This window comes from Pan troglodytes, chromosome X, assembly GCF_028858775.2.
Source record: "Pan troglodytes isolate AG18354 chromosome X, NHGRI_mPanTro3-v2.0_pri, whole genome shotgun sequence".
Lineage (NCBI taxonomy): Eukaryota > Metazoa > Chordata > Mammalia > Primates > Hominidae > Pan > Pan troglodytes.
The window spans coordinates 133,365,962-133,487,857 of NC_072421.2; the positions used below are offsets into that span (position 1 = coordinate 133,365,962).

The 121,896-nt window shown below is 40.7% G+C and overlaps 2 protein-coding genes and 1 long non-coding RNA gene across 5 annotated transcripts; 1 reads left to right on the forward strand and 2 right to left on the reverse strand.

Moving 5' to 3' along the window:
• Positions 1 to 17,006: 17,006 nt before the first annotated feature.
• On the reverse strand, positions 17,007 to 34,130 carry LOC100610001 (uncharacterized). Of its 2 annotated transcripts, XR_010154736.1 has the most exons (6): positions 33,987 to 34,130; positions 24,319 to 24,431; positions 21,115 to 21,287; positions 20,715 to 20,865; positions 18,942 to 19,180; positions 17,007 to 17,252 (listed from the first exon to the last, which is right to left on the reverse strand). It is a non-coding gene; the product is annotated as an uncharacterized LOC100610001 (long non-coding RNA). The 2 variants fall into 2 exon arrangements; XR_008542062.2 differs by lacking the exon at positions 24,319 to 24,431.
• Positions 34,131 to 36,129: 1,999 nt separating this feature from the next.
• MMGT1 (membrane magnesium transporter 1) lies at positions 36,130 to 48,289 on the reverse strand. The gene is made up of 4 exons (XM_529222.8): positions 47,649 to 48,289; positions 45,112 to 45,164; positions 41,447 to 41,550; positions 36,130 to 39,235 (listed from the first exon to the last, which is right to left on the reverse strand). Exons 1-4 carry the CDS (start codon positions 47,725 to 47,727, stop codon positions 39,076 to 39,078), a joined length of 396 nt encoding a protein of 131 aa, XP_529222.4. The 5' UTR covers positions 47,728 to 48,289; the 3' UTR covers positions 36,130 to 39,075.
• Positions 48,290 to 59,447: 11,158 nt separating this feature from the next.
• On the forward strand, positions 59,448 to 120,952 carry SLC9A6 (solute carrier family 9 member A6). 2 transcript variants are annotated; one of them, XM_054676917.1, is made up of 17 exons: positions 59,448 to 59,790; positions 68,646 to 68,845; positions 71,920 to 71,997; positions 72,293 to 72,369; positions 72,667 to 72,779; positions 75,896 to 76,001; positions 84,220 to 84,361; positions 86,726 to 86,831; positions 87,126 to 87,214; positions 90,437 to 90,550; positions 96,379 to 96,490; positions 98,150 to 98,303; positions 102,736 to 102,825; positions 103,981 to 104,011; positions 107,257 to 107,336; positions 113,901 to 114,006; positions 118,285 to 120,952. In XM_054676917.1, exons 1-17 carry the CDS (start codon positions 59,466 to 59,468, stop codon positions 118,555 to 118,557), a joined length of 2,196 nt encoding a protein of 731 aa, XP_054532892.1. In that variant the 5' UTR covers positions 59,448 to 59,465; the 3' UTR covers positions 118,558 to 120,952. The 2 variants fall into 2 exon arrangements, with proteins under 2 accessions (XP_054532892.1, XP_016799719.1); XM_016944230.2 differs by lacking the exon at positions 102,736 to 102,825.
• Positions 120,953 to 121,896: the final 944 nt, after the last annotated feature.

The window sequence follows — 121,896 nt, forward strand, 5'->3', positions numbered from 1 at the left end:
CTATCAACCTGTCATCTAGGTTTTAAGCCCCACATGCATTAGGTATTTGTCCTAATGCTCTCCCTCCCCTCGGAGCATCTATGGCAGGTGTATACAAGCGTACATACCTGCCAGAATTTAATCAAAAATCATTATGCCAAACATGAGACTCATTGGGTTCATTTTTTTGTGTGAATTCAATGAGTATATGGAAGTTCTTATATCTGTTCAAAATAATACATCAAAATATATCTGGAAAATTATATATTTATATAGAGACATACTGGGCTTCAAGATAACATGCAATGAAGAAACTGAAAACTAATTAAAGATGGTTATCAAATATTAAAAGACATGGCCGGGCGCGGTGGCTCAAGCCTATAATCCCAACACTTTGGGAGGCCAAGGCGGGCAGATCATGAGGTCAGGAGATCCAGACCATCCTGGCTAACACGGTGAAACCCTGTCTCTACTAAAAACACAAAAAATTAGCCGGGTGTGGTGGCAGGCGCCTGTAGTCCCAGCTACTCAGGAGTCTGAGGCAGGAGAATGGCATGAACCCGGGAGGCAAAGATTGCATTGAGCCGAGATCATGCCACTGCACTCCAGCCTGGGCGACAGAGCGAGACTCCCTCTTAAAAGAAAAAAAAAAAGACGTAGTATGAAATAACATAAAATATTATGCCAAGTAGAAAGTGTCTTTTCACATGCAGATTACAAATATGTGTGCAACATTTTGGTTTAATAATATTTTCAACCAAGTAGAAAAATTTAATAAAGCTCTACAATTAAAAAAAAAAAACCATATCTAGGCCAGGTGTGGTGCTGAGGTGGGTGGATCGAGAACAGCCTGGCCAATATGGTGAAACCCTGTCTCTACAAAACAAAATAAAAATTAGCCAAGTGTGTTGGCATACACCTGTCATCCCACCAGCTACTAGAGAGGCTGATGGGGAAGGATCACTTGAGCTCAAGAGGTCGATACTGCAGTGAGCCGTGATTGTGCCACTGCACTCCATCTTGGGCAACAGAGCGCAACCCTGTCTCAAGAAAAACACACATAACTATACATACAAAAAAGCAAAACTACCTTTGCTTACAGAAAGTGGAAGAAAGTGTGTGTGTATATATATATATATGTATATTATATATGTAATTATATGTATATTATATATGTATATATGTATATTATATATGTATATATATACACACACACACATGTGTATATGTATGTGTGTATATATAGTAAATAACAAAAATAAATTAAAAAATAATATTGTAAGGTTTGTGCACCTACTTTCCAATTTTTCAATACATTTGCAACAACTTTAATGTTCTGGAAACACTAATTGTTTAAAAATTTATGAAAATATGTTTATCGAGGTGCACATTTCCCCCGTGCCTTGGGCTCCAGTGTGACTGCACAGCACTAAGTAAGGGCTCTTACTTAGGATTAGGGCTCTCCACATCCAGGCATTGTGAGTGACTCTTCCCAGAATATAAAAAGGAGAGAAGTGGAAGAAGGTAGGGGTGGCTCTGAAAGCAGAGGTTTTTCAGCACCATCTCAGCTGACATCTCACTGTCAACAACTGGGTCAGAGGACCACACTTACTGAAACAGAGTCCAAGACGGAAAATATTTTTTTAAAAGGCTGCCCAAAACAAAATCAGGGTTACAATAGAGAGGAAGAAAGGGGAATGGATAGCAGGTAGTCAGGTAGCAATGCCTGCCCACAAATGAGACACTGAACCATGACACAGATAGACTGTCTGCAAGTGGTAGTGCTATGATGAAAACAAGGGGCAGAAATTACTGAGGGTCTTACTTTAGATTAGATGACAGAAAGGTCTCTCCGAGACAGTGGTATTTAAGGAGAGATGGAAAAGATGACCAGGAGCAGTGGCTCACATCTGTAATCCCAACACTTCAGGAGGCTGAGACAAGAGGACTACTTGAGACCAGGAGTTCAAGACCAGCCTAGGCAAAATAGAGACTCCATCTCCACACAAAAAAATAATAATTAAAAATAACATAAAATAAAGAAAAATAACAAAATGGGAAACAGTTATTTGCGCAGAGGAAAGAGCAACTACAAAGGCTCAGTAATAGACACATGCCTGTCATGTTTGAGGAACAACAAAGAGGCTGGAGTCACTTCAGCACAGGGATGGATGGGACAGGGACAGGTGGGTGGCACCAAGTGTGGTTGGGAATATGAAGCAGGGGCCTCATGATGCAAAGCTCTTCCAACTGCCCCTTCTGTGATTGCATCATCAGTCTTTCTTGGATGAAAAGTTTAAGAATATGATTTGGGTTTTTGTTTTTGTTTTTTGGCCTCCATCCACAATATCCTCCCTGCCCATCGTGGAGTTGGGGCTGGCCAAGGCAGAAGCCCATTATTCCTCCAGTTCCTTCAGCAGCCACAGCCTGGGATTGGTCTTGCTGCCAACCTCCTAGCTGATGCACAGGGGATGAGCCCTCAGCCTGTGTTCACAGAATTCCTTAAAGCCCTTTTACCTAGACATGGTCCAGCTTTGTGGGACTGCACTTCTGCTCAGCTTCCTTGAAAAACACTCCTGGACCCTGTAAAACCTGGAGTCTACAGAACCTTCCATGTATTTTTCCAAATTCCACAATTTACAAAACCTTGCACATATTTTTCCATAGGAGGCCCAAACCTCCTCTTTGTATCTCCTTTTCTTCCCCGTTTCTTAAAGAGATTGCCCAAGGGGCACCAACTGGATTGGACTCTTCTAGTAAGCCTCCTTCTTGGACTCTAGGCTCTCCCCTTGGAAACTGCAATATTGAGGCTCTAGGACCTGCTAGCAAGCTCTGGCCTTGTAGATGACAGATTCCGGTGTCCCAGGAGCACCAGTCCATCCTAAGTCCTTCCATCCCAGTTCAGAGAAAACCCACAGTGGCTAAGCTGAGTTCTGATGCAGGCACTACCTCTTTGGGTTCAAACACAGGTCTGTACACCCCACTGCTGGCTGCATAGCAGACACTAGGAAAAGGCAAATATCTATATTCCCTTTTTTACATTTCCTTGGGAATCACTTTTACTAATCTCCCTCACAAGACTTGCAGAGCACTTGGAACTTTCTCAAATGGAAAGATCTCTGTATACATAATTTTATGATCTGTAACAACTTATTCAGAAACTTCTTCATTCTGGTTCTGAGACTAATGCATTACATACATTGGATATCACACTTGTGAAAGTCAGGTTTAAGCAGAATATCAAGTATATTCATGGACCCCCCTACACATCTGTGAGCAAAACCTTGTGGAAACCATGCTTTTCCACCATCAGAGAAGACCTACTTTAAAGCAGAAGCTCTTTGGGGAATCATCAGGTTGTGTTTGGCATGGCAGCAGGGGCAGGGACATTAGAACACAAGTTATTGTCATTCCCCCCTCACCAAGGCCCCTAAAAGCATTGGCTGGCTCCGTTGGGCCCGTCTGGTTGTCCTCAACTCTCAAGATTTGGATTTGCCATTTACTGACAGTGGGACTTGGGTCGTCCCCTCATCTTCTGTGGCCTGAACTTCCTCACCAGTAAAATGGGGTGAGCAATTTCTACTCCCTGGAATCCTCAGCAGGAGTGAAAGAGATGTAACATTCCAAGTGTCTGTACCATGCCAGGGCATAGTCAGAAAATTCGTGGGCTAACGATGAGGGCAAAGATGAATGATACTGGCTGGGCTCATCAGTGCTGCGTGACACCTACAGGGAGACAGACTCTGGTGACCCCTAACCCCCAGGAGAAACTGAAAAGGTACAGAGATGTCCGCCATGGAGCACAGCCTGTGAACAGGGAAACATGCACTTTGGAGGCAGGAAGATAGCCCGATTTAAGATGCTCTGCATGAGCTTTAAGCAGAATCTCCACTGTCTAGTGTGAATTGATTTTCTGAGTATCTCCCCCAGAAAAGAGACTGTTGTTCTAGGTGCAGGTTTTCAAAAGAAAGGACGTCCCTTTTTATACAAGCTCCATGTTGCGGGAATATCAAGCGTCTGCCAAGGGACACTTAGCCTTGTATTACGGGCTCTTGAAACTGATACAGAGTTGCATCATATTTTAAGATGAAAGGGGTTTCTGCCATGGGCTTCTCCACTTGGCAAGGCAAAATCTTCGCACATTTTAGTTTGGGGATCTCAGTTTACTAAGGAATTTAGTCGCCCTTTTGTGTAGTACAGTCACATTGCAGTAGAGTTCTTAGAGCATTGGCAGTGGAGTTAGAAACACCTGGGTTTAAATCTGGGCTTAGCTACCAGCTAGTTGTCTGTCCTTGGGCAAGTGACTTAATCTCTCAAGGCTCAGTCTCCTCAGGTGTTATTTAGAAACCATAGCTCCTATCTCAAAAGGTTGTGTGGGGATTGAAGGTGAGCATGAACGTAAGAAGTCATAGGCAATGCCCAGCATGTTTTCATTGCTCATGCGATGTCCTTCCTGGGTTGGTACGGCATACAGGAAGCGGACATGGCCAAGTACCTAGTAGATGTTGCAGCTCTGGGGCAGAGCAAAGTTCAAGGTGGGTCATTTGCTGATTTTCAGTGACCTGTTCTGGGGTACACAGAGTGAAGACTAGCCCGGAAGGCCAGCAATAAGCTGAGTGAGGGTAATTGGGCCCTGACAGGAGACAGCTTCCTAGGAGTACTCAGAGCTGACAGGCTGAGGCAGAGGCAGAAGCAGAAGATGGGAGCTAAGCCCTCATTCTCCTGAGAGGCCCATGTAAGAGACGACAAGTGAGTAGAGAAAGTTCTGGAGTCAGGGTCATGTGATGAGTAGAACACAATGGGAGGCTGTGGGTCAGGAGGAGTCTAAAGCTGGAGAGTATGATGAGGCTGCACTGGATGAGTGGAAAGTGCTTTGGGTTCAAGACAGAGCTGGAGATGAGGTGCTGCTACAGGTATGCACTTATGTGCCTATGACCTGGCACTAGTTACTTAACCTCTCTGTGTTTCCATATCCTCTTCTGTAAACAGAGGATGATAACAGCAGCTATTCCCTAGGATTATTGCGAACAGTAAAAGAATTAATTCATTTATTCAATATTGACTAAAAACCCTCTAAGTGCCAGGCACTAATATCGGCATGAAAAAAACAGTGAACTAAACTGTTCTCGTGGATCTTACATTCCAGTGGAGGGCAAATGCACTAAACAACCAGAGCAACTACAGAACATGTTATTCACCAAAAGCAGAAATCAGGTGAAGAGATGGTACAAGAGTGGATGGTACTTTGAACTTGGTAGTCAAGGAAGGCCTCTCTGAGAAAGAGACATCTAACCTGAGACAGGAGTAAAGGACCTTATGCATTTAGTTCGGCCCTGAAAGGCTCAGCTTCTGCAGAGTCCCCTCTCCTCCAAGGTCAGAGAAAAAGGAGGGACACGGATTTTAGTAAGTCTTCCTAAGGCTTTCCAGCTCATATCTTTGGGTGCAGTCTGCATGTAATCTTTTCTTCTGCATGTCTGCCCTGCTCCAGCACCGGAGGAGGAGACAGCAATCTTACAGAGACTGCTTAATGAGCTCCTACCATTGCAGAAGGCCCTTTCATTATGAAAAATCTGTACACACAGATATTATCGCCTATTGGTTCTGCTTTCCTGGTTGAAGTTTGGTTGATATAGATTTTGGTATTAAGTGTGATTTCAGAAGAACAGAATTTTAAGAAGAAATTCTCTGAAATTGTTCTGGGTTTCTGGAGTTCTCTCTTTTATCTAATTTGATTTAAAGGCCTTCGTGACCCTGTTTCTAATGGTAAAAGAGCACTGGTAGTCTACAGCAAGAAGTGGCAAGGGATTTTCTTAAATTATCACTTTTAGTTATTTGCACTCAAGCACCTATAAGAATGCCAGGGTCTAGGTGATCAAGTAGGTGATTTCCGTAAACAAGTATCCCAGAACGTAAAATAAAATAAAAATTTTAAAACTACAAAAAAAGCCTAGTATGGTGGCGCAGGCCTATAGTCCCAGCTACTCTGGGGGCTGAGGTGGGAAGGTCGCTTGGGCTTAGTGTAGGGTCCAGCCCTACTGGGCCTGTGGGTTTTTCTCCTCCTTTGCGGAGACGAGAGATCGTAGAAACAAAGACACAAGACAAAGAAAAGACAGCTAGGCCCGGGGGACCACTACCACCTAGACGCGGAGACCAGTAGTGGCCCCGAATGCCTGGCTGCGCTGTTATTTATTGGATACAAGGTTAGGGAGCAGGGTAAGGCCCAGGCACTGGGTTACCGCTAGACCAGGGAGCCCTCTAGTGGCCCTATCCAGGCATAACAGAGGGCTCACACGTCTTCTGGTCACTTCTCACCGTGTCCCTTCAGCTCCTATCTCTGTATGGCCTGGTTTTTCCTAGGTTATCATTGTAGAACAAAGATTATTATAATATTGTAATAAAGAGTAATGCTACAAACTAATGATTAGTAATATTCATATATAATCATATCTATAATCTATTTCTAGAATATTCTTATTGTATATATTTCCTTTATTGTACTGAAACAGCTTGTGCCTTTGGTCTCTTGCCTCGGCACCTGGGTGGCTTGCCGCCCACAGCTCAAGAGGCGGAGGCTGCAGTGGGCCGGGATCATGCCACTGCACTCCAGCCTGGGCAACAGAGAGACACCTTTTCTCAAAATTTAAATAAATGGATAAGTAAATAAAGTAGAAAAAAATAACATTGTAGTGAAAATGAGGAGTATAATGGAGATGACTGGTTGCCTCTAAATGTGCTGGAGAACATAGGAAAAGAAAATTATGACCTCAGGTCCTTAAAGCCTTATCCATACCAAGATCCACATAAAGAGCTAGAAAGCATCCGTGAAAGAACCCATTATCTCCCGTAGCCACAGACCTGATATTTGGGAAAACCATATCCAAAGCTGAATCTTGCAGTCGGCTGAATTACAACACGAATGCAATTCCTAATCTCTCAAGGTCTCTTCTGTTCATGTAGAGCACTGATTGGGAATGAATGGGATCCTGAACATTTTAATGTGATATATATGCAGACTTTGATGAAGCTGGGTACCTTGAACCCCTAAATTCTGTGAGATATGTCTTTCAGACACCTAAAAAAAGGTGTAAAAAAGTAAAAAAGCACCTTCACTACCGCCCGAGGAGTTTATTTCTCCTCTGCCTGAAGAACCTGCAATAGTCTGGTCTGAGGTAGTGGCCTTGCAGGACACTGTTGATCCTCCTGAGAAACTGCACCCACCACCTTTACTTCATTTAAAACCCTGTAAGACTCAAGTTTCCACCAGCCCCAAACTAGAGGGTACATAATGTGACCCATTAGTAGGGGTAGAATTTACTATAACAACTACTGATATTTTTTTCCAACGCTAATAGGCAGAAACCTAGGGACTTTGTGTGGAAATGTTTCTTGAGGGTGGGGTATGAAGGTAGAGAAAAAATAAATTTGATACACACCAGATTTATCAATATAGAGTCATTAAGCCAAGGTTCTGGATTCAGTGTTTTTCTTTGAGAGGGTAAGGATGGCTCTAGCAGTTTGCTTGGTTGGTTGACTAAAATAAGGAAGCAAATGTTGACTATCCTTAATTAAGGAGAAATTCAAGGACTTCCTTGATATAGTCCAAAGGCTTAAGGACACTGGAATGTTGGAGTGAATTTATCATGGAAGAACTGCTCAGCCATGCTGGTAGGTCCAGAGGACGTGACTTTCACCAAGGCTGCAAGAAATTACTTTGAATGCGGAGCCCAGAAATCTGTGAGGAGTTTGTGGTGGCTGTCTTCTTTAGTCAGACATTACTGCAGGCTTGCCCTTGAGGAAAGATCATGCTGCACTGCCTAATAACTATGCTGTTAATCGTTGTCCCGACCTTCCTCAACAGATCTGCGCCCAATTCTTACTGTGGCAGTGCATGGTGGAAAAGTAATCAGAATTCTCAGGGATTACTTGATAAAGGCTTTGAACTGGTACTAATTCCAGGATACCTAAAATGTCCCTATGCTACTCTAATAAGAGTTGTTTCTGTTAATCATGTGGTTTTTCATCAGGAAATTCATGTGGTTTTACATCAGGTCCAATGTACAGTGGACTAAGTTGGTCCATGAATCCACCTTCTGGTTGTTTCCCAGTTTCAGAATGCATAGTTGGGGACGTACACGGTAACTGGCAGGATCCCCACATTGGTTCCCTGACCTGTGGAGTGAGGGATGCTATGGATGGAGAGGCCAAGCTGAAGCCACTAGAACTGCCCTAATTATAAAAATCGTAATCCACAAGCAATACTACTTTCCTGGAGGGACTGCAGTAACTGGTGGTAACACCAAGCATTTGAAGGACACAGGCTAGTGATTCTTCAGCCATCCCTTTCAACTGAACTATTTGTCCTGTGCAGAAATATATGGATTTGTGGCCAGGCATGGTGGCTCACGCCTATAATCCCAGCACTTTGGGAAACCAAGGCAGGTGGGTCACTTGAGGTCAGGAGTTCAAGACCAGCCTGGCCAACATGGTGAATCCCTGTCTCTACTAAAATATACAAACAATTAGCAAGGTGTGATGGTGCACAACTACAGTCCCAGCTGCTCAGGAGGTTGAGGCAGGAGAATCGCTTGGACCTGGGAGGTACTGCAGCTGCTGTGCTCCAGGTGGTTTTGTTGCTTTCGTAACTGTGACATCCCTGGGAACCTGATACATAATATCAATTAGGTGAATGTTTTTTCTCTTTCAGTCATTATCACAAACAAGTTTGGGTTCGGCTGGAAAGGTCAGCAATGTACTATGACCTCCTATTTCAAGCTTATATCAACTCTCTAGGCTTACATCCTAAATGAGTCCTTAAGGGTCCTTGACCACCATTCCCTTATACCAGATGTGACACCATCTTTGCACTGATAACACTATGCTGACTGAGCGGGAGGTAGCAACTAATCCAGTCGCATTAGCAACACACTTGCAAGACATTCTGTGATAAATAATTCCCACACAAAATCAGGGGCCTTCTAACTGAGTGAAACGTTTAACAATCTAGTAGTCTGGCATGTCAAGATGGTGCTTATAAGGTGAACAGCAAGTTCCTACATCTTGCCTTTCTTACCACTAAATAAGGAACGCAAAAACGAATTGTGTAATAGATGTTTGTTTTCGCGTATACCTCAATGTTGTGCAGTACCATGACCCATTGCCAAGTGACTGAAACCCTGCTAGCATGGATTGGGGCCCAGAAAAGGAGAAACTTCTCTGATCCTGCACGTGTGGTCTCGTGTGGAGTTCCCTGTGACCAGTTGACTAGAAAATAAAAAATATCATGCCTGATTTTCATTTGTTACTTCAGAATATGCAGGCACAACATGTATTAGTTTGTTAATGCTGCAAAACAAATTATCCCCAATTTAGCAGCTGAAAACAACACAAATATATAAGCAGTTCTGTAGATCAGAAATCTATGCAGCCTGGATTGGTTTCTCTGCTTAGGATCTCACAAAATCAAAGTTAAGGTATCAACCAGGCTGCTGACTAACTGAGGACTCAGAGAGAACCTGTTTTCAAGCTCATTTGGGTTACGGGCAGGTCTAACTTCTTAAAGTTGTGGAACTGAGGTAGCCATATACTTGCAGTCTTGGCTGAGGCCACTCTAAGCTACTTGAGCCACCTCCATACCTCCTTGGATGCACCCCTCTATCTTCTAAGCAGTAATGGTGCATCATGATTATGGTGGCTGACATAAAGATTATTCATGGGTTTGGCAAGATGAACTTTCATTTACCAGGTCCATCTCACTACAGCCACTGCTCACTATTCAATCTGCCAGCAGCAGAGACCAACACTGAGTCCCCAGTGTAGCACCATGCCCCAGAGTGGTCAGTCAGCTTCCAGGTAGCACTGTGATTACTTGGGTCTGCTTCCACGATTGAAGGGGTATCACTTTGACCTTGCTCAAATAGACACTTATTCTGCATATGGATTTTCATTCCCACCCACAGTACGTCAAGAAAACCAATACTGTGGTATTAGGAAAGGCTGTATCCACCATCGTGGTATCCCACACTGCACCAGTTTTTTTTTTAATACTTTAAGTTCTAGGGTACATGTGCACAACATGCAGGTTTGTTACATATGTATACATGTGCCATGTTGGTGTGCTGCACCCATTAACTCATCATTTACATTAGGTATGTCTCCTGATGCTATTCCTCCCCCCACCACCTACCCCACGACAGGCCCCGGTGTGTGATGTTCCCCTTCCTGTGTCCATGTGTTCTCATTGTTCAATTCCCACCTATGAGTGAGAACATGCGGTGTTTGGTTTTATGTCCTGGCAATAGTTTGCTCAGAATGATGGTTTCCAGCTTCATCCAAGTCCCTACAAAGGACATGAACTCATCCTTTTTTATGGCTGCATAGTATTCCATGTTGTATATGTATCACATTTTCTTAATCCAGTCTATCATTGATGGACATTTGGGTTGGTTCCAAGTCTTTGCTATTGTGAATAGTGCCACAATAAACATACGTGTGCATGTGTCTTTATAGCAGCATGTTTTATAATCCTTTGGGTATATGCCCAGTAACGGGATGGCTGGGTCAAATGGTATTTCTAGTTCTAGATCCCTGAGGAATCGCCACACTGTCTTCCACAATGGTTGAACTAGTTTACAGGCCCACCAACAGTGTAAAAGTGTTTCTATTTCTCCACATCCTCTCCAGTACCTGTTGTTTCCTGACTTTTCAATGATCGCCATTCTAACTGGTGTGAGATGGTATCTCATTGTGGTTTTGATTTGCATTTCTCTGATGGCCAGTGATGATGAGCATTTTTCATGTGTCTGTTGGCTGCATAAATGCCTTCCTTTGAGAAGTGTCTGTTCATATCCTTTGCCCACTTTTTGATGGGGTTGTTTGATTTTTTCTTGTAAATTAGTTTGAGTTCTTTGTAGATTCTGGATATTAGCCCTTTGTTAGATGGGTAGATGGTAAAAATTTTCTCCCATTCTGTAGGTTGCCTGTTCACTCTGCTGGCAGTTTCTTTTGCTGTGCAGAACCCCTTAGTTTTATTAGATCCCATTTGTCAATTTTGGCTTCTGTTGCCATTGCTTTTGGTGTTTTAGTCATGAAGTCCTTGCCCATGCCTATGGCCTGAATGGTATTGCCTAGGTTTTTCTCCTAGGGTTTTTATGGTTTTAGGTCTAACATGTAAGTCTTTAATCCATCTTGAATTAATATTTGTACAAGGTGTAAGGAAGGGATCCAGTTTCAGCTTTCTACATATGGCTAGCCAGTTTTCCCAGCACCATTTATTAAATAGGGAATCCTTTCCCCATTGCTTGTTTTTGTCAGGTTTGTCAAAGATCAGATGGTTGTAGATGTGTGGTATTATTTCTGAGGGCTCTCTTCTGTTCCATTGGTCTATATCTCTGTTTTGGTACCAGTACCATGCTGTTTTGGTTACTGTAGCCTTGTAGTATAGTTTGAAGTCAGGTAGCGTGATGCCTCCAGCTTTGTTCTTTTGGCTTAGGATTGCCTTGGCAATGTGGGATCTTTTTTGGTTCCATATGAACTTTAAAGTAGTTTTCTCCAATTCTGGAAGAAAGTCATTGGTAGCTTGATGGGGATGGCATTGAATCTATAAATTACCTTGGGCAGTATGGCCATTTTCACGATATTGATTCTTCCTATCCATGAGCATGGAATGTTCTTCCATTTGTTTGTGTCCTCTTTTATTTCGTTGAGCAGTGGTTTGTAGTTCTCCTTGAAAAGGTCCTTCACATCCCTTGTAAGTTGGATTCCTAGGTATTTTATTCTCTTTGAAGCAATTGTGAATGGGAGTTCACTCATGATTTGGCTCTCTGTTTGGCTGTTATTGGTGTATAGGAATGCGTGTGATTTTTGCACATTGATTTTGTATCCTGAGACTTTGCTGAAGTTATCAGCTTAAGGAGATTTTGGGCTGAGATGATGGGATTGTCTAAATATACAATCATGTCACCTGCAAACAGGGACAGTTTGACTTCCTCTTTTCCTAATTGAATACCCTTTATTTCTTTCTCCTGCCTGATTGCCCTGACCAGAACTTCTAACACTATGTTGAATAGGAGTGGTGAGAGAGGGCATCCCTGTCTTGTGCCAGTTTTCAAAGGGAATGCTTTCAGTTTTTGCCCATGCAGTATGATATTGGCTGTGCGTTTGTCATAAATAGCTATTATGTTGAGATATATCCCATCAATACCTAGTTTATTGAGAGCTTTTAGCATGAAGGGGTGTTGAATTTTGTCAAAGGCCTTTTCTGCATCTATTGAGATAATCATGTGGTTTTTGTCTTTGGTTCTGTTTATATGATGGATTACGTTTATTGATTTGCGTATGTTGAATCAGCCTTGCATCCCAGGGATGAAGCCAACTTGATCGTGGTGGATAAGCTTTTTGATGTGCTGCTGGATTCGGTTTGCCAGTATTTTATTGAGGATGATGCTGGCCTCATAAAATGAGTTAGGGAGGATTCTCTCTTTTTCTATTGATTGGAATAGTTTCAGAAGGAATGGTACCAGCTCCTCTTTGTACCTCTGGGAGAATTCGGCTGTGAATCTGTCCGGACCTGGACTTTTTTTGGTTGCTAGGCTATTAAATGTTGCCTCAATTTCAAAGCCTGTTATTGGTCTATTCAGGGATTCAACTTCTTCCTGGTTTAGTCTTGGGAGGGCGTATGTGTCCAGGAATTTTTCCATTTCTTCTAGATTTTCTAGTTTATTTGCGTAGAGGTGTTTATAGTATTCTCCGTTTGTATTTCTGTGGGATCGGTGGTAATATCCCCTTTATCATTTTTTATTGTGTCTATTTGATTCTTCTGTCTTTTCTTCTTTATTAGTCTTGCTAGTGGTCTATCAATTTTGTTGATCTTTTCAAAAAACCAGCTCCTGGATTCGCTGATTTTTTGAAGGGTTTTTTGTTTCTCTATCTCCTTCAGTTCTGCTCTGATCTTAGTTATTTCTTGCCTTCTGCTAGCTTTTGAATGTGTTTGCTCTTGCTTCTCCAGTTCTTTTAATTATGATGTTAGGGTGTCGATTTTAGATCTTTCCTGCTTTCTCTTGATGGAATTTAGTGCCGTAAATTTCCCTCTACACACTGCTTTAAATGTGTCCCAGAGATTCTGGTATGTTGCGTCTTTGTTCTCATTGGTTTCAAAGAATATCTTTATTTCTGCCTTCATTTTGTTATGTACCCAGTAGTCATTCACGAGCAGGTTGTTCAGTTTCCATGTAGTTGAGCGGTTTTGAGTGAGTTTCTTAATCCTGAATTCTAGTTTGATTGCACTGTGGTCTGAGAGACAGTTTGTTATAATTTCTATTCTTTGACATTTGCTGAGGAGTGCTTTACTTCCAACTATGTGGTCAGTTTTGGAATAAGTGCTATGTGGTGCTGAGAAGAATGTATATTCTGTTGATTTGGGGTTGAGATTTCTGTAGATGTCTATTAGGTCCACTTGGTGCAGAGCTGAGTTCAATTCCTGGATATTCTTGTTAACTTTCTGTCTCGTTGATCTGTCTAATGTTGACAGTGGGGTGCTAAAGTCTCCCATTATTATTGTGTGGGAGTCTAGGTCTCTTTGTAGGTCTCTGAGGCCTTGCTTTATGAATCTGGGTGCTCCTGTATTGGGTGCATAGATATTTAGGATAGTTAGCCCTTCTTGTTGAATTGATCCCTTTACCATTATGTAATGGCCTTCTTTGTCGCTTTTGATCTTTGTTGGTTTAAAGTCTGTTTTATCAGAGACTAGGATTGCAACCCCTGCTTTTTTTTGTTTTCCATTTGCTTGGTAGATCTTCCTCCATCCCTTTATTTTGAGCCTATGTGTGTCTCTGCACGAGATGGGTCTCCTGAATACAGCACACTGATGGGTCTTGACTCTTCATCCAATTTGCCAGTCTATGTCTTTTAATTGGAGCATTTAGCCCATTTACATTTAAGGTTAATATTTTTATGTGTCAATTTGATCCTGTCATTATGATGTTAGCTGATTATTTTGCTCGTTAGTTGATGCAGTTTCTTCCTAGCATCGATGGTCTTTACAATTTGGCATGTTTTTGCAGTGGCTGGTACCAGTTGTTCCTTTCCATGTTTAGTGCTTCCTTCAGGAGCTCTTGTAAGGCAGGCCTGGTGGTGACAAAATCTCTCAGCATTTGCTTGTCTGTAAAGTATCTTATTTCTCCTTCACTTATGAAGCTTAGTTTGGCTGGATATGAAATTCTGGATCGAAAATTCTTTTCTTTAAGAATGTTGAATATTGGCCCCCACTCTCTTCTGGCTTGTAGGGTTTCTGCCGAGAGATCCGCTGTTAGTCTGATGGGCTTCCTTTGTGGGTAACCAGACCTTTCTCTCTGGCTGCCCTTAATATTTTTTCCTTCATTTCAACTTTGGTGAATCTGACAATTATGTGTCTTGGAGTTGCTCTTCTCCAGGAGTATCTTTGTGGCATTCTCTGTATTTCCTGAATTTGAATGTTGGCCTGCCTTCCTAGGTTGGGGAAGTTCTCCTGGATGATATCCTGAAGAGTATTTTCCAACTTGGTTCCATTCTCCTCGTCACTTTTGGGTACACCAGTCAGATGTAGATTTGGTCTTTTCACATAGTCCCATATTTCTTGGAGGCTTTGTTCATTTCTTTTTGCTCTTTTTTTCTCTAAACTTCTCTTTTTGCTTCATTTCATTCATTTGATCTTCAATCACTGATACCCTTTCTTCCACTTGATCGAATCGGCTACTGAAGCTTGTGCATGCGTCACGTAGTTCTCATGCCATGGTTTTCAGCTCCATTAGGTCATTTAAGGTCTTCTCTATGCTGTTTATTCTAGCTAGCCATTCATCTAATCTTTTTTCAAGGTTTTTAGCTTCTTTACGATGGGTTTGAATATCCTCCTTCAGCTTGGAGAAGTTTGTTATTACCAATCATCTGAAGCCTTCTTCTCTCAACTAGTCAAAGTCATTCTCCATCCAGCTTTGTTCTGTTGCTGGCAAGGAGCTGTATTACTTTGGAGGAGAAGTGGTGCTCTTATTTTTAGAATTTTCAGCTTTCTGCCCTGGTTTCTCCCCATCTTTGTGGTTTTATCTACCTTGGTCTTTGATGATGGTGACGTACAGATGGGGTTTTGATGTGGATGTCCTTTCTGTTTGTTAGTTTTACCTCTAACAGTCAGCACCCCCAGCTGCAGGTCTGTTGGAGTTTGCTGGAGGTCCACTCCAGACACTGTATGCCTGGGTATCACCAGCAGAGGCTGCAGAACAGCAACTATTGCAGAACGGCAAATATCGTTGCCTGATCCTTCCCCTGGAAGCTTCATCTCAGAGGGGCACCCAGTTGTATGAGGTGTCAGTCGGCCCCTACTGGGAGGTGTCTCCCAGTTAGGCTACTTGGGGGTGAGGGACCCACTTGAGGAGGCAGTCTGTCCGTTCTCAGATCTCAAACTCCGTGTTGGGAGAACCACTAATCTCTTCAAAGTTGTCAGACAGTGATGTTTAAGTCTGCTGAAGTTTCTGCTGCCTTTTGTTCAGCTATGCCCTGCACCCAGAGGTGGAGTCTACAGAGGCAGGCAGGCCTCCTTGAGCTGCAGTGGGCTCCACCCAGTTCGAGCTTCCTGGCCGCTTTGTTTACCTACTCAAGCCTCAGCAATGGCGAACGCCCCTCCCCCAACCTCGCTGCTGCCTTGCAGTTTGATCTCAGACTGCTGTGCTAGCAGTGAGCGAGGCTCCATGGGCGTGGGACCCTCTGAGCCAGGCGCAGGATATAATCTCCTGGTGTGCAGTTTCCTAAGACCGTTGGAAAAGCACAGTATTAGGGTGGGAGTGTCCCAATTTTCCAGGTACCATCTGTCATGGCGGTACCTTGCACTTCCTGGGTGAGGCAATGCCCCGCCCTGCTTCGGCTCACACTCCATGAACTGCACCCACCGTCCAATAAGCCACAGTGAGATGAACCTGGTACTTCAGTTGGAAATGCAGAAATCACCTGTCTTCTGTGTCGCTCACACTGGGAGCTGTAGACTGGAGCTCTTCCTATTCAGCCATCTTGGAACCAGAAATGGCCCACACTGCACCAGTTTTAACCATGAAACTCACTTTACAGGAAATGAAGTATGGGAATGGGCTCATGCTAATGGATTTCACTAGTCTTCTGATGTTCTTCAACATCATGAAGTGACTGGCTCAATAGAACAGTGGAGTGATCTTTAAAGCCTGAGTTGTAGTTCTAGCTTTTTGGCAGTGCCTTGAGGGACTTGGCTGACAATCTCAGAGGTGGCGATGCTGTATCCCAGCTTCAAGTATATGGAACTATTTCTCCCATAGCCACATCTATGTCTTCAAGAATGAAAGAGGCAAGACGCGGGCCTCCTCTCACTATTACTCCTGGGTGTCTAGCAGCAAAATTTTTCTTCTTATGCTCAAGAAGCAAACTTTTCTCTCAAGAAGCCAACTTTTGGCTTTGCTGGACTAGAGGTCTTAGTTACAAATTGAGAAATTTTTTCAACAGGGGAACCAAAAATGATTCCATTGAAATGAAAATTGTGTCTGCCAGCTGACCACTTTGAACTCTTCATTCCTCTCAACCAAGAGACAAAGTAGGGGGTCTGCTACTGACTTGGGTGATGGAAACTGAAAAAAAAAGGAGATCAGGTTCCTACTACACCAGGGGCTAAGGAAGAGTATGTGTGATATGTCTAGAGAGCTTTTTAGTCCTCCGGTGTTTTGCAATTAGAGTTAATGGAAAATCACAGCAACCCCATCCAGGCAGGACACCTAATGGTTCAGACTCTTCCATAATGAAGGTTTGAGTCATCATGCCAGGCCAAGCATCATGACCAACTGACATGCTATCTTAGGGCAAAGGGAATGCGAAATGGGTAGTGAAAAAAGGCAGTTATAAATACCAGCTACAACAATGTAAGCTGCTGCAGAAACCACGACTGCAATACTATTTACCTAATGGGTTAATAATATCTACCAGCACAGGTGGGAATACAAAACAACCAAAAAACAAGTTATTCTTTCAAATGAAATGCTTAGGGAAAAAGAACATCTTTTACTAACAGAAATTTCTTAGCTTCTGGAAGGCCATTTGATTCAGTAACATATGCCAGGAGACTTCAGCAATATCCTGCTCCATTGCAGAAAACAGCAATCTGATCCTTTTCTCTCTTGAATCATTAATGAGATTATGCATTTGGGGTGTGATAATCCTCCATGGACAAGTACTCCCAAATCATATGTTCCAGTTTCTTCTCAAGGAGCTGAACAAAGTCTCGGCTCATATATCTGAAAAGAAAGAGACATGTCATTAACCAAAAGATAGCCCAAGAACCTATGCTGTAGGAAGCACCGTGAAGGACAGAAAGATGAAGAAACAATCAGCATGGAAATAGAAACTCATCTGCATGGTAAGAGGTACTCTAGTCGGCAATAACAAATGCTGGCGAGGGTGTGGAGAAAAGGGAACCTTCACACACTGTTGGTGGGAATATAAATTACTACAACAACTATGAAGAACAGTATGGAGTTTCCTCAAAAAACTAAAAATGGAGCTATCATATGATTCAGCAATTCCATTGCTGGGTATATACCCAAGAGAAAGGAAGTCAGTGTACCGAAGAGATATCTGCACTCCCATGTTTGTTGCAGCACCATTCACAGTAGCCAAGGTTTGGAAGCAACCTAAGTGTCCACTAACAGACGAATGGATAAAGAAAATATGGTACATATACACCATAGAGTACTGTTCAGCCATAAAAAAAGAATGAGATTCAGTTATTTGCAACAACATGGATGGAATCAAAGGTCCTTATGTTAAGTGAAATAAGCCAGGCACAGAAAGACAAACTGCCCATGTTCTCGCTTATTTGTTGGAGCAAAAATGTAAGACAACTGAACTAATGGAGATAGAGAGTAGAATGACAGTTACCAGAGGCTGGGAAGGTTAGTGAGGGTGGAGGGTGTGGGAAGGGGGATGATTAATAGGTAGAAAAATAGAACAAATAAGATGTAGTATTTCATAGCCCAATAGGGTGACTATTGTCAGTAATAATTTAATTGTACATTTAAAAATAATGAAGAGTATAATTGGATTGCCCGTAACGCAAAGGATAAAAGCTTGAAGAGATAGATACCTCATTTACCGTGATATGATTACACATTGTTGCCTGTATCACAATATCTCATATACCCCAGAAATATATGCATCTGCTATGTCCCTACACAAATTTTTTAAAAGGAGGTTGTCTAGCAAATACAAAGAGTGTCAATCGAGGGACAATGCACACCTCAGACTATGATGATATTGGAAGTCTCCATAGTCTTCGAAGAATGAGTTAGATTCAGATAACATTAGCCTAAGTAACTGTGGAGACAGCTGTAACTATGAGTGAGGACCAGGGTTTGAGATACTCAAGGCAGGGGCTGTTCCCCCATGCTAACCCCCAGTACTCTATTGGGCCCAAGTGCTTAAAGAAATTGGACAGTTCCTATTTCTACCCACCTTGCTGCTTCCTTGATGATGGATTAAAAAAATAGTTTCTTGACTTCTACAGGTCCTTGCACTCCTTAAAGCAATTTGAAGATTTTTTCATATTCTGAAGGTGTTTAAAAAAACCTTCAGTATTATCAAATATAAAGAAGAATACAAGAGAATCTATACCTCAGCAATCATGCTTCATAGGCTAAAAGGTTTCAATTGCTTAAATCAAGATACCTGCACATACAAAAATTAAATAATAAAAAAGACACCTGCACATACATACCAATGAAACTCTTTTAACCCTAACCAAGTAAGAAAAGAAAAGCAAAAGGCGTACTATGCTGTAGTCAAAGAAAAGAGGAACCACCATAAATTATGTGCAAACTCAACTCTGGCAAAGAATCAGCCTCAAGAGGTAACATGAATATCTTCTGAATCACAGAAAGAGAGACTTCCTATAGTTTTATAAAAACAGACATTCTTATACTACTTACTTTGTCCAATGCATCGGATTTCCTTCACTAATTGACATTTTATATCAGCATTAATTTCTTCTTGGCTTTTGGGAAAAAGGACTATTTCTCTGCATTCTAGGTCATCTCCAGAGAAATTGCTGGTCATGATTCCTCCCACAGGTGCATTGCTACCAGATTTCTGCCTCATCCTATCTTTCTGAAGTCATCAATCTGAGAATCCAATTGGCTGGGTGGAATAGCATCTCCTGTCATAAGCTCTGGTGAAACAGATTTTGAGTAAAAGCCATCAGTTGGTGTTTGACCACTTTCTTTCCCCTCCACATAGACCTCATGATTGACAGATCTGGAAATCAAACTGAGAAGTTGAGCTGTGAGATACGTGTGTTTCATCACCCCTCTGGGTATGTCTATGTGCTCCTCAGTTTCTAGGGAATTATTTATTTCATAAATGGGAGGATATACCAGGAGGACATCCCAGACCTGACAAACTGAGGCCAGGACACATAATACAATAAAATCACCTCTTATTTTCTGGCCCTATGAATAGATATGGAAACCAAGTAAGACAGTACAACTCTAAAGCAACATTCACAGATCCCTGGTACTCATGGGACAGTTTCAGCTTGTTATGCTTTACAAGTTGAAAGCAGCAAGTCTCACTTGATATCATGATTTCTCAAATTCACTTACAAACTGTCATGTTTTACTAAGCTGGAAGCCAGACAACTTGGACACACCTCAACCAGCCTCCTCTCTACATCAAATATATTCTGAGAAAATAGAGGTGGCCATTACTACTGAAAGTTCTATATGTACTCCATCAACAAAAAATCCCTTTTAGTGTATGATTTTCCTCATCCTTCCTTTCTGTCTCACAAAAGTGACTTTCTTTTCACTCCAGGTCTGACACCTCTCATTTATTCATCGTCTGTGGCAGGCAGCATGCCAGTAGCTGGGGATCAGCAGTAAACAGCCCAGAGAGCAACGTTCCCTGCCCTTGTGGAGCTCACATCCTCATGGGGCGGTCAGACAGTACGTGCACAATGAGCAAATGAAACATACAGTGTTGGGCTAGTGGTAAGGAAGCAGTCCACAGGCCTGTGGGCAACAGCAGCAGAGGGAGCCCCAGGAGCTGCTGCTGGTTGGGCAGAGCCTTCTGTGGAGGTACCCTTGGGCAGGGCTTGAAGGAAAAAGCAGAGCTGCCTGCGCAGAGGCAGAGGGGGAGTTCCAGGCTGCGGTGAGGCCAAGGATATGGGCTGGAGTGGGGATGGACCGGGCACTACGGGGTGAAGGACAGTAGCAGAGAGAGTCAGGAGATGATGGGGCCCGTGTGAGGAGAGGGTGACGGAGGCCAGGCCACGCAGAACCTCGCAGACCAAAGTTGCTTCGCAGTCGGTTCTGAGTGCTTAGGAGTGTTGAGGATGGGTGTTCAGGAGCGACATGGCATCACGTGATTTACATGCCAACATCATGACCCGGCTGCAGGGTTGGAGGGTATGTGTTTGATGCGGGAAATAATGGGAAACATGGAGGTATCTCAGGAGCTCAGTGATTGATCGTGGCAGAGTGGAATAGAAGGAGAGAGAGAGATGCTGGGGTTCAGGAATTTTTTACAGTATTTAGAGAAGAGAAGAAAAAGAAATGTAGAAAAAAACAATGATGGGGTCGAGGGCGGTGGCTCGTGCATGTAAAGCCAGCACTTTGGGAGGCTGAAGTGGGTGGATCACCTGAGGTGAGGAGTTCGAGACCAGCCTGGCCGACATGGCGAAACCCCATCTCTATTAAACTTACAAAAATTAGCTGGGTGTGGTGGCTGGTGGTTGTAATCCCGCTACTCAGGGGGCTGCGGCAGAAGAATCACTTGAACCCAGGAGACAGAGATTTCAGTTAGCCGAGATCGCGCCACTGCACTCCAGCCTGGCCGAGAAGAGCGAAACTGCGTCTCAAGAAAAAAATGATAGGGATTCACCAATACAGACAAGAAATTTTTTAAAAAATTGTGGAAAATGGAAATCCTAGAAGGTTTTCATGAAGAAGCGAGTGAACAACTGTCAAATGCTGCTGAGAAATTAATGGCAATGTCAGCTGAAACTGTTGACCTTGTCAAGGACAGTTTCTCTGGAGGGGATGAGGCAGGAGGCCGACTGCACTGGATACAGCATGAAGAGGAGGTGAGGACAGGCTTACTTACTGTTTTCTTTGGACATGGCACAGCCTGCAATAAGACTGTCTCCTGCTCCTTGTTTCCTTGCCAACAGGGCTATCTTCTGCCTTTTCTGATACGAAGGACTGTCACATTCCCTGGGACGTTTAAACACAGTTTCAGGATCTACAGCCACCTTCTGTTTTATCGGTTATTGTTTCCTGAAAAACATCAATGAACATATTCCATTCATGACAAAAATCTAACAATCACAAAATGGCAAACAGTCTGCATATGTGTATACAACCAAGACTTTGAATCATTAATTTCACTTTTAATCATGAGCCAAGATTTACCAAGTCTCAACAAACACTCTGTTCTCAGGAAAAGAAACCTAATTTTAATGTACACTAAGTAAAACAGAAGAAAGATGGTATAACCAAATCAATCAGAATGCTTGTGGAATAAGCAGCTGTCATCAACCAAAAATAGATAAAAATATTATTACCTATTTGAAGATGTATAAGCCAATCTGTATTAACCCTTATTAGGAAAAATACATGCATAAACCAATATGTATTAACCCTTATTATACATTATATTTTAAATTATATATATAATACATTATATTATACATAATATATATTTAATATAGAAGTATGTATACTTATATATTATATAAATATAGAAGTATGTATACTTATACTTATGTATTAGTATTTAAGTATATTATATATTTATTATATATTCAAATAGATGTATAAACCAATCTGTATTAACCCTTATTAGGAAAAATGAGGACAAAGAAAAGGATTTTAGAAGATTGATACAAAACTGATAACGACATCTGACAAGGATTTTAGAAGAAAGAAAAGCTACAAGATCAAGCCAAAATACAAGCCAAGATCACCCCTGAACTTAGACACAAAAAATTCGAACTAAACGTGAGCAAATAAAATGTACTAGTACTTAAAAAGGACATACATCAGCCATGGTGGAGTATATTGTAGAAAGGCAACATTGATTTAACATTTGAAAATGTAATTCACCATATTAACAACAACAACAACAAAAACACGGAAACACCACATGATCATTTTCATACATGGTCAATGTTTAAAGTCCATTCGTGATAAAAACTATCACCATCTTAGAAAAAAGGGCAACTTTCCCATTCTGGTTAGCATATGTACAAAAAAATAGTAAATGCCATACTTTATAGTGACGTATCAGTATTTTCTCCCTGAGTTTAAAAACAAGACAAAGATGTCCATTATCCATTCAACAATTTACTGGAGGTTCTAAAAAGTGCTGTAGCATCAGGAAAATATAATAAGTTTAAAATTTGGAAAGAAATAACCTCGCAGACCAAAGCTGGTTCACAGTCGGTTCTGACTGCTTAGGAGAGTTAAGGATGGGTTTTCAGGAGTGACATGCCATGATGTGATTTACATGCCATTCACAGATGACATTGTTCTGTACATAGAAAATGCAGAAGAATAAAATCATTATGGTTAATAAGCAAATTTAGTCAACACACTAGATCTAATAAAAACCAATGGCATTTCTGTGTAATTAATAGCAACAAATAATTAGAATATGAGATTTCAAATGTCATTAAAAACAGTACCAAAAACATCAAATATTTAGGAATAAATCTAATCAAGACGTGCTAGAGTACTACACAAAAATTATAAAACATCACTCAGAGAAATTCAAGACTGCAGTAAATGGAGAAAAATATTCTTTCCATGCATTGGAAGACTAGGCTAGAGTGGAGTGGCACAGTCTGCTCACTGCGACCTCCACCTCCCAAGTTCAAGAGATTCTCCTGCCTCAGCCTCCCGAGTAGCTGGGATTACAGGCGCCTGCCACGACGCCTGGCTAATTTTTCTATTTTTAGTAGAGATGGGGTTTCACTATGTTAGCCATACTGGTCTCGAACTCCTGACCTCAAGTGATCCGCCCACCTCGGCCTCCCAAAGTGCTGGGATTACAGGCGTGAGCCACCACGCCCAGCCGGAAAACATTATTAAGAGACATTATTGTCAAGTCTCTCAGAATGATCCTAGCAATCATATTTAAAATTCCACCATGTTAACAAAAGTTTTTCTGAAAATTGACAAGCAGATCATTTTTTAAGTATATGCAAATTAAAGATTTGGAAAAGCCAAGTTTTTTTAAGCCAAGGGAAAGTCAGTTTTTTTAAGAAAAAGAACTAAGTTAGTAGATATGCACTACTATATATGAAATTTACTATACAGGTAGAGTAATTAAAACAGTGTGGTATTGGAGCAATGACAGGCAAATACACCAAGGGAAGAGGACACAGAGAACAAAAAGAATCTGGAAATACAAAATACAGAAGAGCTGTAAATCATTGTGGAAAGCACAGTGCTTTTAATAAATGCACTTGATAAATTGCAGGGAAAATACAAACCTTGACTCTTACCTCTTCCCACTCCACAAAACTTTATTAAAGACGGATAGATAATCGAGTAAACACTTAAGATATTGTCTTCACAACTATAGAATAGGCAAAGATGTTTTTAATGAGGATAAACAAGCACTAACCATAAAGAATGAACTGTTTAATTAGACATAATTAAATGGAAAACTTCCGTTCCTCAAAGACACTATTAGCAGACTGAAAAACCAAAGCGTGTTTGTAGATTATACATTATGCAGTATATAGTATAGGTTATATATAAAAATATATATTAATTACACACATATATGCATATAGATCTGGCAACAAATGAGTGGAATCCAGAATATATCCACAACTACAAATGAATTTCTAAAAAACAAACATCCCAATAAAATTTGGGGGGAAAAGCTGAATATGCACTTCATAGGAATCAAACTCAAATGGCTAATAATCACATCAAATATACCTGGACTCTGACTTTACTCCATTCCATGAGAATTTATTTCAGATGATTGCAAGATGAAAACGTTCTGGAGATCTGTTTCACAACAATGTTAATATACTTAACACTACTGAACTGCACACTTAAAAATGGTTAAGATGGTAGATTGTATGCCATGTATTTTTTCCCACAATTTAAAAATTTAATGAAAAATGAACTCTCATGGAATGATACCCTCCAGCAAATACAGAGATAATTGAGGGTACAAGCGCACATAAGACCGAAAAGTGCACACTACTACCAGCTTTTTGAATCAGCCCATATTTGCTGAGACTAGTTAATTCATTAAACAGATAATACAGTTAGTTGGGTAGAATACCATATCCTGCCGTGTTCATAACCTCTGGTGGAGCAGATTTTGACAAGGAATCATCAGGTGGAGTTTGACCACTTCCATCTTCTCCTCATGGACATCACAAATGACAGTAGCATCTGGAAACCAAATTAAGTGGTTTCACATAAAAGTCTCACATGATGTCATGATTTCTGAAACTTGCAAATTAAATGGTTGAGCTGTAAGGCAGGTGCATTTCTTCACCCCCACAGGGACGTCACTGTACTCTGTAGTTTCTAGGAAATTATTATTTCATAAAGTAAAATGATAAACCAGACAGAAATCTCAGACCTGAAAAATTGAGCTCATAAAAGATAATACAACAAAACTACCTCTTAACTTCCTGGCACTATCAATACATACAGAAATCGAGTAAAACTATACAACTAATGAACATTCATAAATTCCTGGTACTCTTTTTATTTATTTATTTATTTTGAGACAGGGTCTTGCTCTGTCGTCCTGGCTGGAGTGCAGTGGCATGCTCATGGTCATGGCTCACTGCAGCCTTAACCTTCTGTGCTCAAGCAGTCCTCCTGCCTCAGCCTCCCTAGCAGCTGAGACTACAGGCATGTGCCACCACCCCCAGCTAATTTTTGTATTTTTGTAGAGATGGGGTTTCACCATGTTGCTCAGACTGGTCTTGAACTCCTGGGCTCAAGTGATCCTCCCACCTCGGCCTCCCAAAGTGCAGAGATTACAGGCGTGAATCACCATGTCCGGCCAAGATACTCTTCATTTAACGTTGCCTTTTTGCCTTTTACAAGTTGATGAGCTGAAAGTCTCACATGATGTCATGATTTCTGAAACTTGCATATAATTTTGTGTCCTTTTCTAAACTGGAAGCCAGACAACTTGGATACACTTTGACCTGCCTCCTCTCTACATCAAATATATTCTGAGAAAATAGAGGCGGCCATTAGTGCTGAAAGTTCTATACACACTCCATCACCAAAAATCCCTTTTAGTGTATGACCTTCCTCATCCTTCGTTTCCAGAAAAGTGACTTTCTTTTCACTCCAGGTCTGACACTTCTTTCATTTATTCATCATTTGTGGCAGGCAGCGTGCTAGGAGCTGGGAATCAGCAGCAAACAGCCCAGAGAGCAATGTTCCCTGCCCTTGTGGAGCTCACATCCTCATGGGGCAGTCAGGCAGTACATGTACAATGAGCAAATGAAACAAGCAGCATTGGGCTGGTGGTGCGGAAGCAGTCCACAGGCCTGTGGGAGAGAGCAGCAGAGGGAGCCCCAGAGGCTGTGGCTGGTTGGACAGGGCCTTCTGAGGAGGTGCCCTTGGGCAGGGTTGAAGGAAGAAGCAGAGCTGCCTGTGCAGAGGCAGAGGGAGAGTTCCAGGTTGTGGTGAGGCCAAGGGTAGGGACTGGAGTGGGGATGGACCGAGCACTACGAGGTGAAGGACAGAGGCAGAGTCAGGAGGAGATGGATGGGACCCACTTTAGGAGAGGGTGATGGAGGGCAGGCCGTGCAGACCAGAGCCAGGAGTTCAGGATCTGTTCTGAGTACTTAGGAGAGTTGAGGACAGGTTTTCAGGAGGCACAGGGCATGATGTGATTTATGTGCCAAAATGCTGACCTGGCTGCAGGGTTAGAGAGTATGTGTTGATGGGGGCAAGAATGGGAAACATGGAGATAGCACAGTCACCCAGTGATTGATCATGGCAGAGTCGACTAGAGGGGTGGAGAGAAATGGTGATGTTTGGGGATTATATTAGACATAAAGTTGCCTAGAGTTGCTAAGAGATTGAATGTGAGAGAAGAATAAGAGAAATGACAGTGATTGTAAGGTTTTTTTGCCTGAACCACTGGGTAAATAGTAGGGCCAAGAGTGTTTAGGAGCCAGCACACAACTTGCAAAAGCAGATTGTGCCCAACTCTTCCTGACTCAGTGTTCAATGACCGCATGTTGATAGCTCAACATTAGCCAAGTCAGAATTAATTTACACAACATAGTAATCTGCAAACACTACAAACAAGGGCTTCTCTACCCTACCACCCTACACACACCTGTGGACAGAGAATTGTTACAGTTTTACCAGTACATCACTGTATGGTGTCATTAACTGAGTTGGCAAGTGCTGTATGTAGAGAAGGTGTTTTGGGAGAGACAGTTCAGGAGTTCAGTTTAAACACATGGAATGGGTTGAATTTTAAATGTTTCTTGGACAAGTAAGTGGAGATGCCATCTCTGCATTTGAATTTGAGTCTGAAAGAATGAATTTGGACCCTGATCTCTCAATATATACAAAAATCAACTCAACGTGGATTAAAGACTTAAACATAAGACCTGAAATTGTAAAACTCTTACAAGAAAACATAGAGGAAAAGCTTCTTAGCATTGTTCTGGGCAATACTTTTTTGGATAAGACCCCAAAAGCACAGACAACAAAAGTAAATAAGTTCTGGAAACCTATTGTATAGCATAGTGACTATAGTTAATAACAATGGATTGTATACTTGAAAGTTGTAAGAGAGTATACTTTAAATGTTCTCTCCACAAAACAATACGTATATGACGTGATGGGTACATTAATTTGCTTGATTTAATCATTTAATGATATATACATATATCAAAACCTCATGTTGTACACAGTAAAAATATACAAGTTTTATTTGTCAATTATACCTTAATAAAGCTGGAGAAAAATAAATCAATGTAGAAAATACATGCAATGAAACACAATAGTTTCATAAAGGACAAAAGTAAAAGCATTAAGTGAATCTACCAAAAATCTACAGTGTGCATTATTGCTAGTGATTAAAAGTTAAAAATATTCTTTGTAAAATCAATAACAAGACAAAGATGCCCATTAGTGCCACTTCTATTCAACACTGCATTATGATAATTCCTAGCTTGCATCCTGAGATAAATTATTTGTCTAAACTAAAAGCTCAAAGTAGTCTGTAGACAAAGAACTTAACAAGGTGGCTAGATATAAAATCAGAATATAAAAATTAACTGTGCTTCTATATAAGAGTACCAAGAAACTTAGGAAATGTAACTTTTTAAGGTAACATTAGCAAAACTATATAAGGAATAAGCATATAAAGATATATATGTAGAAATATATATCATATATATGGAATATATACGGACTATATATATGAAGTATGTGAATGCATATATATAAAATGAATATAAGGAGGTATACCAACCAATAGGCAGATAATTATAAAAATTTACTGGAAGACATCAGAGAAAACTTAAAAGGGGGGCTACACTGTGGATAGGAGAACTCAATGTCCATCCCCCTCTCCAGATTAATGTATAAATTCACTAAAATGACAAAGATCCCAACACGTTCTTTTCATGGAACTTGACAAGCTGATTCTAAAATGTATATGGGCTGGGTGCAGTGGCTCACACCTATAATCCCAGCACTTTGGGAGGCCGAGGTGGATGGATCACCCGAGGTCAGGGGTTTGAGACCAGCCTGGCCAACATGGTGAAACCCTGTCTTTATTAAAAACACAAAAATTAGCAGGGCATGGTGGTGCGTGCCTGTAGTCCCAGCTACTCGGGAGGCTGAGAAACGAGAATCACTTGAACCTGGGAGGTGGAGGTTGCAGTGAGCTGAGATTGCATCACTGCTCTCCAGCCTGGGTGACAGAGCAAGACTCTGTCTAAATAAATAAATAAATAAGGCCAGGCGCGGTGGCTCACGCCTGTAATACCGGCACTTTGGGAGGCTGAGGCAGGTGGATCACGAAGTCAGGAGTTCAAGACCAGCCTGGCCAATATAGTGAAACCCCATCTCTACTAAAACATCAAAAATTAGCCAGACACGGTGGCAGGCGCCTGTAATCCCAGCTACTTGGCAGGCTGAGGCAGGAGAATCGCTTGAACCCAGGTGACAGAGGTTGCAGTGAGCCAAGATCGCGCCACTGCATTCCAGATTGGGTGACAGAGATTCCGTCTCAATAAATAAATAAATAAATAAAATGTATATGGAAAAGTAAATTCTCAAGATCAGTCAAGATAAACGTGAAGAACAAATTAGGGGGAAATGCCTTACTGTTTTCAAGACATTATTAACCTTTAATAATAATGACAGTGTGATATGAATGCAGAGGTACATGAATTGAACAATGAAAATAGAATAGCAGAGCCCAGAAAGAGTCCTATGAATATGTGGAAATTTGACACATTTCAGAGGTATCATTGAACATGATTGGAGGAAAGAATAGATCATGTAGTAGTGGACAGCACTGGGACAACTGGCAATCTATGTGAAAAATAATGCCGTTGGATTTCTTTCTTATACCATATTTTTTAAAAAGCAATTTCAAATGGATTAAGTACTTAAGTGTGAAAGAAAAAATTAATAAGACTTTAGAAGAAATTATAGAAGAATTTCTTTAAGATTTCAAAATAGAAAAATATTTCTTCAAGAGGATACAAAAAGTGCTAAACAGAAAAGTTTACTGCGATGGCATTGATAATACTCTCATCTTACATTTGATGGTATGCCCCTTTTATTAAGTTTCATTATATATATGCTCTGTATAGTTAACACATTTGACTACAAAAAGAAAGGCATATAAATTATGGCAGAGCAAAAGGTCAGTACCCTTTAACAATCACGAAAAAAATAAGCCTGACTTGTAGCAGAATTCTCCTCCTTTTAATGAATCTGTGGTTTAAAGAAATTATCATAAAAGCAGAACTAACATTAAGGGAAATTTAAAAACCAAAATCCTAGCAAGCTGTTATTTTTAATGAATACTTACTTCATCTCATGAATGCAAAGATGGGTCAACATTTGAAAATCTATTCTTGTAATTTGCCATTTTAATATGTAAAAGAAAAAATATATATGGTTATTTCAATATATTCCAAAAATGCACTTGAAAAAATTCAAGATCCATTCCTGAATTTTAAAAATAATGATAACAAGGAGTAGGATATAAGGTTAATATACAAATTGGATTACTTTCCTAAATCCCAATAATTGGAATTTGAAATTTAAAGGCAATGTCATTCACAAGAGCACCAAAATAATGAAATATGAGATGGAGTTTCGCTCTTGTTGCCCAGGCTGGAGTGCAGTGGCATGATCTCAGCTCACTGCAACCTCCACCTCCCGGGTTCAAGCGATTCTCCTGCCTCAGCCTCCCGAGTAGCTGGGATTGCAGGTGCCCCCCACCACACCTGGCTATTTTTTTTTGTATTTTTAGTAGAGACAGGTTTTCACCATGTTGGCCAGGCTGGTCTTGAACTCCTAACCTCAGGTGATCCACCCACCTTGGCCTCCCAAGTGCTGGGATTACAGGCGTGAGCCACCATGCCTGGCCAAAATAATGAAATACGTATAATCCAAACAAAATATGTACAGGATCTACATGTGGAAAACTACAAGGTCTATATAAATGGAAAGCTATTCCACCTTCACAAATTGGAAGATGCAATATTATTGTCAGTCCCTCCCAGCGTGATCTATAGATTCAAAGCAATCAACATGAAAATCCCAGCAAACTATCTTGGAGATATTGACAAACAGATTATAAAGCTTCTAAGGAAACAGGAAAGACCCTGAATAGCCAACACAATACTGAAAAATAACAACAAACTTGGAGTACTCATACTACCGAATTTCAAGACATAGTATAAAGGTACAATGATCAAGACACTGTGGGACTGGCAATAGACACATCAACCAATGGAACAAAGTAGACAGCCCAGAAATAGATCCACACATATGCAGTCAATTGGTTTTTGACAAAGGAACAAAAGCAAAGCAATGAAGAAAGCACAGTCTTCTCAACAAATGGTGCTAGGACAAGCGGATGTCCATATGAAAAAAAAAAAGGAACCTAGACACAGATCTTATTTATACCTTTTGCAAAAATTAACTTCAAATGGATTATAGATCTAAATGTAAAATGAAAACCTACAAAACCTTTGAATGGAAACATAGGAGAATATCTAGATGAGCTTAGGTTTGAAAGTGAACTTTTAAATTCAACACCAAAAGCATGATCCATGAAAGAGAAACCTGATAAGTTGAACTTTACTACAATCAAAATTTATCTGTGATAGACACTGTTATGAGAATGAAAAGAGAAGCCACTGACCGGGAGAAAATATTTGCAAAACCCACACGTGTAAAGGACTTGTATCCAAAATATACAAAGAAGTCTTACAACTCAACAATTAAGCAAACAAACCAATTTTAAAATGGGCAAAAGACCTGAACAGATACCTCATCACAGGAGAAATGCAGACGGCAGATAAGCACATACGATGCTTAACATCATTTGTTGTTAAAGAACTGCAAATTAAAACAAAGAAATAGCACTACACACCTATTAATAACTAAAATTCAAAAACTGACAATACCAATTGCTGGCAAAGACATGGAGCAACAGGAACTCTCATCCATTGCTGATAGGAATGCAAAATGGTACAGCCACTTTGGATGGCAGTTTGGCAATTTTTTTATTTTTTATTTATTTTATTTTTTGAGACAGGGTCTCACTCTACCATCCAGGCTGGAGTGCAGTGGTGCGAACACGGGTCACTGCAGCCTGGAACTCCCAGGCTCAAGCAATCCTCCCACTTCAGTCTCCTGAGTAGCTGGGACTACAGACATGCACCACCATGATTGGCTAATTTTTTTTGTATTTTGTGTAGAGACAGGGTTTCACCATATTGCCCAGGTGGTCTCGAACTTCTGGGCTCAAGTGATCGCCCGTCTTGGCCTTTCAAGGTACTGGGATTATAGGCATGAGCCACCGCATTCAGCTTGGCAATTTCTTATAAAGCTGAACATAATCTCATCATATGACCCAGCAATTCTGCTCCTCGGTATTTACACCCAACCACTTTGAAAAATCATGTCCACACAAAAACCTGCATGTGAGTGTTTATGGAAGATTTATTCATAACCAGCAAAGACTGGCAGCAACCAAGATGACCTTCAATAGGTGAATGGATAAACAAAGTGTGGGAACATCCATACAATAAAACTATTATTCAGAGATAAGAAGAAATGAATTATCAAACTTCTGAGAGAAATGGAGGAATCCTGAATGCATATTGCTAAGTGAAAGAAGCCAGTCTAAAAAGACTACATACTGCATGATTCCAACCACATGACATTCTTGAAAAGGCAAAACTATAGAGACACTAAAAAGATCGGTGGTTAACACAGGCTCAGCAGAAGGGGAGGGAGGGATAAATATGTGAAGCACAGGGATTCTTATGGCTGTGAAACTATTCTATGTGATAATACAATTGTGGATACCTAACATTATGAATCCATCATAACCCACTGAACTTCCAGAAACAAAAAGTGAACCTTAATGTACACACATTTTTAAAAACCATTTGGGAGGTCAGGAGAATACCAAAATCGAACGTAGAATGTTACAAAACAATCTAAGTTTATCACAAATTTATGAAACAATCTCACCAAAGGAGGTGAGGGAAAAGGTCCTGACCTAAGTAACTTTCAAAATGAGTAGCCTGTGAAACTAATGGCAACAAATGAACAACCAACAAAGCTACATAATCACTGTGCTCTAGTTGATAAAGTTGTTTCTTGTGGGGGAAAGGGTTAACAATTCTGAAGCCAGTTTATATGTATACTGGAATTAAACAATTGAAGCAAGAAGAGAGCCGATGGTGGGAGTCGGGTTTCTCAGTTGCAGTGGAGGTTTACAGATAAGCAAAGGGAAGAGGTTAGAATGATCTATGTGGTAATGGATTGAACATCAGTATGAACTCATGTTTCATTTAATGGAAATACAGATGTTACATATTTACACTTAGGCATAAATGCACAGGTTAGTATGCACATATATATTTCCTTGATCTGTCTGCTGAAAAGGCCTAGAGGCAATGAAACGTCAGCAGCAATGAGCGAACCTAGTGGCCAGATCTTGGTTTGTAATACCATTCTTCAATGAAAGGAACCATGCTCCTTGGAGAAATGGCTGATTCCAGGACTGAGGAAGGAAATATACAACACAAGCCCGGAACATCTTTGTAGTGCCAGGAAGGAAGTACTCAAATAAAAAAAAAAAATAGAAAACTCACAATGACAACGATGGGAATATGTCAAAGGGACACAGGAGTTTACTGAAAAAGCTACCAATGTCTGAAACTGGAACAATTTCAACAAGATATAGTATTAAAGGATAAAGCAAGGTATGAGTCCAAACTCATAAAAATAAATGAATAAATGGGGGAGAAGAAGCATATCTCCCATGCAGAAGAATTCCAAATAAGTTATGTAGATACTCTGTCCTCAAGGAGGTGGAGCATAACATGTCACTCCTTATGTGTGGGCTGTGCAGAGTGACTTCCTTCCAAAAAGTACAGTATGGAAAGGGGAAAAAACAGTACTTTACAGTGGGGAAACCTGACAAACACTACCTCAGCCAGGTGATCAAGATTAACATCAGCAGTATAAATGTGTCCTTGATATGATGTGATAAGAATAGCACTTTACCTTAGTGGTCTTCCTCCAAAAACACACACAACTCCAGTTTAATAACCGAAAAATCATCTAACAAATCCCAGTAGAGGAAGATTCTACAAAATACCTGACCAGCACTCCTGAAAACTGTCAAGATCATCAAAAACAAGGGAAGTCTAAGAAACTGTCACAGCCAAGAGGAGCCAAGACATGATGACTAAACGTAATGTGGTCCTCTTGATAGAATCCTAGAACACAAAAAGGATACTAGGTAAAACCAAAGGGGCTGGACGCGGTGGCTCACGCCTATAATCCCAGCCCTTTGGGAGGCCGAGGCGGGCGGATCACGAGGTCAGGAGATCGAGAACATCCTGGCTAACACCGTGAAACCCCGTCTCTACTAAAAATACAAAAAATTAGCCGGGCATGGTGGTGGGCACCTGTAGTCCCAGCTACTGGGGAGGCTGAGGCAGGAGGATGGCGTGAACCCGGGAGGCAGAGCTTGCAGTGAGCCGAGATCGCGCCACTGCACTCCAGCCTGGGTGACAGAGAGAGACTCTGTCTCAAAAAAAAAAGGAAATCTGAATAAAGTATGGACTTTAGTTAATAATAATGTATTAGGCCAGGCACGTTGGCTCACGCCTGTAATCCCAGCACTTTGGGAAGCCGAGACGGGTGGATCACCTGAGGTCAGGAGTTTGAGACCAACCTGACCAACATAGAGAAACCCCGTCTCTACTAAAAATACAAAATTAACCAGGCGTGGTGGTGCATGCCTGTACTCCCAGCTACTCGGGAGGCTGAGGCAGGAGAATCGCTTGAACCTGGGAGGCAGAGGTTGCAGTGGGCCGAGATCACGCCATTGCATTCCAGTAATACCAATACTACTACTACTAATAATAATGTATTGACATTGGCTCATTGTGTCAAATGCCTCATGCTAACATGTTAATAGAGGAAATTGAGTATGGAGTATGTGGGAATTCTCTATACTATCTTCCCATTTTCTCCATAAATCTAAAACAGTTCTAAGAAAATAAAGTTTGTCTAGAGAAAATACCAGCTTAAAAGAGGTAGACAGACTTGAAAAGAGACTACAGAGACACACTAATAACATAATTTGTGAACCTTGGTGGGGACAGCTATAAAAGCTATTTAGGGGATACATGGGGAAATATGAATATGAAACTTTGGGTGGTTGATCCATTTTTTTACCTGTGATAATGGAATTGTGGTTAAATGGGAGAATCTCCTCACTCTTGCAGGAAAGGCATGCTGACATATTAAGTGATGTCCTGAAGTGTGATGATGAAGTTTGCAACTTAGCTCCAATGAATCAGGAGGGGAGGAAAAGCACATCTGGAGAGAGCAAAAGCAACAGTGGCAAAATGTTAAAAATGGTGAACCTAAATGAAAAGTATACTGGTGTCCATCCTATTTTCTTTCACATTTTCTGTAGATTTGAAATTTTTCAAAATTAAATTTCAGGGAAAATATAATTTTAGATTTGGACAAAATGATATGAAAGCTTATCTGAAAAAAATAAACATGCAGTAACTAGAAAAAATTCCTAAAAATGAGGTATGGACTAGCAATACCCAAGACAAAAATATATAACAATTTAAAATAATTAAAAGACTCGTATTTTTTGCAACAGACTACAGAACCCAGAAGCATATCTAACCAGACATATGGAAATTTGATGTATGAATGAGGATGATGGTTTTTCCAATCAGTGTTGAAAAAGTTAATAAATGGGGTTAGAATAGATTGCTATTGGAGAGAAAAATGTTGAATCCTCTCCTCACTCTTACTACCTAGACAAATTCCAAATGAATCAAAGATTTAAAAGTTGAAAAAAAAACCTTTAAAACACTGGAAAAATACATTAAATTTATTCTTAAATGCAAAGGTGGCCTTTCTAAGCAAGGCAAAATCTCAGAAGCTGTAAAGACTAAGTTTAACTACATAAATAAAACTTAGGAAAATATTATTAAACATGACAATGGACCAATTTTCTTAGCTTACAAAAAGCTCATACAAATCAATAAAACACATATCACCTAATAAAAACAGAACATGACTACACATTTCACAGGAAATATCAGTAATCAATAAACATGAAAATGTGTTCCATCTCCTTCATTAAAATGTACCAGACCTTCATTAAAATGCATTAGAACTTCATTAAAATGCAAGATACCATTTATTCACTTTCACATGATCAGACTTCAAAAGTTTAGTACCCAGTATTGGCATGGGTTTGGTAAATAATCATTCTCATACATTATATGTGGAAGCATACTGGGCAAAGATTTCTAGAGGACAATTTGGCAGTAACTACTGAACTGAAAATAAAAAATACCCTCTGATCCAGCAATTGTATTGCTAGGTACACTGTAGAATAAAAACTCATTATATGTACAAGTATATTCACCACAATGTGATTTAATATTGGAAACAACCTAAAGAGCCTATCAGTGTTTGAACATTTGTAACACATTCAAACATTAGAATACCACACAGCCGCTAAAAATAATGAGGTATTTTTATATATACTGATACAGAAAGATCTCATAAAACACAGGTAGCAAAAAAAAGCAAGGTACAGAAGAGTATATATAGTCTGAATCTATTAATGTGAAATTTTTAAAGTACAAATTTGCTGATAAAAAATAAAAAATTGTTTTCCTGTGAGTACAAGACACTTGAAACTGGTTACTTTTGGAGAGAAGTATTAGGGTAGGAGGGAAGGGACCAAGTTTTTATACCTTTCTGTACCATCTGATCTTTTCGCCATGTGCATACATCATCTTTCTTGCCCCCACTCCCCTTTCTAAGAACACTTAATTAACAGGTTATTTTGAGATATTCCTAGGTAGGTTTGAATACCGGTGGTGTTATTTTTCAAAATACTGTAGATAAGTGCCAAGTTTTGCAATTTAGAACTTCCCCTTGGATTTTCATTAAACTTTATATTTGCTTCCTTGATGCTTTAATCATAACGATTTCCTATTAAGTATAAAGTGACACTTTCAATGGGAGTTTGGCTTTATAACAAATTTGTGATGGAATCATTAGACACTGCTGCTCAAGAACCCATTTTTACACCCCAAAGGGCATTTGATGATTTATAAACATCATCAAGATTATACATTCTATTTTGACTATTAAAAGCATAAAACTGCAGTAATATTTTACATGTACAATTAAATTATCCATTGAATTTAGTAAAACAGCATCACAGTAGAAAAATACAGTCATAAAATTAGCTCTTACATTTTTCTGGGGACAGAAAAGCAGAAGAAATGAGATTAAAAGTCCAAAAAAAAAAAAGCCCAAAAAACACTACCAAAAACAGGGTGAGACAATCATTTATTTATTGGACAGGGCAAGGTCATTTAAAGATTGGAAACATATCCCAAAAACATGTGTTTAGTTTGGTGTTACAGGCATTGATGCTCACAACAAACAACATTATTCAATACATCATGTAAACAGGCCACATACAACCAGGAAGATGCTGTCAAGCCACTGAGAAGCCACAATGCTTAGAAAACAATCATTAGGGAGTTACAGAGAATAATCACCTCCAATTCATTGATATGCATATTCTGCGGCTGCACAGTATTTGGCTGGTTCCCTGGTTATTAAGTGAGTTGTTCCGTATTTTAAAGAGCCATGATTGGTACACACTTCTGAATATCACTGAAATCAGTCAAGTAAAGGCTTAACTAGCTCACATCATATTTTTGAACTACCCTAGGCAATAATTGACTGTCTCACAGTACTGTAAATAAAATTCTGTACTTAGCATATTTAGCAGTGTTACAACGCATCCAAATCACCTTTAAGTCCTATGGTACATACTTGAAAAAGACAGCAGAAACTCACTGGAGTAAATGAAAAAAGAAATTTGGGGAGCTCACCTGGCCTGAGGTATACAAGCTGCTAGCAAAGATAGACACACGTGAAAACCACTTTGTCAATTATTTGCCAAGTCATTTGGCCTGATTTTTGGCCTGATTTTTAGCCTGATTTTTAGCAGGACTCTTCCCGACTGAGGAGGCAAAGATTTCAACATCCATTCTAGAGACTAGCCACAGTATTATAAGTAGTAATATATCATAAATGCTTGGTTATGAGGAAAAACTACTCAGCATAAGATTCACGGAGAAAAACCTGTTAGGTATCTGGCCCTCCTGCCTGAAATCTATTGATTTTACCAACCACTCCCTTTCACAGCAATAAGAGTTCTCAAGATGAGAAGAATTTTCTCACTCCATATAGAAAATCATATTTGGGAAGCCAGTCCCAAAAGACCAAATATTGTAGAATTCCATTTATATGAAATGACCAGAATAAGCAAATCTACAGAGAGAGAAATAGATTAGTGGTTGCCAGGGGCTCGGGGACGGGGTGGGCACTGGGGGAAAATGAGAGGTGACTGCTCAAGGGTACAGGGTTTCTTTTTGGGGTAACGAAATGTTCTAAAATTGACTGTGGTCACGGTTACACAACTTTGTGAATACACTAAAAACCACTAAATTGTACCCTTAAAATAAGTGAATTGTAAGGTATGTGAATTATATCTCAATAATGTTACAAACATATTAAGAAACGAAGACATACCCCAAAGAGAAGGAAACAAGAGGCTCTTCCAAACCAAATCATACCAGAAGAAAATAGTAGCCAAGTCTGATGGAAGGAGCTTGTTTCTTGCATGCTATTTTATCATCATCACTTTAACCCGATTTCACATTTTTAATTCATTTCTAAATTATTTTAGGTTATCGGCAGATATCTAACTTTGTTCTCATTAGAGAGCAGAGTCAGTGTTCCGCAGACAGACTGGGCTGACGTAACAAACCAAAACTAAACAACAATAAAAACCCAATGAAAAATAATCTCATGCTTTGGGGCTATGTGTTACCAGTCAGAAGAGAAGAGCTGATGTCCATTTCTAAAGGAAAATAAAATGCCTACAAGTACAATGGCATCTTATGACTCATGCCTAAAGCACATTTCCTTTTCAAACCTGCATACAGTTATTCCCTTTTTACACCTATACAATTCAACAAAAGCAATGTTTTTATACCTGTACAATCCAAAAAAAGCAACGTTCTCTACAAAGAAATGTTGAGCTTCCTACAGCTCTCTAGCTCAAAGAGCTAGCCAATTTCCTTAAAAGTAAAATTACTGTTTCTAAAAATATCAACTCTGTATCCTCATCCTCACTTTCAGCAACATACAGTGAAGATGGAAAACTTGAAGCCTGCTATGAACCAGAAACTACAAAACAATTTCTTAAATGACCTGATTTTCCTAAAAACCTTAAAAACATTAGTTCCAAATACTGAGAATATATTTGGCCCAATTCCTTTGAACTCTGTCTTTAGATTAATGACGAGTTTCCTTTATTTCATTTATTCACTAGTTTAGTATGAAATAAACAGAGTTTGAATCAGTTAAACTGGCTGACAATTTTCCTCAATGATTTTTCTTCTGCATAGGCATGATAATGAAATCACAAAAGGTCTTCAACTAGTCTTCAACTATTCTTACACTATATAATCAATTAGGGAAAATTTTACAGATAAATAAAGAGAACACAAGCAGCTTTACAGTAAGTTGAGCCTGTTACATACATTTGTTCTGACAAAGAATTTCTGACACAAAAATTGCTCACTGCACACAGAATCTCAGAGAAATGATGAAACAAGACAGCTGATGGTAGAAGGTATATGGGAGCAGGGTAGGGTGAAAAGTCACAAATAAATTAAAAACTGGCAAGTACTTCTGAAGCAGAGCCACTTTTTAGGGGACACAAGAAAAACTGTTAAATCACCATTTTGGTCTCATCAGGGAAGTCCATTTGTTAAGAATTGAAGACCATTTTACTATAATTCATGCTGCAAAACACAGCAGTCACACAGTATTTCCAAAAGGATTCCAAAAATTGTAGTGCAAAAGAAAAGAAATCTAAAAAAATAAATAATCACAAAAACCACCAACATTTTTCAAGGAAATGTGTTCAAAACAGTGGCTTTTACAAAAGATGTGGATTTGTTTTAAATGAAAAAAAATAATTCCTATATGAAATACCAAAGACTCATTTCATATATAACTTACACTGCATTAATGATTGGATTAATAGTATATAAACAAGGGCCATGTTTTTTTTACTAAAGTAGGTCTGAAAGATCAATATAAATACTAATGGGGGCAGGGAGGAGTGTTTTATACCCCAAACTCCAATATTCCAGCTCTGTGTCGTGTCCTATTATTATAATTTGTAAAAATCTTAACGACGCAGTGATTCGAGTTTTCGTAACTTCAATGATGTGTTAGAGGACAATGCATCTTGGTTTGAAGAATTTGCTGTATCCGAAGGCCGGAAAAGTACTCGACCACGATGATTAAATACATAAAAGGATGGGTGATTCCTTAACGTATCAAATGTCCTTGAAAGAAGAAAAAAGCATCAATTTTAGATAAACCTTTATAAAACCCTACTTGAAAATAAGTAGGCTTCTAATGAATTATCAATTTACTATGGGTTATATTTTTTAACAAGTATTAATACATGAAATCAGACTATAAATAATAATTATACTGTATCTCTTTTCCTATATAAAGAAAATAAGAAACCTGGAAAAGCAGCATATAGCTCTCAAATTTCTTCTTTTTAAAAAAAATAGAGATAGGGTCTCATTCTGCTGCCCAGGCTGGAGTGCAGTAGCACAATCATAGCTCACTGCAGCCTCAAACTCCTGGACTCAAGCGACCCTCTCATCTCAGCCCCCCAAGTGCTGGCACTACAGATGCGCACCACCACACATAGCTTTCTTTTATTATTATTTTTTGTAGAGACAGGGTCTCCCAATGTTGCCCAGGTGGTCTCAGACTCCTAGGATCAAGCAATTCTCCTACCTCAGCCTCCCAAAGAGCCGAGATTACAGGTATGAGCCATGATGCCCGGCTTCTAATATTTTTTTTTTATCCAGCCATTCCTTCCAGAATGCCTATGAATAACAACACAAATACTAGCTTAACTATTAATCTCCCCTGTAAATCTAACAGTAACGCATGTCGAATAGTCTTTTTAAAAAAGCAGCACATAGATTACAGCTTTGATTATTCTCATTTGGCCCTCATTATTCAAGCCATATGATCGTTTCACAGATCTGTTTTCCAAGAATCTTTCAAGCACAACAAAAAATTCCTTTTGGCCCTCTGTACCTGCTATTGTCCAAACACATATTTTTCTACCACCTACTTAATGACATTGTTTTACTTCTTTCTTTCCTGGCCCCTTGCCTGTGATTCTTGGTAGACTCTTTGTAAGAGCAAGCAGTGATGACAGTAAAGTATCCTTTCTTCTTTTCCAGTGAGAGATATGTAGTCTAAAAGAGTTCACAAACACCTTGGTGTGTGGCCTTTATGGTTTTTGTTTTTCAATATTATTTTCCTGGAAAGGATAGGAGAACTCTTCCTTTGATAAAAACTCAAATCTCAGTCAGCCCACCTAAACATCCAAGCATACTCCCATACAAAAAAGAGGCCTGATATGTAACTCCTTAAAATGTACATATTGGGTGGGGCACGGTGGCTCACATCTGTAATCCCAGAACTTTGGGAACCCAAGGCGGGTGGATCACTTGAGGTCAGGAGTTCGAGACCATCCTGGCCAACATGGTGAAACCCAGTCTCTACTAAAAATACAAAAATTAGCCGGGCGTGGCGGCAGGTGCCTGTTAATCCCAGCTACTCAGGAGGCTGAGGCAGGAGAATCACTTGAACTTAGGAGGCAGAGGTTGCAGTGAGCCAAAATCATGCCACTGCACTCCAGCCTGGTTGATAGAGACTCTGTCTCCATAAAGAAAGAAATAAATAAAAATAAATAAAATGTACATAATGAACTAAAAGGGGAATATGACTTTCCTCTAACACATAAATGTTCACTGTGACTCCTTCTAAGAAAATATTGTAAAGGGGCATCATGTCCAGGATCAAGAAGGTGGGTAAAGTCCAGAGATGGAACTGAACAAAGCTAAAGGATGATTTTAGGAAAGTAAAAATATGAAAAATAAAAGCAAACACAGCTCATGAAAATAGCTTAGAAGTAGTCCAGGAGAAAAAAAAGAAAGCAGAATAACAAATATACTTTTAATCCAGTAGTAGAAAAGGGCCTGGGAGCAGAGCTTATCTCACATACTAGGTTCAAGTGAGAGGGGAAACCGAAAACCACTTACTCTTCCAAAGACTAAGCTGGGACAAGAGGATAGAAAGAGGATGGTAGGAAGAGAGGGATGGAAGGAGTGAAAGGGGGAAGGGAGGGGGGAAGAAAGGGAGCAAGGAAGGAATGGAAGGAGAAAGGTTAAAAATTCTGAGGCATTATTTTTCTATATATCTATTTTCATCCATACAACCAACCAATAATTTTAAGCAACGTATTTTTTTGATTCTATTGTGAATAATCGGGCATTCATCTTCCATTTTCTTACAGTATCAAATACCGCCTCAATGTTTTTACCTCATTATTCATACAAACTGTGTAATCAAAATGCAGAAACAAAACCAACTTTTATGTATCAGAAAACGTACTTTTTAAAATTATGTGAATACAGCAAACCTCTATGAAATGCAATGCCTATGAAAAGAGAAAGACTTACTTATTTTTCAGTTCTGAAGTGGCATCCATGTCTTTAAACTCTCCTGCAATATGAACTATACCGTAACAGGTAACTGCAAAGGCCAGAAGTGTCTGAAGAACTATCTGTGAGTATAAAGATTGATAATACTAAATAACACAAACATTATTATAAATATTTACAATTTTCTCTCTACCTCTTCATTGCCTCTAACAGGTAGTCCTCTCAGGGCCACCATCAGGGAGACAATGCTCACTTGAAATGACTGGGATTCAGACACAATACAATCTATAAATTCTGTGGATTGGCTGCAAAAATACCTCTGATGCTTCAATAAATAAATCTAGTGTTCAAATAAGCAAAATCACTGAGTACTGAATGGTACTGAGCCACTCAGAACTCAATGATCAAATATTACCTGCTTCCAAGAGCAACTAAGAATTTTTAAGGTATTATTGTTTTTGTTTTTTTGTTGTTGTTGTTGTTTGCTTTTTGTTTTTGAGACGAAGTTTCCCTCTTGTTATCCAGGCTGGAGTGCAATGGTGCAATCTCGGCTCACTGCAACCTCCACCTCCCTGGTTCAAGCAATTCTCCTGTTTCAGCCTCCTGAGTAGATTACAGGCATGCGCCACCACGCCAGGCTAATTTTGTATTTTTAGTAGAGACGGGGTTTCTCCATGTTGGTCAGGCTGGTCTCGAACTCCTGACCTCAGGTGATCCGCCCGCCACGGCCTCCCAAAGTGCTGGGATTACAGGCGTGAGCCACCACGCCCAGCCAGTATTATTGTTACATATCATAGAGTGCAGAAAGCATATGTACACAGCATAAAGCAATTAAAAGACCATGTACCCACCACCCAGCTTAAGAAATAGATCATTCCTAGTACCTTTCAAGTTCCACATGTCAATCTCAGATTATATCCTTTACCTTCCCTCTCAAAGTTAACTATGGTCCTGAATTATATATTACTCAGTTTCTTGTTTTTCTTGATAATTTTACCAGCTATTAAATATATATGAATCTCTAAAACATATATGCCTTACTTTTGCCCATACTGAACTTTATTTAAATGGACTCAAATGTATTCTTTTGTGTCTAGCTTTCCTCGCTCAACATTATGTCATTGTGTGTGTGTGTGTGTGTGTGTGTGTGTGTGTGTGTGTGTGTGTGTGTTTTCTTTTTTTGAGATGGAGTCTTGCTCTGTCACCCAGGCTGGAGTGCAGTGGTGCAATCTCGGCTCACTGCAACCTCAGCCTCCCAGGTTCAAGTGATTCTCGTGCCTCAGCCCCCAAGTAGCTAGGATTACAGGTGCCCGCCACTGCACCCAACCGATTTTTGTATTTTTAGTAGAGATGGGGTTTCACCATGTTGGCCAGGCTGGTTTCAAATTCTGACCTCAGGTGATCCGCCTGCCTCAGCCTCCCAAAGTGCTTGGATTACAGGCATGAGCCACCGTGCTCGGCCAGTTTTCACTGTGCTTTGTATTTCATGATATGAAAATACCACAATTTATCCATTCTGCTGTTGTTATTGGATATGTGGGTTGTTTCCTGTTACCTTCACAATCAACATGAATATTCATATGCATGTCGCCCAGTTCATACATGGAAACACTGAGTGTAGAGTATGCACATGTTCAATTTGATTGAGTAATATCAACTGCTTTCCAAAGAGGTTGAGCGAGCAAAAACGCAGAATGTTTTATTTTAACCAACATGGGATTATGGGCATGTTCAGATTATAGAAAAAAGTTCTTTAAAATAGACATAAATATGTGTGTGTGTGTGTGTGTGTGTATCTACCACAAAAAAAAGGTGATAGGAGTTAACAGCCTCATCAATCATATATTTAATTACAGACAAAGTCAAAATTAGCCACAATCTATTTTCCTGTTTAAATTAAAATCTAACATCATATATGATACCAATTTACATTCCCACCACCAGTCTACCAAGAACACTTGGTTTTTGTTTTTGAGATGGAGTCTCGCTCTGTCACCCAGGTTGGAGTGCAGATCTCGAGTGCATGATCTCGGCTCACTGCAACCTTTGCCTCTCGGGTTCAAGTGATTCTCCTGCCTCGGCCTCCCGAGTATCTGGGATTAAGGCGCCCACCACCATGCCCGGCTAATTTTTTGTGTTTACTAGTAGAGACGGGGTTTCACCGTGTTAGCCAGGATGGTCTTGATCTCCTGACCTCATGATCTGCCTGCCTTGGCCTTCCAAAGTGCTGGGATTACAGGCGTGAGCCACCATGCCTGGCCAGAAGACTTGTTTTATATAACACAGTCACAGGCACTTTTAACAAGAATCTATATGAGCTGTCATGAAAGTAAGATTGAAGTTGTTAAGTAATAAAAAAGTTAATTATAAAACTATACATATATACACATGTATAACTTTTTAAAGAAAAAATAATACGTGTTTGGATTAGGTAAAACTACACATACATAATGCTGTTTGTGTATAGGAAGAAGACTGAACTACTGCTATACTCCAAACTGTTGGGAGTAGAAGTGGAACTGCCAAGGAACGGGGCCAGTTCTTCTGTTGTTGGTGTTTTTATAATTGTGTAGGGTCAGTTTTAGTTTTTACTGTTTGACTCTGTTACAAAGAACTTACTACTTGTGTAATTTCAAGTCTAGTAAAGATAAAAATTGTGAGTGATGCTGGAATACTTATCATTTTAGTTTTAAAAAACACTTTCCTGGTCGGGCGCTGTGGCTCACACCTGTAATCCCAGCACTTTGGGAGGCTGAGGCGGATGGATCACCTGAGGTCAGGAGTTCGAGACTAGCCTGGCCAACACAGGGAAATCCTGTCTCTACTAAAAATACAAAAAAATTAGCTATTAGCTGGGCGTGGTGGTGGGCGCCTATAATCCCAGCTACTTGGGAGGCTGAGGAAGTATAATTGCTTGAACCTGGGAGGCAGAGGTTGCAACGAGCCCAGATCGCGTCACTGCATTCCAGCCTGGGCAACAAGAGCAAAACATTGTCTCAAAAAAAAGAAAAAAAACTAAAACCACTTTCATTTTACCACCTATGTATGTCCCTAAACAATGTACTGTTGGCTTTATTTCCCTTACATAAAAATGAACTTTTCTAAGAAATAAAGCTAAATAATCAACTTTTTAAGTCCATCCCATACTATGGACAGAGCATCTTCGAGAAAGACTATTTCGACTACAGCTCTAGAAGCCAAATAGAGAAACCTTTCCAAATCTTTGAGCTTTATGAGTGATGAAAAGTGGAGATCACAGGCCAGGCGTGGTGGCTCACGCCTGTAATCCCAGCACTTTGGGAGGCCAAGGCAGGCGGATCATGAGGTCAGGAGATCGAGGCCATCGTGGCTAACACGGTGAAACCCTGTCTCTACTAAAAATACAAAAAATTAGCCGGGCATGGTGGTGGGCACCTGTAGTCCCAGCTACTCGGGAGGCTGTGGCAGGAGAATGGTGTGAACCTGGGAGGCGGAGCTTGCAGTGAGCTGAGATCACGCCACTGCACTCCAGCCTGGGTGACAGAGTGAGACTCCGTCTCAAAAGAGAAAAGAAAAGAAAAGTGGAGATCAGATTTTATTTCATGTCTGAAAAATTTTACGAAAAACCAGTAAAAAAAAAATTATTACAAGCTATGTGGCTGATTTTAAACATACATGTAACGGAATATAAATGACCAACTTACATCTATTGGCAGTGATTCATCTTCTTTTTCTGTTAATCGCATATAAGAACGATCTATAAACCAGAAGCATACCATTAAGGAAACTGTAGTTCATTTTTCTTTCTTAAAATGAAGCAAATCAATATACCAAAGAAGTGGCTGACTTATGTGCAGCACACCAGCATGGCACATGTATACATATGTAACTAACCTGCACATTGTGCACATGTACCCTAAAACTTAAAGTATAATAATAATAAAATAAAATAAAAAATAAAAAAAGAAGTGGCTGACTTATATGCTATACATAAAGTAATGCTAATCCTGGATTCCTCAAAACCTTCTATCTTCTAAGGTAGTCAGCTCTATCTTAGTCAACTATTTTATTTTCATCATGACCTGCTTTGTCACCTTATAAAATGGGTAAGAGTGACAAGTGAGCAAGTATGAGGCAGAAATACCTTAGTATAATTTTTCTTTCATTATTATAGAAATACTAGAAACTTCTCAAAACTGTTACTTTCACTAACTCGCCAAAGAAATCACAATTATTTAAAAAGTAAAGTCTACAGAAAATCTCAACTCTGAAATAGCACCACCACCACACAGTATGGACAAAATAATACTGGTATGGAAATGGTTCTCCTGAGAGGATACGCTGGGGCAGTGGTGGAATAGGAATTCCATGAAATCAATTTCTGCCTCTACTAGTTAATTATAATTCCGCTGCTGCTGCCTTAACCTCAGGAGGCAGCAAGGGATAAAAGAAAAGGATCAGGATTTGGAAACTGGTAAGCCTAAATCAGTGCCAGCTCTTCAATTTACTATAATTTCATTTAATTAAAGAAGCCCGCAGTGATCATAATACATATCTCAAGTTCAGAGTGTTAAAATGGTGGGTGTCTTAGAATCAAAGAAATACAGTATCTATTTTTTTCATTACCTGAATTTCCACAACAGTAAAATGAGAATAATGTGAGGTGAGGATTAAACAAGATACAGTAAATGACTGGTGCCCTACTGTAACAAAGTTCATTACAGCAAAGATGAGCATGCCACAGCACCACATTGTGCTATCTGCTGCTACAGTCTGACATGACACACTTAGTCTTAAAGTTACATATTACTCTCTCCCTAACATGAGCATTATATATAAAGAGGTCTCACTGCAGTGGCAAATCCACAAGGCATTTTCATCACCCAAAACATAAAATACAAAAATCTTAATTCTAGATGAACCTAGGACAATCCCTATTTAATAACGTACTTTGGACTAAATAATTCAAACTGTTTTTGAGTGCATGTGTATTGACTCTTGAAGAAGAATGTGTTTAGAGACATTTCTTAAGTTTTAACCTACAGCTCTGTCATAAAGACAAGTGTAAAAGAAACATCAAACCAACACCAGAAATCGATTTTGACTAATCTCCTATCTGGTTCAATTCCTAGCTAGCTTGCTAGTTTGCACGAAGCCTCGCCTGCTTCTAACACTACCTTTAACCAGGAATTTCCTCATCTGTAAAATGAAGGGGTTGGACTTCAGTGAACTCCAAAGGCCCTTCTCGCCCCACAATCATATAATTCTACAGTTAAAGCTTATTGTAGAAAATGACACAGTACTCCAGTGTATCCTAATCTCTTCCAGGACAGTGTTTCTCAAACTAATGCGCATACAAATCACCCTGGGATCTTATTAAAACCCAGATTCTGATTGAACAGGTCTGGCCTGAGTATCTTCTAATTACCTGCCAGGTGGTGCTCATGATGCTGGTCTGTTGACCACACTGTAAGCAGCAAGGATCTAGGATACTTTCCTTAACCTCCCAGTTCCCCCAAAATATGACTGTCCCTGCTTCCATGCATCCTTATACACTTTTAGCATATCACTTTATTGTAACTACTTCTTGATCCACTTGTTTTCCTTTAGACTTTGAACTGGCTCAGGGCATCACTGTATCTCTAGCACCTAAACACAGCGCAATTTCAAACAGCGACCCAAAACTGAATTTCATAACGCAGTGTAGCACAAATCTTTTGCCCAACGTCACACAGATGTAGCGGTAATGCAAGTTTTTAACAACCAGTCCTTTAGACTCCCAGTCCAGTGCTCTTTCTCCTGTACCACAGTGCCTCCCTGAGGCAATCGGTCACTTAACTACTCAGTCTCTGCCTGGACAGCCCAAGAGTGCCCAAGATGTTGTCCACTTGGTTGTCGTGGGACCATGAGCAACCAGAGTCCTCAATCTCACAACTGTGCCTGATCTGCCCCATGCTGGATCTGACATCACTTGTCCTGGATTCCTGGAGACTCCTATTCTGAACCCTCTCCCAGACACCTCCTTCCAACCTTCCTGCAATTTCAGGTGCCACACTCTCTCCAAATTCAAACTCCGAACCTTCCACTGGGAACTCCTGCACTGATTTTCTTAGTCACCCCAAACTGTAAGGTCTCAAAGGACCATTAATCTGACACTCGGTCCGATGGTCCCTTAGAAGTGCGCCCACACACCGCCCCTAGGGTTCCACACCGAAGCGGTCCCCGTGCCCCAGGCACTTACGCTGCGCAGCGGAAAAGGCGGCGTGGGCTAGGGCAAAGAGACCGATGCCCACCAGCCCCTTCCACAGTGACGGCGCCATGATGCCGAAGGAGCAGCAGCCCAGCAAAAGAAGCGAAGGACGGCGGAGCTGTTTCTTCTTCCACCGGCGGGTGTCCGCGCGCCGCAGAAAGATGACGTCACTGAAGTCCTGAGCGCAAAGTGTCTCGGTGGAAAAGCCAGAGGGCTGTGAGAAAACGGAAGCAGGAATGCCGGGAAGAAGGAGAAAGCTACACGGAAAAAGGTCCGCGAGAACCCACGAACCTGCGCTATGGAGGCCTCTCTGGGAGGGCCGGAGCCCAACGGAGTCGTAAACGACGAGGCGAAAGCGGGAGCTACGGGGAAGCGAAGAGGAAGGGCGCCGGCAAATGGGGACAGGGCCAGTGGCGAGAACAGGGTGGGGCAGAGGGACGGGGGCCTGCGTAGAGAACGTGTGGGGGCGAGGGGCGGGGTAGGCAGACGGGCAGGGTGGGGAAGACGCGCGGGGCCCGCACGAGGGTGGGTATAGCCGAGGTGCGGGGCCAGTGGGTGGGTGGGTGGGCGTAGCCAGGGGGCGGGGCCCTGGTGGGTGCGGTCGAGTGGCGGGGCCTGCGGGGAGGATGGGTGGGGCCGAGGGGCGGGGAGGAGGTGGGGCCGAGGGCGGGGCCTACGAGAGGATGGGTGGGGCGTAGGGGGCGGGGCCTATGGGAGGATGGGTGGGGCGTAGGGGGCGGGGCGGAGGGGACCGAGAGGGGGTGAGGGCCGAGGGGGCGGGGAGGAGGTGGGACCGAGGGGGCGCGGAGGAGGTGGGGCCGAGGGGCGGGAGGAGGTGGGGCCGAGGGGCGGGGCTGGGGGCGTTGGGGAAAGGCGGTAGGTGCTGGATATAGACCCCTGACAGTTGTGTTTTGTGGGTTGGTTGGTTTTGGCTTTTTGTGAAACTGTGCCTTTTGTTTTCTGTAGGCCTTTCCTGTGCTTCAGCTCCCTGGAAACTGGCACTGCAGAAGGAGGCAAGGGTGTTAAAACGAGGAGGCAGTGTCAGGACAAAATCCCAGGATCTGGAACCCCAAATACTTGGCTCGCGGGAAGTGCTCAGTAAACCCTTTTAAGGTCCTGGAGAAAGATTCGCGCAAAAAGAGGTGTAGCGCGGGGGGAGTGTTTTGTCGTGAAAAGAACCAGCTTACATTAAGGAAGAAATGAAAGAGGAAATTTTAAAATGCTAATAACGCAGTCTTCTTGCCTTGTCTCTATCTCTGATCCGGGTAAAATGTATACTCCTCTGCCCATTTTTCTTTGTCTTCATCTCCTGAAATGTAGACATTTAATAGTGAGCTTCTCCCCTTGACCTCATCACTCTGCTGTCCCCTGGGGAGCTCACCCATTCATTCCCACCGCTTCAGCCAGCAAAGGTATTACAGTGATTCCAAATCGACATCTCTATCACAAATATCTCTCCTTAGCTCCAGGGCTGCATTTCTGACTACCAGATAGGCATTTATTTCCTGTGGCACTTAAAACGTAATATGGCTAAAATGGAATTCATCCTTTTTTTCCAAATTCTGCACCAGTTCCTCCAGTGACCCCTGAGTGGCAAAGCTTTGTAAACTGCATATCACAAGGTAAATGCAAAGTATGATCACCATTCTTTTCCTTTAACCCAATCAGAATTCTACGTTTTAGTTGCATCAATTTGCTTTTGCTCAAAGATGCGTCCTATCCTGACCACCCCTTTTAAATGTGCAAAATTCCTATTCCTGATCCCCTTATTCTGTTCTACTTTTTATATCACCTTCTAACATACTATATAATTTAACTATTTATGTTTGTTGTGTTACTGTTTACTGTCTGTCTTTCCCCACTAGAATGTAAGCTCTGAGAGAACAGAGATTTCTCTGTACCTAAAACTTTGACTGTCATGTGGTAAGCATTCAATAAGTGCTTGTTGAATGACAAATGAATTCCGGAAAATAATTGGAACAGTATCCCTATTTGAAAGGATCTCTACAGAGAGTCCTTCCAATCTTTTGAATTGGGCTCAAAAATCCCTATGGACTTGCATGTACTCTCACATTTTGACAACCTTTTGATTGTAAACATTTTCTGATATGCTTGAGCTTCCTCAAAGCTGGAAAAACAAATAAGACATCTCATTAGCTGGGCATAGTAGCACATGCTTGTAGTCCTAGCTACTTGGGAAGCTAAAGAAGGAGGATTGCTTGATCCCAGGAGTTCAAGGCTACAGTGAGCCATGATTATGCCACTGCACTACAGGCTGAGTGACAGAGCGAGACCCTTTCTCTTACCAAAAAAAAAAAAGTAGAAGAAGAAGACATCTAAAATTAATCATATTTCCTCAACTTTACTTATATAATTTTTGTCCTGGATCTCATTTTCCAAACCTTTAGTCATGTTCATTATTCTTTTCTGGGCCCTTTCCAATTTCTTCACCTCTAAGCCAGAATTTTACACAATACTTGATGGATGTCAAGTGCAGTATAATGCATTCCTTACAAATGTAGTTCTATTTATACAATCAGGAAGAACCAGGAGATAATCTCTCTGTAGTTGACAGGAAAGTGCTTCCTTCTCCGCCCCTGGGAGGTAATAAGATAGAAAAGATAGTTGACCAAAAAAATCTTACAACTTTGTTTTATCTAAAATAATGGTCAAATTGAAATTAGCCTTTTCAGATCCCCTGTAAAATTACCCCTTCTTCCAGACTAGCCTGGCCAACATGGTGAAACCCCATCTCTACTAAAAATACAAAAAATTTGCCGGGCGTGGTGGTGGGCCCCTGTAATTCCAGCTACTCAGGAGGCTGAGGCAGGAGAATCGCTTGAACCCAGGAGGCGGAGGTTGCAGTGAGCCGAGATCACGCCATTGCACTCCAGCCTGGGCAACAAGAGTGAAACTCCATTTCCAAAAAAAAAAAAAAAAAAAGAAAAAAACCCTTTTAATATCAATTTATCTGAAGCAGAAAATGATTAAGAGTTTTCTTATAGGACCTGAGATCTGGTTCTTTTCCTTTAAAAAGATAAAGTTATAGGAAAAAAGAAATTCAATAATGAATCTGGTATTTGTATAAACCACCAATGCATTATCCTAGTCTTCAGGGAGATCACCCATGTCCAGATATTGAGTTTTGTTTTCTCTATTGCCCTCTTAAGATGCATTTCTCACTCTTTTTTTACCTCTTTACCCATATACTGAATGCAAGAGAAACTAGCCTCGTTTCACATTTTCTAGTAATACATGGTTAAATTATGTTCAGGGAGTGAGATTTTAATTGTCTTTTCTGTAGATTCCAACCTGAAGGGAAGCCAAGGTATTCATAGTCACAGTTACCAAGGACTCTATCATTCAAATAAGTACCTTGGGTTCACTCATACATGGTTCTTTAAGTTGCAGTTAATCCCAAAGGTGCAAGGTACAGCTAGTGGTAGCACTGTTTTCATGAGCTCTTAGAACAAAAGTCAAACCTCGTGAGAAAGTGCATTTAAATTCCTAAGTGACCCCAGAAGTGCTGTTTGTTTTTCCAAAGAAAGAGCCATTTTCCATATGCACCTTGGATAAATGATGTGGATGTTATTAAAGATGGGGATAATGGTCTCTAAAGCGTTTCCTACTGAGATGTTATTTGTGAAGACTCATCACGTTTCCCAGGCTAGTTCACTGAATAGAGAAAGCACTGCTATCCCAGACTCATCTTCAAGCTAATTGACTTATTACATGCCACCCAGCTCCACGAGTATCTTCACACACTGCTTATCCACGTCTCCATTTTCCATGCAGATTCTCCCTCGATCTGGCACACTGTTCTTTCCCACATGGTTCAAAGTTCCACTTTCCTTAGGAATATGCTCCTGACTATTATAGATATTTATGAGATATATACCTATTGTAGGCACAAAACCTTTCTTCGAGCTATTTATATTTCGTACAACCTCTCTGGGTAACACATTCTAGAAGTTTACTACCTGCTGAGTAAACTAGTACTTTCAATATTGAAATCGCATCCTGTTTACTTTTTTTTTCATTACCAAAGTGGTATGAGCTCATTGTAAGAAATTCAAACAATAAAAAAAAGTATTTGTCTTGAAGCATTAAGTGGTACCTTGGTATTTTAAGTTTTGAATCTGAGTAAACAGTACTGTGGTTACATGATTCATATCTTTAAGATTTGTTTACTTGCTGGATGATCTACACTACAGTGGTTAAAAGCATATGCTCTGGAATAGTTTTGGGTTTGAATCCTTGCTTTTCCTTTTCTACCTCTGAGAGATTGGAGAAGTTACTTAACTTCACTGCGCCTCAGTTTTCTCATCTGTGAAATGAGGATAATAATAGTGTTTACCTGCCTAGGTTGTTATCAGCATTAAGTGAGATCATACATATAAAGTGATTAGAATAGTCTTACACATAGTAAACACTAAGTAAATGTCAGCCATTGTTGTTGTTGCTATTGACTCTTCTAGCTATTTTTCTAAGCTAAAGAGGTTCCTTACCTTTTTAGTCTTTCCTAAAACATCAATTGCTTCTCTCCTTTGACTATTTTAATTGCTCTTCTCTGGACCATTTCCAGATCTACTAATATCTCTCTTAGGGTTTCATTACCACATCTGCACAAAGTATCCTAGGTTACTTGTGTGAGGTTAATATGATTATTCATTTCAAATAGCCTTCCTAGCTGGGCACGGTGGCTCACGCTTGTAATCCCAGCACTTTGGGAGGCTGAGGCGGGCAGATCACTTGAGGTCAGGAGTTCAAGACCAGCCTAGCCAACATGGCTACTAAAAACACAAAAATTAGCTAGGTGTGGTGGCGCATGCCAGTAATCCCAGCTACTCGGGAGGCTGAGCCAAGAGAATCACTTGAACCTGGGAGGCAGAGGTTGCAGTGAACCAAGATCGCACCACTGTACTCCAGTCTGGGCAACAGAGCGAGACTCCATCTCAAAAAAAAAAAAAAAAAAATCAAATAGCCTTCCTAATGACACTGCAAATCTTATTTGCTTTTTGAGCACATTGGGTTGGTCTGTTCAGAAAATAAAGTGAAACTGATCCAATATTCCCATAGACTGTTCTTTTTGATAAATGTCGAAATTGACCCTTCTAGTCTTAAAGCTTGAAACTTATATTTGTTTGATCTGAGTTCCTTCCTCAGGAAAGGACCTTCAGGCCTCTCAAAAAAAAGCATCAAAGAACTGAAATTCACCAGACCACCACACCAGATACCACCACACCAGATTCCAGACCCCTCATTCGTCATGATTGCTTCCTTGCCCCTCCCTACTTCTTGTTTTCTTACACATTATTGCATTTCTTCCCTGCTTTGTAAACCCCTAGTTTTAGTCGGTCAGGGAGATGGATTTGAGACTGAGCTACCATCTTCTCGGCTGCAGCACCCAATTAAAGCTTTCTTCCTTGGCAGTACTTATTGTCTCAGTGATTGGTTTTCTGTGCAGCGAGCAGCAGGGCCTAGACGGGACCCCTGGTATTTCAGTAACAAAACTGAAAACCTCAGCATCCTTATCCTGGGTACTAGCTGTGACCTATTCTTTGTTCCACATGAATATAGGCATTTTCTATACTGCTGCCTTAAGTCCAAGTCTCTTTATACCTTCTCTTCTTTGGCGCTCCCACAGCGTCAATATTATGCATATAGCTCAAAAATCCATCACTGGTCCAGTCTTTACTCCTGAACTGCAGAGCCAAGTTCCTAAGTGCCTATGTTGACATCCGTTCTTGGATATCCTACCAGTCCCTTAAATCTAACCTGTCCATAGTTGAGCTCTACTTTCTGACTCCCACATTAATGCTACTGACAGCCCTCTGTTTTTCAGTTATCCAGGTTCAAACCTTTGGAGTCATCTCTCAGTTCTTCTTCCTCAGGCACTCCCACTCACCCACCCAATCAATTCCAAGACAGGTTAATCCTACCTCTGCATTGGCTCTTTGCATCTAACTTTCCATATGCATTCCTACTGCACCTGCTAAGTTAAGGCCTCACTACTCTTCAGCAAGATGACCTTTATAACCTCCTAACTGGCCTCCCTAGTACTTACCTTTCCACATTTCTTTTCTTTTCTTTTCTTGAAATGGAGTCTTGCTCTGTTGCTCAGGCTGGAGTGCAGTGGCACGATCTCAGCTCACTGCAGCCTCCACCTCCCAGGTCCAAGCGATTCTCCCACCTCAGCCTCCCGAGTAGCTGGAATTACAGGCGCACACCACCACGCCCAGCTAATTTTTGTATTTTTAGTAGATACAGGGTTTCACCATGTTGCCCAGGCTGGTCTTGAACTCCTGACCTCAAGTGATCTGCCCACCTCAGCCTCCCAAAATGCTGGGATTACAGGCGTGAACCACTGCACTCGGCCTCCACATTTCATTCACCCCCTTTTCTGTTGCCAAATTAATACTGGGGAGGTTTTTGACCAGGAAAATGAATGAGTTAAAATTTTCTGTGGCATAGAGGACTTCCACAATATGACTTCAACCTAGTTTTTCAGCCTGTCCCCCAATACATGATTTTTTTTTTTTTTTTAAGACGGAGTCTCACTCTGTTGCTCAGGCTGCAGTGCAGTGGTGCAATCTCGGCTCACTGCAACTTCGGCCTCCCAGGTTCAAGTGATTCTCCTGCCTCAGCCTCCTACCAATACATGAATTATTTAATTCAGTGTTTATCAGGCACCTCCAACAAATCAATGACTGTGTTGACTAAACTTATCTATGCTGTTCAATCATCTAGTATTACACTGAGTGAAGCTCTCTTTTCAGTTTATCCTTGAATTGAATCTCTCTACCTGGAGAAATTTAAAGTTATCTGCAGATATGAAGATTTCTTTGACACTTCATTAAATTTAAGAGATATTTATTTATTATTTTTAGAGTCGGGGTCTCACTCTGTTGTCTAGGCTGGAGTGCAGTGGCATTATCATAGGTCACTGTAACCTCGAACTTCTGGGCTCAAGCAATCCTCCCACCTCAGCCTCCCAAGTAGGTGGGACCACAGGTGCACACCTCCATACCTGGCTAATTTTTTAAATTTTTGTAGAGATGAGTTCTCACTATGTTGCCCAGGCTGGTCACAAACTCCTGGCCTTAAGCAATGCTCCTGCCTCAGCCTTCTAAAGTGCTAGGATTATACGTGTGAGCCACCATGCTTGGCCTAAGAGACATTTATTGATGCACAGATATGTTTTATTAAGTTCCTGTTTTGGTTAGGCCTTATGCTAGATGCTGTCAGTAAGGAAATAAATGCCTAGTTCCTGCCTTCAAGATGCTCATGACCTGTTGAATGACGAACTTGTCAATCAAACATGACAGTACATCATGGGAGCTACTAGGATAGAGATCTTCCCAGGGGGCCATAGAGCCCTTTCTGAAGAGGGGCCCTGTATTAGTCTGTTCTCACACTGCTATAACGAACTGCCTGAAGACTGGGTAATTTATGAAGAAAAGAGGTTTAATTGACTCACAGTTCTGCAGGCTGTACAGGAAGCATGACTTGGGGAGGAGGATCTCAGGAAACTTGCGATCATGGTGGAAGGCAAAGAGGAAGCAAGGAGTGTCTTCTTATGGCAGCAGGAAACAAAAAGCGAGGGGGAAACGCCACACACTTTTAAACCCTCAGATATCCTGAGAACGCACTCACTATCACAAGAACAGCATGGGGGAAACTGTCCCCATGATCCAATCACCTCCCACCAGGTCCCTCCCCCAACAGGTGGGGATGACAATTTGACATGAGATTTGGATGGGGAGACAGAGCCAAACTATATCAGGCTCCTAACTCAGCCTGAGGGCATCCTGGAAAATTTGGTGATCTTTAATCTGAGTTTCGTCAGACAAGTAGAAGTTAGTTAGGTGAGGAAAAAGTTGAGGACTATCCAAGTAGAAGGAACACATGGAAAGGCACATAGACGGCAGGAAACCACATGAAGCATTCAAGGAACTAGAAGGAGTTCAGAATGGCTGAAGCAAAATATATTTGGGAAATAAGCACAGGATATAAGGGTGAAGAGACAGTCTGGAGGCAGGGTGTGTGGAGCATTGGGTGCCAGGCTAAGGAGCCAGAGCCAAAAGCAAGGCAGGGGGCATTAGAGGATTTGTGTTCCAGAAACACCCCTCTTATAAAAGTGTAGAGGAATGATTGGCAGAGACTAAAGAAGAGGTCAGCATATCTTTCTGGCAAAGGGCCAGATAGTATATATGTAAACTTTGCAATCCACAGTCTCTTTTGCAACTGCTCAACTCTGCCCTTGTAGTGCTAAAGCAGTCATAGACAATAAGTAAAGGAATGGACATGGCCATGTCCAATAAACCATTATTGATGGACACAGAAATTTGAATTTCATATCACTTTCACATGTCACAAAATATTCTTTAATTCTTTTTTTCTCAGCCCTTAAAACATGTGAAAAACATTCTTAGTTTCAAGACATACAAAAACAGATAGCAGGCTGGATTTGGCCCTCAGACTGTAGTCTGATTTTTGATAATCCCTGGACTATCCCTGCACTCCCTGGATGGGAGTGCAGAGAATGCAGACAATTCCTTTGAGAAGCTTATCTATGAAGAGGAAAGGAGAGATAGTACAGTAGCTGGAGGGGTGTGGATGAAAAGGTGTTTCTCAGAGGAGACCTGAAAATGTTCATGGAGAGCAGAAAGAGATGATAGAGAAGGAGCCACTGAAGATGGTGGAGGTGGAGGGCGGGGGTTGGGGGGGCGGTGATTGTTGGAGTAGATCCTGGAAGAAGAGGAAAGGAAGTGATGACATGCAGAGTACAGTTTGGTCAATTCGCTTTTTTTTTTTTTTTTTTGAGACAAAGTCTCACTCTGTCACCCAGTCTGGCCCAATATCAGCTCACTGCAACCTCCATCTCCTGGACTCAAGCCCTTTTCCTTCCTCAGCCTCCTCAGTAGCTGGTGCTACAGGCACGCGCCACCATGCCCGGCTAATTTCTGTTAATTTTGTAGAGACAGGGTTTCACTATGTTGCCCAGGCTGGTCTTGAACTCCTGGGCTCAAGTGATTCTCCCGCCTTGGCCTCCCAAAGTGCTGAGATCAAAGGCGTAAGCCACCATGCCTGGCCAATTAGCTTCTTAAGGGAGAAGGAAACACTTCTTCCACTGTGGCTGGGGGGAGAAAGAAAGGATGGGCACCGATGGGATATTTAAGTAGATAGCAGGGTAGGATTTTCCCAGAATGCCTTGACTTTCTCAGTGACAAAAGAAGCAAGGCTGGATTCCTGGTGAGTTGTCTATATGAGCAGTGAAGTCACTCAGGATGATGTCAGGCCTGGGGAGTGGGGTGAGAGGAGAGAGGAAGCCTGTGAACCAGATTCCCTAGTACTCAGCAAATGTGTAGGAGTGACCAGGAAGTCAATAAGTGAGGACCATGGGGAAGGAGAAGGTGTTAGAGCTTCAATGGAGGGTGGAGGGGTAATGAGTTTGAAACAATGTGAAACAATGGGAAGTGAGCACAGTGCCAACTCCTTCAGGCCACCTGATGCAGGGTGTGAGTTGTGTATACGTGTGTATATGTGTGCAGGACAGTGGGGCTGTGACCAAATGAACATGAACAACCTCCACTTGCAATAGCATCAGAGCATGTGATATCCTGGGAGAGACATGGGTTCTGGTAATGAGAGGAGATGGAGGGGCCATCCATGCAGTGACTGAGAGGGTTGAGTAGTATGTTTACAAGGAAGAACGTTCCAAGGAGCACACTGACTAAGATGGAAAGGGAGGGAAGTAGCAAGAGGAGAAACCCGGGTGTAGGCGTCAGAAGTATATAGCAGTGCTGGATGGAGAGAGAAGTACATTCTCGGGGGAGCAGAAGCCTCAGGGGGATTGGCTGCCTGGTAGAAGTTACTACCATTTCAAGATTCCTCCTAGAACTCGAGTACAAAGAGATTGCTGAGGGGCATACTAAGTTGCTGGGGCCACATAAACAGAGGTGGAGTCTGGTGCTTGAAGACATTTGCTGACTCTGGTCAGGGAAGCAATCTGTGGCTTCGGGTTTTTTTTTTTTTTTTCAAGTTCCCAACACTCAGTGAAAAGTGGGTTTATGCTGGGACAAAACAGCCTTGGAATGAGCAGTTAGCAGGTAAGCTCATTTACTAGGTCTTCTGGGGAGAGGATGATGGGGAGACTGGGAAGGATCCTCACCTAGGTTTCTTGCTTCCACAAAGCCCAGCTCTCTGTGAACAGGACAGTGTGGTTCAAGTGGAGTCAGGGTATAGGGGAACAGGCAGCCATGAGGTTTCTTGGGAAGACACAGACCCAAGTACTAATAGCAGAGAATGGGCACACAGTCACTGGCTCTGATTTGGGACAGTTCCTGACCTGACAGGGACAGAAAGTGGAATTGGACATCGTTTGAGTGTTTTTTTGTTTAGCTCATCATCCTGAGAGCTTAGAGAGCTGGTTAGTGAGGGTGAATACACACAGGGGCAGCTTGGAGTTGCCTGAGTATTACTTGTTTTAGCAAGGAGGTTATATGGCCATGAGATGGAAAGAACCATTTGAGAATCATGAGTTCCAGGCAGAATGATAGGAATTGAACTGATAGTGGTACCACTGATGGTATGAAGAATTTGAGAAGGAATTTGTACTTGCAGGGGGAACTCATTTCAAATGAGCTCATTTCAAAATATTTTTAGTTTTGAGGGTGGTAGGAGCCTCAACAGGGTATGCTCAGAATCCAACAGGTAGAGGCCTGAAGTTGGGGCAGCAGGCCAGGGCTTGAGACTTGTAGATCATTCATGTTGAAATCAAAGTCTTGAGAAAACAAAGAGCCCACACAAACTAAGGAGCGATCGGAGAAATACGGAAAAAATAGGAAGTCACTGTTCTCAAAAGACAAAGCTCCAGTATGGAGGTGAGAACTGTGAAAATTCTGGTGAGAGAGGTTGGACAGGCTGAGGACAGAAAAAAAATACTGTCCTGAGGAATACTAAAGAGGAGAGATGAGAGATAGGGGTCAAGGGTGACTTCGGAGCTGGGGACATTTGCTTTAAAACAGCAGTAAAAAGGAGCAAGAGGAGAAGGAGAAATCCACCACACCACCCAAGATTTTTTCTTCGGGAGGGAAGTGTTTACGAGCATTGGGAAATCTAAGCACAAACCGATCCAATCTTTGCTGTAAGATTGATGAGTTTCTGTGTACAGATTCCTAGCGTGAGAGATGACTTATATCAGATGTTTACATGTAAAGAAAACCGACTACACAGACACACACATAATCCATACCTTTGAGTCGATTGTTTTATGAACTGCTACAGTGCTCTGTGTGTGTGTGGTGTTTTTTTGTGTTTTTTTTTTTTTTCTTTCCCGATGAGGACAATACAAGGAGAATCCGATTTAAATTTAAATTACAGAGATGGAGATTGAGGCTCCTCCCAAGGGGACAACTTATCCTGTTAAGAGACACTGGGGGACGATATTGAGATGGGTTATGAAAGATCAATTCCCCTGAGAGCTCTGAGACTAGGATCAAAGTAGAAAGCGCAGTCTGCCTCTGCTTGGTTACACTGAGCCGATGTTTCTTTAGCCAAAGGCAGTGGGCTAGTTTAGACGGCCTTTCATTCCCGGCAGCGCCTGTGGGTGCGTGTGACCTGGGACAGAGGGGCAAAGGAACCTGGCAGAGCGAGCTTGGGATGCCGCGGCCCCTTTAAGAGCGGCGGCGGCGGCGCGCGCTCCGACGGCTACCCCCGGGCCCCGCCCCTTTCCCGTGAGCCCTCGGGGAGTGGTCCGACCGCGGGCGGCCGCCGGTGAGGTAGGGGCGGGAGGCGGGGGGAGACATGGCTCGGCGCGGCTGGCGGCGGGCACCCCTCCGCCGTGGCGTCGGCAGCAGTCCCCGAGCCCGCAGGCTCATGCGGCCCCTTTGGTTGCTCCTCGCAGTGGGCGTCTTTGACTGGGCAGGGGCTTCGGACGGCGGCGGCGGAGAGGCTAGAGCCATGGACGAGGAGATCGTGTCCGAGAAGCAAGCCGAGGAGAGCCACCGGCAGGACAGCGCCAACCTGCTCATCTTCATCCTGCTGCTCACCCTCACTATTCTCACAATCTGGCTCTTCAAGCACCGCCGGGCCCGCTTCCTGCACGAAACCGGCCTGGCTATGATTTATGGCAAGTGCCTCAACCCTTGTCAGCCCCTTGGCGCTGCCCCTTTCTCTGCCCGCCGGCTGCTTCGCCTCCTCTGCTGGCCCTGCTCGGCCTACGTTCGGCTCCCCTTCTAATTCCTTCCATTTTCTGCCTCGCCTTCCCCCTACCCCGCGTTTCTCTGCCTCACCCCCTTTCCTCTTCAGCCTCGCGCCCCATTTTATCTGCCTCTCCACACCTTTTTCGCTTCCGACCCCACCCCCTTTTTCCTCCGCACCCCCACCCCCCCCCACCCTTTCCCTGCCTACCAAGCTCGGGACCCGGGGCTGAGGATGGAAAACGAGTGGGCGCGGTGTCTGGAATTGGGCTGGGGGCTGGGGGAGGGGAGACACCATTGCGATCCATTTCTCTGGGGTGTCAGTTTGTTTAAGGTTCATTGAAACTGCAGTAGTATCTCTACTGCCCAGAATCTGGCGTTCTTTTGGAGCCAGAGTCGACCTTTACTCAACACCTAGCTCCTGCTACGCCCTGTCCTTTCGAGGTTGCAAAGGAAAATCTTGTTCTTGTGGAGTCCGAAAAAAAAAAACCCGAACGTGAAATAGGCTACAGAAGGCTTAGGGCATTTTTAATGACATCCCATTTATTGTACTATGCCTCTAATATCTGATATGGATACCTATGGTTGACCCTTCCAATTCAGGCATACAAAAGTGAGGACGAGGAAGAGTTAAGGTCCTTCCAGAAGTATAGTGTACTATACGATGATCAGGACAGTTCAGACAAACAGTAATTACAAACACCACGCATATGCAGTATGGGTGACTTGCTGTTGGCATGAGGTTATTGACCGATTGTAGAATAAATGGCTTTGATTCTTGTGTCTCAGTCTGCTTTCTGAGGTTTATTGTTATTATTATTATTATTATTATTATTATTATTATTTTGGTGACAAGGCGAGAAGGGGTAAATCAAAGTGTGGGCTCAGAGGCATTTTGAGCTGTGCTGGGGCCTCAAGAGGAGAAAAGAAGATACATATTGCCGACTGTATTAATCTGTGCGGGTATTGCTAAAGAGATGAGGGCGGACAAACAATTCTTTCTGTGCAGTACATGTGTGAAGATTGTCTTCATTTGGAACAGTTAAACCGATGAGCTTGTTGAGGTTTGTCTCTCAGACTTGCAGATAGGTAGATGAAGCTTTGGCACAAAAGACATTGCTCCATGCAAACCCCCGCCCCCTAGTAAATCCAGACTTCTGTAATGTGCATCTCTCAAGGATAGCAAGGAAAGGTAGTTGTGTGCCTCAGGAAGATGCATGAACTCAGGCTTATTTTTCATTTTTAAGAGAATACAGTTCTGAGCCTGCGTGTAAAATATCTCTGCTCACTAAGATTCCTAGTTTTTAGACATATTAGATGGTTTTTATATTTAATATGTTTTGCATTTCATTTGCAGTGCACCTTAAGCCAAGTTGGCCAGATAAGCTATATATTTCTATATAATTTTCTGCATAACAGTGTGTGATTTATTTACTATCCTCAACAAACATTTGTTGATAAACCTTCTATGTATTATGCTCAGAAAATACAAAGAGGTATAAGATCTTTGCCTTCAAGTAACTTATAGGCAGGTCATATAAAGAAAATAATGGCATCTTAAATTTGGTTAAATGCCAAATGAGTATTATAGAGTTAAAGTAATGAACTGATCAGAGATACTTCTTTTATAGAGAGAGATAGTATGATGTGGTAATTAAAGGTACAAGGCTTTAGACCAGAGGTCAGCAATTTTTTTTTTTTTTTTCTGTAAAGGGCCAGGTAGTAATGATTGTTGACCTTGTGGATACGTAGATCTCTGTCGCTGTTGCATTTTTTTTCTTTGATTTTTTTTTCTTTTTATAAAGTTTTACAACATAAAAACTATTCTTAGCTCTCGGGCCATACAAAAACAGACCAAGGGCTGTAGTTTGCCAACCCCTGCTTTAGAATCAGACCTAGATTCCTGTCACACTCTGCCCATAGGTATGTGTGATCTTAGACAAGTCCCTTACTCTCTTTTACCATCATCTATATGTTGGGGATGATGATAGTAGGATTACTGTGAGGAAGAAATGTTTTTAGACTAGTAACTGACCCTTAAGTAAATACCCAAGAAATGATAGCTGTGCTATTATTATTATTATTGCTGTTACAACTGCATTTTCTCAGATTAGGCCCAGAACAACTCTTTTAATTGGTCAGTCTCATAAGTCAAGGGACAAATACAGTCTTTTTAAAAGAATCAAATAGGGGCTTTGAATTGCCCTGGAAATATTTTCTCTTTGGTAGCTGATATCATTAACCTCATCTAATTCTAGGACTGAAGTAGAAAAGAAGGATTACCGATTGCATTTTGTGAGGTTTCTAAGTTAATAAAAAGTGATAGAGCACCTTGGTGTTAGTATTTTTTGAAGGAAAAACAAGGGTATCTCTTGTGGAATGTAAAGTGCAAGAGTGTTAGTCTGGGAGTCAAATCTGGAGTTGACTTGGCATTCTTTAGCCTGTCCTATTTTCTCATTGTGGGCAATGGGTGCTGTGGACCAAACAGCCTCCTAACTTAACTCGCAAGTCCAGTTCGAGAATAGATGGGATTGGGTCAAAGTTTCTTTCTTTCTCTCTCTTTCTTTTCTTTCTTTCTTTCTTTCCTTCTTTTCTTTTCTTTTCTTTTCTTTCTCTCTCTCTCTCTCTCTCTCTCTTTCTTTCTTTTTTTGTGGAGGGTCGAAGTATTTTCAATAGCGTGAAAATTGAAGTTTTCTTTTTCCTTTTTTTATTTTTGATAGAGTGTTGCTCTGTCGCCTAGGCTGGAGTGCAGTGGTGGGGTCATAGCTCACTGCAGCCTCAACCTCCTGGGCTTAAGTGATCCTCCCACCTCATCCTTCTGAGTTACTGTGACTACAGGTGTGCATCACCACACCTGGCTAATTTTTTATGTTTATTTTTGTGGTGACGCGATTGTGGGGGGGTCTTCCCATGTTGCCCAGGCTGGTCTCAAGCTCTTAGCTCTTGGGCTCAAGCTATCCTCTCACCTTGGCCTCCCAAAGTGCTGGGATTATAAGTGTGAGCCACCTCGCCTGGTCAGAAATGGAAGTTTTCTAGTCCTATTTATTGTCTGTTATTTTTCTTATAGCTCTCACAACATCATAGCTATCTTATTATTATTAATATATTATTTTAAAACCTTTATTTTTCAGCATGACTCTGGGGTCAAAATGGGATGCCTAGACCTCTAAGATTCAGCCCACTGGTGATCTTATTCCTGTGATATTGGGTTAGCTAAGTAAATCCTGGAAAATGCTATTAAAAATAAGCTTTTCCTTTATCTGAGAAGCAAGAGTAAAAACAGTTTAAATTGCCAAAGTGGTCAGTTTCTAGATTGTAATACAGATCAATTGCTCCAGTTACAAACACACAATTGCAAAGTACCCACATGTTTTGCTCCTTGGGTTAGCTTTCTTAAGAAGCTTAAAAGTGAGTCACTGTTAGTAAAAGTTGTCGAGGTAGTTAAATTAAGTCTGAAAAGTGATCACTCACTACACTGTGCTTACAGATGGTATAAAAAGCAAAATATGGCAGAAATATTTGTATTGCCTTAAGCTTAAGGCATCCGGAGTCCGAGGTTTAACCAATGTGATTCATCAATAAATATTGATTAGATGTCTATGATGTATGGGATATGATGAGAAATACATGTTTGAGCCACAGTATCTGCCCTCAAAGCACTTATCATCTAATGACTATGGCTCATACCTTATTTCTCATCATATCTTTCACAAAACTAATCTGTATAAATTGTATCAGTTTTGGTCACACTTAATGCCCTAGTGATGTTCTTCCTATATTTTTGACTATCAGAGGCTTCAGGTGTGATTGGCTGGAAGAATGGGCTGAAATCCATGAGGAAACCAGTCACTGCCAACTGGGAGAATCACACATTAGTAGGGCCTTGGGTGATGCTGATTTTTTTTTTTTTATCACTGGGAGACTTTTCAGCACAGGAGGGTCAGGAATGTGTAGGAGGGTTAGGACCTCTCTGTTTTGTGAAAGATATCTCTTCGTGGTTGTGTTTTTTTTTGTTTTTGTTTTTGTTTTGAGACGGAGTCTCACCCTGTTGCCCAGCCTGGAGTGCAGTGGCTCAATGTCGGTTCACTGCAAGCTCCGCCTCCTGGGTTCATGCCATTCTCCTGCCTCAGCCTCCCGAGTAGCTGGGATTACAGGTGACCGCCACCACGCCCGGCTAAATTTTTTGTAATTTTAGTAGAGATGGGGTTTCACTGTGTTAGCCAGGATGGTCTCCATCTCCTGACCTTGTGATCCACCCACCTCGGCCTCCCAAAGTGCTGGGATTACAGGCATGAGCCACAGCACCCAGCCGTGGTTGTGTTCTTTGTTGCCTGTTAGTGGTCATTTAAAATTTCATAATATGAATATTTTCTGTGCCTCCCTCTATGTAGGAGGCTAGAAGTTTCTGCTTTAGTCTCTTAACAAAGCTCTGTTTTTGTATCCTTTCACTGAGAATTGCTTTGACTCTATGACTAGGATTTGGCCTTTTACAGAACCCTCGTTAACTTGATCTGTGAATTTTTTACAAATAAGTCCCAATTTTTCAGATGCCTAGTGCCATAATAAAGGGATCTTGATTTTGTTTTCAACCTAAATAATTATTCTCCATGCTGTTGTTTTATCGACCAAGGTATGTGTTTCAAATTTGCCCAAGTGCTGAGCTCTCCTCAGGGTACCCAGTGATGCTTCAGCATAGGGTTGGGCAAACAGTAGAACCAGTGGGCACTCGGGAGGCAGAGGTTGCAGTGAGCCGAGATCATACCACTGCACTCCAACCTCAGCAACAGAGTAGGACTCCATCTCAAAAATAAATAAATAAAATAAAATAAAATAAAAAAGAACCATGGTTGGGCTTGGGGACATGGAAGGAATTTATGCTGCCATTATTAGCATTTGTAGTAGCTTGTCTGTGATTTTTGCATGTAAATATAAGAGGACAGCTTTTACTGAGCCTCTTAATTAGCTCTTGTGGAATAGTAGAGAAAAGAGCTGTTTCTATCTCATACAGGCAGAATGACTGGATCTACAGGCTTTTCTCTTCTAGGTTATGTCTGTCAAGCGCAGTTGCTATCTAACAGTCAGTTTTTAATTTTGTTTTTGGAGGTGAGATATTTTTAAAAGGTGTCTTTCGTTTATTTTAAATTCAAACCTTTGTTTAAACGTTTTTAAAGTTGGTGTCATTATACTACTGTTCACGAATGAATCATTACTACTCTAAAAAATATATGTGACTATAAATTGACCAGAAGGATCCCTCCTCTCTGCTCCCTCCCTGCTTCCTGGGCAACTACTGCCTTTTTTTTTTTTTTTTTTTTGGACGGAGTTTTTGCTCCATTGTCCTGGCTGGAGTGCAGTGGCATGATCTCAACTCACTGCAACCTCCACCTCCTGGGTTCAAGCAACTTTCCTGCCTCAGCCTCCCAAGTAGCTGGGATTACAGGTGCCTGCCACCACGCCCGGCTAATTTTTGTATTTTTAGTAGAGATGAGGTTTCACTATGTTGGCCAGGCTGGTCTCGAACTCTTGACCTCAAGTGATCCACCCGCCTCGGCCTCCCAAAGTGCTAGGATTACATGTGAGCCACTGCGCCCGGCTGGCAACGACTGCTCTTATACCTCCTCGTTTCTGCTTCATCACTTCTCACTTGGGTCTGGTTTCCACTCCTGCTACTCCACTGAAACTGCTCTTATCAAGGTCACCTATGGCCTCCTTGTTGCCAAACCCAATGGATACTTCTAATGCCTGCCTTACTTGACTTTACTGTAGCATTTGATAGTTTTTATCACTTCCTTCTCCTCAAAAATGAATTTTTTCCCTTTCTTCCTGACTTTGCCACCACTGGTTCCTTTTTTTTTTTCTACTCCTGTGGGTTTTCCTTCTCAGACTCCTTCATCAGCTCCTTCTCCTCTAGCAGCCCCTTAATGTTGGCTATTAATAGATCAAACCCCAGATCTATATCATAGTTTTCTTCCCATTTTACTCGCCCCCCTGGAGATCTCATCTACATCTGACTTCAACCATCTTATGACTGCACAGTGTATATCTCCAGTTGAGACCCCTCGCTTTAGCTCCAGATACCACATACTCAACTATGCGTGTGTCACAAGTACATCCAACTCAACGTGTCCAAAACTGAATGTAGCCTTTTACCCTGTAAATCTGTTCATCTGTGTATGTTCCTTACCTCATTGAATGCCCTTGTTATCCCCCTCGGTGCTCAGGCCAACTTACCCACCTGGTTGCCAAATCAATTAAGGTTCCTCTTAGTCTTTCGTCTCCCTTCCTCAGTCACTAAATCTTCCTAAAATATAATACCTTCTAAAAATCCTTCTCCCCTCTTGTCAGTACTCTCTTAGGTTAGGACCTAAACTCTTATTGCCTGAATGCCTACAGTAGCCCTGTATCTAGCCTTTTAGACCCTCTTTAGTCTAGACCAGTCTTTCTAAAGTAGAAATCTGCTATCAAGCCTCTGCCTTCTATGACTTCATTTTACTTTTGGGATAAACTTCAAATTCCCTTCCCCAACAGATAAGATCTTTTATGATTCAACTCCTGCCAATCTTTCAAACCTCAACTCTTGTCACTTTATAAGCCAGCCATACTGAACTACTTGATTCACTGGATGGGCTGTGTTGTCTCCATCCTTGACTGATATGTACTACTATTCCCCTACTTGGAATATACCCATTTCTTCTAGTTCGTTACCTGCCCAGGTGACATCTCTGGAAAGACTTCCCTAATGTCTTACTCCCCCAGGGTTGCGTAGTTGTCTCTTTTCTGTTTTTATAATACCTTGTATACATATATATATATTGCATTATGATTGTTTATTCAGTCTGTTTTCACCAACTGGACCGAGTTTTCCTTGAAGGAGGGACCTTGTTTTCATCTCTGAACCCTGGAGGCCTACCTAGCATAGTACACTCATTCACATATTAAAAGAATGGCTGGCTAGTCAGAATGAAAGGCAATAGGAAGGTAAAATGCAGCTAGTAGTGGTATACTATGCATGGAGTTAAGGAAAGTTCCAGAAGTTTGGGTTTTATTTGTAGTTGAGGTATGTCCATACAATGAAATATCGTTTGGTCGTAAAAGTAAATGAGCTTCTGATGCATGCTACAACATAGATAAACCTTGAAAATATTATGCTAAGTGAAAGAAGTCAGACACAAAAGGCCATATATTGTAGGAGTTCATTTATATGAAATGTCTAGAAAAGACAGGTCCATAAAGAAAGAAAGTAGATGAGTGGTTGCCAGGAGCTGTGGATTCGGGCATGGGGGAATGGAGAGTGACTGCTAGTAGGTGTGGGTTCTTTTTGGAGGGAAGGAAAATGTTCTAGAATTAGATAGTGGTGATTGATATTCAACTTTGTGAATATACTAAAGACCACTGAATTGTACAGTTTTTAAAAGGATAAACTTTTGGTGTTTGAATTAGATATCAGTAAAGCCATTACTAAACAATTATAGTCGATCAATATAGTTTTATAGGGCTGGGCATGGTGGCTCAGGTCTGTAATCCCAGCAGTTTGGGAAGCCGAGGTGGATGGATTACAAGGTCAGGAGTTCGACCTTGGTCAGGAGCCTGGCCAACATGGTGAAACCCCATCTCTACTAAAAATACAAAAATTAGCCAGGTGTGTTGGTGTGAGCCTATAATCCCAGCTACTTGGGAGGCTGAGGCAGGATAATTGATTGGACCCGGGAGGCGGAGGTTGCAGTGAGCCGAGATCATGCCACTGCACTCCAGCCTGGGCAACAGAGCAAAATTTCGTCTCAGAAAAAAAAAAAAAAAATTTAGTTTTACAGTACCTAGAACATTGTGCATATTTGAATGTCAGTAGGATGATCCAGCAATCTGTTTGATGTCATAGTGCCAGATTCAGGACTTCTATTCCATGTTTTGATTTTGAAGCAGATTTTTAAAATTAAAATCTGACCTTTTAGAAGTAGAAGAAGTCAATCAACCTACAAATATTATTGACTTTTCAATTTGTTAAATGTGCATTGTTTGGCCAGTCATGTGCTTTGGGAATAAACTTGCGAAGTGCATTGTTTAAGTCTTATAAATTGATGAACGGAGGTGAAAAACAAATTTCTTTTTTTTTTTTTTTTTTTTTGAGACAGAGTTTCACTTTGTTGCCCAGGCTGGAGTGAAGTGGCATGATCTCGGCTCACTGCAACCTCTGCCTCCTGGGTTAAAGCAATTCTCACACCTCAGCCTCCTGAGTAGCTGGAATTACAGGCGCCCGCCACCACGCCCGGCTGATTTTTTGTATCTTAGTAGAGTTGGGGTTTCACCATGTTTCCCAGGCTGATCTCGAACTTCTGAGCTCTCAGGCAATCCACCCATCTCGGCCTCCCAAAGTGCTAAGATTACAGGCATGAGCCACCGCGCCTGGCCAGAAAACACATTTCTAACATGATTGCACTGTCGAGTTGGGACACATTGGAGCATATTCTGTCTACAGATGATTTGAAGATATTTTCTCCTTTTGTTACCTTCCTCATTACTTATTTAAATATTGATCTAGAAATGCAGTGATCTGTGCTGTTGTCCTAGGGAATGTTTTTCTCTCCTGTTTCACTGGATTATATGAAGATTGGGCTGTTTGTTGTATGAATTTTGTAATATTTTAAAACATAACTGCATTTCATCTAAAAATCAGTTTTGAGCTACAGGGAACTACCGTAAGAGATTTTCTCTTATCCATAGTTATGCGTGGGGTACAAAAGAAGTGGTCTCTGTCGGCAAGAAGAGCTTATGTTGTTCTTTTTTCCAGGTCTTTTGGTGGGCCTTGTGCTTCGGTATGGCATTCATGTTCCGAGTGATGTAAATAATGTGACCCTGAGCTGTGAAGTGCAGTCAAGTCCAACTACCTTACTGGTAAATGTTAGTGGAAAATTTTATGAGTATACGCTGAAAGGAGAGATTAGTTCACATGAACTCAATAATGTTCAAGATAATGAAATGCTTAGAAAGGTAAGTTCTTAAAGGAAATCTTTGAATCTTTTTTGTGTCTAACTAGCAGCAAAATGATCCAGGAGAAAATAAGTAATTGATTTTTAATGATATTTAAAATAATGAGTCTTTTTCAATGGAGTAAAACCTCAATTAACAAATGTAATAATGTAAGGAAATGGATATGTCTGTACAACTCATTTTCTGATTGAGGTTAAGTAGTATAACTCTTTTTGTTTCTCTCTGGATTGTTTACAGCTTGTTGTGATAAATGGAGACTGGGATTGAGTTAAGCAGAATTTATAAGCGTTTCTTTCCATTTGCAGATGGTCCTTATAGTTTTCTTTTTCTTTTTCTTTCTTTATTTTATTTTTTCTGAGATGGAGTCTCACTCTGTCACCCAGGTAGAGTGCAGTGGCATGATCTTGGCTCACTGCAGCCTCTGTCTCCTGGGTTCAAGCAATTCTCCTGCCTCAGCCTCCCGTGTAGCTGGGATTACAGGCGTCCACCACCACGCCCGGCTGATTTTTGTATATTTTAGTAGAGACGGGGTTCTACCATGTTGGCCAGGCTGGTCTCCAACTCCTGACCTCAAGTGAATCCCCCGCCTCGGCCTCCCAAAGTGCTGGGATTACAGGCATGAGCTACTGCGCCCAGCCAGTCCTTATAGTTTTATAGTACTTCAGCACATTGGCTTTATTTGATAATACCTAAAATATTCTATTAATATTTCTTTCAATTCTTTCTTGCCTTGCTTGTATTCTATACTGATCACAATTTAATCTTTCTTTGATTCACAATCTGACACAACTTCAGGGGCCCTAAGTGTGAGTCTGAGTTATTATACCATATTGTGCATAAAGCTTTATGTTAGAGTTTGAGTTGCAATTGTACTGGCTCCCAGAAATCCCTGGAGCTGCTTTCTTCTGTCTCCCTCATAGGTTTATCATGACGTTTCTCAATGCCACTTTGCTCATGTCTCTTTGTTTTCTCCTACCTTTGCTGTTTGCCTTCACTTCTGTCTGCTACATTGGCAGGACTTGACTTTTTTTTTTTTTGACACAGGGTTTTACTCTGTCACCCAGGCTGGAGTGTAGTGGCACGATCTCAGCTCTCTGCAACCCCTGCCTCCCAGGCTCAGGTGACTCTCCAACCTCAGCCTCCTTAGTAGCTCAGACTACAGGCACGTGCCACCATACCCGGCTAATTTTTGTATTTTTAGTAGAGTTGGGGTTTCACCATGTTGTCTAGGCTTGTCTCAAACTCCTGGGCTCAGGCGAACCACCCACCTCAGCCTCCCAGAGTGCTAGGACTACAGGCAGGACTTGATTTTTATAGCTACTTCGTTGTGTTTCTGACCATCTTTAATGCTTTTAAAATTTCATATGAACTTGAGGTTTACCTTGCAGCAGGAGTTCTTTCCACCTGTGGAAAATTCCAATTCCTTAAAAGTTCTAGTAAACGAAGTTTTAGCATGGGTTTGTGTGTAGCTACTTTGTGTTCATGTCACATTCTACTGCAGCCTTATGAACAGAAGGGGGTATTTACATTTTTATGGTGACTAGGTCTTAAAATGAGTGGGCTATCGGAAGTAGAAATCTGAGCTGTACAGAAACTTTTTACTACAATATTATACACCTTTAGAGATGTTATCTATGTAAGAAATCTGTTTCTTTTTGCCAACAATAATACTGTACTCTCAAGTTTTATATTACCAGTTTGGGGTTTCATTCATTCATTTATTTTTTGTTGTTGTTGTTTTTGTTTTTTTTGTTTGTTTGTTTGTTTGAGACAGAGTCTCGCTCTGTCGCCCAGGCTGGAGTGCAGTGGCGCGATCTCGGCTCATTGCAAGCTCTGCCTCCTGGGTTCACGCCGTTCTCCTGCCTCAGCCTCCCGAGTAGCTGGGACTACAGGCGCCCGCCACCACGCCCGGCTAATTTTTTGTATTTTTAATAGAGACGGGGTTTCACCATGTTAGCCAGGATGGTCTCGATCTCCTGACTTCGTGATCCGCCCGCCTTGGCCTCCCAAAGTGCTGGGATTACAGGTGTGAGCCACCACGCCTGGCCTCATTCATTTATTTTTGGGATGGAGTTTTGCTCTTGTTGCCCAAGCTGGAGTGCAGTGGCACAATCTTGGCTCCTCCGCCTCCCAGGTTCAAGTAATTGTCCTGTCTCAGCCTCCCAAGTAGCGGGGATTACAGGCATGCACCACCATACCTGGCTAATTTTGTATTTTTAATAGAGATGGGGTTTTGCCATGTCGGTCAGGCAGGTCTCAAACTCCTGACCTCAAGTGATCCACCTGCCTCAGCCTCCCAAAGTGCTGAGATTACAGGCGTGGGCCACTGCACCCAGCCAGGCTTCTTTTATTTAAAGCGAAAATAATGTTCATGCTTTCTCTTTTTTTTTTTTTTTTTTTTGAGACAAAGTCTCACTCTTTCGCCCAGGCTGGAGTGCACTGGCGCGATCTTGGCTCACTGCAATCTCTGCCTCCCGAGTTCAAGCGACTCTCCTGCCTCAGCCTCCTGAGTAGCTGGGATTACAGGCACACGCCACCACACCCGGCTAATTTTTGTATTTTTAGTAGAGTTGGGGTTTCACCATGTTGGCTAGGCTGGTCTTGAACTCTTGGCTTCAGGTGATCCGCCCACCTCCGCCTCCCAAAGTGCTGGGATTACAGGTGTGAGCCACTGCGCCTGGCCCTATTTTTAACTTTTTTCTTGGTTTGTTAGGTGGAGTCTTGCTCTGTCACCCATGCTGGAGTACAGTGGTGCAGTCTCAGCTCACTGCAGCCTCTGCCTCCCAGGTTCAAGCAATTCTCCTGCCTCAGCCTCCTGAAACATTTTTTAATGACATAGTATTTTAATACACTTTCCACAGATAGGCCTTAACTGATTGTTCCAATGCTATCTCCTGGTCGTTTGGTTAAGAAGTAGAACAGAAACTATCCTATATGAAATATTTTTAAGTTAGCACAGTGATGTTCTTGCCTTTGACTAGTTTAACATATAGTATTTTTTCTTTTTGATCATTTGATAATGGAATATGAGGTCTTCTAGGGAATTGATCTAAAATAACTCTTTATTTTAACAGGTTACTTTTGATCCAGAAGTATTTTTCAACATATTACTTCCTCCTATCATATTTTATGCAGGTTATAGCCTGAAAAGGGTAAGTCCTTTTGTCTTTCATATACTTTGAATAATCTTAAACTCAGTGGGCTTTGTAATATTTGACACTTCAGAAATGGGCTGTTCTTTCCAGATTACCCTCCTTTCTCCTCTCCTTATCCTTTTTAGATGCTGAAATTTATAGCTGTACAAGAATGCTTTCTCTTATTTATCCTAGTGAATAATGCATTTAATCCTAGTGAATAATGCATTTAATATTAGCATAGCATAGAAAACCTTTTCTTTTTCAAGTAACTGGTAAGTATTCTAACAGTAACTTTTTTTTTTTTTGTCAGAGACATTTTTTTCGAAATCTTGGGTCTATCCTAGCATACGCTTTTCTTGGAACAGCAATTTCTTGTTTCGTTATTGGGTAAGTATTTTAAGCTTAAAATACTTTGTAGCCTTCAAATTATAATTTTAAAATAATATATTTTTGATTTATGCAGTGTTATATATTCCTGACTGGGTCTAAAGACTTTTGCAATATTCACGTAGGTAATAAGTTGTTTGAATTTTCCTTAAGGCCAAAGTATTACCATATTTCAATGACATGAATTAAATTTGGGATTAGTCACAAAGTACTACAGTAAACCCATCTTCTTACTTTATCCTAATTTTTTTAACAGTTGATATTTTTTTCTAAAGTAGGACTGTGTTTATTGAACAGGTCAATAATGTATGGCTGTGTAACGCTGATGAAGGTAACGGGACAACTTGCAGGAGATTTTTACTTTACAGATTGCCTACTGTTTGGTGCCATTGTATCAGCAACTGATCCAGGTATGTTTTATATGAGTGGAGTTTACATACTTTAGGTACATTGTTTTGCAGTCAAATACATGCGGGTTTTTCTTTCTTTGAGGTGTAGAATTCATGATTAGATACTTCCTTAGTACTACACTTTCTAATTGTGGAGGAAAAAACAAAATTCATGATTCCTTTTGGCTTCAGCACAAATTTGTTTTCCTTTTCCTTTTTTTTTTTTTTAATTACATTTGCCTATTACTGGTCCACAAGTTGACGCTGTTTCAACAAGGACTATAAGGTACTTTCTTCAGAAATTCATGTTGGTCTTCATCCCTAGTGATTGAGTATAGAAGAAGATGAACTAGATTATAGATTAGTTTAAATGGGTAATAATTATATATTTCCTTTCAAGCTTTTAGAAAACCAGTTCCCTAAAAATCTTTCAGTTTCTATTCAGCTGTATGCATTTAACAGTAAGAAAAAATGTTTACAAATGATTGTTAGAAGGCAGTTGTGCTAATACAGGTTTGATTTGGAGTCATTGGAGGACTTTAATATACATTAAAGAATTGTTTTTATAAAATTGGCTTTATGATTATACAGTTGTTTGTTTAATATTAACACAACTTGTTCCCCTGTGCTTTTAGTGTCAGATCTTCTAAAAGTTGTGTTCCAGAATGAATTTAATTGTACTGAGTTAGGTTTTAGTTTTCCTGATAGAGTATTGGTAAACTTAACAGCTACATTCAAATTAGGAATTTGGAGAAGACACAGAATGGAAAGGTTGGGGTAGGAACATAGACTGATGTTTTTGAACTAAGGATGGAAGTTTTCTTTTAGCATGCTTTAAGATTTTCGTTGAAGCTCATTTTGTTTTACTTTTTAACCTTGTAAGTTAATCATCTTTAATTGTCATCCAGCACAATTAAAGGTAGAATCCTAAGGTTATCTCTGCATTCCCGTGTTAACTCTGATAACACAGGGCTTTATGGGAAGGAGAAAAATGTGTTCAGTACTCTATGAGAGATATTTTGGCTGGACACAGTGGCTCATGCATATAAATGCCAGTGCTTTGGGAGGCCGAGGTGGTAGGATCACTTGAGACTGTGAGTTCGAGACCAGCCTAGGCAACACAGTGACACCCTGTCTCTACAAAAAAAATAGCTGAGCATGGGAGTGCGTGCCTGTAGTCCTAGCTACTTGGGAGGCTGAGGTGGGAGGACCACTTGAGCCTAGGAGTTTGAGGCTGCAGTGAGCTGCAATGAGGCTGCAGTCTCATTCTGCCTGGGCGAGAAGGGCGAGACCCTGTCTCCAAAAAAAAAAAGATTTTAAAGGATTAGTTAGAGGGCCATTTTAGAGAATTTGTGTAGTTTAGCATTTTTAAAACTGGAAATTAAATTGCTTCCTTAAAGACCACCAAAGCTGTCCCCTCATTGTTTGTAGCTACTCCCATTATCAACATGAAGGTAGGATGGTTTTGGCAAGGAGCCGGTGGTCTCTGGTTTCTGTGTCCTTTCATTATAAGCAAGGTTCTCAACTTTTCAAATCCTATGAGAAATCTGAGTCCATGAGTCCATTGGCTTGGCTACATTATTTCAACTTTCTGGTTTTGTTTGATAGGACTATTGCCTGAATAGCCCAAGCAAATATCTTTTGCTTATATAAAGTTGGACTGTTATTTTTTTCTGAATTATGTAAGCACTTGCCCCATTTCTATTATTTTGCCATTGTTAACTTGCTCTTAGAAGGGTGAGGTATGGGTTTCTTTTAGAAATTCTGCACTATTGCTCTACTCTCCTTCTCCCCCTCTCTTGATGAGCTTTGGTATCAGTATATTCCAGCTGCAATGCTTTGTAGTAGAAACTATATCTTTTAAAATATACTGGACATGGTGGCTCATGTCTTTAATCCCAGTGACTCAGGAGGCTGAGGCAGGAGGATCACTTGAACCTAGGGGTTTGAGGCTGCAGTGAACTGTGATTGTGCCACTGTACTCCAGCCTGAGTGACAAAGCAAGACCCTGTCTCTTAAAAAAAATTAAATAAATAAAATGCAAGTTTCTTGTTTTTATGATTGGCATTTGAAAAGGCTCTCTCAGCTGGGTCTGGTGGCTCACGCTTGTAATCCCAGCCCTTTGGGAGGCTGAGACAGGTGGATCACGAGGTCAGGAGATTGAGACCATCCTGACAAACACGGTAAAACCTTGTCTCTACTAAAAATACAAAAAAAATTAGCCAGGTGTTCTGGTGGGCGCCTGTAGTCCCAGCTACTCGGGAGGCTGAGGCAGGAGAATGGCGTGAACCCGGGAGGCGGGGCTTGCAGTGAGCCGAGATTGCGCCACTGCACTCCAGTCTGGGCGACAGAGCAAGACTCCATCTCAAAAAAAAAACAACAAAAAAACAAAAGGCTCACCTCTGGTTATATTAATTTTTCATGTCCGCTTGGGTTTCTTTAGTAACTGAGCTATGTGACTTAGTAATTAAAGTTATAATATAAACTTCAATCTCATCTGATTTTCTAAGATTTCTCATATAATTGCTTTCCTAAAAGGAGGATTTATTGTTTTTCTTCTTAAGCTGGAATATTCTCATAGTTGGCTTCTTATTAAGACAAATCCAGCAGCTGTAATTCTGGTCATAAATTTTACCCCAACCAAAAACTAAACCTATGTTTTCATTTCCTACTGTCTTTGCTAAACCTTTGTGCTTGCAATTTGTAAGTCAAGTACAAATGAGTTGTAAGGCCCAAAGAAACAAAGTTTGCAACATTAGATTCTTTTCATAATATTCTTCTTCATTGAAGATTAATGACTACATGGTCTATAAGAAATTCTGAATATATTCTTTGTGGGAAAGAAATGTACAAGACACGATTACTAACATCTGCGTGAAGAATGTAGGCCAACTCAGTTCTTCAGGGTTACTTTCAGCCATTTTTAAGAGAGAGAGGAGAAGTTTGTGCAGGTACACAATTAGAAAAGAAAAATATTTATATAAAATTACAGGGTCTTTAATATGGTAAGAGAATGTTTATTAGGATTGAATTCTAGGAGGAAATGAATTTCTAAATAACTCTCAGAGTCATCTACTGAGGAGAATATGTTATATTTGTAATGTCTAAGTATTCCTCTGACTCTTTTTACTTACTAGTGACTGTTCTTGCTATATTCCACGAGCTTCAAGTTGATGTTGAACTCTATGCACTTCTTTTTGGTGAAAGTGTCCTCAATGATGCTGTTGCCATAGTGCTGTCCTCGTAAGTGTTTGTTTTCTTATTATATTCTGAATATTAAGTGTGAGGGTACTAGGAACTGAAAGTCACTTATTGAATAAAGTACATTATGAATGGAAACATTTGGAAGAATGAGGCATTTTTTTCCCTCTTGAAGAAATCCATATTTTATAGATAAATTGGAAAATACAGGGAAGAGAAAAATATGTACTGCCACCACCTAAAGACAATTACTGTAAACATTCTAGAACATTTCCTTTTTCTATGTATGATATTGTTACATAGTTGTGATTGTAGTGTCTATATAATTTTGTATTCGGTTTTAACATTACAACATGAGCATTTAATTTTTTAAATTAGATTTAATATTTTCTTTCTTTTTCTTTTTTTTTTTTGGAGATAAGAGTCTCACTCTATCACACAGGCTGGAGTGCAGTGGCGTGGTCTCGGCTCAATGCAACCTCTGCCTCCTAGGTTCAAGTGATTCTCCTGACTCAGCCTCCCGAGTAGCTGGGATTATAGGCACCCGCCACCATGCCCGGCTAATTTTTGTATTTTAGTAGAGATGGGTTTTCACCATGTTGCCCAGGCTGGTCTTCTCCTGACCTCGGGTGATCCACCTACCTCGATTTCCCAAAGTGCTGGGATTACAGGCGTGAGCCACTGTGCCTGGCCTTAATTTTTTCTGAATACATAATATATTCACGTGGCTCATAAATTAAAGTCATGTAAAAAGTTACACACAGAAAATTCACACTCTTACATCTGTCCTCATCCACCTGTCCCCCTAGTTCCTTGTAGATAACTTTTTTTTTTTTTTTTGAGACGAAGTCTTGCTCCTGTCCCCCAGGCTGGAGTGCAATGGCACGGTCTTGGCTCACTGCAACCTCCGCCTCCTGGGTTCAAGTGATTCTTCTGCCTCAGCCTCCTGAGTAGCTGGGATTACAGGCTCCTACCACCACGCCCGGCTAATTTTTGTATTTTTAGTAGAGACGGGGTTTCACCATGTTGGCCAGGTTGGTCTCAAACTCCCGACCTCAGGTGATCTGCCCGCCTCGGCCTCCCAAAGTGCTGAGATTACAGGCGTGAGCCACCACGCCCGGCCTAGATAACCATTTTTATTAGTCTTTTACCTATCTTAGTATTTCTTTATTCAAATGCAGGCACAACTGTGAATAAATAGTCTTATTTGCCTCTCATTTCTTATTTTTAAAGTCACATACCGTCTATCTTCTGGAGAACTTTGCATGTCAAAAGAGTGAATATTCTCATTCTTTGCAGCTATATAGTATTCTCTGTGTGAACTGCATTATTGTTTATTTGCTCAGTCTCCTATTGCAGGACATTTGAAGGGTTTTTAATCCTTTGCTGTCCCAAAAGGTGCTGCAGTGATTAACCTTGAACTTACCTTGTTTTATACATGTTTAGGTATATTGGTAGGCTGAATGTCCCAAAGTGAGATTGGTAGGTAGGTTAAAGGGTAAAATCCATTTGTAATTTTGTTCCACATTGTTAAATTGCTCATCAAAGGAATTGTAGCACTTCGCACTTTCACCATTAAATTATTGGTCTGTTTCCTCACAGTTTCGCCAGCAGAATATTTGTCAAACCTTTATATTTTTGCTAACTTGATAATTGAGAAATATCTCGTAGCTTAATTTGTGTTTCTCTTATTTGACATAATCATTTCAAAACATTTTTAATCTCTAGAAGTGTTAATATATATTATAGATATGTAGTTATGTATTACTTATAACAATTTAATTGCAGACAATTTTGAATGAGCAATATTTTTTATCTAATTATAGAAAGTACTATACATGTTACTATAAGGTGTTTGCAGGTTGAAGAATGAGTCTGAACCTCTGAGGAATTCAATCCTGCCTCCCTACTCTTTTTTTTTTTTTTTTTTTTTTTTTTTTGAGACAGAGCTTTGCTCTGTCACCCAGGCTGGAGTGCAGTGGCGCAATATAGGCTCACTGCAACCTCCACCTCCCAAGTTCAAGCAATTCTCCTGCCTCAGCCTCCCGAGTAGCTGGGACTACGGGCATGTGCCACCACACCTGGCTTATTTTTGTATATTTAGTAAAGACGGGGTTTCACTGTGTTGGCCAGGCTGGTTTCGAACTCCTGACCTTAGGTGATCCACCTGCCTCAGCCTCCGCAAGTGCTAGAATTACAGGCGTGAGCCACCATGCCTGGCCCCTGCCTACCTACTCTTATTAGGCAAATATCTAACTCTATAGGCAGTTGCCCTTACTTCATACCAGAACTTTCTATGAGAGAGAAGTAAGAGCCCTTCACATTTTCTCTTTATTTTTATTTCTCTCCTTAATTTCCACTTTGTTCGTTATGAAAGAATAAAACATCACTGGCTCTGTTTTGCATAGCCTGATTGTCTTCTGCAAAGTTGGAAATTATTATTTCTGAGATGTAACATTAATCCCTTAAATGTTGTATATGAAGATATACAAAAGGCCATATCCTTTTTTGTGAATGCAATGTATGTAAATATTACCCCCCCCCACCATATTTATTGCCAGATTTTTTTTGCAGCTGTCTGCAACTAATATAAATTTAACTTGAGAAATAAAACCTAAAGGCTGTAACTCATATTGATACTGAACTTTAGCACCTTCAATGATGATAGGTGTAGAATAAGAGTTTTATATTATTTGAAGTAAGGGAGAAATGGATAGTATGGTTATAAAAAATGTTATAAAAAATGAAGCAACAAAGATTGTTGAAGCTCCCAGTACATAGGTACATGAGCGATTACCAGCACTACAAAGTAAAGAGAGTAGGTACAGGCAGTCACTTTTAGCATCGATTCCCTATCCTAGACAACTATTCTACTGTTCAGTCATCTTACTAGTAACTGTTGTCTTATCATTGCCCTAATGGCCTAATGGATTAAGAGTTAGAAAATCTCTGTTCTGGTCTTATCTTAAACTGATGTGCCCTGTGCCTTAGTTTTTCCTATTAATAAAATTGCCTGTTTCCTGCATCTTTAGGAACAGTTGATTAGCGTTAGAGGAAAAGATAAAAACCCTCATTGAAAGATTTTGAGCTTGGAGTTATAAATAGTCTATTTCCTGCAACGTTAGGAATAGTTGATTAGTGTGAAAGGGGTCAAAACCTCATTGAAAGATTTTAAGCTTGGGGGTGTACATACCAGTGTTGGTGAAGAATAAATGCTAAAAAGAGAGAGCCGGCTGGGCGCAGTGGCTCATGCCTGTGATCCCAGCACTTTGGGAGGCCAAGGCGGGCGGATCACCTGAGGTCAGGAGTTCGAGACCAGCCTGGCCAACATGGCAAAACCCTGTCTCTACTAAAAATACAAAAATTAGTCAGGCGTGGTGGCACACGCCTGTAATCCCAGCTACCTGGGAGGCTGAGGCAGGAGAATTTCTTGAACCCAGGAGGCGGAAGTTGCGGTGACCTGAGATCTCGGCACTGCCCTCCAGCCTGAGCAACGGAGCGAGACTGTCTCAAAAAAAAAAAAAAAAAAAAGAGAGCCCTTTCCATAGCATTTCTCACAAAGGGCCATACTTCTTCTCTTGCAGCCTTTCTCAAACAGGGTTTTCTGTGAGAGAATGAAGCCTTATAGGAAACAATTTGAGTGAGTCTTTTCTCATTTCACCTAAGGATGATAGCGAGCTAGTGCCATTTTAAATTTGTAAGAGATAATACGTTAACTCATTACAACCTCAGTGGGATTCTGGTGGAGAAGGACTGTATCTTGAGAGGAACATAACAGAGAAATTGTTAGCTCTGTGTCTTAATAGAGTTGAAAAAATGAGTTACTGCTCAAAAGCTGAAGGGAAAGCAGTTGTGTGCTCGCTGTGGGAGTTTACTAGCTGGAATGATCAGTGGTATCATGCTCATCATTCTTCATTTACCTTTTATGTGTTTTGAAGTGGGTTAGATGCAGATAGTCTACTTTGTGTTGAATTTTCTTAGTTCGAGGATTATCTACTGTCTGCATTCTGTGTAAGCAGCTTTGCATCAAAGAGGAGGGAACCCCTTTTTGAAGTTCTGTTTGGCAGTTAACAGGTTAAGGCAACTCATCTTGAAATTTATGTTGGAGGTTGTTTTTGTTTCTGTCTGGGTTTTTTTTTCCCAACTTTTATTTTAAGTTCAAGGGTACATGTGCAGGATGTGCAGGTTTGTTACATAGGTAAATATGTGCCATGGTGGTTTACTGCACAGATCAACCCATCACCTAGGTATTAAGCACAGCATCCATTAGCTATTCTTCCTGAAGCACTGTTTTTTGTATTTTTTTTTAACCTATTGGAGTAGCAGTTCTTTTATTTTATTTTATTTTTTAAAATAATGCTTTTAATCCAGTGAGGGTGAAGTGAAATTGACTCCCTCATACATGGCTGCATGAGGTAGATCTATATGTATATTGATATATTATGTTAGATACGGTATATGTAGTTAGAGATAAAGTATACGTTGCATAGTATTCCACTGAATGGATTACCGTGATTAGCCTGGGGACCTAAATTCACATTAGTTTAAAATATGTTGTTTACAGTCATTTATATTTTTATGAAAGAAGATGTACAGAGAGGCAACAAACATGATAAACTGTTTAACTTCACTAATTACCAGAGATACATGCTAGGATCAGTAGCCATTTCTACCTATTCAATTAACGACATAACTTTTTTTTTTGAGACAGAGTTTTGCTCTTGTCACCCAGGCTGGAGTACAATGGCGCGGTCTTGGCTCACTGCTACCTCCGCCTCCCAGGTTCAAGCGATTCTCCTGCCTTAGCCTCCCGAGTAGCTGGGATTACAGGTGCACACCACCATGCCCAGCTAATTTTTGTATTTTTAGTAGAGGTGGGGTTTCACCGTGTTGGCCAGGCTGGTCTCAAACTCCCAACCTCAGGTAATCCGTCCGCCTCGGCCTCCCAAAGTGCTGGGATGATAGGCAGGAGCCACTGTGCTCAGCCAGAATTGTTAATGATAATGACATAGTACAGTCATTCTTAGCCAGGGGCAATTTGCCACCCCCTCACCACACACACACAGGAGATATTTGACAGTGTCTGGGGGCATTTTGGCTGTCATCAATGGGAGGGAGTTCCTATTGACATGGCCTAGTGGGTAGAAGTTTTCAATGCACAGGACAGCATTCCCCTCACCCCACCCCCATCACAGCCAACAAATAAATACCTGGCCACAAATATGAATAATGCTGTGGTTGAGAAACCCTGGTGTAGTAAAACTAGACCACTCATACATTGTTAACATTGAAATTGGTATTACCTTTTATCACTATTTATGATAATGTTAAAATATGTTTGTGGCAAAAATTTAAAGCATTTGACTCAGAAAGTAGAAAATTCCTGAAATTTCAGCTCAGAAATAACCACTATTAGGATTTTAATCCAGACTTTTTCCATTAAGATAGTAGTATACATATAAATATGTTAATAATCTTTATAAACAATAAAGGCATAGTAGTATGTATACTTTTCTGTAGCTTTTTTACTTGGATATTATACTATATTAATACCTCTATTATCACATTGGGTGGATGCATTACAAATTTACCTCTCCAATCCCCTATTGATTGATTAATATTTGGTATTTTCTAATATTGTATTATTATGACTAGCATGGCAGTGAGCATATTTATGTGTAAATCTTTGTGAATCCTTGTAAATATTTCTGTAGGGTATTTTTTAGGAGTAGAATTGCTAGGTCAATGGTATGATCATTAAAAAAATTGGGAGATATTATCATATTTCCCTCCAAAAGTGTAATGGAGACCTTTTGGAAGGCAGTGGAGCAACATGTAAAATGAGCCATAGGTATAGTAATAGTCTATTTTTAGAAATATAGTGCAAGGAATAGTCTAAAATATATAAAAAGCAAGAAGATGTTCTTTCAGTTATTTATAGTAGCAAAAATAGTAGAAGCAACTTTTAAATGTCTAACAATGAGGAAATGGTTGAATAAATTGTGCCGTATCCATTTGGACCATTGTGAAGTCTTAAAAACTGTAGTTATAAAGACTATGAATTTTTTTTTCTTGAGATGGAATTTTGTTCTTACTGCCCAGGCTGGAGTGCAATGGCATGATGTCAGCTCACTGCAACCTCCACCTCCCGGGTTCATGAGGTTCTCCTGCCTTAGCCTCCCAAGTAGCTGGGATTACAGGCATGCACCACCACGCCTGGCTAATTTTGTATTTTTATTTCTAGTAGAGACGGGGTTTCTCCTTGTTGGTCAGGCTGGTCTCGAACTCCCCATCTCAGGTGATCCGCCTGCCTCGGCCTCCCAAAGTGCTGGGATTACAGGCATGAGCCACTGCGTCCGGCCAAGACTATGAATATTTTTATGTCATTGTCAGTTAAAAAAGCATAATTCAAAACCACACATTCACTGTGATTACAGCTAAATAAGAATTAGCATGCATGTAACACAAAGAGGGGAAGGGAATACAGAAGGAAAATAAAATCGATCTATCAGGGTAGTGGAATGATGGGAAGATTTTTCCATCTAAACTGTACATTTTATTACTTTCAGGGTTTAAAAAAAAGTATTCATAAAAAATGTTACTGCCTCAAGATAAAATATCAATTGATACAGAAAAGATGAGTTAAGATTTCAATCCAGAGGCTAGTGTCTGCCTAAGAAAGAACAAAACGAGCCTGTCATCTGTTCTCAGCCCATCATGTTTCCCATGTGTCCTTATACATTTTAATGATTAAAGAATGAAATAATGATTAGTGTGAATCTTGAATTTACATGAACTAATCCAGGGAAAGCAACCTCAGGAGGCATGGCATAGATATTTTGTTCCAGAGAGCATTTTGAAAAATACCACCAAAGAAAAAGAAGATTGTATAGCAATTTTTTTCTTTTCTCCAGCCAGTTACTGTATTTTCATGTTATAATGAAATCAGATCTCATTTATGGTAGTGGGACCCTTTATATATATGTAGGTAAGGTAGCATGATGTTAAAGGCCATTTCATATTTATCAAAATGATATCAAATCTGCTGTTCCAAAATGATCTGGTTACTTTGCACATTTAAACGTAAATGTTTAGCATTTTCCATTTAGAGTGAGTCTCAGAAATTTCTGGATCCCATTATCAGAAATTAATATTAGTGCTATATTTCAATAAAATAAGTACAAATTAGGAGATTTTAGTTTGATCTTAGATTTTTTTTTAACCTGGGAGATATGAAAAGAACTTGTACATGGTATAGCAAACATTTTTCAGCCTTGAATCAGAAAAAAACATTGCAGCAACCACAGGGAGAATTCATTATATTTTTAGGAATGTGTTTTTCCTTCTTTTCTTTGACATGATTTGTATGATGTTGTTGAGTCTGGACTTTTTATAATGCTGGTCTCTCAATTAACTGAGATGAGAACTGATTTAGTAACGGTAAGCACCGTTGCCAAAGACCTGCTGGCAACAGCAGTTTTCTCAGGCATTTCTATTTCCTGGGGTGGTAACTGTTATAAAAGAAGCTTTTTCAGACCAGGTTTGGACTGTGAGTTCAAGATGGAGAGCATCTCCTATAATTGCCTGTCTTGGCCTGGTATAGAGTGACTTTCTTTCAGAAGTTTGAGGTGGAAGATCCAGCTGGTTATGCTGAAAGTACTGTTGAGTGGATTCTAATTCCTTGGGAGGTCTTTCGAGTGCTTTTTCCTATAATAGTCCATTTCAGTGAATGAATAGATATTAGGCATTTGGCCCATTCTAGAATTCTAAAAGTTGGAAGGGTCCTTCAGTTACCTTTTTTTTCTCATAGGAAAAACAAAATGTGACTGGGTTGAGTATTGAATAATGTTCTTTATGTTCTTATGCCTCTACTGGAAACAAGTGGGATTTTTCATTAGTTCACATTAGTATGTTAAGGCTTTCGGACACTCAGTACTAGTAATTCTGAAACAGAATCACAAAAGAATAATACTGCACAGTATCTTGGGGATGGGGGAAAAAGCTTGGTGCAATTTTCATATAGAGGATTTTACAATGTTCTACCCCCCTCCCCGAAATTAACATTTAAGGGAAAGCCAAGTTTTCTTGCTAGCCAGATACATTGCAGGATTTTTGGGTAATTTTGTCCTTATTTTGGCAATTCCAATCGAAAGCTTTTTTTTCTTCTCCCTCTAATTTCATCTTTCAAGCTCTATACTACATAATGTTTTTTTAAAAGTAAAGGTTGTTTTCAGAAGTAAAAGCAGTCTCTCTTCTGTAGCTCAATAGTGGCATACCAGCCAGCTGGAGACAACAGTCACACCTTTGATGTCACAGCGATGTTCAAGTCTATTGGGATCTTCCTTGGAATCTTCAGTGGATCTTTTGCGATGGGTGCTGCTACTGGAGTGGTGACAGCTTTAATATCCTTTTGTTATATTTATCTTTTTTTGTTAACATAATATAGTAGTTGAATGCTGTATTCCGTTGTTTTTCCTAGTTCTATGATTAGAATTATGTTAGAATTATTAATCTTATAACTAAGTACTTGGTTTGAAAACATTAAGCAACAGTCTTTGCCAATAAATAAATAAAAGAACTGTATTGTTCTGCATAGGGTTTGGTGCCCTAAAACTTTCACTGCAAGTGTATAATTAGAGATGATATCTCTCTGAGGGTGAATTTTATAGTTGGAGATTAAATAGCTGTAAAGGTAGACATATTCCAAAGAGCCTCTGGGTGTTCTGTGTTGCTGGTCAGCCTGGCAGTCTCTTGCTCTTTGTTTAATAGGACAAATAGGAAATGTACAACAGTGATGCCGAATGAACAAAATGTGTTTCCTTGGTTAGGATATGTAAGAGTTCATCTCAGCTCTCCCGATTTTAAACTTTGTGCTCTAGAGCCCTGGACGGGAAGCCCAAAGGACCTGAGTTGTAGTCCTGGTACTACCACTTAGTCAAGTTATTCTTGTGTTCATGCAAAGGCCATTTTATCCTGGACTTCACCACCATGCAATATATCCATGTCATAAAACTGCACTTGTGCATCCTGAATCTATAAAAACAATTTTATTTTTATTTATTTATTTGTTTTTTTGAGACGGAGTGTCACTCTTTCGCCCAGGCTGGAGTGCAATGGCACGATCTCGGCTCACTGCAACCTCCGCCTCCCGAGTTCAAGCGATTCCCCCGCCTCAGCCTCCCAAGTAGCTGGGATTACAGGTGCGCAACACCACACCCAGCAAGTTTTTTTATATTTTTAGTAGAGATGGGGTTTCATCATGTCGGCCAGGCTGATCTCGAACTCCTGACGTCAAGTGATCCACCCACCTCGGCCTCCCAAAGTGCTGGGATTACAGGCATGAGCCACCGTGCCCGGCCTAAAAACATGTTTTAAACCCCCCACCCAAAACAAAAAGCCAGAAGGCATGTCTGGATCACCTGCTACATGTGCTGTGCTCTGTGTATCAAAGCTAAAGAAGACAAACATGACCTCTGCCTCCCTGGTGCTTTCGATATAGTGGCAGACACAAACATGCTAGAAGCTTTGACACTTCACCTCTTTGGATCTCAGTGTAGGAAATTGGAGGGTGGGGACAGTAGGAAAGAGGAGTGGGACTAGATGATGTCTAAAGAGTTTCCAGCTCTGGCCTGGTGCAGTGGCTCGTGCCTGTAATCCTAGCACTTTGGGAGGCCGCGGCGGGCGGATCACAAGGTCGGGAGATTGAGACCATCCTGGCCAACACAGTGAAACCCCGTCTCTACTAAAAATTCAAAAAATTAGCCGGGCATGGTGGTGGGCGCCTGTAGTCCCAGCTACTCGGGAAGCTGAAGCGGGAGAATGGCGTGAACCCAGGAGGCGGAGCTTGCAGTGAGCCGAGATGGTGCCACTGCACTCCAGCCTGGGCGACAGTGCGAGACTCCGTCTCAAAAAAACAAAACAAAACAAAAAAGTTTCCAGCTCTAAAACTTCTATGATACTTGTATAAAACAGATACGTTATTCTTTGTCAAGGACTTCTTAGTTTGGTATACTTCAGCCTTGTGCTGGAAGAGGCTTCTTTTATGGCTTTTTATAAGTGAACTGAGGCATAAAGCAGCAGTAAAAAGAGTTCTGAAGGTGATGCCAAGAGTGATAGTATCTCTTCCCCATTACAAGTTCCTTGAGGGTAGAGAGTATATCTTGTTAATCATTTTGTTGTAGTGCCTAGTTGTAGAAATGACTCTAGATTCTAGCCTGAGATTGGTCGTAACTTGGCACAGGCCCTTCCACTGTCAGCTAACAAATACTTGTTAAACTAGTATAAAGCAGTGAAGTGCCTCAATTTCTTCATCATGGAATGAATGCTCTATATCATAGAAGTGGTAGAGGATCAAATTCGTGTAAAATCTCTTGGAAATTATGTATTTTTATAAATGTAAATTGCTACAATTATGGAAGCTGTCTAGCTTTGGGTCTCAGATTAATAGAGGTGGCATGTTATAGATCTGATCTGTTACTCCCATCTCTATCTATCCTTTACTGCATGGTTTCTGGCAAGGTGTGTGATACCCGTGAAACAATTGGAGTGGCTAAGCCATAAAGCTTCCTCACTGAAGGGAAGGCAGCTGACTCCTCAGTAAGATGCTCATTTTAAAAGTCTCCCTATTCTGGTGGTACCTTATTCTGAGATTTCTGTGTTAGAGAAGCTAGAGAACCTTTCTTTCATGGTTGCCTTGCTTAAACTGTTATTTTTTCTAGTCACACTTTTGTGTTACAAGATCTCATTACTAGCCTTAACAGTCTTACGTGACAAAGTTCACCAAATTACGGGAGTTCCAGTTGTTGGAGACAGGCCTGTTCTTCTTGATGTCCTGGAGTACCTTCCTCTTGGCTGAAGCATGGGGCTTCACAGGTAGGTGACTTGCTCCCTTTGATTGTCAACCCTTAAAAGGAGTGACTTTGCCAGTCAATTTTGCTCCAAGTGGATCAGCTCCGTTAGTATTTGAACATACTTATTGTGGTTGGGATTTAGGTTCTTGCTTTAGAACATAAAAAAAAATTTTCAGTGGAAGTGGTTCCTCTTAACAAAGTAAGTCACAAATGAGAATTTCCAGACAAAGCCTATAATCTACTGTGAAGAAAGAACCTCAGTATAAAAGGTGGGAACCATCCTTTTATGTGAACTTGGAATTTGTTGTCTTTATAGGTGTGGTTGCAGTATTGTTTTGTGGCATCACACAAGCACATTATACGTATAATAATTTGTCCACGGAGTCTCAGCATAGAACTAAACAGGTAAGAGGAACTTTATAGTTTGTGAATAGGCTTTTCCTTCTTTCAGCAAAATAGAAGTCTTTTTTACTAAAAAAAAAAAATAGTCTTTGATCTGTTCAAGATGCTATCTACTCATTTTAGCTCCTCTTCCTTTGACTCTAAAAGTAGGTGGGATTGGCAAAATGAAGAATGACAGCATTTAGGGTGGAAATAGATCAGCAGAATAGCCAGAGACTGTTACTATTGTGGCTTCAATAACCAGTGAAGTAGCTTCCCTTTCTCTCAGTGTTTTCCCAATTTAATGGCTTTTAAGGGGGATGTTTTGGAAGCTCACTCTGGTTTTACTTGAACTACTGCTGTGTGACATAGATAAGGTTAACTTCTGATCTGACCAGACCTACTAAGAGATGACATAAAGAAGATTAACTTCTGATATTACTAGACCTTCTAAGACATGACATAGATAAGATTAGCTTCTGATCTGATTAGACCTACTAAGAGAAGATCAACTTCCTTCAGTCCGCTCAGGTGCTGCAAAGCTACTATGTTTCCAGGAATGTCAGGGGACTAGTCAGTGGTCTGGTTTTATTTGGTACTGAATGATCAGTTGTGCAGGGTATCTGAAGGGAATTATAAAGGAGATAGGAATACAATTTTTCCAGTCTTAGGAGGTATGTGGGACAAATACATGAAAAAAGTGTAATGTCTGGAATAGAAATAGGTGCATACTTGATTATGGCTATAGTGAGAAACAGAAGGTTTAAATTTTGCCAAATGACAAGAAGGTTGTGGGATTCGCCTGAAAAGGAGTGGTGCTAAAAGCAGGAGCAACAGTATTTCTTCTTCCGGCTAGAGCCACAAATCAAGTTTATGACCTATGCTTTTCCCCTGCCCCTCAAAAGAGATTAGGCTTTTTCCCCCAAGTGTATACATTAGGGCTACAAATCCTTTTTACAAATTAATTCAGTGCAATAAGTAAAGAGAAGAAAATCAGCTGGCAGGGGGCGGTGGGGGAGGGGAGTCAGCATTTTTCCAGGTCGTGGGAAGGGAATAAAAAACAAGAACAGGCCGGGCGCTGTGGCTCATGCCTGTAATCCCAGCATTTTGGGAGGCCAAAGCGGGCGGATCACCCGAGGTCAGAAGTTCGAGACCAGCCTGGCCAACATGGTGAAACCCCGTCTCTACTAAAAATACAAAAATTAGCCGGATGTAGTGGCTTGCGCCTGTAGTCCCAGCTACTCAGGAGGCTGAGGTAGGAGAATCGCTTGAACCCGGAAGGCGGAGGTTGCAGTGAGCCGAGATCTTGCCACTGCACTCCAGCCTGGATGACAGAGCGAGACTCTGTCTCAAGAACAAACAAACAAACAACAAAAAACTAGAACAGGGTAAGAGCTTCTGGTGTTGTTGGTGATATGATATGAAGCTTATGTACATTTAAGAAATATGAGGAATAGGAATCCTAGATTATGTACTTCAGATTATATGTCATAGAAGACATCAGAGAAGTAGGGGAAATGGTTTGAGGCTTGAGGATCTGGAAAGCTATCCTAGAAGAAACAGTACCCTTAGAAGGATGGGGAAGATTTAGGAAGGCCTAGGGGAGGCAGTACAGATAAAGGCAGGAATAAAAAGAAGGCAGTAAAGTGTAGAGCAGAGGGTGGCGGACTCCAGCCCTCTGGCCACATCCGGCCCTTGCCAGTGAGCTAAGAATGGTTTTCTTTCCATCCATTTTTAATTGGTTGGCAAAAGATCAAAAGAAGAATATGTTGTGACCCATGACAGTTATATGAAATTCACATTTCCATGTCCACCAATAAAATTTTCTTGGCACACAGCCACACCCATTTTTAAAAATATATAGTCTATGGCTGCTTTTGTGCTTCACTGGCAGAGTGAAGTAGTTGTGACAGAGACTTCTTGGCCTGCAAATCCTCTCATGTTTACTCTCTGGCCATTCATGGGAAAGTTTGCCGATCCCTATGTTGCAAAGTAAAGCTGGGACTCTGGAGTCACTGTATTGTTTTAAATCCTGGTTCTACTACTTGCTGGCTGTGTGACCAGGAGGAAGTTCCATAACTTCTCTGTGCTTCAGTTTTGCCATCTTTCAAAATGGAGATAATAATAATACCTACCTCACTGAGTTTTTGTGGGATTAAAACGAGATAATGCATATGAAGTCCTTAGTATAGTATCGGACACACGGTAAAAACTGAAAAAGGTATAGCTGTTATCATTAGTATAAATAAGTAGTAATAATAGCATATTAAATCATTTAAAGAAAAATAAATATATGCTTACTTATTTTAATTTTTATTCTCATTTTTGGGTAATAAGGCAACCCTGGTTTAAAGAGATTAACTAACTTGCCCAAAGCCACAGAGCCAGCAAAAGGGAAGACAGGGCTCAAGCCTAGGCATTTTCATTCTTAAGCCCATGTTCTTAACCACTATTCTGTTATGTGTCAGAGGGCTCATAGTAACAAGCCATTGTAGATAACTCTGGTGGCCAGAGGGACACGAGATTATGAAGGGCCTTAACTTCATTCAGCAAGTATCATATACCGTTGCCAAGGCTATGATGTGAATGGGATGGGGCAGGCGGGCAGCAGGGTTTAGTTCTCCCCACAGATAGTTCTGCTATCCTACAGATCGATCTCTTCCACAATGTGGAAGCCCCTATCTGTAGGACGCTTACTCCCTATACGAGAGGAAGACCCACGCAAAAAGTGAAGTCACAGGGCAAGCCGGGAGTACGAGAGTTCTCACAAAGCACTCTATGCTAGGATCAGAAAGTTGAAATGAATTTTATAGCTTGCAAGAGGAAAGTATCTTGAAACTATCAGTTTTAGAGATTCATTGGTTTGGGGGAGCTGGAGGATGAGGGATGGTTAGAGGTCCTTTCTCATCATTATGGGCAGGAAGTGATGGAAGTTTGACTAAGGCAGTAGCAGGGACACAGGAACATTAAAAAAAAACTGACAGTTTGGAGGAAGAGGAGAGGAATAATTGAAGATGGGGCTTTGAAGAAGGGAAGCTGTTAGGGGAAATGAGGGGGCAACGTTTCTGGCTTTTTCTGCAGGACTAGAAATGTCGTCTCCACATTTGCTCCCTTCTGAACCACATGTTTTATGTGTATGCATGAAGTTTATATATATGAGTGTCTGTTTTAATATCTTAGTAATACTCATGCTTTCAAATTATGTAACTTTATTTGCTGGACTAATCTTTTACAATTTCGTTCCAGTTGTTTGAGCTTCTCAATTTCTTGGCAGAGAATTTCATCTTCTCCTACATGGGGCTGACACTGTTCACCTTCCAGAACCATGTCTTTAACCCAACATTTGTAGTAGGAGCATTTGTATCCTTTATTATGTGTTTTATTTTGAAAATATTTTTAATTGAGATTTTCATGTGGGTTTTGAGTATGTGGTTCATAAGAATACATTTAAATATATACAGTTTTCCTCTGAGTAAAACAAATAAGGATTCCAGCTCTTTTTTCTAGTCTATTTATTTTATTATATTCTATTTCAATTTGTGGTTATTGCACAAATAATGTTGACAGATTAAAATGACAGACAAGTGTCCCACTGTTCTGCCAACCCCAAAAGATAAGTGTTTTCCCTTTATTACTACAGGGAAGGAGAGGTTGGATACTGGGGAGCAGTTAGCAGTCTATGCCACAGGGCAGAAGGCGAAAGATAAGGAAACGTTGAATGAGGCCACTTTCTTTCTCTTTCTCTCCCTCCCCCAACCCCTCTCTCTCCCTCTCTCTTTCTCTCACATATATACAGAGAGTCTTATAAAAAAAAACCCCAACCTGGGCAATGTAGCAAGACCCCATCTTTACAAACAAAAGTTTAAAAACTAGCCAGGTATGGTGGTTCATGCCTGTAGTCTAAGCTACTTGGGAGGGTAAGGTGGAAGGATCCCTTGAGCCCAGGAGTTTGAGGCTGCAGTGAGCTGTGATTGGGTCACTGCAGTCCAGACTGGGTGACAAAGGGAGACCCTGTCTCAAAAAAAAAAAAAACCAAAAAACAGTTGGAAGGAAGAAACTGAGTATATGAAAGAGAGGAGGCAATAGTGAAAGCCTCTTGAGAAGGTAGGAATGAAATCCAAAGCATGTAGAGAGAAATTTTGCCTTCACTGGAAGGAGAGACAACTCCACCATGACTACAGGAGAGGATAGGGTATGTAGAAATGAAGGCACATTTGTAAGATGGAGCCATCCTCTCTGATGGCTTCTATGTTTATCTGTTAAGTAGGAGGTGAGATCATCTGCTGAGAGTAAGATAGGGAGTTATCTATTGTGTAACAAATTACCTTAAATTTAGCAGCTTAAAACAACAGACAGTTATTATCTCACACAGTTTCTGAGGGTCAGGAATCCTGGAGCAGCTCATCTGAGTGATTCTGGCTCCAGGATCTCTTAAGAAGTTGCAGTTGTGCTCTTGGCTGGGACTGCACCTTCTCAAGACTTGACTAGGGCCAGGGAATCCACTGCAAGCTCACTCAACCCACATCACTGTCAGCAAGAGGCTTCTATTCTTCACGTGGATATCTCCATAGGGCAGCTTACAACATGGCTTCTTCCCCCAAACTGAGTGAGCTGAGAGAGCCCTAAAATGAAAGCCAAAGTGCCTTTTGTAACCTAATCTTTGAAGAGACATACCAGCGTCACTTCCATAATATTCTATTGGTTATACAGACCAACCTGGTACAGTGTGGGTGGGGACTACACAAGGGTGTGAATACTAAGAGGCAGGGATGGTTAGGGACTATCTTGGGGGATGGCTTACACAGATCATAGGGATTTTGAGGAAGGTGGAGGTTCGTGAAATAGTTGTTGTAGAGAGTGGGAGAATAAGTTGACCAAAGAAACTCAACAGGACTGCTAAGAAGTACTAGGGATCCATTGTGTTTGAGAAATAGGAATTAGCAGTAGAACCAATCTGTCCCATTGAATGACTTTGTCCAGCAGTACTTACTGTAAGCATGGAAAAAAGAGATAGTTGGCTCCTTCCAGGTTTGGAGTTTTTTCAAGTGGGTGCAATGAAAACAGAAGGACAAGAGATCATAGTGTTATTACATGACTGATGCAATCTAAACACTTCATTTAATGTTTAACATTAAAAGGTGTTATTAACATGATGATAAGAAGGGAAGTGAGGAAAGAAGACATTGTTTAAGGAAAGAATATAGGGATCTTTGGACTGAAGGTCCCAGTGCTATGGAGGAATGATCAGAGTGGGATAGTTGAACACAAAATATGGAAGGAGCAATTGTGGTCAGTGGGAATGTTTGAATAAGGAATTTTTAAAAGAAATATTTTGAAACCTCACATCAGAATGAAGATTCTGCCAAAGAGATTAGTGAAAGTTTTTTTTTTTTTAATTAAAACTCTAGATAGGATCTCTGTTAGAAAGCGAAGTATTACTGAAATACTATTCTGCAGAGCCTTAGTCTGTGAATGAACTTTAGGCAAAAAAGATAAAGTACTGTTAATAGGAGAAGTTCTTAGCTGAAAGATAACCATGAGATCAGTAACTTAATGTCCTGCTAGTCTTGGAGAAAATTTGGAGCAGTAAAGTGGCTCGATCCACTATACTTAATCTGGAAACAAAGCTAAATATTCTCTGTAGGTTTCTGAGTCTGTTAGGAATTAAAATTCCTCAATACAAAATCCTACCATGAAAATGGCCTCGTAACAGGAGAGAGTTGCTCTATTTCTGGCTATGTTAGTTAGGACATAGGTTGGTTTCATGTGAAAAGACTCAAACTAATCCAGGTTTAAACAACATAGAAATTTCTTTCTTATCTAAAAATCTGAACTGGTATGGCAGTTCTGCTGCATAGGGTCATCAGGGACTGAAGCAATATTGTTGCTAACATCCTTAGGGACTTGCTGTTGTTCTTGTGATCCAACGTGGCTCACCCCTGTCTGCCCGTTGCCTTGAAGGGCTTGACCCAGAATGTGCACACGTCCCTTCCACTTAACATCATTGATTACACCTACTCACAAGGGAGGCTAGGAGTTATATACTTTATCTGGGTGGCTGCATAAAGATGAAAGGGAGGAGTGCCAACTACCAAGGAAGAAAGCAAGAACAGATGTTGGGGAGAACTAGCAGTCACTGCCACATTGGCCCACATGTTTGGTGGTTACGTTTTCTTTTCTTTTTAGGGAATCACTTTTTAAAATAAATGTTTGATTTTAGAGTAGTTTTAGGTTTACAGAAAAATTGTGAAGATAATACAGAAAGTTCTCATATGCCCCACACTCAGTTTCCCCTATTATTAACATATTAGCATGGTACATTTGTCACAGTGAATGAACTAATATTGATATTACTAACTAACGTTTGAACTTTATTCTGATTCCCATAGTTTTTCCCTAATGTCCTTTTTCTATTCCAGGGTCCCATCCAGGATACCACATTACATTTAGTTGTCATGTCCCCTTAGGCTCTGCCTGACTGTGACAGTTTCTCATATGTGTTCATTGTTTTTGGTGACCCTTGACAGTGTTGAGGGGTACTAGCCATGTGTTTTGTAGAATGTCCTGCAGTTGGAACGTGTCTGATATTTTCCCCATGATTAGACTGGAGTTACATGTTCTTTGGGAGGAAGACCACAGAGGTAAAATGCCATTCTCATCACATTATATGAAGGGTATATACTTAATAATGTTGACGATAGTCTTAATCACTTGGTTGAGATAGTGTTTGTCAGATTTATCCATTATAAAGTTACACATTCCTCCCCCCCCCCCCCACCCGCCATGTTGTACTGCATGGAAGGAAGTTGCTATGAGCAAGGATTGAGGAATGGGGAGTTAGGTTCCACCTCCTTGAGGACAGAGTATCAGCAAAATTATTTGGAATTTTTCACACAGGAGATTTATCTATTCTTCCTCATTTATTGTTTTATTCAGTCATTTTTTAATTATTATTATTATTTTTTTTTGAGACAGAATTTCACTCTTGTTGCCCAGACTGGAGTGCAATGGCGTGATCTCAGCCTACTGCAACCTCCGCCTCCCGGGTCCAGGCGATTTTCCTGTCTCATCCTCCTGAGTAGCTGAGATTACAGGCATGATCTGAGATTACAGGCATGCGCCACCACGCCCAGCTAATTTTTATATTTTCAGTAGAGGCGGGGTTTCGCCATGTTGGCCACTCTGGTCTCGAACTCCTGACCTCAAGTGATCTGCGCCTCTCAGCCTCCCAAAGTGCTGGAATTACAGGCGTGAAGCACCACACCCAGCCCAGTCATTTATTTATATCAATATGGATTCACTGATATTTATTTTATACTTTGAGTTATAATACAACTTTTTTATTTTCTTGCTGAAACTGTTCCAGCTTGGCCATTGAGAGCTCTTTTGGCAGGCTCTCCTGTGTGCCTTTGATATATCCTCATCATTGTTTTTAATTTTTATCCTCATCATTGTTTTTAATTTTTTTTTTTTTTGAGTACTTCCTTACTCCCTAGAACTATAAGATGCTTCAGGCTCATCTTGTATCTGTTCTGGCTCAGCCCAAGAATTGACCATTTCTCCAAGAAGTCCTGGTTCCTTTTATTGGAGAATAGTATTAGAAACCGAAATCTGAGCACTAGGTGTGCTTAGTGTTACTTGGTGTCTTTGCTTCTAGGCCGTCTCAGCTGACAGATTGCTTCTAGGCTCTCTCAGCTGACAGAGCAAGGAGTTAGATATGTATATATCTATATATCCATATATGTAGATATATATACTAACTCATATATACACATATATCTATACATATTTCTGCATATAACCATCTGTATCTCTGTTAAGCTCAATATGGGTTCATACTGATGTCTCCAACTTTAATTCATTACCACATGGATGATTCTGGCCTCCTCCCCTTTCTGAACTGTAAACTCCCATTCTAACAGTAAGAAACCTTGTTGTCACCACTTGCCATCCATTTACCTAATTGTTCAGTTTCAGTATACGTGTATAATAGTTTCAGAATTGTTAACCAGTGTTCCCATGGGAAACAGCTTTGTCATGAGCATAGAATGCTTTTGTGCAGTTCCTTCTGTCTTTAGTCTTACAGATTCTTCTGTTTTCCAAAGTTACTTAGACCAACACCATTCCCCTCACCTTGTTTGTTTTGAGACAGGGTCTCGCTCTTCTCACCCAGGCTGGAGTGCAGTGGCACGATCTCAGCTCACTGCAGCCTCCATCTCCTGGGTTCAAGCAATTCTCGTGCCTCAGCCACCAGAGTAGCTGGGATTACAGGTGTACACCACCACACCCGGCTCATTTTTGTATTTTTAATAGAGACAGGTTTTTGCCATGATGGCCAGGCTGGTCTTGAACTCCTGGCCTCAAGCTATCCTCCTGCCCCGGTCTCCCAAAGTGCTGGGATTACAAGTGTGAGCCACCATGTCTGGCCTTGTTCTGTTTTTAATCTTAGATTTTCCGTTATATTTTTCTCGGGAAATGGGATGGAGACTGTATCGTGACTCCTGAAATAAAAATTGCCATCATAAAGCAGGAGTCCCATAGACAGCAAACTGGAGAAAAAGATACTAAAATTGGTTTTCTAGTTAAAACCAATCTGAATTCACATTAAACTTTCCCTTTGAAGCAAGTTGGAAGTATAAACTTAGTGGAGTACAGTGGGGCTGGTAGCCATTTTAGTGCTGTGAGGTGGTGATTCAGCTGCCCTTTTCTTTGTTCTGAGGAAGGAAGGGGAAGTTTTCTCAGTATTACTCTTCTTCCTACCAACACTGACAATGAAAGTGAATTAACCTATTCTATTAATAATCTTAAAAGTATAGTAAAGAAACTGCTTTTAAACGTGTTTCTCTTAATCTAGTAAATTTCCTGCATGTTACACTTGCTCTGTCTGATTTGGTAGCAACTAGCCAAATGTGATTATTTTAATTTGAAGTAATTAAAATGAAATAAATTTTCAGTTCCTTGGTCACTCTAGCCACATTTCAGGTGCTCACCAAATTGGACAGTTCAGATATAGAAAATTTCCATCATTGCAGACAGTTCTGTTGGACAGTGTTATGTTAGACAATGGAACCAAGAGACTGTGTGTTAGAAACTGAGTTCCCTAAAATAGTCTTTCACCATCTTGAATGTATAGTCTAAATAATATTAATAGTAAAATGAAATGATCCTTAACCTATTAATAATTTTAGGTTGCTATTTTCTTGGGAAGAGCTGCCAATATTTACCCCTTGTCCCTCTTACTTAATTTGGGTAGAAGAAGTAAGATTGGATCAAATTTTCAACACATGATGATGTTTGCTGGTAAGTTATAACTTTCTTCTCTTGCCCACCTCAAGCAACCATTCACAATGCGTATGCCAGCTTGATGTAACACTGAGATGTTATGCTGGTCATATAATACTCCTTTATTTTTATATTATTTATTTATTTAGAGACACTGTTTCACTCTGTCGCCCAGGCTGTAGTGCAGTGGCACGATCTTGGCTCACTGCAACCTCTGCCTCCCAGGTTCAAGCAATTCTCGCGCCTCAGCCTCCCAAGTAGCTGGGATTACAAGGCATGCACCAATATGCCTGGCTAATTTTTGTATTTTTAGTAGAGATGGGGTTTTGCCATGTTGGCCAGGCTGGTCACAAACTCCTGACCTCAAGTAATCCACCCACCTTGGCCTTTCAAAGTGCTAGGATTATAGGCATGAGGCACCACGCCTGGCCTGTAATACTCCTTTAAACATTGAAGTTGCATCCTTGAATAGAAAAAGAAAATGTATATATATATATATATATATATATATATATATATATGTGTGTGTGTGTGTGTGTGTGTGTATATATATATATGTATATATAGATAGTGTCCCATTCCCTTCTGTGGGAATTTTTCATATTCTGATTCCAAATCCTTGGTTCAGAATTATGTCATACAAAGTGAGAAAGATAAGGATGAAGTCATTTTCAAACAAAAACCAGTAGGTGAATGTTTATAGCAGTTCTTTTCATAATTGCTAAAACCTGGAAACAACCCACTTGTCTGTCTCTCAGTGGTCAAATAGCTAATCAAACTGTGATACATCCATGCTATGGAATACTACTGTGCACTAAAAAGAACAAACAATTTACCCATACAGCATGGATGAATCTCAGAGGCATTATGCTAAGTGCAAGAAGCCAGTCTTGAAAGGTTACCTGCTGTGTGATTCCCTTTATATGACATTCACAAAAAGACAAAGTCATAGCGATGGGGAATGCATCAGTGGTTGCCAGGGGTTTGATGGAGTGACAAGAGGTTAGACTAAAAAAGGGTAATACAAAGAAATTTGACAGGGGGAGGGATGATGAAACCATTCTGTGTCTTGATTGTAGTAGTAGTCACACACACCTATATGAATTTGCCAATATTCATGTGGCTATAGACCAAAAAGAGTGAATTTTACTGTTTGTAAATGAAAAGTGAATTTTAAAAAATTACTGAAACATCAATGCATGTCAGTAAGTAACATACACAAATTCTATTTCTGTTTGTACTTTTTTTTTTTTTCGAGATGGAGTCTTGCTCTGTCACTCAGGTTGGAGTGCAGTGGTACAATCTCAGCTCACTGTAACCTCTGCCTCCCTGGTTCAAGCAATTCTGCCTCAGCCTCCCAAGTAGCTGGGATTACAGGCGTGCGCCATCATGGCTGGCTGATTTTTGTATTTTTAGTAGAGATGGGGTTTCAGCATGTTGGTCAGGCTGGTCTCGAACTCCTGACCTCAGGTGATCTGCCCACCTCGGCCTCCCAAAGTGCTGGGATTACAGGTGTGAGCCACCATGCACAGCCTGGACATATTTAAGTATGTTAATATTTACTGCATATTTGTTCACATGCTTCTAAGTTTTTAGAACGTGCTTTCTTGCTCTGAATTTATGAAGCTTGCATTGGTAATGAGTTATTGAAGAAATACCTTTTCTGTTCCCCTGTAGGCCTTCGTGGTGCAATGGCATTTGCCTTGGCCATTCGAGATACTGCCACTTATGCACGGCAAATGATGTTCAGCACCACGCTTCTGATTGTGTTTTTTACCGTGTGGGTATTTGGTGGTGGCACCACTGCAATGCTGTCATGCTTGCATATCAGGTAAGTACTAACTAGAGACCTCATTTTAAGATTAAATTTTAATTTGGTTTATTTTTCTGCCTGTTTTCAATTTTTAATCTTTGGAGAATCTGTAATGTTTTATTTTTTCCTTTTAAAAAGTATGTAATATATAGTACAGGAAAAGGAAAATATATATGCAAAAGAAAAATTCATTGTTAAGACTTTGAGGGATATCTTTCCAGATCTTTTGCTATACATGATATATATTTTTGACAAAAATGGGCAACACTGAAGGTACTCTTGTAACCTGATTTTTAAATGTAATATAGCATGGACATTTACATTGTAAATATATTTACATCATTGCTTTAATGGCTGCATATGTCCTGATTTATTTAATCAAATCCCTGTTGTTGGACTTTTGTATTGTTTCTAGGATTTTGCTATTACCATTACCATTTGAGGATTTTGCTGTTACTATTACCGTTAACGATGTGAACATTCTTAAATGTATACACCACTGTGTACTTGTTTGATTATTTTTTAGAATGCATGTCTAGAAATGAAATTGCTTGCTCAAAAGGATATGTATATATTTAAGGCTTTTGATCAATATCACCAGGTCAGATAAAAAATTTGCCTTCCACCTGCAATGTATGAGACAATGCGGTTTACCCCAACCCTAATCACTACTAGATATTATCATTTTTCTTATCAGCACTGTTTTTAACCTAACAATCCAAAGCCGAGATCGTGAGGTCTTAGTCTTGAATGTGTACCAGTTAATGTATTCAATTTGAAAGCTCCCTTGTATCTCAAGAGTTCTGCATTTGTTTCCATGGATACAGCAGCCTATGCTGCTAAAGCCTTTGTAGATTTGAGTTCTGTGTTTGGCTGAAACTTCATAGACATTAAGAGCTACCAAGCTTACAGAATACATAGGACTCATTAGAGAAAACAGTATTTCACACTTTATAGATCCTGTCCTCCATTTTTTTAAATTCTATTACACCTTTTTTAAGACTTCTAAAAACCAGCCAGCCCTAAATCACACTTTGAATGTTGTTGTTATTGTCTTAATTTCTCTTTACTATTCAAATCTTTTATAATTTCTGTGCTTTTATTGTGCATAGTATAAAATACACAAAAATAATGTTCTTATAACCTTAATTATTACTTTAGGGAGGATCTGGCATTTATTGAACACTTACTATGTGCTGGGCATTGTGCTAAGTACATTTTACATATTTATCCAAACATGATAACTCCATTTTACAAGTGATGAAATAGAGGCTTAGAAGGGTTCTGAGTTGTTCAAGGTCATCTGGATAATTAAATGGCAGGCAGAGGAGCCTCCAGTCTTTCTTAATTTCTTTTAGATTTAGAAATTAATTTCATCAAATAATGGTCATGGTACATTTTGAAAGGACACAGTTCCTTTCTTTTCTCAAGAGCTTGTAGATGAAGACTTTCCCTCATTGTCCTAAGGATAACAAAATTAAATGTAAGAACAAACCAAACAAAATATCTACGCTTACCATCCCCGCAAAAAGAAAAGACAAAAACATACCTACTCACACAAAATTTAATCTACATCACTAGCTGTCAAAGCTCTTTGGCCGAATAGTGCCTGTCCCGTAACATAGTTGGTCACTTAATTATAATATTGTCTTATAGTCTTAGGTTACTTCTTATTGCCTTCTTGTTTTATTGGCATTATTCTTGGCCTCTTCGTGAACAGGGGCTGTATTTTAAGCTTCTCTTCCCTCCCCCCAAATTTGTCTAGTACAATTTTAAGGGCACTGCAAAGTCCTGAAAGTTTAAGATTCATGCAGACTTAGACTTGGCTTTGAGTTCTTGCCCCTTCACTGATGAATTCTGTGATCTTTGGCAAGTTCTTTAACCTTTTAAAGCCTCGGTTTCCTCATCTGTAACATGTATGTTATAGTACCTACCTCCTTGGGTTGTTGTAAGGATTCAGTGAGCTAATATCTGTAAAGTTCTTAGCACAGCATTTCAAATTACCTTTTATTCATTCATTCAATAAACATTTACTGAACACCAGCCATGTGCCGGGCACTGTAGGTTACAACTCAGTGGTTCTTTTTTTTTTTTTTTTTTTTTTTTTTTTTTGAGACGGAGTCTTGCTCTGTCGCTTAGGCTGGAGGGCAGTGGTGCAATCTCGGCTCGTTGCAACCTCCGCCTCCCAGGTTCAAGCAATTCTCCTGCCTCAGCCTCCCAAGTAGCTGGGACTACAGGCATGCGCCACCACACCTGGCTAATTTTTGTATTTTTAGTAGAGATGGGGTTTCACCATGTTGGCCAGGCTGGTCTCAAACTCCTGGCCTCAAGTGATTCGCCCGCCTCAGCCTCCCAAAGTATTGGGATTACAGGCATGAGCCATCTCACCCAGCCTCAGTGCTTCTTAACTGGGGAGAATTTTGCCCCCCGCCCAAGGGACATTTGGCACTTTCTGGAGACATTTTTGGTTGTCACAACTGGAAGAGGGGGCCGCTGCTGGCATCTAGTGAGTAGAGGCCAAGGATGCTGCTAAACATGCTACAATGCATAGGACAGGCTCCTCACCACCTGCCAACAGAGAATTATCTAGGCCAGAATGTCAGTAATGCTAGGGTTAAGAAATCCTCCTCTAGAGAAGCACAGTGATCAAAATAAGATAGAAAAGGTTCCTCGACTCATAACATCTATACTTTAGTGAGAGAAGACAGACAATAAGCTAGTAACACATAAATGAACCTGATAACTGCAGATGATATTAAATGCTGTGATGGGAATCGGGCAAGGTACTGTGATAGTGACTGGGGATGGGGGTGTTTTTGATACAAGGAGGCCAGGGACGGTTTCTTTGAGAGGTTATATTTGAGTTCAGTCTTACCTACGTGACTAGATGGTGCCAGTTAAACAGTCATCAGGAAGAAGAGCAGTCTAGGCAGAGGGAAGAGCAAGTTGTACAAATGTCCTGAGGAAGGGACAAACTTGGCCTGTTGAATGAACAGGAAAAAAAACTCTCATGACCGGAGTATAGTGACTGAAGGGTAGATAGGAAGTGAGGTTGGCAAGATCCTATGGAAGCAGGGGTTCTGCACACTTACTGTCAAGGGCCAGAGAGTGAATATATCAGGCTTTGGAGGCCATATGGTCTGTCTCAGCTACTCAACTCTAGTGTGAAAGCAGCCCTAGACAATATATAAATCAATTGGTGTGGTTGTATCCCAGTAAAACTTTATTTACAAAAACAGAAGAGGTGCTGATGTGGCCCGTAGGCTGTACTTTGTGGACCCCTAATGTATAGTCTTGTGGAACATGGTAAGGGATTTGGATTTTAAAATACAATTGGAAATCCTGGAGGATTTTAAAGCAAGGAAGTGACATGAAGTCATTTACAGTGTAAAAGGTTCACTTTAGCTGTCATGTGAACGGTGGATCCACAGTAAATTTGAAACAGCCAGCTATTCCCATGTCCTTTCACATAGTTTGTGACAGTCACATTTGGCTCTCTATCATTTACTACACATGCTTTGCACTTCTGCGTCTCTGAGCCTTTGCTCATACTGTTCCCTCTGCCTGGAATGCTCTTTCACTGTCAGTAAATGACACAGCTAAGTGCCACCTCCTTTTCCCTCTGTTCTTTTCCCTCGGAACCACTCTTATGTTGGTGCAACATTGGGCCTCTCCGTTGTAGCACTTATTTTATTCAGTCTTGTAATAATATTGTTATAAGAGCTGCCACTTAGTGTTAATGTTTCAGATACTCTTTTAAAAGCTTTTCATACATTTTCTCATTAAATCCTTGCAGCAACTCTGTGTGGTGGATATTAGCCCCATTTTCCAGGTGATAAAGTGATGATTTATAGGACTGCCTCACTTGACTGAGTTCACACAGCTAGAAAGCAGCCAAGTCCAGATTTGAACCCAGAGCTCCCTGATAGAAGCCCTTAGGGATTATGCCCTAGTTGTGTTGGTTTCCCCCACTAGTCTGTGAGTTCCTTGAGGGCAGGGGCCATGTTTAATTCATTTCTATGCCCTGTGCCTAGTACAGTGCCTGGCAAATAGTAAGTGCTCTATAAATGTTTATTACATTGACTTAGCTTCTAATAATGTACCATCTATTACAAGTGTGCTATCTTCAAGACCACTAGATGTCACTGGAGATGCATAAATGTGGTTAGAGTTTAATGTGACTGATAAGATGTTAAAACAGCTCCTGGCCATTTTAACAAAGGAAAAATGAGCCATTCTTTGAATTATGAATCTGGTCATAGCAATCTGTTTTCAGGTCCTTGACCATGGTTCCCTTGCTTTCCAGATGCAGCCTTGCATCATTTTCTCCCTTCAGTGTTATTTGTGTTCTGGGATGCTACTGCTACAGCTTCTAGTACTGCTATTTTTTCTGTGTTGTCTGTAGTAGTTAATTTAATCAATAAACATTTGAGCACCTATTGTGTGTCAGGTACTGTGCTAGACTCTGGGGATACAGAGATGAATTGAGACATGGCCTTTACCCTCAAGGAACTCACAGTCTTTTTGGGGAGACTGACAGGTAAATAACTATACTCGACTGTGCTAAGTATCATAATAAAGGACTGTAGAAAGTGCTGCAGATGCACAGAGGAAAAAATGATTCTGCTTGAAGGGGTCATAGAATGGTTACTTTGGAACTTGAAAATCGCTTAAAAAATGAGGGAAAGCACATTGCAGCTGGAGAGAACAGCATGAGCAAAGGCATGGGAGGCTCAGGAGAGGATGGATTTGGGGAGATGAGCAGGCAGGTATAGCTAGAATGGGGCATGTAGAAGAGAATGATGGGAAATGAGGATGGAAAAGTAGGTTGGAGTGGGGTGGGGATGCTAGTTTATAGAGAGTCTTGAATGCCCCACAAAAGACTTCAGACTTGACCCTCTGGGTTGTAAGCCACTCTCAGAGTCCTTTGTCAAGGGAGTAACACAGCGAGCTCTATGCTGGCGACAGCTGACTCTCGGGGAGAGCCTGGCAGCTGGAAAAGCTTCCACGACAGAGCCCGTAAGCCTCAGGATGAGGGCTGCCCTTGAGCAGTTGGGATGGAAAGGAGAGAAGACTTGAGAGACCGTTTAGAGGAGGAATGAACAGAGTTTGTGAGTGCCCGTGTTTAGGGAATAGAGAGGAGCCAGAGAACTTTGTAATGAAGCTTTTCCCTGGGATACAGAAAGCAGGAATTTTAAGCAGATAAAACAAGAGTTGTGAAGAAGCAAGGCTAATATCTATCCATTAGCCTATGAAAAACCTGTAATTGGACCCTCTCTTCAGTCATCGTAACAGAATGTTACCATGAGAGCTGCGAAGTGAATTGCACTGTGCCATCCTTGTTTTTGGAGCTACCCAGTAATTCTTATTTAGCAACTGGGGCAGTGCTGCTCTCCCTGATTCCGCTTCTAGTGGACCTATATTCAGAGAAAAAAATGCTGTTTTTTTCTGAAACTGGTAAGTAAGATTGCAGGAAGAGAATCATGGGTACACCCTGCTTGCCTTAGAATCCAAGCTGTTGCTAAGGAAAGTGGCAGGAGCCAAAAATCTGCATCAACAGCTATAGAGAAGCAAGAAAACATTAACCATTCCATAGCTTCTGTGTTGAGAAAAGTAGTTGCCTGACAATGTACATGTGTGAATAGACCATTTTTTGGCTTCAAAATCTCATTTGCTCTTTGTCTTTCTCCTTTAGGGTTGGTGTTGATTCAGACCAAGAACACTTGGTAAATATGCGTTTTTGTTGTTCCTGGCATTTCTGTCAAATGTGCAGTCATTTGGAAAGAAAACAATCTACTATAAACTTCAACCTTCTATTTAGATCCTGTCCTCTTTGCCTCAGCTTTGGAGGAATGATATCATTCCTGGCTTTTCTCACTGCTCCATAGAGACAAAACCAAGTTTGCCACAGTGCCATAGTGTGTGGTTATCAAGGGTGACAGCTTTCATGTCTCTGGGCCATCCTGCCTGGGCTTTTGTCCCAGAGGAGAGCAGTCTTTTAAGCACTCCTGGGTTTTCGAGTGACTCCTCTGGCACGGGGAGGCTTTTTCCACTTTGGTTTGCGCATGAAGGCTTGTCTCTGATGTAAGCCCTACTCCAGCTGCTCTTCCTGTGTAACTTTCAAATAGGATGACCAGCAGCTGCCCTAGAGAACTGCCTAGAAGCTTTTGAATCTTCAACCAGTCTTCCCTGCCTGCTCAGGGAAACGCACTTTCTTACCTTGCCCCTCAGCCTTGGCCACGTTTCCTTGCTTCCTTCCTTCTGTTGTGTCAGTTTCTCAGTTGTTGCTATGAACTTGAGCCCGTTGGACTGAATGCATTGTAACTCGCTGCCCTCTCTAGACTGACTACCCTTGTCTGGTATTTTCCATCTGTTTTTCAATTGCTTCTGAGCACCATTGAATATGTGCCTCCATATCAGACGTTAGATGAGAAATCACAGAAATTAGATTTTTGAACATGGAAAGCATCTCTTTCAAAACACAATTTTTTTCTTGTCAGAAACAAACCACAGTCAGTATATTTGTCTTCAGGGTGAGGTTAAAAAAAATTTCTCAGATTCATTTCCTAAATGCTAATTTTGTTAGCTGTTGAGTGATGAGTGTGAATGTATGTATGAGATATAGTAAGTACTTGACTCTTATGGTCAGAGCCTTAAAGTAGAATTCCATGGGCTTGACATACTTATAAAAACCAAGCTGGATAAATTCCCATGATGCCGGGCTCCTGGTGTAGTGTCCAAGGGGTGATAATTCCTCAGTGCCTCCTCCCTGTGTCAAAACAAGAATAAAGTTAATCATGCAGTTCAAAAGACAAATGCTCTATCGCTCTCTGTGTAAGTCTCCACCAGCTGTGTCACCTGTGTAACCACAGAGGAGAAATGGAAAAGGAGTGACAGGGAGAGAGCCAGGTAGGTGAGTGCCAGTCGTGACATACAGAACAAAGGACCGTTTTTTTTCCCTTACCTTCAAAACCCTATGGCTGGGCCGGGCATGGTGGCTCACGCCTGTAATCCCAGCATATTGGGAGGCCAAAGCGGGTGGATCACCCGAGGTCAGGAATTCGAGACCAGCCTGGCCAACATGGTGAAACCCTGTCTCTGCTAAAAATACAGAAATTAGCTGGGCGTGGTGGTGGGTGCCTGTAGTCCCAGCTACTCAGGAAACTGAGGCAGGAGATCGTGCCACTGCACTCCAGCCTGGGCAACAGAGGGAGACTCTGTCTGGAAAAACAAAAACAAAATTAAAAAAAAACAACCCTGTGGCTGTCTTGGTTATATTGTTCCTTTAATATTTTGAATGTCCACGAGAAAGCACAGAGGAACATTATACTAAGTATGGAGTGTGTGGGGGTGGGGTATACAGGTGTTCATGTGGTGAGGGGTGGTGAAATGTTGTTCTTCAAGAGGTGGAGGCACAGAAAGATACTTCTATGATGTGAAAGGAATTGCAGGTGTTCTTCAGCTTTCGTAAGCCCATACAGTGTTTCCAAACATTTTTGTGTTATATATAAGTTGATACATGACACGTGACACGTTGAAGCAGAGAGAAATTTATTTTGAGCATTAGGAAGGACAGGAAGAAGCCAAAACCGAGAATCTAAACTCTGTGCTTGCTTGCTTATTTATTTATTTATTTACTTACTGAGATGAAGTTTCACTCTGTCGGTCATGCTAGAGTGCAGTGGCACGATCTCAGGTCACTGCAACCTCCACCTCCCAGATTCAAGCAATTCTCTTGCCTCACCCTTCCAGGTAGCTGAGACTATAGGTGCCTGCCACCACGCCCAGCTCACTTTTTTGTGTGTTTTTAGTAGAGACGGGGTTTCCCCATATTGGTCAGGCTGGACTCGAACTCCTGACCTCAAGTGATATACCCGCCTTGGCTTCCCAAAGTGTTGGGATTACAGGCATGAGCCACTGTGTCTGGCCTAAATTCTGTGCTTTTAGAAAAGAAGATTATGGAAACATAGAACATGAGCACTGGAAAGGGCCTTCAGAATTCTCTAACCCTCATTATGTTTTTATACATGAAGAAGTTCAGGCCCAGAGAGAGAAAGGGACTTGCTTAAACTACTTAATGTCAATAAGCTGGGACTGGAAGCAGATTGCCTAACTGCCCAACTGCTGACTGCACCATATTACAAATAAAGACACAGTTTATATTTTTAGAAACTTTTAGAAGACGCCTACTTGCTATGTTAGTTTCTCCTCCTAGCTGGTCAGGCTTACCATGGAATTTCCCTACTTGTTTTTATTTTGCTAGTGTTTCAAGAACATAGTAGCAACTTTGAAGTTGCTAGTTATTTTCGAGATCCATGACGACTCCCAAATATAGGGATGTTGATGTGATATTTTCTAAGGTGCTATTATTACATTGAGAGTTAAGTCTTTCAGGTTCAGTACATGAATTACACCACATTGATTTTTTTTCTTTTTTTTGAGACGGAGTCTCGCTCTGTCGCCGAGTCTGGAGTGCAGTGGCACGATCTCGGCTCACTGCAACCTCTACCTCCTGGGTTCAAGTGAACTTCCTGCCTCAGCCTCCTGAGTAGCTGGGATTACAGGCAGGCCCCACCACGCCCGGCTAATTTTTGCATTTTTAGTAGAGACGGGGTTTCACCATGTTGGTCAGGCTGGTCTTGAACTCCTGATCTCGTGATCTGCCTGCCTCGGCCTCCCAAAGTGCTGGGATTACAGGCATGAGCCACCGCGCCCGGCCCCCACATTGATTTTTTAAGTGAGAGTAGATTCGTAAGTTAGCAAGCAGCCTGAGTAATAGAGGTGTTCAGAAAAACATTTCAATTTCCTATTCCAAAGCTGCAATATACAAGCTATTAAATTTCTAATATTACCCTTGTTGGAGAGTGTCTTATAATATAGTAGCCTCTATTTCTGATTCTCCAAAGGAATGGCTCTAAATAAATGTTCATATCTTTGTATAGATATTGATTTCTGTATTATCTATCTGCAGGGTGTTCCTGAAAATGAAAGGAGAACTACCAAAGCAGAGAGTGCTTGGCTTTTCCGGATGTGGTACAACTTTGATCATAAGTATCCTTAATTGAGGGAAAAAAAAAAGGATAGTGTGGACATAGATAATTACAGTTTAATGGAACAAGTGTTTTGACTATTCTCTTCCTGGAGCGGAATATAAAACCTACCTTTCATCTTCCCTTTCCCCTTCAGGGCTGTGGAAAAGGAAACCCACACAGACAGATTCCTCTTCAAACCCATGAAACCGTAGGGACTGGTCATTTCAGAAGCTGGCTGTGTAAAGGGAACCAAAGCCCAAATATGACATACTTTCTTTGATATATAGGTTTATTTATTGAGCAAACTTTAATATTTGTTGTCCTTTAGCTAATTTAGTGAATCCCACAGAAGGTATTTCTTGGTTCTTGTCTGCGTACTTGGCAGGGTAAGAGAGGAAAGGCTTGGGAAAAAGCATGAGAATGAAATCAAAATGCGATAATGTTCAATACTGCGCTGTTCAGCAATACACTTTTTTTCCCCTGACCTTTCCAAGGACTAGGAGATTCTCTCTGTTCAGCATGCCACAGATAGCTAATGTTTTTGTTTGCCAGATTTCCTTCTTGCCCTTTTGTAAGTCTGTTTCATAGCTGTACTTTGAGTAGTGTTGATATTCTATAACCTCTTTAAATCAGGGATCCCCAACTCCCGGGCCGCGGACCAGTACTGGTCCGTGGCCTGTTGGGAACCGGGCCACACAGCAGGAGGTGAGCAATGGGCCAGTGAACATTACCACCTGAGCTCCGCCTCCTGTCAGATGAGCAGCATTAGATTCTCACAGGAGCCCGAACCCTGTTGTGAACTGCCCTTGCGAGGGATCTAGGTTACATACTCCTTATGAGAATCTAATGTCTGATGATGTGAGGTGGAACAGTTTTATCGCAAAACTGTTTTGTTCCCAGCCCCGTCCATGGAAAAATTGTCTTCCACAAAACCGGTCCCTGGTGCCAAAAGAGTTGGGGACCACTGCTTTAAATCATGCCTTTTAAACATTTTATCATTATTAAAATTAATTTCTTATTTGAAAATTCACCTAGCAAAAAGAGCCATGGAGTTCTTTCAGGCTCTGATTTATCAGTAAATGATTCAAAACTTGGTTTATGTTCTATTGAAGCAAATTGGAGACAACCGTGTAAGAAATTTGTCCTTGCTTTCAACTTTCTGATGAAAGCCTTGTATATTTAAGAAAAATCACTTGACACTTAATGAGTAGAAGCTACTACTTACCATGTTCTGTTTGGTAATTTTTGCATTCACTGCTTGCAGGTACTTCAAAATTAAATTATTGTATGGAAACAAGAATGCAAGCATATCTGGGGTATTAAGACTCCCATTAGAGAAAGAGAGCCTGGCTCTTAAAATTTTTTAAAGATTATGTCATTACTTTTGGCTCCATTGTCAGGGTTTTGGATATAAGCCACTCTCATATCTCTTGGGGCTTTTTCATCCCTCTAATTTAGCAATAATTTTTTAGTGAGTTTTCTGCATAAAATGTTTTGTATATTTTCTACATAATATATAAAACAGTTCAATGATCCTAATGTTGAGAAAGCGTAGAATAATAGCTTATTCTTCTGTATATTTTATGGAAGTAAACACCAAGGCTTGTTTGACTCAGTACTGCCCTATTAAGTCCTACTCAATGAAGACCTGATCATTTTAATACCTAGTGCCCTGATATAATTAAATATTCATTATTTTAGATTTCAGTTCATTTGTGTAGGCAAATGATTTGTTATAATTGAGATATAACTTGAATACAATAAAGTACACGAATCTTAAGTGTACAGCTTAATGAATTTCAACCTGTGTCAACAACTGTGTGCCTCCCACCCATACAAAGATACAAATGAACATTCTCTGTCCCCCTCCACAAAGGGGTAACCATGATTCTGACTTTCATCAACATGGGTTAGTTTTACCTGATTTTGATCTTTATATATATGGATTCATATATTAGGTATTCGTTTCTGTCTTGCTTCTTTCACTCGACATCTGTGTAATTTATCCCTATTGTTTCATGTAACAGCAATTCATTCTTTTTTTATTGCTGTAGTAGGGTAGAGCTCTGTAGTAGGAATATACTACAGGATTTTTGTTTTTAACCAGTCTACTGTTAATAAATATTTGGGTTGGTTCTAGCTTTTGGCTATTACAAAAACCTGCATGAATATATATCTTTTGGTGGACATAGCACTCATTTCTCTTGGGTATATACCAAGGAGTGCAAAGAGTGGAATTTAGGACAAGTATATGTTTAACATGTTTTTTGTGTGTTTGTTTGTTTGTTTGCAGTAGTGTCTGGCTCTGTCACCCAGGCTGGAATGCAGTGGCACAATCTTGGCTCACTGCAACCTCTGCCTCCCAGGCTCAAGTGATCCTCTAAACACAGCCTCCTGGGTAGCTGGGACTCCTGGTGCATGTCATCACGCCCAGCTATTTTTTTTTTTTTCTCAATGTAGAGACAGGGTTTCACCATGTTTCCCAGGCTGGCCTTGAACTCCGGGACTCATGATCCACCCACCTCAGCCTCCCAAAGTGCTGGAATTATAGGAGTGAGCCACTTGCCCGGCCTGTTTAGCTTTAAAACAGACATTGCCAACCAACCAGTTTTCCAGAGTGATTGCAACCAGTTTAATTGGTTTTAACCAACTTGGTGAATTTATGATTATTTCCATCAGCAAATTAAGGGAGTTCTATTTTTCAGCCTTTTAAATTTTAGCCATTTTGATGGGTGTGTAGTGATACCTCATATGGTTTAATTTGCATTTCTCTGATGACCAGAGAGGCTGAGCACCTTTTCTTGTTTTTTGACCATTTAGATATCCTCTTTTGTGAAGTCTAAGTCTTTCGTCCATTGTTTAACTGAGTTGTTTTTTTCTCTCATTGATTTATAGTTCTCTCTATATTCCTGAATTGGGTTTTTTGTTGTTGATTATTGTATTTTTTCTCAGTCTGTAGCTTGCCTTTTCATTTTCTTAATCCTGTATTTAAGGAGTAGAAGTTCTTCAATTTAATGAAGTCTGTTATATTTTGTTTATTTTTAAGATAAGTTCCCACTCTCTCACCCAGGCTGGAGTGCAGTGGTGCAATCATAGTTCACTGTAGCCCCAACCTCCTGGGCTCAGGTGATCCTCCTGCCTCAGCCTCCTGAGTAGCTAGGACTACAGGTGCATGGCACCACATCGAGCTAGTTTTTAAAAGTTTTTTATACAGACAGGGTCTCACTTTGTTGCCCAGGCTAGAAGTCCATTTTATTCACCTTTTATGGTTAGTGTTTTCTGTGTCTTAAGAAATCTTCCATATCCCAAGGTCGTGAAGATATTTTCCTGTTTTCTTCTAGAAGTATGATTGCTTTAACTATCACATTTAAGTCTTTGATCCATCACAAATTCATTTTTGTGCATGGTGAGAGATAGTGGGTCAAGATCTACTTTTTTCCATATGCATATCCAGTTGATGCAGCACCATTTATTGAAAAATATCATCCTTACCCCACTGAATTGCAGTACAATCTTTGTTGTAAATCACTTGGCTGTATAAGTGGGGATAAGTTTCTGGACTCTCTTTTTTAATCCTGTTTCTCTATTTTTATATCAATACCACACCCTTTTTATTACTGTACTTTATAATAAGTCTTGCTATCCAGTAGAGTAATTAAAATCTGGCTTTGTTCTTCTCCAGTATAGCCTTGGCTATTTTGGGTGCTTTGCGTTTTCCTTTAAATTTTAGAAACAGCTTGTCAATTTACACACATGTGCATGTGCACACACACACACACAACTGCTGGCAAGTTTATTGGGTTTGTATTGAATCCATAAATGAATTTGGAGAGAAATGATATCATAACAATATTGAGACTTCCATATCATAAACACAGCATATTGCTCCACTCATTTAGGTCTTTTAAAATTTCTCTCATTAATGATTTGTACTTTTCAGTACACAGCTCTTGTACATTTTCATTAGATTTATTCCTAAGTATTTGATGTTTTTGATCCTATTGCAAATAGTATTTACTCTGTTTTATACTTGTTTGATGTAAATATATAGATAGAAAATTGGATATTTATTTATTTATTTATTTATTTATTTATTGAGACAGAGTCTCACTCTGTTGCCCAGGCTGGAGTGCAGTGGCGCAATCTCGGCTCACTGCAACCTCTGCCTCCCGGATTCAAGTGATTCTTCTGCCTCAGCCTCCCAAGTAGCTGGGACTACAGGCGCCCACCACCACGCCCAGCTAATTTTTTGTATTTTGGGTAGAGATGGTGTTTCACCGTGTTTGCCAGGATGGTCTCGATCTCCTGACCTCGTGATCTGCCCGCCTCAGCCTCCCAAAGTCCTGGGATTACAGGCGTGAGCCACTGTGCCCAGCCTAAAATTTGATTTTATATATGGACCTTGGGTCCAGCAATCTTGCTAAGTTCACTTATGATTTCTAATAGATACTTTTTGGTCTTCTATATACATAATTAAATGATCTATGACTAATTATTTTTTTTTCTTTTCCAATCCCTGTATTTCTTTTTTGTGTCTTTTTACATCAGCTTTTTTAGGGGACTTCTTCAGTGCAATGGTGAATATAAGTGATGATACAGGACATTCTTATCTTATTCCTGACCTCAGAGGGAAATTTTTCAATATTTCACCATTAAGTACGATGTTAGCTATACGTTTTTGGATATATCCTTTAGCAGGTTAAGAGCATTCTCTTTTATTTCTAGTCTGCTGAGAGTTTTTATCATGAGTTTTTGTCTGCTGAGAATTTTTAGTATCAGATGCTTTTTCTGCATCGAGATGATCATGTGTTTATATTTTTCTTCTTTAATCTGTTATTTTGATTTTCATTGATTGATTGTTTGAATGTTAAACTAGTCTTGCATTGCTGGAACAGATTCCACTTGGTCATGATGTGTTATCCTTTGTGTATATCTCTGGATTTAATTTGCTAATATTTTGCATCTGATTTTTGTGTCTCTTTTTATGAACAATATTGGCTTGTGGTTTTTTCTTATAGTGTCCTTGTCAGGTTTCTGTAACAAGATTAAGCTGGCCTCATAAAATGAATCGGGAAGTATTCCTTCATTTTCTGTTCTCTGAAGGAGTGATAAGATTAGTGTTATTATTATTTTTTTTAATGTTAGGAAAGTTTTACCAGTGAAGCCATTTGAGCCTGGAGCTTTCTGTAGGAGAAAGTTTTTAATTTCATTAATAAATACAGGACTATCTAGGTTTTTTTTCCTTTTTTTTTTCTTTTTTTAAAACCATTTGTCAACATCTGGTGAGTTTTTTTTTCTAAGGAATTTTTTCTTGTAGAGTCAAACATCAAGACTTGTTAGCCTCAGTACTACCCATTCAGTACCAGAAGATGAAGACCTGGTCATTTCTTTACTCAAAACGCTAGTAGAATTCATCATTCCAGTTTTTTAGTAGCTTTGTGTTTGGCCAAATGTTTTATAAAGCGTGTTTATATACAGTGTTTTAATCTTTACTTAGAATGTATTAATATGAGGATTCATGAAATTTTCTCTGACTTTCTCATTTTTAATTGAGAACCACCTTAGGGTCTCATTTTAGAAAATGAGGAGGGAGGGCATGGAGGCTCATGCCTGCAAACCCAACACTTTGGGAGGCTGAGGTGGGAGGATTGCTTGAGGCAGGCTCAGTTCAAGACCAGCCCTGGCAACATAGTGAGACCCTGTCTTTGCAAAAATCAAATTAAAAAAAATTAGTTGGGCATTGTGGCACGTACCTGCTATGATCACCCACTGCACTCTAGCCTGGGTGACAGAGCGACACTCTGTCTCAAAAAAATAAATAAATGAATAAATAAATAAAGTGGGGAATTTGTGTGTCTGTATCCTTTTCTCCTTTTTCTTGTGATTCCCTCTTTTTTCTTCTGAGTGTCATATATTCTCATGTCTATTTTTATTTTTTGGCAAATAAATGAATACTGAAATGAGGGCCTATGATAAAGGGCCTCATGATACATAGTTTTTTAAAATGTCTTGAGATTTGACTTGCCTTTCCTTCTTATAGCTTCCTAAGTAAACAGTCAGTCTGATACTGAAGTTTCAACTTATAGCATGCAAGAGGCCAGCTGAATTCACAATAAATGATGAAAACCATTTTATTACTATGTTCTACTGGAACATTTACTTTCCTCTCTGGCCATTAACATTGTTTACTTTCTCCCTTATCTCCTTTAGTGCTCAATTTACAGTGATGTTCCTTTTGGTTTTAGTAAAATCAGAAAAGCAATGTGATGTAGTGGAAAGGGCACAAGATTTGAAATTCAGACCAATTTGGGCTAGCAGATTGGTCCCCATTTACCTCATTGTGTAGCTTTAAGCAGGTCATTGACCTCTCTGAGCCTCAGTTTCCATATCTGTGAAGTGGAGATGATAAAATACCCCTTTGCTGTTTCACTGCCATCATGTGAGGAGGAAATGAGACCATAGATGTGAAAGCCCTTTGCTGTCCTCCGAAGTGGTTACTATACTGTGATGGTGATTATTATCAAACGAGTTGCTCTTTTAAATTTGTAAAGAAAGGACCACAGCTCTTCCTTAACCACCGCAGCTATCTGAAGCCTCTGCTGACCCACAGCGGGCCTCCGCTGACAACAACACTCCCTGCCTGCTGTGGACCCATCGCCAGGTGCCTCACCAGCCCCCAGGCTTACGAAGTAAGTTGGTTTTATCCAAAACTAAATTCTTCAGTAAGTTAAATTTATCTGCTCTGTGGATGAGTCACTGGTTTTATTTTATTTTGGTTTGGTTTTTTGCCTTTGAGGTATAAATTCCATGAAAGGGAATTTAAGCATATTTTGCTCAACCAGAAAATACACTGAAACCTATAAATATAATTCACAGCCTTTGAAACAGCATTTGAAAACAGATATAGAATCATGCCTCATCTTACTGTGGGTGATTTTAGTAAATAGTTCTATTTCCCTGCTGGCTTTCATTTCTTTGCAGTATGTGTCCTGAGCTCAGCACTAAATGTGTATGCTTTCATCCACAAATGAGGGTTGTCTCAGTTACATTTTGAGGATTTTAAAACAACTTTGACATCCCTAAAGTGAAACAGATGGTCTATTATTTCACACCTCCCAACCTTTGGATGTTTGGGAAAGCTATCTGCCTCTGTTCCACATTTCTGGGACACATGAGCATATCTAGATAGAATCTGAATTCCATATTTTTTCCTTAGCTACCAAAATGTGATTGGTAATTTGATAAATATTGCTACTAAGAAAAAAATAACAGAAATGCTAGCTGGCCTTTGTTTTTAAATGTGCACGTTTTTATTTTTCAAGTTCTTTTTTAAAAGCCTTCCATTCTGGCCAGGCGTGGTGGCTCATGCCTATAATCCCAGCACTTTGGGAGGCCGAGGCGGCAGATCACCTGAGGTCAGGAGTTCAAGACCAGACTGGTCAACATGGCGAAACCCAGTCTCTACCAAAATTACAAAAATTAGCTGGGCACAGTGGCGTGCACCTGTAATCCCAGCTACTCGGGAGGCTGAGGCAGGAGAATTGCTTGAATTGGGGAGGTGGAGGTTGTAGTGAGCAGAGATCATGCCACTGCACTCCAGCCTGGGTGACAGAGTGAGACTCCGTATCAAAAGAAAAAAAAAAGAAAAAGAAAAAGCCTTTCATTCTAAACAAACCTTTCAGAAATAATCTATGACATCATATAGGCTCCCCTGTTAACAAAGCCCACCAGTTTTGACTACTTAGGTGCAACACGCAGAACCTTGAGAGGGGAAGCTGTAGTGAAGCTGTGTAGACATGCACCACACACACCTCCCTCCCCGTGCCCCCATTCCCTGTGAGTGAACCTCATGTGAAACCAGATTGTATAAGAAATGGACAGGAGAGAGTAGGCAGAGTAGGGGTGGCATCTGGGCCAGGGAGGAGCATCCTACAGCTTTGTGTTATGTCGTGTCAGTGCATGTTTCTGACAGACTGTGCCTGTGAGATGGGGCACACACACCATGTTGCCCCTCCTCTCCCTTCCACATTGCCCAGGCTCGCCTCTCAAACATTGTCTCCATTTCCACCATGCCCTGTTAACCCACATAACTGTGCAGAGAAGTCAGCCAGCTCTGTTGGTTCAGGCAGTGAAGCTTGGCTCTTGGATTCCAGAGACCCACTCGCTGTCACCAAAAGCCAGAAGAGGTCCACAACAACCCTGTGTCCTTGGAATGTAGCGAAACACAACAGGCTCCCTAGAGCAGCTGTAACAAAGTACCAAAACCGAATGGCTTAAACAATAGAAACTTATCATCTCTTATTTCTGGAGGCTAAAATCCAAAGTCAAGTTGTTGGCCGGGTCAGTTCCTTCTAGGCTGTGAGGGAGAATCTGCTCCAGGCCTCTCTTCTAACTCCTGGTGGCTTCCTGGCTATCTTGGACCTTCCTTGACTTATAGATGCATCACTATGTATCTCTACTTTCATCTTCACATGGGGTTCTACCTGTGTGCATGCCTACTTCCGTGTCCAAATTTCTCCTATTCATAAGGACACCAGTCATATTGAATCAGGGCCTACCTTATTTCCAAACAAGACCCTATTTCCAAACAAGGTTACATTCACAGGTGCTGGGGGTTAGGACTTCAACATCTTTTGGTGGGGGGTTGCGGAGGGACACAATTTAACCCATAACAACCATCACACTTAATTTTTTTTTTTTTTTTTTTAGACAGAGTCTCGCTCTGTCACCCAGGCTGGTATGCAGTGGCGCGATCTTGGCTCACTGCAACCTCCACCTCTCGGGTTCAAGCGATTCTTATGCCTCAGCCTCCCAAGTAGCTGGGATTACAGGTGTGCACCACCACACCCAGCTCATTTTTCTGTATTTTTTAGTAGAGACGAGGTTTCGCCATGTCAGCCAGGCTGGTCTTGAACTCCTGGCCTCAAGTGATCCACTCACCTTGGCCTCCCAAAGTGCTGGGATTACAGGCATGAGCCACTGCACCTGGCCCAAACGTAATTTTTTATATTATCTTTGTTAATTGCTTTTTTTAGTTATAAAACTAGCAAGCTCATGGCCAAATATCCATACAGTATGGAATGTACAAAATGAAAAATCAAAGTTGCCTTCCTCCTACCTGCAGTCCTCGAGGCAGTCTTTATTATAGGCTCACTGTGGATACTTCCTGTTATATTTTATTGCAAATGAATATGTGTATATATGGCTTTGTTATTGTTTTACACAAATGGGATTATAATAGGCATATTGTCCCATTACTTGCTTTTTTTTTTCAATTACTGACACATCATGGATACCTTTATATGTGAGTATGTTAGATGTCTTACCTTCTCTTTTCATGGCTACGTCCTATTCCATTTCATAGCTGTAGCAAAATTCATGTATTCAGTCTCTTATGGATAGATGTTTCAGTCATTTCCTTTTTTGCTATTATAAACAATACTTATAGTGAATATTCTTTTACATATAAACTTACCTAACTGTGTAAAAGTATATAGAATAGATTTTAAAGGTAAAATCACTGGGTCAAAAGGCATGTGCATTTTAAAATTTGATAGATATTGCCCCAAACCTCAAACTTAATAAAGACACTAGAAGGTGCTGAAGAGCCCCTGTGGACCTGTGAAGGAGCCACAGAGCTTGTGAGTATTGCTGAATTAAGTGATAGATACTGGTTAGATAGACTTACTGTCCTAACTAGATTAGACAGGAAGGGATTTGGGCTGGTTGGTGGATATGAGTTTGTTTGTTTGTTTTTGAGATGGGTTCTGGCTGTGTTGCCCAGGTTGGCCTCAAACTTCTGGGCTCAAGCAGTCCTCCTGCCTTAGCCTCCCCAGGAGCTAGGACAATAGACATGTGCCACCCATACCCAGCCGTTTATTTTTCAGTTCACACTTTTTTTGGTCTTTGAGTATTTAGGGGAATTTCTAGCAACAGCAGATTAAATTCCTTTTTAGATTTTGTCTAATAGTCTTCTCAGTCTATTTGATGGTCTTAGACAAATTCAAAATTTTCAAACAGACATGGGATTTAGAAAGCTGGAGAATATACTTCCCTCAAGGAGCATCAATGACAGACTGTTTTATGCTAGATCAATGTGAATATTTAGAATGATCCTTTCTCTTTAAAGTCATTTAGAAAAAATGGCTTGTTCTGTTTTTTAAAAGTAATATATACTCATTATAATAAAATTTCAGATAATACAGAAACATAAAGAAGAAAAGACTTTTCTATACACACATTTTTTATTTGCCAAAATGGGACTATGTATTCCTGATACTTTTCCCTTTTGTAGAACCTTATTTAAGTATACTATTTTGGTCGTAATATTTCCATGAGAACCAAAGCTTATGGAGCTGCAGTGAGGGCTTGATATGTTTCTCTGTACCCCAAACTGTATTAGGTGGTTGGACTACGTAGCATTCACCCTGTGTCTTCACCACATGTGAATCGGTCTGCTCCTGCCACACACTAGACTCTAAGCCTCTTGAGGGCAGATCGATACACACACAGTTATAGCTCAAGGGTAAGTGCCACTACAGGGAGAGGGCCAAGTATAGGATGCCACGAAAGCACACAGGAAGGACAGCTAACCTAGTCCTAGAAGCTCAAGGAAGACTTCAGAGCAAAAGTGATAAAAGGATGTTAGTCATTTGAAGGGAAAGAGGGGTCATGTAGAAGGACCTGAAAGTAAGAGAAAGCACGAGGAGTCTGGGCAGCTGTCACACTTCAGTCTGGTTGGCAGACAATGGGGCCTTTGGTGTGGGAGGGGCAGATTGTAGCAGGAGAGGAACTAAAGAGGCCAAGTCACGCTGTATTTTAAGCCAAGGTATGGACTTTAGACTTTATCCTGAGGGCAGTGGGCTACCACTTAAGGGTTTTAAATGGGGGATCCTCGAAAATACTCCTATTGGAAATGTCTCTTGAACTTCTCAAAAATTCTTAAATCTTACTTTATTTGCATTTAGAACCAGGAACAGTTGAAAGATGATGATTCTGATCTTATTCTCAATGATGGTGACATCAGTTTGACATATGGAGATTCTACTGTGAACACTGAACCGGCCACATCCAGCGCCCCAAGGAGATTTATGGGAAACAGTTCTGAAGATGCCTTGGATCGGGAGCTTGCATTTGGGGACCATGAACTGGTCATTCGAGGAACACGCCTGGTTCTTCCAATGGATGATTCTGAACCCCCGCTAAATTTGTTAGATAATACGAGACATGGTCCAGCCTAAGCTTACTAATACTCACTTAGTGATTTGTAAAATTTGCACATGTGATTGTGAAGAAATTTGTACTACCTAAAAGTCCCAGTGCATGTGTCTGAATGTGTAAGCTATATAAATGCTATTTATATGGCATAGAAAGAATATAAATATCCTGTACACGGCAGATTGTGAACAAACTATATTCCTTTAAGTTTTCCTGGTTGCACTCTGTAGACTGGATCTGTTTTAGGAAGTTACTTTCACAGTGATGTTGTGTGTTCTGTTAGTTTTATGTCTCAGTTAAAGTATAAAAAGTGACGGATTTTCTCTTTCTTAAACTTACCTGACACTTAACCAGAGTACCAAGTTCTCGTGATGTGAATTAATTTTTTTGTGTGCTAGGGGAGGGAGAGTGAGGAGGGAGTGTTATTTCCTTGGGAACCTAGGGAGGAGAGGTTCCTTTGTTGGGAAACTTTTGTTGATAGCTGCTGCCTTTGTCCTGATCGTTTTCTTTCCCTTTTCTCTGGTGGCCTGTTGTGGTGCAACGAGCTGATGGCATTTGATCTTGCCCCATTCAGGTTGGGGAGTGAAGTGTGGGGACCCTTTTCCCCCGCTTGCTGTGAAAGCACAGATTCATTGACTACAGTACACTGTTGTTCAGAAAAGAAGGCTGCAAATGACTTCTGAGACTTTATGTCTTTTCTTCCAGACCAAGACCGTAGGAGTCACATCTAGCCGGCTTAGCCAAAGTACAGGTGTATATAGTTCAGGGCACTTGATTTAGATTTGGAGGGGCTGGGGTGGGCAGAGAGCAAGAGGTGAGTAAAGAGAATGGTGGTTTCAGAGATCTCTCTTCCCAAATGTGTAAATATTCTATACCAGATAAGTTTAAATAAGAAATTTAATTGCTGCTTAATTTTTGATTATGTACTTTATCTGTATAGCAGGCTTTGTCGTCAGAAGTTTTTATATCGATTTAAATTGCTGCTCTTTAGCAGCCAAACAGGAGCAAAATGTAAAATTTTTGAACTTACTGTGTCTAATCATCATTTGTTAGTCTGTAGTTAATGTCAACAGTTAATTTATGAACCCATGATCGTTCCACACTGCACCAAAGTCAGTCATAAGAGAAATCGAATATTCTGGAGCACTGATTGCAGCAGTGTGGCTCCTTTGTGTGCAGCAGGTATAGTAGTCTTCATTTTCATGGTACTTTTTAATATTAATTACCTAAGCTGCCATGCATTTTTTTTTACAGTTCTCAAGGAAGAGCACAGAACAATTTCTCATTTCATATTTGGAGTATGAAAGTAGATTCTATTTTGTAATGCTGATAATACCTAAAGGTGCATTGAATGCTTGGAAGAATGCTTTTTGATGTTGATTTTGACCTGTTCATGATTCAGAAGAAAAACAAACTTTTTTGGATTTTTTTTCCCTCAGGTCTGAGTAGCATTGCCTTAAATCTTATCCAGTTAGAACATTGATTTATTTACATGATGTTCAGATTTTCCAGTGAAAAATACCCTTCTGAACAAAACATGTACTTACTCTCCGAAAGGCATCTGTGCTATTGCAAACACTCCTTGAGATTTTAAGGGAATTCTAATGTTGTACCCTTTCGTGGCAGCTTTGACTGTTGGCATAGCCATTTGTTATGTAGTGGTAGCGACTTTCCTGCTATGCAGGAATCCCTCCCATGAAGTGTATGTTTTACATGATGTGTGCCTCTTCACGCAGTAAATAGTTTCTTGTTAATGTATGTTTGAGGAGTTTGAACGTCAGTGTCACTTACCCACAAAGTTATTCAAGTTGTAAAAGGTTATACAATAATTTAACAACTACCTTTTTTATTCTGTCGGGTTACTGACCTCACTTTATGTAAATACTTCGCATGACAAATTCAGTAACTCGTCTATTTCAGCATGCATAAGACTTTTCACTAGGGAAACTGATAAAGCTTGAGTCAACTAAATCTGCCTTCATACTTTATCAAGGGGAACCAAGCCTGCTGTGCTTACATCAGCATCTGGAAGACTTTCCTCTCCTCTAATCTGTGTACACATCTCCAAGCAAGGAAGAAAAAACAAACTCTGCTCAGACGCCTATGAAACACCTGAATGAACTTTGATGAAGTACAGTCTGAGTTACCATCATGCACAAGTAGAACTGCTCTTGGACTTGTTTTCCTGTTGTTTGTGGAACCTACGCGTTTGAATGGCTTGAACGTTGCATCTTTTAAAGTTATTTTTTAAGGTTTCTTGGCATTTATCCTAGTTGTCCGTGTTTGGCAATGTGCTGTTAAAGTAATAGACTTTTAATCTTTATGTATTTTTTGTTTTCTCTGGAGTACTTGGACAGATGTTATAGTGGTTTCTTTTAGGAAAATCTGTCATTAAAAAAGTTATAGCCTTGCAAATAACCACTCACAGTATTTGAGTCACAGTTTATTCTAGTGAGACGTAAAGAGTGCTGACTTCATTTATTTTTCTACCTATATACCTAGTGGAAAAGGGGAAGACTAATGTTTTCAAATAAACAAACAGAAACCTAACAGAACTTAACTTATGGGTTGGCAAATTTTTGGTGCTTATGTGTAAGGGTGGATATATTTGCTTATGGTCACAATTGGACACTTTAGGAAATATGACTCAAAGCTGTCAAATTCTATTACATTGATTTGTAGCCTGTTAGCTTAGTAATGGATAATGTTATAAAAATGCTGGTATGGGGAAAGAGAATTCTATATCCAGTTAGGTGGGAAGGCAGTTCCAAGTATATCCAGTTAGGTAGGAAGGCAGTTCCAAGTTTGGCTAAAAGCATGATCACACAAATACAAATAGTCCTCCTTCCAAGTTAAAGACACGTCTCTCTGTGCATGAGAAGTTTTATAGGCTAGAGTTTGCTGACAGCAAGTTTGTCTAGTCCAGCAATGGCACCAACCACACTGTTGTGTTTTCTTGTCATCCACTCCAGCTTCCTTGTTTATGGCCCAGTGAGAGACATTGGTGGGGGATGGTCCACACACAACAGGCTCTTTTCTTGAAGTAACCCATGTTTTCTAATTCCCTACACAAAACCCTACATTAGATCTGAGCAGGTACAGTTGTTAACCTGACCCAATGCAGGAGTATAATGAGATGAGAGTCCCCGACAGGACGTACGCCACACAGATGATGTAGTGTGAGGCTTGAAAATAAATTGGAAATGATAATAGTTCTCATTTTTGAGCCCTTCTTAGGTACTGGTCATGTGTATACAAGGCATTTTAAAATCTATATTTTAATTTAATCATGCATTGAGGGCACATTCTATCATCCTCAGTATACAGATGAAACTGAGGTGCAGGGAAGTCACACAGCGAGT

Coding starts and splice junctions, on each gene's coding strand:
- SLC9A6 (XM_054676917.1), top strand. CDS start 59,466: ATGGCTCGGCGCGGCTGGCGGCGGGCACCCCTCCGCCGTGGCGTCGGC. Junction 59,791..68,645: donor CGGCCTGGCTATGATTTATG/GCAAGTGCCTCA, acceptor TCTTTTTTCCAG/GTCTTTTGGTGGGCCTTGTG. Junction 84,362..86,725: donor CTGGAGTGGTGACAGCTTTA/ATATCCTTTTGT, acceptor TAACAGTCTTAC/GTGACAAAGTTCACCAAATT.
- MMGT1 (XM_529222.8), bottom strand. CDS start 47,727: ATGGCGCCGTCACTGTGGAAGGGGCTGGTGGGCATCGGTCTCTTTGCC. Junction 41,551..45,111: donor ATGAATCACTGCCAATAGAT/GTAAGTTGGTCA, acceptor TTATACTCACAG/ATAGTTCTTCAGACACTTCT. Junction 39,236..41,446: donor ACTTCAGAACTGAAAAATAA/GTAAGTCTTTCT, acceptor TCTTCTTTCAAG/GACATTTGATACGTTAAGGA.